Genomic DNA, 144,179 nt, shown 5'->3' with positions numbered 1-144,179 from the left:
CATTGATGTGCTACAAGGTTGGGAGGCTCTGTAAACTGATAATATAGAAACAAATGTTGGACTCTGATCCTCAGAGCAGTGAATTTAAATCACATGAAAACAGTATTGCATATGTGTGGAGAGGAAGAAAGAGAACCAAGCAATCTCAGAATTCTTTTTTTAATATTTTTTTTGACATTGATGGGCCTTTATTTTGTTCATTTATTTATATGCAGTGCTGAGAATCAAACCCAGTGCCCCACACATGCTAGGCAAGCGCTCTACCACTGAGCCACAACCCCAGTTCACACAGAGGTACTGTTCACTAGCTAACTGCATGTATTAAAAGTAGAGAGAGTGACTAGGAAGGGTATGAAAGAAAGGACTTTTCTTGAAACACAGAATGACATTTTTTGTTAGACACATTGTTGTTGGCACCAGTCAGGATTTAGATCCTAAAAGTGCCACTAACTCTGTGACCTTGGCCAAATTACATAGCCTGGGTTATGACTAAATCTTTCAATCTGTAAAATGGATATTCATATATATTTCATAACATAGTTGTGAAAATCAAATGAGCCACTGACTGTCATACAGTCTCTATTAACAATAAACAAGAAATGGAAACAACTTAGGTGTCCATCACTCATGAGTGGATAAAGAATCTCTCTCTCTCTCTCTCTCTCTCTCTCTCTCTCTCTCTCTCTCTCTCTCTCACACACACACACACACACACACACACACACATACACACACATTATTCAGCCTTTAAAAAGGAGACCTTGCCATTTGCCAAACATGGATGAAACTGGAGGACATTATGCTAAGTGTAATAAGCCAAAGACAGAAAAATATTGTTTGAGTTCACATGTGGAATCTAAATAAAAGCCAAATATACAGAAAGAGTAAAACAGGGGCAGGTTGCTGAAGGAAATGCAGAGTTGCAGATCAGAGGATACAAAGTAGGAGATATGTGGGGTGAACAAATATAGAGATCTAATGTATAACCCAGATACTATAATTGATAGTAGTGTATTGTGTTCAGGATTTTTGCTAAATGAGTAGATTATAGTTGTGATGAGGGGGATGGGCAACCATGTGTGATGATGAATATGCTAATTTGATTCACTATAGTAACTATTATACTACATACATATCATAATAATATGTTGCATATCTTGAATATACATAATAAAACTTATCTAAAAAGAAATTATTATAGTCTGCCTTCTATTTTTTGATGTGCTGACATTTTGGACTTGATTTTAAGTTGCTGGGGAAAACATTATGTGTTTTTCACATACTAAACTCTTACCCAAACCACAGACACACAGGAAAAAAACCTTATACAAAGACTAAGTGGTTAAAACTGAGTGACCAAATAAAATTTCTTCCTACTTTTAGCTTGCCTATATCTCCATTCTGAATCCATTCTGAAGGATGTGAAAGTGTGAATTAATTTCCTATAAAGAGAACTTTTTCTTCCTGTGTCATAAAAGTGAGAGCATAATCCATTTTCACCTCATTACATTTCAATTGCCTCCTCTATGGGGCATTCACAAGTCTTATCTTCAAGGAAGAACAATTCTTTCAATTCCCTGCTGGAAACTTTTTGTTCAAGTAATTATTTTCAGAAGCAAAACATATAATAAGGCTCTATCGGTTGAATGCTCAGGATTTGGGAAGTCCCACTAAGACTCTGGCTCATCTAGTCCACAAATTTCTTAGAAATGTATGATTATGATTGTCAAGACATCATAATGAAAGGTTCCAGTAGAGACGTATGTTCAATTAAGAAGATGAGAAACTACATTCTTCAAGTTTCCTTATCTTACTTGGCTCTACCTCTGAAGTCTTCTTCATTCTAAACACCTATTTTTTTCTTGTCTTCTCTCTCCCATCTAGGCTCACACTTTTTCTTGCTTCTATGAACTCAGTCAGAATAAAACAAAACAACACAGTAAATGACCTCTTCACCTCTCAAAAGAGAAAGAAAATGTTATGAACTTAATGTGGCAACTCAGTTTTTCTCTCTTACCTGTAAGTATACGTTTTCTGATATTAGCATAAATTTAACAACATTATTTTAGTTAGTATTGCCTGAATTAACTTTTTTCTATCATATAATATTCAATCTTTTTGAGTATCTATATTGTTGTACTATCTTTCATAAGTTGCATATAGCTGGAGATTTTTTTTTTTTATTTTATAGTTTTTGGCCTGGAGACATTTCTTTTGTAAAAGTGATGGGTATTTTAGGTGTAGTATAATGGTCATAATGTTTAAGTGATGGATTAATTGATGAATTTTATGAAAGTGTTTACCCATGTAACTACCAACATCAAAAGAGACTACTAATTCTAGTGCTCTAGAAATCTCATTCCTGTCCTCTCCCAGTAAATATTCACCATTTATTGTCTATTTAAAAAAATTTTTTAGTTATACATGGACACAATATCTTTATTTTGTTTACTTATTTTTATGTGGTGCTGAAGATTGAACCCAGTGCCTCACATGTGTGAGGCAAGCACTCTGCCACTGAACCACAACTCCAGTCTATTCTTTTAAAGATTTTGAAATATACAAGACATTATTATTAACTAATGTCACCGTGTTGTACAAGAGGTCTTGAAAAACATCTGGCTTTTTCCATTCAACATTAATGTAAGATCCATCCATGTTGTTACATAGTTAATTCTTTTTCATCACTGTGAGATATGTATTCATATAAATATACAACACTTTATTTGACCATTTTTCCATTGATTGGCCTTCGTGTTATTTACACTTCGGGGTTATTATAGATAAAGATATTACAAATATTCTTGTATATGGTTTTTTTTTTTGGTATTGAACTCAGGGGCAATTGACCACTGAGCCACATCTCCAGCCCTATTTTGTATTTTATTTAGAGGAAGGGTCTCACTGAGTTGCTTAGCGCCTTATTTTTGCTGAGGCTGGCTTTGAACTCACAATCCTTCTACCTCAGCCTCCCAAGCCTCTAGGATTACAGTTGTGTGCCACCATGCCTGGCTACTATTCTTCTCTATGTTCTAAAGTGGACAAAATCACTCATTTCATTTGTATGTATACATTGGAGTGGAACTACTACATTATAGGGTACACATATGATCAACTTTTTCTAGATTCTGGCAGATGGTTTTTCAATTGACATCTTTGATAACCTATAAAAAATTTCAGTTATTCTCTCTTCTTGTCCACACTTGGTATTATCATTTTTTTTTTTAGTTTTAATTATTTTGGTAGATGTGTACTGGTATTACATAATGGTTAGAATTTATGTCTTGGTAGCTATTAAGTTGAGCTCCTCATAATATACTTACTGACTATTTGTGTATCCTCTATAGCAAAAGGTCTGTTTTTGAGTTCTATTCATTTTTTTGTACTGAGGATTAAACCCAGGGGTGCTTAATAACTGAGCCACATCCCCAGCCATTTTAAATTTTTATGTGGAGACAGGGCCTCACTAAGTTGCTGAGATTGGCTTTGAACTTTCTATCCGCCTGCCTCAGCCTCCCTAGCCACTAGGATTAACAGGCATGCACCACTGGACCCAGCTTATACTAATTTTATTAAATAGGTATTCTGTCTTTTTAAAAGTTGATTTGTCAGACATTGCATATTCTGGATGTAAGTATTGTGACTGTCTTTCCCAAATTTATGCTTTTCATTTTTCTTACTTTAATGATACCTTTTGATGAACAGAAATGTTACAAAGTATAATTTGCCAGTTTTTCATATAAAAATAGTGGGCTTTTGTGTCCTGATTAAGAAAACTTTGCCTCCTAAGAGATTCTCCTGTGCTCTATTATTTTATCTTCAATGTTATACATAATCTATCTCGAATACATTTTGTGTGTGTGTGGTATGAAGCATAGATCAAATAATACAGAACCATTTATTGAAAAGACCATCCTTTCCCTTAGTAAACAGCAGCAGAGGCTTCTTTTTGTAACTCAAGGGATTATTTGCATATTTCACAACTCTTTATTTTATTCCACTAATTTATCTGTTTTTGTATTACCATCAAACTTTTGAAGAGGTCATAAAAACTGAAAATGTCTTCTGCCAACTTTGTGCTTTTTTTTTCAATATTGTCTTGACTATTTCAGGTCTTTTGCAATTCGTTCATTTGTTCATTCATTGAGGTACTCAGGATTGAACCCAGACCCTTGCACATGCTAGACAAATGTTCTACCACAGAGCTACACCCCCAGCTCTTTTAAAAATTTTTATTTTGAAGCAGGGTCTTGCTAAGTTGCCCAGGCTGGCTTTAACATTTTGCATCTCTGGCTTCAGCATTCCAAGTACCTGGAGTGACAGGCATATTCCACCACACCTGATTTAAGATTGAATTTTTCAATTTCCACATGAAGATACCCTTCTGGGATTTTTGGTGGTGATTGCATTGAATCTTAGATCAATTTGTATAGAATTGCAATCTTAATATCAACTTTCCAAATTCATGATGTATCTCTTCATTCATTTAGGCTTTATATTTCTCTGAACAGTGCTTCATAGGAGAAGTATTAAACAATTTCCATTACAGTTTTGGAGGCAGCTCATATTTTTGGTTATTTTTTCTACACATTACTTTTGGCTATTCTAAATGATCTTGTCTTCATTTTTTTCCTGATTGCTGTTATTTATAAAGATACATAATTGTATCTTGTATGTTTGGCTTTATCCAATCTCTGTTAAACCCATTTAAATATTTCTAATAATTTGTAGAAACTTCTGGATATCCTGTACACATAATCATGTTATCTGTAAATATAGTTTACCTCTTCCTTTATATTTTAAAATTTATTCCCTTGCCTTATTGCACTAACTAGGGTTTCCACTACACTTCTGAATAGAAGTGGTGATAGCAGTTATGTTTGTTTTGATTCTGATCTCAGAGGAAAAGTTCACTATTTCATTATTAAATGTGATGTTTGCTTTTTAAAGCATCACTTATTAGATTAGAGAATGCCTTTCTATTTCTAGATTGGTATGTGTTTTTAAAAAAATCAAAAACAGATGTTGAATTTTATCAAATTTCTGCATCAAAATACATTGGTTGACTTTCAAATGTTAAATCAAGGTTGTATTACGAGATAAAGCTCACTGAGTCATGATTAATTTTATATATTATTAGATTCATCTTGCCAATATGTTGTTGAGTATTTTTTGCATCTATTGTTATGACACATATATTAGCCTGCAATTTTCTTTTTCTGTTTTTGGTACCGGGGATTGAACTAAAGGTTGCTTAACCATTGTGTCACATCCCTAGCAACCTCCCTTTGTTTTCCCCAGCCCCTTTTTATTATTTTGAGACAGGGTCTTTCTGAGTTGCTCAGAGTCTCATTAAATTGCTGAGGCTGGCTTTGAACTTGAAATTTTCCTGCCTCAGCCTCTGGTGCCACTGGGATTACAGGCGTGAGCTGCCACACCCTGCCAATTTTCTTTTCTTGTCAGTTTCTTTTTCTTGTTAGGTGTCAGTATTAGTGTTCTGATGACCTCAACAGCTATAACTGAATCAGTTTTCTAGTGTTTATATGGTATGTATTCTCATCTAACTTTCTACTTTTCTGTGTCTTTTATTTAATGTAATCTCTTTTATTCAACACACAGTTGCATTTTTTGTATAGAATAAAAAGCAGTCTGGCAAATATTGTATTTTTAATTAGAGTGTTTAGCCCATGAACATGTAATTATTGAATATACATGGTTTTATAGATACCATCTTACTCCTTGCTCTTTGCTTGTCCTGTCCATTCTTCGTTTTTCCTTTCTTGACTTCTGTGCTGTTATTCAAGATTTTTTAATACATTATTTCTTCCTCAATTACTTTTTTGATCATACATCATTTTATAGTTCCTATTTTAGTTATCTTAGAGATTATGAGGAGCTGGAGTTGTAGCTTAGTGGTAGAATGCTTACCTAGTAGGAGTGAGTCACTGGGTTTCATCCTTAGCACCAAATAAAAATAGATAAATAAAATAAAGATATTATGCCCATCAAAAACTAAAAAAAAGTTTATGAAAGACATCCTTAATTGTTCAAGTGCACCTTAAATTAGTAGTTTTACTATTTCCCAAACATGTAACAACTATATAAAAATTCTGTCCATTTACTGGCCTCTCAACTTTGTGCAATTTTTATATATAGTATTTTGATATATGTTTAAAACTCTACAGAAGGTAAATTTTATGCTATGTGTATTTTACTACAATAACAGAAACAAACAAAACATTGAGGACCTTATTATTATTTTTAAACAAATATGCTCATTGTTCTTCCTGCGGTTTCAAACATCTGTGATCACTTTCTTTCATCCTGAAGTATCAGCTCCTTTCATATTCTTGTGGTGTGTGTCTACTGATTAAAAAAACAGCTTTTATTTGCCTCAAAACGTTAAAAAAATTTTTTTAGTTGTAGATGTAGTACCTGTATTTTATTTATTTTTCTGTAGTGCTGAGGATTGAACCCAGTACTTCACACATACTAGGCAAGTGCTCGACCATTAAGCCACAACCCCAGCTCACATTTTTTAATTGAGGTAAAATCACATAACATAAAATTAACCCATTTTAAAATGATCTATTTAGTGGACTTTACTATATTCACAATGACCTTTAGTATATTCACAATGATATGCAATAAACCACTCTAATTCCAAAACAACCCCCCAAAAGAAACCCTGTTCTATTAAAACAGTTCCTAATTTCCTACTTCTTCCAACCCCAAGTAACCAGCAATCTACTTTCTGTCTTTATGAATTTGCCTATGTTTGAAATTCAATGTAAGTGAATCATACAATATATAACCTTTTACGTCTGGTTTCTTTCACTTAATATAATCTTTTCAAGGTTTGCCAACATTGTAGCAGAGTCAGTACTTCATTTATTTTTAAAAAATAATATTTTTGTATAGACATATAGCATTTTATTTATCCCTTCATTTCTTAATGAACATTTGGGTTGCTCCCACATTTCAGCAACTGTGAATAGTGCTTCGGTGAAACACGCCTGTACATGTATTTGCTTAGTACTATTTTTCAATTCTTTGGAGTATAGTATATAGTTTTCTTTTATTGTGATGTATTTGGTGTTGGCATCAGGGTCATAATAGCCTCACTGAATGAGTTAGGAGATGTCCCTAGTTCTTCAATATTGTGGGAGAGTTTGTGAAAACTTGGCATTAATCATTTTTAAGTATTTCTAATACACTTTACTAGTGAAGCCATCTTGTCAAGGACTTTCATTATTGAGAAGTTTTCAGCCGCAACTTCCTTAGCAAGACTCCTAAAGCACAAGAAATAAAATCAAGAATCAATAAATGGACCATCCCATTTATTTATTAGCTTTTCAAACTAAAACGCTTCTCAACAAAAGAAACAATAAATGAAGTGAACAGAGAGCCTACTTTTTGGGAGCAAATTTTCATCACATGCACGTCAGAGCACTAATCTCCAAGATATATAAAGAACTCAAAAAACTTAACACCAAAAAAAGAAACAGCCCAATTAATACATGGGCTAAGGAGCTGAACATACAATTCTCAGAAGAAGATATACAAATATATGAAAACAAATATATGAACAAATATATGAAAAAATGTTCAACTTCTCTAGTAATTAGAGAAATGCAAATCAAAACTACTCTAAGATTTCATCTCACACCAGTCAGAACAGCAGTAATCAAGAATACAAACAACAATAAGTGTTGACGAGGATATGGGGGAAGAGGCACACTCACACATTGCTAATGGAACTGCAAATTGGTGCAGCCAATCTGGAAAGCAGTATGGAGATTGCTTAGAAAACTTGGAATGGAACCAACATTTGACCCAGCCATCTCACTACTTGATCTATACCAAAAGGAATTAAAAACAGCATACTACAGTAATGCAGCCACATCAATGTTCATAGCAGCTAAATTCACAATAGCTAAACTGTGGAACCAACCTAGACGCCCTTCAGTAGATGAGTGGATAAAGAAAATGTGGTATATATACACAGTGGAATATTACTCAGCAATAAAAGAGAATAAAATTATGGCATTTGCAGGTAAATGGATGGAGTTAGAGAATATCATTATAAGCAAAATAAGCCAATCCCCAAAAAACAAAGGCTGAATATTTTCTCTGAGAAGTGGATGCTAATCCATAATGGGGGAGGGGACATGGGATGAGTGTAGAAACTTTGGATGGGGCAAAGGGAAGGGGGAGGGGTCATGGGGGTAAGAAAGATGGTGAAATGAGACATCATTACCCTGAGTACAAGAGTGATTGCACAAATGGTGGGACCCTACTTTGGGTACAACCAGAGAAGTCAAAGATTGTGCTACATCTGTGTATAATGAATCAAAGAGCATTCTGCTGTCATGTATAACAGATTAGAACAAATAAATAAATTAAAATTTAAAAAGCAAGTAACCCAAGGCCCTCACAAAGGCATTTACATTTCAATAGACAATAGTCAGGGCCTGCAGAGCTATCAGGCAGGAGGAAAGGGGAGAACTCTCCATGTCCAGGACTTTGATTTTTGCAGAGAGTGTCCTTGATTTTGTATCCAGGCCTGGGTTCCACTGTTCTGGAAAAAGTTGCTTTTGGGTGGACTTTTGCAGATATTGAGCCTCTGAGCCCCTCCCCTACACAGTGGGTGTAAAGTTTCTCAAATTTTCTAAACTTGGGGTTCAGAGAGTTTGATGGACTGGGGCAAGAGCCCCCCTTCTGAAAACCTGGCTGCGGCCAATAAATAAACCTGCTTCCTGCTTAAAAAAAAAAAAAAGTTTTCAATTACTGATTAAACCTCTAACATTTTGGGGGTCTTTTCATATTTTATATTTTTTTGACTTTGTTTTAGTAATTTTGGTTTCTAGAAATTTGTCTGTTTTGCCTAGATTACTTAATTTGTTGGTCTACAATTATCCGTAGTATTTTCTTATTCACCTTTTTATTTCAGTAAGATCAGTTGTTGTGTCCCCACTTTCATTTCTGATTTCAACTCTTTGCATTTTCTGTTTTTTTGGTCAATCTTGGTAAAGATTTGCCAATTTTATTAATCATTTAAAAATCAGCTTTTTGATGTTGAATGATTTCTCTGATTTAAGGATGCTGATTCATAATATGCTGTGGTGGGGGGATGGGAGGATTAAATGAACTCTAGATAAGGCAAAGGGGAAGGAGGGAAAGAGAGGGGGCAAAGGGTGTAAAAAAGATGGTGGAATGAGATGACATTATTATCCTAAGTACATGTATGAAGACACGAAGGATGTGACTCTACTTTGGGTACAACCAGAAATATGAAAAAATGTGCTTTATATGTGTAATATGAATTGCAATGCATTCTGTTGTCATATATAACAAATTAAAAATTTTTAAAAATCAATTTTTGATTTAATTGATGGTCTCAATTGCTTTTATTCTCTATGTCATCTACCTGCACTCTAATCTTTACTGGTTCTTGTTTATTTTGCTCTTCTTTTTTATAATTTCTTAAGGTGTAAAGTCATGTTATTGATTTCATATCTTCTATTTAATGTAGGCATTTACTGCAGTAAATTTCTCTTTGAAAACTACTTTCGGGGCTGGGGATGTGGCTCAAGTGGTAGCACGCTCGCTTGGCATGCGTGCGGCCCGGGTTCGATCCTCAGCACCACATACAAACAAAGATGTTGTGTCCGCCGAAAAATAAAAAATAAATATTAAAAAATTCTGTCTCTCTCTCTAAAAAAAAAAAAAAAAAACTACTTTCATTATATCCCATATGTGTTAGCATGTTGTGATGAAAAAAATCTCTTAAGTATATTCTAATTTCCCTTGTGAATTATTCTTTGATCTCTTTGTTGTTTAAAAGCATGGTATTTAATTTCCACATATTTGTATATTTTTCATTTTCCCTTCTCTTATTGATTTCTAGTTTTGTTATATGTTAAGCAGAGAAGACACTTTCTATACAAATCATTTTAATTTTATTAAGACTGATTTTATGGCTTTATCATCTATTTTAGAGAATGTTTTTTGTACACTTGAGATGAATATCTACTTTGCTGTTGGTTAGTGGAGTGCTATTAGGTCTGATAGGTCTAGTTGTTTCATAATATTGCTATAATCATTTATTTTCTTATTGCTATTATTTTTCCTTATTGCTTATTACATGTTCTATTCATTATTAAAATTGGGGTATTGAAGTCTCCAACTTTTGGTTATTTTGTTTTATAGTATCATTATAATCCTCTATTTTTATATTGATATTCAGTCTGCATATTCTATCCATTATTAAAATTTGGATATGGAATTCTCTGATTCTTTTCCTTTTAATTCAAATAATAGTTGCTTTATATATTTTGGGACTCTTTTGTTTCATATGTGTGTTTATACTTATTATATCTTCTTGATGAATTGACCTTTTTGAACATCCTACTTTCTCAAAGAAATTCTCTACTAAGTTTTTCCTTCTAGGCTTTCAATGTAGTATCATAGCCTAAACCATAACCTTTTGCCTCAGGCAGAGCATGCTGTTTCTGCCTTACAAAGTCCTTAAGTAATCTTCAAGTAACCTCTTTTCTACTCTGTGAATTCCCATTTATGTGAAATAAAGAAAAATTCCTTGCATCCTTTCTTCAGGTAGTCTCCAGACACATTAAAACAAACACAAATCTTTGAAAATTAATTCTGTTCTGCTCCTTCTGGTATCAGAGACTTGTATTTTACCCTGGGAACCTGTGTGGGCAGCTGTTTCAAGACATCTGTCAAGCCAGGCATGACAGTGCATGCCTGTAATCCCAGTGGTTCTGCAGGCTGAAGCAGGAGGCTTATGACTTCAGGGCCAGCCTCAGCAATTTAGTGAGGCCCTAAGCAACTCAGTGACATCCTATCTCTAAAAAAAACATTAAAAAGGAGGGGGGGGGGTGCTGGGCACGGTGGCACACATAAGTAATCCCACTGGTTTGGGAGGCCCAGGCAGGAGGATTGTGAATTCAAAGTCAGCCTCAGCAAAAAAAAAAAAAAAAAAAAAAAAAAAAAGAAAAGAAAAACGAGGCACTAAGCAACTCAGTGAGACCCTGTCTCTAAATAAAATACAAAATAGGGCTGGCATGTGGCTCAGTGGTAAAGCACCCCTGGGTTCAATCCTTAGAACCAAAAAAAAAAAAAATAGACATCTTTCAAGACAGGAAAGGGGTAGGACCAGGGTAAATAAAAAAATTTCACAAAGCATTCTTGCCATTTTAAGTTGCATTTTTCTTGATCCAACTTTCATTTGGTTTCTATAAACCTATGTTTTCCATAGTTCTGACAAATTTGATTCAAACAGTTTTTCCTTGATTTTTCATGTTTCTGTGTATTGGAACTTTGGAACTATTTCACCATTTTTGTAGGGCCTTTTTCATCTTTTTGTTAAGGATTTTTTTTCCCTAGGTAATGAATTTTATGTTTGTCAGGTTTTTTTTCTTTCAGCACTTTAGTGGTGTCATTCTATTGTCTTTTGTCTATACCACTTTTGTTCAGAAATAAAGAACATATAATTGCTCTTTTGAAGGTAATATGTTTTTCACCCCTCTAGCTACTTTTCATATTTTCTTTTTAATATTCAAAAATTTTGTTGAATAAGCTATCTTTTCTCCAGTGAATGTTTTGGTAGCCTTTTTCTAGTATGAGATAACTGTATTTATGTGGGTTTGTCTCTGGGTCTTCTATTTTGTACCATTGGTTTATGTGTCTATTTTGGTACCAATACCATGGTACCATCACATACCAATACTGTTTTGTTACTACAGCTTTGTAGTATAATTTAAGTTCTGGTATTGTGATGCCTCCTGCTTCACTCTTCTTGCTACGGATTGCTTTGACTATTTTGGGTCTCTTATTTTTCCAAATGAATTTCATGATTGCTTTTTCTAGTTCTATGAAAAATTTTATTTGGATTTTAATAGGAATTGCATTAAATCTATATAACGTTTTTGGTAGAGTGGCCATTTTGACTATATTAATTCTGCCTATCCAGGAACATGGGAGGTCTTGCCATCTTCTAAGTTCTTCTTCAATTTTTTTCTCTAATGTTTTGTAGTAGAGCTCTTTCACCTCTTTTGCTAGACTAATTCCCAAGTACTTCATTTATTTTTTTGAGGTTATTGTGAAGGGGGGTAATTTTCCTAATTTCTCTTTCAGTAGATTCATCACTGATATATAGGAATGTGTTTAATTTTTGGGTGTTGAAATTGGAAGTCCATATGCTACAAAATGAAATTAAACCCTATTTCTCACCATTCATGAAACTGAATTCAAAGTGTATAAAAGACTTAGGCACTAGAACAGAGAACCTGTGCTTAACAGAAGAAGAAGTAGTCCCAAATCGTCACCATGTCAGCTTAGGATCTGACTTCCTTAACAAGATTCCTAAGGCACAAGAAGTAAAATCAATAATCAATAAATGCGATGGATTCAAACTAAAAAGCTTCTTCTCAGCAAAGGAAACAATCAATAACATGAAGAGAGAGCCTATAGAATGGGAGAAAATCTTACCACATGCACCTCCGATAGAGCATTAATATCCAGGATATATAAAGAATTCAAAAAACAACACCAAAAAAAAATAACCAATCAAAAAAAAGTATTAAGGAACTGAACAGACACTTCACAATTTCTCAGAAAATTACAAATGGAACCGCCATCTGACCCATCTATCCCACTCCTTGGTTTATACCTGAAGCATTTAAAATCCGCATGATACAGTGACACAGCTACATCAATGTCCGTAGCAGCTCAATTCACAGTAGCTAAACTATGGAACCAATCTAGGTGTCTTTAAACAGATGAATGGATAAAGAAAATGGGGTATATATACACAGTGGAATATTACTCAGCGGTAAAAATAATGAAATCATGGCATCTGCCAGTGAATGGATAAAGCTGGAGGATATCATGCTAAGTGAAATAAGTCAATCCCAAAAAACCAAAGGACGAATGTTTTCTCTGATATGAGGATGCTAATTCACGATAGGAGAGGGGCTAGGTAAGAATAGAGTCAATACTTTGGATTAGGCAGAGGGGAGTGAAGGGAGGGGAGGGAGTTTTAGGGGAAGAAGGACAGTAAAATGAAACAGACATTATCATATGCACATGTATGACTACATGACTGGTGTGATTCTGTATCAAGTACACCCGGAAGAATGAGAAGTTATACTCCATTTATGTATGATGTGTTAAAGTGCATTCTTCTGCCATGTATAAATAATTAGAATGAATTAAACATTTTTAAAAGTTTGATTCTGGTGTATCTTGGTGTAGTTGATTTGGGTTTATTCTGCTTGGGTTTCATAGGGCTTCTTGTCTTTGGTTTTATGTCTTTCATTAAGTTTGGAAAATATTGAGCCAGTATTCATATATTGCTTCTGCTCATGGATATCAACTTCTGCTCTGATTATATGTATGTAAAGTCTTTAATCATCTCTAATACCCTATTTTCTATATATATTTCTCTCTAAAGGGTTTAATATGGAATTTTCTACTCAATATCTTTTAGTTCACTAGTCCTCTATTCTGTCATTCCCAATTTGCTGTAAGCTCATCTGGTTAAATCCTTTTTAAATTTAGTTCTGATTGGTGCATTGTAATTATACATAATAATGGGACATATTGTCACACATTCATGCATGTACATAGCACAATTAGGTCAATTTCATTCCAAGGACCTTTCCATTCTCTCCTCTCTTCCCTCCCCTTGGTCCCTGTCCTCTATTCTACCAGGATCTCTTCTTTCCATTTCCTGAGATCTTCCCCATTTTCCCCCTTTTCCCCCCTCCATCTTCCAAATATGTGAAAAACAGACTTATTGCACTTAATATAATGCTCTTGACATTGATCTGTTTTCCTGAAAATGACATAATTTTGTTCTTTGTGACTGAATAAAACACCACTGTTTATAGATACTACATTTCTTTCTCCATTCATCCATTGATGAACCTCTAGCCTGCTCCATTATCTTGGCTATTGTGAATGACACTGCAATAAACATGGGTATGGGCGTATTATTATAGCATGCTAATTTTAATTATTTTGGATAAATTCCATGGACTGGGATAGCTGGGTCATATGGAGTTTCCATTCCTAGTCTTTTGAGGAATACTATACTGATTTCCAAAATGTTTGTATTAATATATAATCCCACAGACACTGTTCTGGTTTTCCTCATATCCTCTCCAGCATTTATTATTATTTTTTCCTAGATTTACGATTCTAACTGAAGTGACCTGAAATCTCAGTATCATTTTGATTTGCATTTTCCTGATAGTTAAAGATGTTGAAACTTTTGTATTATATTTGTTGGCCATTTGTATTTTTTCTTTTGAGAAGTGTTTGTTTATATCATTTGTCCATTTATTTATTGAATTATTTGTTCCCTTTTTTGGTTAGTTTTTTGTTCTTTATATATTTTGGACATTAACTTTCTATCTGAAGAGTAGCTGGCCAAGAATTTCTCGCAGTCTGTGGGCTCTTTCTTCATGCTCTCAGTTGTATATTTGCTAGCAGAATCTTTTAAGTTTGATGCCATCTCATCTTGGCACTAATCCCTAAGCTTTAGTAATCCTATTGAGGAAGTTGTTGTCTGTATCTATGTGGTGTATTGTTGACCCTGCATTTGCTTCTAGAAGTTGCAGTGTTTCTGATCTAATTCCTGGGTATTTGATTCATCTTGAGATTGACTTTTGAGCAGGGTGAGAGATAGTGATCTAGTTTCATTCTTTTACATAAGGATACGCTGTTTCCCCAGCACCATTTATTGAAAAGGCTGTCTTTTATCCAACCTATGTTTTGGACACTTTGTCAAGGATCAGATAGATGACTATATCTGTGTGGGTTGGTCTCTGTGTCTTTTATTCCATTCATCTTCATGTCTGTTTTTATGCCAGTATCAGGTTGTTTTTGTTGCTTTAGCTCTGTAATATAATTTGAAATCAGGTATTGAAATGACTCCAGCATTGCTCTTTTTTTTTACTTTTTAAAAAATTATATATATGAGAGCAGAATGAATTACAATTCTTAGTACACATATACAGCACAATTTTTCATATCTTTGGTTGTATACAATGTATATTCACACAAATTTGTGTCTTCACACGTGTACTTTGGATAATAATGTCCATCACATTCCACCATCATTTATAACCCTATGCCCCTTTCCTTCCCCTCCCACCCCTCTGCCTATCTAGAATTCATCTATTCCTCCCATGCTCCCCCTCCCTACCCCACTATGAATCAGCCTCTTTATATCAGAGAAAACATCCAGCATTTGTTTTTTTGGGATTAGCTAACTTCACTTAGCATTATCTTCTCTAACTCCATCCATTTACCTGCAAATGCCACGATTTTATTCTCTTTTATTGCTGAGTAAAATTCCATTGTGTATATATGCCACATTTTCTTTATTCACTCATTTACTGAAGGGCATCTAGGTCGGTTCCACAGTTTAGCTATTGTGAATTGTGCTGCTACAAACATTGATGTGGCTGTGTCCCTGTAGTATGCTATTTTTAAGTCCTTTGGGTATAGAATGGGCTCAGCATTGCTCTTTTTGCTTAAAATTGCTTTGGTTATTCTGGGTCTTTTATTATTCCATATGAATTTTGGGACTGTATTTTTCTAGTTCTGTGAAGAATGTCATTGGATTTTTTATGGGATTACACTGAATTTGTGGGTTGCTTTCAGTAATAGGCCTATTTTAACAATATTAATTCTCTCTATCCATAAACATAGAAGCTTTTTCTATCTTCTAGTGTCTTCTTCAATTTATTTCTTCAGTATTCTATAATTTTCATTGTATTTCATTTTGCTTCCATGGTTGGAATTTAATTCTAAGTGTGTTCTTTTTTGAGGTGTAAATGGAGCCTTTTTTCTGCTTGATTTTTAGCAGATTCATTATGGTGTATAGAAAAGCTCTCAATATTTGTATGTTAATTTTGTATATTGCTACTTTGTTGACTTTGTTTATTAGCTCTAGAAGTATTTTGTTGAAGTATTTGGAGTCTTTTAAGTATAGGATTATATCACCTGCAAACAGTGATAGTTGAACTTTTTCTTTTCCTGTTTGTGCCCATTTAATTTCCTTCCCTTGTTTGATTGCTCTAGCTGTAGTTTCAAGAGCTATGTTGAATAGGAGTAGGGAGAATGGACATCCTTTCATTCTTCCTGATTTTAGAGGAAATGCTTTCAATTTTTCCCCATTCACTATGATTTTGGCTCTGAATGTGTCATATATAGCCCTTATAATGTTGAATAAAGTTCCTTATTCCCTAGTTTCTTGTGTTTAATCATGAATGGTTGCTAAATTTTGTTGATTTTTTAAGTGTCTGTTTAGATGACTTTGTGATTTTTTGTCCTTAATTTTATTTATGTGGCGAATTATTTATTGTTTTGTGTATATTAAACTATCCTTGCATCCCTGGAATGAGACTAATTTGGTAATGTTATGCAATCTTCTTAAGATGTTGTTGAATGTGACCTGCTAATGTCTTATTAAGGACTTTTGCATGTGTGTTCATCAAGGATAATGTGTATATTTCTTTGCTTGATGCATCCTTGTGATTAAGGTATAATGATGATATTCGTTTCATAGAATGAATTTGGTAGTGTTTCCCTTTTCTATTTAATGGAATTATTTGAGCATTGACATTAGTTCTTCCTTAATAACCAATGATAGAAGGCAGGTGTGGTGGTATATGCCTGTAATCCCAGCAATTTGGGAGGATCAGGCAAGAGGATTGCAAATTTGAAGCCAACCTTAGAAACTTAGTAAGGCCCTAAGGACTTAGTGAGACCCTGTCTCAAAATAAAAACTGAAAAGGATTGGGGATGTGGCTCAGTGGTTGAGTGCCCCTGAGTTCAATCCCTAGTACCAAAAGAAAAAAAGGAACTAATGGTAGAATTCAGTTGAGAATCAGTCCATTTGTTCCTGGGCTTTTCTTTTTTGGAAGGCTTCTTATTATTCCTTCAGGCTCATTGCTTAATATTGGTTTCTTTAAATTTTCTATATCTTTTTGTTTCAATTTTGGTAAGACATATGTGTCTAGAAGTGTATACATTTCTTCTAGATTATCCTATTTATTGGAGCATGAGTTTTCAAAATAGTCCCCAGTGATTCTCTGGACTTCTATAATATCTAGGGTGATATTGCCTTTTTCGCCTCCAATTTTATTAATTTGTGTCTTCATGTCTTTTGATTAGTTTGGCTAATGGTTTACCAATTTTATTTATTCTTTTCAAAAAACAAACTCTTAATTCATTAATTGTTTAATATTTTCTGAAAACTTGAGGCTGGCCACTTTGTCTTCCAGAGCTGAAATTTTGTCTTCTACATGGTCTACTATATTGGAGAGATTTTCAACAGAATCTTTTATTTGGTTTATTGTGCCTTGCATTTACAATATATCTGTTTTGTTCTTTTTCAATATGTGTATCTATTTACTGAGTTTCTCATTCATATCCTGTACTGGCTTCCTTAATTCATCTGGTTGTTTTCTGTGTTCTCATAGAAATTCCCTCATCTTTTTGTAATCATTATTTTGAAGTCTTTATTCAGTGTTTCATATATTTTGATATCTTTGGGGTTAGTTGCTGGTGAATTATGAACCTTAGAGGATATTATTTTACTTTGTTTTTTCACATTCCCTTAATTCCTGTGCTCAGATTTGTGCATCGTTGGGATGGAGTTTTCTTCACCATTTTTGTGAGGGCCTTTTTGAGGCACTGATTTCTTTTGTTGAAGTATTTTAGGATATCAGATTATTGTGAATTATTGAATAAATTTTCAAGTGGGTTTCATAAAATAGTTTCCCTGCTAGTTCTTTGGTGATGATTAGTACACTATGATATAGTGTGTATTATATCAGAACTTGAATATTCCACTTTCTCTGTAGGTCTCACAAGACTGGGGTCAATCTAGTGGATCAGAAAATTATGTTTTATATAGCAGGTATATGGAATATACCCTCTGTGATTGTTCTAGACTTGATAACTCTGTGTTGTAAATGGAGATAGGAGTTATCTAGGTTGAGGCCCCTGTAGGTGTGTTTTTCACAGTTTGGGGGTTATTTTCTCCTGCTATTGCTGTAGGAATGGATGTCCATGAGTGGGACCTGAGGTCCCTCCCTAACTATTCCTACTTGGGGGCTGACTGTCAATTTTTTTTCTCTTCATTATTCTTTATGTTAAAGTACTGCTAAAGTTCACATGGGGTTTGGTTGTGTGTGGAGCAAGGTGTCCTATCCCTTGCCTGGGTTGTAGATGTAGCTCAGCAGAAGAGTCTTTCTCCTGCAACTTGTACTATCCCTGAACATCAAAGAAAATGGGGGAAATATACAACAACAACAACAGAATCAAATAATATACAGCATTAAAGTAATACCAGATGCCCACTATAATATCTATAACACCAGTTCATTAAGAGATAAGAAAATTGGTTCAACTTCTCTAGTAATTACAGAAATGCAAATCAAAACTACTTTAAGATTTCATCTCATTCTAGTCAGAATGGTAACTATCAAGAATATAAGCAATAATAAATGTTGGCGAGGATGTGGGGAAAAGGTACACTTATACATTACAGGTGGCACTGCAAATTGGTGCAAACACTCTGGAAAGCCGTATGGAGATTGCTTAGAAAACTTGGAATGGAACTATCCTTTGACCCAGCTATCCCACTCCTTGATCTACACTCAAAGGACTTAAAAATAGCATAAAATAGTAATGCAGCCATATCAATGTTCATAGCAGCTCAATTCACAATAGCTAAACTGTGGAACCAACTTCGATGCCCTTCAATAGATGAATGGATAAAGAAAATGTGATTTATATATATACACACAATGGAATATTACTCAGCATTAAGAGAGAATAAAATTATGGCATTTGCAGGTAAATGGATGGAGATGGAAGATACCATGCTAAGTGAAATAAGCCAGTCCCTCAAAACCAAAGGCCAAATGTTTCTGATAAGTGGATGCTTATCCATAATTGGGGGGGGGTAGAAAAAGGAGGAGCTTTCTTTGGGAAAGGGGAGGAGGCATGGGGGTAGGAAAGATGGCGGCATGAGATTGACATCATTACTCTAGGTACATCTATAACTGCATGTGTGGTGGGATTCTACATTGTGTACAACCAGAGAAATGAAGAGTTGTGCTATATTTGTGTACAATAAATTGAAATGTAGTCTGCTGTCATGTGTAACTAATTAGAACAAATTTAAAAAAAGAAAAAAAGAAAGAAAGGAGAAAATTAGGTAGGAAGACAAAAGAAGTTTAGAGCATTGATAAGGTAGAAAAAGGGAAATCAGAAGTGAGGTAGCAAGTGAAGGCCATAAAGAAGGAGGAGGGAAAAATGAAAGAGAGAGGACAAGAGAATTTGACTCTTAATGGGATAACAAACGAGACAGAGAATAACAAAACCAAAACCAAACCAAAACAAAACAAAGGAAACAAAAACTCACTAACTCTCAAAAAAGAGAACAAAAAGATAAGAAGAAAAAAGTGATGAAAAGAAACAAAAATGTATATACACAATCAATCAGCTGATATAACAAAAAACAAAAAAAAAAAATTCTTGATGAAAAATGAAAATAAAAGTCTTCATTCAGGTGTCAAAATTGTGAACAAGGATAGCTATTCACTGTTTATGCTAGACAGTCATTCTTTCTATTTATTCATGGGCTATATACCTGTTATAGAGAGCAAGGGCAGAGAGCTGTTAATCCCTTTCCCCCTTTGTGTTGCTTATCAAGACTCTGGGTGGAGTGGCCTGGAACTGAAACTAGTTGAAATGACTCAGCTTCTCTGCTCACCAGCATAAGGTAGAATGTAATGGGTAGAATTATAATTTGATTGTGGCTGATTGGTGAACTCCCAGGGTGGGGATGATGGTTCTAAGTGGGAAGTTCCAGTGGCTGAGATTTAGTTCTGATGGGACCTTTGGAACTTTGTCAGGTTGTCTACTCCAGGGAGATTAGATCAACATATCCCTTGGGCCCCACAGATACTGATCTCTGCTAGGTACCTGGAACTCAGACGTCTCTCAAGATTTCTGCTCAAAGGGCAGGGTAAACAACCACCATGGGTAGAGGAGGCATAGCAGGTCTTGTACACTTCACTGCCCGTGAATATGATCTTCTAAGGCTTAGTCCCCAAGTGTAATCATACCTGCCTGTTCCATTTTCCCACCTTCTTCAGCTGGTTATGTGACCCACTAGATTCAAAGGGAAAACAAGATTACTCCTCTCCATATCTTTGACCTGAATTCCCCTGAAAACAATCTTCTCTATGCCTGTGTAAATTTCATTCTACCAGGTACTCCTGAGGCCACACAGTAGGTGCTGGCCAGGATAATGTGTCAATGATTGTTAAGATCTCCCAGGTTCCCACAGTAGCAAGCTCCAATGTGACCTCCTCAAGATGGCGCCCATCTCAGCTCTTTGCTTACAAGTGTAAAATTTGGTTTCAGGTATTGAACTCAGGAGCCTCAACCACTAAGCCACATCCCCATGCACACAGCTGAATCAGGTCTTTCTGGCTGACCTAAAAAAAATTGTATTTTATTTAGAGACAGGGTCTCATTGAGATGCTTAGCATCTCGCCATTGCTGAGGCTTCTTTGAACTCGTGATCCTCCTGCCTCAGCCTCCCGAGTTGCTGGGATTACAGACATACACCACGGAGCCTGGCTGCATGCCTTTATTTTATTTATTTTTGGGTGGTGCTAATGATTGAACCCAGTGCCTCATGCATGCTAGGCAAGTGCTCTCTCACTGAGCTACAGCCCCAGTCCCCCATCTAATTAATACTTAATTATACTTTTCATAATTTATTTTATCCATTTTTAAAATTTGGGTGAAAATCCCATAACATAAATTTTCTATCTTAATCATTTAAAAATATATAGTACAGTAGTGTTAACTATATGCGCATTGCTGTGCAATAGAGCTATAGAAACATTTTTATACTGCAAAACTGAAACTGTATGTATAGGATAATAATTCCCCTTTTCTCTCTCTTCCTAGCTTCTGGCAATCACCATTCTAGTAAGAGTTTGACTATTTCAGATACCACAAAATTGGAATCATGTAGTACCTGTTATTTTGTGATTGGCTTATTTCACCTAACATAATGTCCTCGAGGTTCATTCATGTTGTGGCATATTCCTTGTATGTATATACCACATTTTTTTCTTTTTCTTTTTTTTGGTTTGCTTTAGTATATTGGATATTTTTCTAATATGAACTATGAGAAAGCAATTCTGATTCAATGGAAGAGATGCTGAAAAATTCAAGATTAATGGCCTCCATTATTACCATGTAAAACTGAGAGAAAGATCAGTGAATTGTTCTAGTAGAATTCTGCCTCCAGGGGAGATGGAAGTGTCTAGTCCAAAGCCATCAATGGGAAAGATGAAGAAATATGGACTCTCAGATCATGGGTTTCTGGCTAGAATCTGTTCCTTGCTCACTATGTCAATTTTTTTTTCTCCCAGGCCCCTCCGGCTGATACTCTAGGTTAATATGGTGGAGATATGTTTGCTGTAGTAGAGAAAGGAAATGACAGGCTGAACCCAGGGGCAGTGCTGAAAAGCTTACCCAGTCACATTTGGCCCAGGCTTCTCCAGGGAAGATGAACAGAGAGAAAGGTAGTGCTGGCACCAAGTGAGGGCTTGGCATAGGGTGGATCTTGGGAAAGCCTGTTTTCTGTCTTCCCAGACCACGTAAAGTAGTCAGGATGGAACTGCCTCATTTGGCAAATTAGCCCCAAGTCAGAGCATAGATTCACAGTTCCTATCAGACCAGGAATCATCTTTGAAGTCTCTGAAAATCCCAATCCATCCATTCCTCAACTGCTTTCTCAAGGCAGTCCCTCCACCCCCATCCTGCCACCCCTGCCCAGTCTCACTGAAGAAAGCTTTCCAAAGTTCTCAGCCAGCAAGACCTGCTTCAACTGTGTGCATGTGCAAACACTCTGAGGGATGGAGACAAACCAGGTAACCTCAGAAACTAGATAGGATCTATCTACCATGGTGTCCTGTCCAACAGTGGGCTACTCTGACCCCCACTCTCCCAGGCTGCCCACCATGGACTTTAGAGGGTTGGGTCAGTCCCATATGGGAGACGGGTTAAAGCAAGTCTTTGTCATCCCCCATATGACTCCATCTGCTTATTCATGATGGGGTTTGGACTGCTGCCCCTTCTATAGGCATTGCAGACTCTCATGGTCATAGGAATTTGTTGCTATCCAGGTGTGTCCCGCCACCTGGGCCTCCAGCTCCTGTTAACTTTCCAGAGCCCCATACCACATTTTCTTTATTCATTCATCTGTTGATGAATATTTGGGTTGCTTCTACTTCTTGGCTATTGTGTATAATGTTGAAACGAACATGGGTATGCAAATATCTCTTCATGATCCTGCTATCAATTCTTTTGAATATACACCCAGAAATGGAATTGTTGGAGCACATGTTAACTCTGTATTCATTTCTTGAGTAACTGTCATACTGTTTTCCATACTGACTTCACCATTCTATATTTCCACTATTGACCAATCTCTCCACATTTCCCATGCTCCCTACTCTCCAAAGTCTCTAATAACTACTTTTCTACCCTTGAATTCTAGATCAACTTTTTTGAATTCCAAATATGAGTGAAATTTTGTGTTGTTTATGTCTCTGTGCCTGACTTATTTCACTTAATATAATATTCCCAGATTTATCCATGCTGTTGCAAATTACAAGATCTCATGCTTTTTATGATTGAATAGTATTATATTATGTATATATACCACATTCTGACTATCTATTTGTCTGATGATGAATGTTTAGGTTGATTTCATTTCCTGGAAATTATAAACAGTGCTGCAAAAACCATGACACTGCCTTTTTGACATGCTGATTTTATTTCTTTTGGGTAGTTATTTGGTAGTTATATTTTTGCTTTTTTGTGTAATCCCCATATTTTTTCCACAATGGTTATACTAGTTTACATTCCTACCAACAGCATGTTAGACTTCCCCTTTCATTGCAACCTCACCAGAATTTGTTAATTTTTGTCTTTTTTGACAATAGACAGTGTAACTGAGGTGAAGTGGTATCTCATCGTGGTTTTAATTTACATTACCTGATGATTAGTGGTGTTAAGCACTTTTTCTCACTTTTTTAAAAAAAATGTTCTAATTAGTTATACATGACCGTAGAATGCATTTTGACACATTGTACACAAATGGAGCACAACTTCTAATTGCTCTGGCTGAACATGATGCAGAGTCACACTGGTAGTATAATCATATATGCATATAGGGTAATAATGTCTGTCTCATTCTACTGTCCTTCCCATTCTTATACCCTCCATCCCCTCCCTCCCCTCCATCCCCTCTCTCCCCTCTGCACAATCCAATGTTCCTTCATTCTCCCTCCCCCCACACCCCTGTTGTCAGAGAAAACATTCATCCTTTGTTTTTTGGGGGGTTTGGTTTATTTTGATTACCATGATACTCTCCAGCTCCATCCATTTACCTGTAAATGTCATAATTTCATTCTTCTTTAAGGCTGAGTAATATCCCATTGTGTATATGTACCACATTTTCTTTATCCATTCATTTGTAATTTTTCATATTTCTGTTGGCCATTTATATCTTCTTTTGAGAAATGTTTATTCTTGTCTATTCAGGTCTTCAATCCACTTTTGAATTATATTACTTGGGGTTTATTGCCACTGATTTGTTTGAATTCCTTATGAATTCTGAATATTAACCTTTTATTGAATGTATAGTTAACATATATCTTCTCCTATTCTGTAAGTTGTCTCTTCATTCTATTGAAAATTTCCTTTTCTGAGCAGAAGCTTTTCTGATGTGATACCATTTGTCAATTTTTGCATCTGTTTTCTATATTTTTGGATCATGTCCAAAAATCCTTGCCCATTCCAATGTCCTAAAATGTTTCCCCTATATTATCTTCTAGTAGTTTCCTCACTCTTGTTCTTAAATTAAAGTCTTTAATCCATTTTGAGTTGACATTTGTAACTAGTGAAAGTAGGTATCTAATTTCATTCTTCACCATGTGGATATCCAATGTTTCCAGTACCATTTATTAAAGAGACCTTTTTTTCCCCCCTCATGTGTGTTCTTCATTCCTTTGTCAAAAATAAGGTAAAATTGTCTCTGGGATCTCTATTTTCTTGCATTGGTCTGAGTGGATGTTTTATGCAAATACCATGCCATTTTAGTTACTATAGCTTTGTAGTATATTTAGTAGTCAGGTAGTGATACATTCAGCTTTGTTCTTTTTTCTCAAGATTGTTTTGGCTATTCAAGATCTTTTGTGGTTTCATATGAATTTCAGGATTATTTTTTTCTATTTTTGTGAAGAATGATATTGATATTTTGATGGGACTGATATTGGTATTTTGATGTGAATTGTATTAAAAGTGCAGGTTGCTTTGTGTAATATGGATATTTTGACAATATTGATTCTTCAAATACTTGACAGGATGTTTTTCCATTTATATGTATCCTCTTTGATTTATTTCATCAATATTTTGGTAGTTTTTATAGAAATAATTCACTTCTTTGATTAAATTTATTCCTAGGTATTTTTATAGCAATTGTAGGTGGGATTATTCTCGTGATTACTTTTTCTTTTTCAGATAGCATATAAAAATGATGTTGATTTTTGTGTGTTGATTTTGTATTCTGTAGGTTTACTGAATTAGTTTATTAGTTCTTTTTTGGTGGAGGCTTTAGGATTTCCAATATATAAGATCAAATCATAAGTAAATCATTTGGTTTTCTTATTTTTAATTCAACACTTTTTATTTCTTTATTTTGCTCTGGCTAGGACTTCCAGCACTTTATTGAATAAAAGTGTCCAAAGTCCAAATCCTTATCTTGTTCCAGATCTTTGAAGAAAAACTTTAAACTGTTCCCTATTCAGTGTTTATATTATGTGGCCTTTATTGTGCTGAGGTACATTCCTTCTATACCTAATTTGTTGAAAATTTTCATCATGAAGGGATGTTGATTTTTATTAAATATTTTTTTTCTGCATCTATTGAAATGGGAGTATGGATTTTGTCCTCGAATATGCTAGTATGCTATATTGCATTTATTGATTCATATATATTGAAACATTACATTACTAGTGAAGCATACCAAGTACACCCACCCATAATTAAGCTTCTCCAAAGACCCTCCCCATAATTATGCTTTTTGTCACCAAGGTTTTACAAAGAGTGTCAACAGGATTTCACAGGAGTTCTGCAAAGAGCTCAGGAAATCTTCAGAGAGCTCAGTGTGATTTGAAGCTTCCTCTTCTTATAAATGCCAGATAGTCTCTATCCCAAGTTTATTGCTGTACAAAAGACACTATCTCTGTTTTCTTGGTAAAAACTGTAAAACCTTTTGTCTAGCCTAAGAATATGGGACAAAGAGTAACTGTTAAGTTCTCATTACGTATATGTGACCAAACACCACCATGATAAAAGAATTTCCAGACTCAGGGATCAGAGATTTTAGGCCCTAGACCCTCTGGACTGCTGCAGCTTAAATAAACCTGGTTCCCCAAAATTCCTTGAGTGTCCAGCCTCATCTGTTCTATATAATTATGTTGGATCCCACTTGATCACGTTTTTTTTTTTTTCACATGCTGTTGAATTTGGTTTGCTTGTATTTTGTAGAGGGTTTTTGCATTAATATTTATCAAGGATATATATATATATATATATATATATATATATATATATATATGTTCGATTTTGGTATCAGATTAATGCTGATCTTATCAAATGAGTTCGAGAATATTCCTCTCCATTTTTTATTTCAGTTTATGAAGGATTAATGTTAATTCTTTTAAAAATGTTAGAATTTGCTATTGAATTTACCACTGGGCTTTTTTGGTGGGAGATTTTCAATTTTTATTCAATATCCTTAATAGCTATAGGTCTGTTCATATTTTTATTTCTTCTAAATTATTCAATCTTGGTGGCTGGTATGTTTCTAGAAATTTATCCATTTATTCTAAGTTATTTAGTTTTGTCTTGTATAACTGTTCATAGTCATATCTTATTATCCCTTTTATTTTTGTGGCATTAATTGAAATAGCTCTAATTTCATTTCTGATTTTTGTTACTCAAATATTTTTTCCCTTAGTCAGTGGAAGAGTTAACCAGATAAAATATACTTCTTTGTGATTAGAACTAGAAGTATTTTTCCTCATCCAGACTTTAACTTTCAATGAAGAGGTTAGTCTCCTATGTTTATAGTGATTGCTGATAAACTTGCATTCATTTTTACATTCAACATCTTAATTTGATCTTTCTTTGTCTTGCCTCTTCTGTTTCTCTTGCTCCACTCTTTCTTGCTTTTTATTTTTTAATATATATTTCTGTTAATTTTCCTTTTTCTATTTGGAAATTATGTACTATTTGGATTATGTTAATGGTCACCCTAGAAATGTCATCATTTGTATTTAATAAATTTTTAAGTAAATAAAATATGTCTGCCATCATCCCAAGAAACATAGGACACTTTAATTCTGATCATTCTGTCCTGACTTATATGTATTTATTGCCCAGCATTTTTTTCTATATTTTTGACCCCACAAATTAAACATCATTTTACACTGGAAATTTTTATTTTAGCTTATTCATATATTTATCACCTTTTTCAGATTAAAAAGGGAAATGTAAAATTGGTCAAGGCAAATCCATTGGCAGAGGTGCACTCTCCCAAGATTCAGGACTGAATATATTGGAAATCAAGTCCTTGTGATTGACATTTGTAGATCGCTAAAATGACTAATCAAAGCTTGGTCTCAGTGTATCAGTGATGGCCTAGTTGATAAAAGTGTGAATACTTCAATTTTCTTGATGCACTGTAGACGAATGAATTCATACTGTAGTGGAAGTGGGTTTCCTGATCACAAAAATAATTTTAGATTCTTGGAGTGATGGAGTCCAAATGGTGGGACTTAACCATCAGAAATAAAGTTAGTACAATAAGACACATGGACAAAATGGAAGTCACAGCATTTTGGAATGTAGGGAACTGTGGTTTTGGCTAATTGTTAACAGAATTCCTCAAAATGAAATTTAAGCAGCCTAATGAAATGCTGCTTATCCTATTTTTCCTATGTGGAAAAATTAGGTATGCTAGAAAGAAAGTCTAACTTGAGGCACTGATTGGGTATTCACAGCCTTTATCCAGTTCTGAGACTTGAGTTGGCAATATACCTGGAACCTCTTGACTGGGGAGATGGATGGGCCTCTTTGAAGAAGTGTAAGGATCAAATAATGATAAAGGGGACACAAAGAAAAAGTGCAGAAGCAGGAAGTGGCAGAGTGTCTAAGAGACCAAACTGCCAAATTTTATTTATACCAATAGGTTATATTAGGTCATTAGTACCATAACTACCTTATTGTTTAGAGTATCAGTAAGGTTGCTTATTCTGCAGTTATATTCCACAGTTACAATACGCAATCTCAGGAGCTTTGTGCAGTTCTCAAGAAAGTCCATTGTCTGAAGTTACTGTTAGTCAGGCAGATCCAGGAGCACCAGAGCTTGGTGAAACATTATAGTTATCAAGCAAGCAAGTTTCTTTATTCCTAGGAGTTATGTGCCTAAGATTAAGGTTGGAGCTGAAGACTCTAGCATGGAGGGAATTACCATAGCAACTGGGCATCCTATGCCTTTGCACAGAAACTTTCCCAGGCACCAAGCATGCCACAGCCATGAAATCATCAGGGACCCCAATCCCAAACACAGAACCCCTACAAAGAAGCACTCTGCAACATGGATAGATGTGTATATTGTCACTCTTTTTCTCAGTTTTTCCCATCAGGACCTTCAGCCATACAGGGCTGCACATACAAGGGATTGTGCAGTGGGTAAAGGATCATAGCAGAATTCTTGATTATCTGTTAGATTCTGGCTCTTATTCACTAGGATAAGAGATACATTCTACAGTAATTTCCATAGCATCAGAATGAATAGTATGAATAGATATACTTAGCAACTGACAGAAATCCTACTTTGGTGGTAGGAAGTAGCCAAGTAAAAGTTCTTGAAAATTCCCTTAATTCCACTCCAAGACATAAACCAAAAGCAATAATATGTTCCTGGAGGAATTACAATGATAAAAATAAAGTGATGGAAGGTGGTGACTTCTCTCAAATTCCCATTTAATTCATCTTATTGAGTAGTACAGAAGTAAGATAGTGGGCTGGGGTCCAGCTCAGTGGTAAAGTCATGCCTAATATATTGAGGCCTTGGGTTTGATTTGATCTCCAGCATTGAAAAAAAAGTAAGATATGATTGTGGCATTAAATCATTAGAAAACTAACCTGGTGATGATGCCAACTACAGCTGAAATTTTGGATGTTGTACTTTTACTGTGTTCCACCAAACTGACAATATCATACTAATTAGACTTGATGCTTACGGTGTAAAAATAAAATTAGATACCCAGAGATAAATCAGTATCCTGTCATATAGGTGAAGTTTCTAGGGGCTTAATCTGGAACATCTTGAGATGCAGTTATAAAGGGAAAGAAAAATTGTTCTTTACCTTGAAGAAAGAGGTATAATGATTGGTGAGCTTGTTTGAATTTTGAAGGCAATATACACTACATGTGAATATGTTTAATCAGGTACTATTTTGGAGAACAGCCCAGAAGAGAAAGGATCAAGATTGTAGGACAAGATGCTCTACCATTTTGACCATATGATCAGTAGTTTCTGAGTCTCTGGAAAGCACCAATAAGAAAATTTTATTATAGAATCTAAAGGTTGGAGCAAGTCCATTCTCTCTTTGACTTAACAATTATCTATTTGAAAAGTACCTCTTGGCTTGCTAATGGTAGGGACTGAATTCCTGAATGTGGGACAAATGAAGACTATACAACTGTACTTCCCATCATGAAGTGGTTATGTTTACAAATTCATTGAATCCTAAAATAAATATTTGCATCAGTATTTCACTATAAAATTACCATAGTATATACAAGACTGGGAATAAACAGATTTGAAAGGCATCTGCTTGAGTCAATGATTCAACACTCCCATGATATTTGTTCCTACCCCTTCATCATCTCACCTGTGTAACATCTTCTTTCCTATGGATTCATGGAGACTTCTTTTTGAGCAGTTGCCATGTTTTGAATGCTTTTGCCCATCCTCCCCAAACTCACTTATTGGAAACTTAACATCAAATGCAACAGTGTTGGTAGGTAAGGCCTAATGGAATGCATTTATATCATGAAGACTCTGCCCTAATAAATGGATTAATGCCATCATAAATAGGACTTGGCAGAGTGGGCTTTCTCTCTTCTGCCATGCAAAGATATATTGTTCCTCCTCTCCAGAGAAAGCAGCATTCAAGGCATCATCTTGGAAGCAGAGAGACTGGGACTTAACCTATGGCATCTTGATCATAGGCTTCCTGGCCTCCAGAACTGTTTGATAATAAATTTTTGTTCTTTATAATTTATCTAGTCTGTAGTATTTGTTACAGCATCATAAAATGGATAAACAAAGTAATTAAGGGAAGAACTGTTTGCTTGATTTATCCATGGACTTCCACAATAGGCCATGAATAACTAGAAATTGATAGTTACTCCCCTGTAATCCTCTCTTGGAGGCCCTGACAGTGAAGAAGGCAATTCCTCCAAGAAAACTGAACTTCAGTGGGGAATATCTAGCTGTCTAATTTGTGTGCAAGTAGAAATGGCCTCAGGTATGTCTGTTTGTCAGGGAGTTGGAAGTAACATAATTGGACAACAAAGTGGCAGGAGATCTAAGGAAAAATGCACAGAGAGATCTCTTGGGACAGACATAGTGTGAAGATAATTATGCCCTATATAAACGCCCATTGGAAGGTTCCTTGTACAGAGGCAATCCTCAGTGATCACGTGAAAAATATGATGCAGCCAGTTGATGTCACCTAGACTCTCTCTTCAGCCTTTTCAGTACTTGCTCAAGAGGCCCATGAAGAGAGTGAATATGCAGGCACAACTGAGATTGAACCTGGACTCAGCAGCTTATTAAAGCGGATTCTGGCTATTGCATCTGCTAGATATCCATCCTGTCTGTAGCAAAACCAGTATAGAGCTCATGGTATGGCACTATTGCCTGGGAGGACCAGATGGCTACTTGATAGCAGGTCAATTACTTTAGACCTCTTCCATTATGAAGGGAATAGTGCATTGTCTTCAGAGGGATAGACACATATTCCAGTATAGATTTTTTAAAATTATTATTTGTTATTTTTAGTTATACATGACAGTAGAATGTATTTTGGCAGATTATACATACAAGGAGTATAACTTCCCATTCTTGTGGTTGTACATGATGTGGAGTTACACTGGTTGTATATTCATATATAAACACAGGAAATTAATGTCCAATTCATTCTACTGTCTTTCCTATTCCCATCTACCCACCCTTCCCTTCATTCCCCTTTGTCTGCTCCAATGAACTTCTATTAGATTTTTCTTTAATTTTCATAGAGCTCATCATTATTCATAGAATTAAAAAATGATTAATCTATACCAGGGTAACTCATTGTGATGTTAAGTATTGTATGTCAACTTGGCTGGACCATGGTGTCCAGAGAGTTGGTCAAATATTATTTTAGATACTTTCTGTGAAAATGTTTTCTTAGGTGACATTAACATTTAAATTGGTGAACTTTGAGTAAAGCAGATTACTTTCCATAATATGATTGGACCTCATTCAGTCAGTTGTGGGATTTAAAAGGTGGAAAGTGAACACTGAGAAAAACCTCATATGGACAAATAAGTCTACTCTTTCTAGCTTATCAGTCCACTTTCATCACTAGACTTCACATAAGTGCATCTACTGATGATATCTAAATTTCATGAAAAATCCTAGCTGCAGGAGATTATGAAGTAGAATGGAATTAGAGTCAATCTACCCATAGTATTTATCACTGTTAAGTATTATATAGTATTACTAACTACCCATTTCTGCATAAGTTGTGCAAAACATTAATTTTGGGATATTTCTTGCCTATTCCTGGACTTTAGAAGCAGAAAAAGAGAGGATTCACAAAACAGGATATGTGTATGGTTTACAAAATTATGGGAAAAATATTTTAAATAACTAATTAGAACCCAAAATTTCTATTAAAATAAAATATCAATTTTGTCCCAGGAAATTGACAAATATAAATTTGAGACACACTGAAGCTGGTGATATGGCAATAAAATAGACACTTTTACATCATTAACTATTGGTGATAGCATAAAGTGGTCCAAATGTTTGGAAAATAATTACACCATATATGTTAAGAACCATTACTGGTTTCATATCCTCTGATAAGGTAATTCAATTTTTGGGAATCTATCCTAAAGTAGTAATTCTAGCATATTGTAAAGAGGTTTATATTTAAAGATATACACTGCAGGATCATTTATTGGAAAATAAATGAAAATTGGAAACTATATATAAAATAATAGAAAATGATTGAGTACAATTTGGAACACTCACAAAATTAAATATTCTTCAGGCATAAAATAAGGCATAAATGAAATTATAATAATGATATCCAGAGGCTTTTATTTTACTCCAGTAAGCACTGTAAGCACAATGCCTAAGGCCTATGAACTTTTCAAGGACCTGCAAATGGGGATGAAGTTTGACTCAAGTTATTGACTTCAAAATATGAAGATAACTATAAAATCAAACTCAATACATGTTTAAGGAAGTGACATTCACCAGTTATATATTTATTATATTTTCAATTTAGAAAAATTTCAATACATTGGAAAATTATTGTTTAGATTATATAATTTGTAAGAATTCCTGAATATATAGAGTCTCTGTTAAGAAGTATAAATAATAAATGTAGAAAACAAAGCTTTAAAATTATTAAAAATTTTAGCAAGATACATGTTTTATGTAAGGTATAGATACATGTCAAATTATATATGAAAAGACATGGGGTGGGGTCTTCAAAAACAAGTGTGCTGAGTGCTTAATATGGTCTTAAAATGGTCCGGCAAAGAAATGCCATATTTTGAGCACCTACTATGTTCAAAGACACTTAATGTGTCATTTTATTTAATCCCCACAACTTTGCTGGGATGCTGTTCTGTTTATGATTCTTTCTCTCATTTGAGGAAAGAGAGGCTTTAGGGAACTCAAGTTTTATGGGCCACACAGCCAGGAAAGGCAGAACTGTGAGTTGAAAGTAGGTCAGTTTGATTCCAAAGCCCATGCTCATTATGAGAACCTATGTATGTTAAAATACCAAATTAAAAAGAAAGTTCACAAAATTGTATACCTGGGTGGATTATAATTTTAGAAAATATACAGTATTCAATGAAAACAACATATTTTTCTTATCTGTACTGTTCTGCATTACAATGGACATGGAACACATTAATTTAAAAATTGAGATTAGAGGAGTTTATCAATACATAATGGTATAATAGTGACATCCTGTGGCTATGTGGGATCATCATAGCCTTGGCTTGAATTTCAGTTTGAGAGCTGACTACTAGAGGGCAGCACTGAGCTTTGTTTTGGCTAAGTTTTCTGGGCTGAATATGGTAGAAAACTGAGCAGGATACCACCTCACCGCTTAAAAATGTACAAAAAACAAACATATTTATAATGCCATAGTATATTCATACATATATGTAAACAAAATTATATATATGCACGTGCACACGCGTGCGTGCGCGCACACACACACGCGCACACAAACACACACATAAACAAAATACCACCCAGTAGCTAACCCAAAGCAACATAGCACATAGCAAAGTTAATCAGTGTCAGGCTCTGGAACCATGCTGCCTGAATTTGAGTCATGACTCCCCTGTTTAGCAGCTGTGTAACTTTGTCCAAGTCACATAATCTCTCAGACATTTATGTTTTCTTTATATGTAAAGTAAGATTAAGAATTGTACCTATCTCTTAGGGTTGGTGTGAGAAATACATGAATTGATACACTGTTATACTGACAGTTTACAGGAAGTATAACTGTTGTCCTGAAGGAACACAAAGTTGAACACAATAAGCACTGTACACACAGAGAGAACTACTACTACTGAACTGGCAAAACAACTTTCAGTGAGATAGGAGTATAGGATAATTTAAAAACAAGGTTGAGAATTGCAGATCAGAGCCCTTCCTGGAGGTAAGATGAGGAGATTTGTCTAATATATTTTCTTGTAGTTTTCCTCTTTCACTCTCACTTGTCTTCCTGCCTTAGCTCCCCAGGTTTTCACGTGACTGCCTGACGTCAAGGAACTACTTGTCCTGAGCCTTGTTCTGGATGATTAACCAGGACTACACCATCCAGAGCCTATTTTTATAGCCATGCAGCAGCCCTGAATCTGTCTCAAAAGGTACACAAAGATCCTGGGCTAATGTCATGTAAGGCCATTGTCACTTTCCCATGATGTATGTAATTGGGGGTTTTCTGTAGTGTTTTGTAGTAAAAAATAATTAAATGTAAAGGGACTGTGTTTTTGTCTTTGCAATGAGCTTTAAGGGGAAGCTAGAATGATGTGTCTGCCTTCAGAGTTTTGTGGAGGAAGAGAGTGTTATTTTGGATCATTTCATTCCATGGTTCCTTAGGAAGTAACAATCATCCAGAGATCCTTGAATTCTTTTACTTCATAGGCTTTGACATTAGGGACATAGAACATGAACCTATATGAGTTTCAGCAAAATCTAGTAGGAATCACAGGGATGTTGTGATGCTACAGATCTATGAAAACACTGATGGCAATACTTTACAAGACAGTATAGCTGAGGTTTCTGTGGTTCTAAAAGGTCTGTAGGAATGTTCTCTAAGTTTGTAATCATAAAAGGATTTGATACATCCATATATTTTTAAACTCACAATGACTCCCAGTGGTTTTGAATTTCTGTTCTAAACTAATGATTAATGATTCAATTATATTGTAATTAACATGTAGAGATTCAACGAGAATTTTTTGAGCATATGGATAAATCTAATGGGCTCAAATCTGTGATTTCTTCAAGAGGCTAAAAGGCTTGACTTCAAAACTAAGCCACTTATTTTCATGATGTGGTTCCACCACTTACATCCCAAATGTCTATCAACTGATAAACAAGAGTGGTATATCCAATGAAGTGAAATGTTATTTGGTCACCAAAAGGAATGAAGTACTGATGTGTGATGGGACGTGTGTGAATATTGAAAATAGCTTTCTCAATGAAAGAAGCCAGTCAAAAAAGACCACATGTTGTATGATTCCACTTAAATTAAATATCCAGAAAAGGCATAGAGACAGAAAATAGACTGGTGGTTGTGTGGGACTAGGAGGAGGAGGGGTACAGAGTGATTTTTAAGCAGACACAGGCTTTCTTTGTGGGGATAATAAAAATGCTCTGGAATTGGAAAGTGGTAATGGTTATACAATCTTGTGAGTATATTAAAAAATAAAACCTCTGTATACTTTAAAATGATGAATTATATCTCAGTTAAGATGTTATAGTAATGGGTGTCATATTAGCATCCTCCATTAAGTAAAAGTCATTTTTAGCCATTAACATCTCAGTCTTAACCTCAGGAATCTAGAACAGGGTTCTTAATGAGTGATGTTCAGAACACAGATACTGATAAGGAAAAAATAGGTGTAAGGTCTGGGAATGGAGGTGTGTGTGTGCCTAGAAGGGTGTGGGGAAAGTTGGGGGTCTCAGAAAGAAAGAAGTGCAGGTCCTTCTAGAGCAGATTATGCTTAGTGAAGCTAGCCAATCCCTAAAAAACAAATACCAAATGTCTTCTTTGATATAATGAGAGCAACTAAGAACAGAGCAGGGAGGAAGAGCAGGAAGAAAAGATTAACATTAAACAGATACATGAGGTGGGATGGAAAGGGAGAGAAAAGGGAAATTGCATGGTAATGGAGGGAGACCCTCATTGTTATACAAAATTACATATAAGAGGTTGTGAGGGGAATAGGAAAATAAACAAGGAGAGATATGAATTACAGTGGATGGGGTAGAGAGAGAAGATGGGAGGGGAGGGAGGGGGGATGGTAGAGGATAGGAAAGGTAGCAGAATACAACAGTTACTAATAGGGCATTATGTAAAAATGTGGATGTGTAACTGATGTGATTCTGCAATCTGTATTTGGGGTAAAATTGGGAGTTCATAACCAACTTGAATCTAATGTATGAAATATGATATGTCAAGAGCTTTATAATGTTTTGAACAACCAATAAAAAAAATTAAAAAAAAGGATTCTATTACAAAAAAAAAAAAAAAAGAAAGAAAGAAGTGCAGGTCCTTAATGGGAATAGAAGAGGGAAACAAACTTCACCTACTTTGAATTTTTCAGGGAGAGAGCCTGGATCATCTTTCATATTGTGGGCTGGAATCACAGCTGATGAATGTTCTGGCATTTAGAGCTGTCCTGGAGAAAAGGCAATTTGTAGTTATTAGAAGGGAAAAAGGAAGAACATAGAGGAAAAATCCAAGGTTATGTGAGTCTGACTTTGAAAGGTAGAAGGAGACAGTAATCTATGGAGGATGCATTTATCCAGAGATATCTAATTATTTGCTAATCTCTGGGTCAATGCATGTAGCTCAGCCCTAACTCGTCTACAGGTGGGATCAATTTAAAGGATTAGCAGTGTCACTCTAAATCCTAATCCAGGTCTTGGTCTAGGGATGCTGAAGCATGGTTTTAAAAAGGTTTACTAGCCCTCTCAATTATTTACCCTATTAGTGGGATTTATCAATAGACTGGAGTCCTTGGCAGGATTATGACTGCATACAGGATGCACAGAAATGGACATATTGAGATAGCTATGCCAGAGATTTGCATATGCAGGCGGTAAATTAAAGACATTTGAGCAGTGAATTACATGGTGAGTAGTTGACAGCTCTTGTTTATAAGAAAGATTTTAATGAGGGAAAAACACAGCCCACTTATGAGCTCAGACTCTGAGATATGTTAGTTTTGCTGCAGTATGTAGTAGGAAAATTAAAGAATGAAAGACGGAAAGGAAAGAAAGAATGACATGGGGGAAAAGGCTTAGAGACACTTTTAAATCAAGGTTTGGGTTTATAGGCTTTCCTCCAAGCTTTCATTTGGTTTCTCTCATGAGTCTTTTTTATTTCTTCCTGATGTTGTCTTATACAAGCTGTTAACTTGATTCAGGCTGTAACTGCAAAGATCAATCATCCATAGAAGTCCTCGGCTTGACAAGTTAGGATGAGGAGCCATTTCCCTCAGAGCTATTTGTCATAGTCTTTCTTTGTATATGTTTAAAGAACAGTGTTTTCCTTGTGAAACCAGGCTTCCCACCAGATTGTGAAAGTTACCTGAAATAAAATGATGCATCCCTATACTCTAGCCACTTTCCACGGAATCTGATCCCACGCAGGTATTCATACCTGGGTTACCTAGGCAACGGCCTTTGAATAACTGTGGGTCAACAGTATTCTATTTCCAAAATTTCATACCTTCAGCTTTTATCTTAGTTATGTCCATATTTCTCGTTAACCCCAGGGAAGTCTTCAGCTGAATTGTTTTGAGGCAATAGACAATGTCTTTTGCACAAGAGCTCTATAATTTTGTCTTTAAATCCAAACCAGTAGGTGAAGCCTTAGGGCATCCTTCCTTCCTTCTTCCTCCATCCTTCCCTCTCCACTCCCTTTCAGGTTTTCTCTCCCTCCCTACCTCCCCACCCCCTTTTTTATGAATAAGTTTTCTTCTGTAAAATCTTGGGTTGGGGGATCCAGACTAAATCCTACAGCAATAGAGATTTCTGATTCTGCAGGGAGTCCTAGAAGAATTAGAAATATTACCTAATGCATGGCATAGATATCAGAAAGAGTGTAAGAACAAACTTTCAGCTTGGGGATTGTTTACCTTGCAGTTTATAAAGAAAAAGAGAAAAACTGAGAATGAATGCCTAGGGGTACTATTTGACACATGGCTTGAGGAAGGTCCTATATCATAAATGGATAGACTTGGGAAATACTTAAAATGAAAAAGCATAATTTTTAGAATTTGGTATGGGGGAGGCATTGTGTTTAGGATGAATGACCTGGATTATAACATTAAAACACCAAGCTTATACCTAGAACAGATAGCTGATCTCTTTGGTGTGAGGGTTTCTAAAAGTGGTCCATCTCTCTTTGCCTACTGGCAACTTATGTTTGATATTATTCTAATAATCAAGATTAACTATTTTGGTACAAAGATGTCCCACCCTTATTAGAAATGAACATCATTCGTTGGCAAGAAGGAGTAGGGTAAAGTGTCAAATCTTATCATTTATTTACCTGTCTGTGCAAATTATTTAAGTAGATTTTTTTCCTCAGAGTTGTTTTTTTTTTTTTAGAATTTTTTTTAATATTTATTTTTAGTTTTCGGTGGACACAACATCTTTGTTTGTATGTGGTGCTGAGGATCGAACCTGGGCCGCACACATGCCAGGTGAGTGTGCTACTGCTTGCGCCACATCCCCAGCCCTCGGAGTTGTTTTTGTCCCCATTAATGGGGGGACAAAGAGAGATGGGCTAGAAATTTGAAGGCAAACTTTGCCTATTGGATAATTTTGCCAAAGATGGATCCTGATCAAGGCTTTAAATAGAGCCTTTTCAAGAACATAGTAATATAAAACATTTCATTTGTGCTACATATCTCCTCTTCATTGTTTATTCAACAAATATTTGTTGAATATTTACTATGTGTCAGGCATCATACAGGGCACTGGAGATATAAAAATGAACAAATGTAAGTGGGGGACTTACAATCAAGCATAGATTATTGCTCTCCCCCCTAATATACTTGATTGCTTTTCCTGATGAGACTTCTTGGCCAGGTCTCTATACTCCCCACCCCTTTTTTGTAGTTACAGTCCTAGCATAACTGTAGCATAGAAAGAAAGAGGGGCCTTCACATCATAGGTACTTTGATAGAGGATTTTAGGCCCAAACCAATCAGGAACTGGATTTTCCACATAGAAGTAAGTAGAAACCATGTGGGGATATCCAACTCTAGTAAGAAAGTTATTGGAGCACAAAAGGGAAGGTGATAAACTCAGAATGCAGCTTAACAATTGCAGAGGTTTAGGAAAGTAACTGCCTGGAGAAGTACAGAAGCCCAGGATTAATGTATGTCAGAGAAGAAATAGACATGGAAGGTCCTATAGTCCATTTTAGAGGGAACAAAAGAGAGACATAGAGGAGGGGAACGATTTGTCTAATGTCAAATGGTGGGTCAGTGGTAGAGGTGGATCCTGGACCCTAGTCTTCTGATTCCCAGTACACTTATTTATTTTGGGGATGGGAGCAACAGGGATTGAACTCAGGGGCATTTGACCACTAAGCCACATCCTCAGCCCAATTTTGTATTTTATTAAGAGACAGGGTCTCAGTTGCTAAGTGCCTCACTTTTGCTGAGGCTGGCTTTGAACTCATGATCCTCCTACCTCAGCCTCCCAAGCTGCTGGGATTAAAGGCATGTGCCACCAAGCCCAGCCCCAGTATACTCCTCTTTTACAGTTGTATTTATTGAAAGATAATTACATGCTTATCATTGCCATTATCATTCTAACTTCTTTAGTTCTTAATCTCACAAGAATGAAATTAAATCTACCCCTATTTTGCAGATGAAGAAATTGAGAATTGAAGCTATTATTCTAAAGGATATACTCCCCAGACTTCCATTCTTGAAGACAAGCATTGGCTTTACATAGAACGCAGTGTGACTAGTGGCCCCAATCCCCAGATATGCAAACATTAGGCCTTGAGTCATGGGCAAGTGTGCCATACCAGATCTGGGCTTAAACACCAGTGGCAGATTTCTTCTAGTTGAATATTGAATTTCTGATGGATCTTTCTAATTTATTCTGTCCCTCCCCTTCTTTATCTAATTTAATCTTTCATGAGGGACTAAGGAATATTTTTAAGATCACAAGTGAGTCATTGAAACTCGATTTGAATGGCATAGAAGGTATTATACTGGTAGTCTCAATGACTTTATAGAATAGGGGCTGTCTGTAAGCATAGTACAGTGCTCCATCAACTGGTGTGCAAATTCCCCTTCTAAAATGCTGTGCCTCAGGCAAGTTACTTACTCTTTCTGAGTATTGGATTCCTTATCTATAAAAGAATGCCACTACTATATATAACCATAAAGCTCTTATAAGAAAAAAAAATTAAAAAATGATAATTATTCCTACCTCTATGTTCTGTGATGAGGGTTTTTTTTTTTAAATTAAGATTATACGTGAAAAGAATGTAGCCCAGAGTTTGACTCTTAGCGACAACTCAGTAAATTTTATCTTTGTTATTCCATGTGGTAATTTCTAACTTAAATGTACAAATTCTGGGGAAGAACCTGTCAGACTGGTGTATTGGGGGAGAAGAGGCAGCCAATTATCTTCTTAGTCCATTTTGTGTTGCTATAACAAAGTAACTGATGCTGGATACTTGAAGGAAGAGGCTAATTTAGATTGCTGTTCTGGAGACAGGGAAGTTCCAAATCAGGCAATTATATCTGGTGAGGACCTCATACTCCATTATAACATGGTAGATGGCATAGCATGGCAGACATGCATGAAAGAGTAATGAGTGAGTGCATGTGAAAGATAGGCCACATGGCAAGAGACTGAGGAGAGGTGTCAGGCTCACTTTGTAAGAACATACTCTCTTGATATCTAATCCATTCTTGTGATAGTGAGAACTCACTCGCTAAAAACAAAACAACAACAATAACAACAAAAAAACCCTAATCCCTTTTATCAGCCTAATCACCCCTTGAAGGTCTCACTGCCTCTTGCCATTACATTGGAGATCACGCTTCCACATAAGTTTTGGCAGGCCCAAGCCACATCCAAACCATTGCAACTCCCTTGCTTTATTGCTGTGAATAGGGTTCAACTCCCCATATAGAGTTGCCCTCCTTTTTGCTCCCTCCTAGTGGTTGAAAGAGTGAGAGCCTATAAGGACAGGGACATACAGTTCAGTATCCTTATTATAATACAGACCATAAACAGGGGACCCTTCAATGCTACTCCAGAGGAGCAGTTGCTTCTAGAGTTCCCTGGCTCCCAAATTTTGCCAAGACACAGAAAAGACTGGGGCTGGAGGAAGGTGGGAAGAGAAGCATGTAGCTCTTGATTAGAGCCTGGCTTGTAGTCTACAACTTATACTTCATTGTGCTTCAACATAGCACACCAAATAGATCTATTGGAAGAGGGGAAGAGGTTGGACTATATTATCTTTGGGGTTCTAGGAATAAATTTGAGGTATTACGCACATAACCATCTCAGAACTGCTGTTCTACTACCTCCAAAGCATAGTTGAAGTTCCTCCCTTGCATCCTACACACCACTCAGCCTCTGGCTCATGCTATTTTGTGATAGCTCCTTCCCCAAGTCTTTCTTGACCATTATTTAAACTCGACTTCACCTGTGTATGAAGTTGGGCATAGCATTATAGTGGGTCTTTAAGATTTATCAAATGTAAGCTGGATGTAGAGGTACATGCCTGTTATACCAGTGATTTAGGAGACTGAGGCAGGAGGATGGCAAGTTTGAGGCCAGCCTCAGCACCTTAGTAAGACCCTGCCTCAAAATAAAAAGTCAAAAAAACTGGGGATGGAGCTCAGTGGTGAAGCATCCCTGGGCTCAATCCATAGTATGGCAAATAATAATAATAATAATAGTAATAATAATAATAGTAATAATAATAATAAAAGGTTCACAGGTGTGTCCCAGATTTGTGTCTTGAGTAGTCAGGGTTTCTCACAAAATTAGGGATGAGAGTCGAGGTAACAATTAAATGGGTAGTACAGGCAGAACTGTTGCTGGCAATACATAACCAAGTGAACTTGACCAGCGCATACCAGTGCTGATTGTCACTGAAGAGGGTCATGTCATTATTTTGATATGTGATTAGAATTAAGGATTTACTAAGACTTTTCCTCATTAACATCTCTCCCAAGCAATTTTTCTTATTATGTCTACTGAGGTTATTCCTGATCTTGGATCAACTTGAATGTGTTATTAATTCATTTCACAAACATTTATCTGATGCCTACCAGGTGCTGGGCACTTGGCTAGGCATTAGGGCTGTAAATGGACTCTCTAGGAACTTGCAGTGTTTAGTGGGCTCTGTTCTCCATTGATAGTTGCCGTCATTGTCCTTCATTCCATATGGTTAAAAGTATGAGGTCCTGTAAGTATAGAGATGTCAAACAGTTCTGTATTCTTGCTGCAACACAGATCAGAAATAGAGACAGTTTATAATCAGACTGATACCTCTCTAATGGGTACAAGTATGAAGCACTGATGGAAATACAATGAACTCGATCTGGGGTGTTAACTAAGACTTCACAAAGCAGGGAACACTTCAGTATGATCTGAAAGGCAGAGTTCATCAGGAGAACCTGAAAGGGGAGGATGGGAAGAAGGAAGAGGGGATTCCAGGAAGAGTGAATGGCATTTTCTGAATCCTAGGCTTGACAGCTGATGGAACACATGTCTGAAGAACTACATGATATTTACTATAGCATGAAGAAAGAATGAGGGAGATGGGTTGTGGAGAAAGACAAAGGCCAGAGACTTTGCATATGTCATCCTGAAAGAGTTCTGTATGTTTGCTGACTCTACTTCATTAATTCCCATGCATTTTGTATTCATCGTGACTCATCAACTTGCATCCTTACTCTCTGGGTCCAAATCCAATGGATACCTTTCTATCTTTAGCTTACTTGACTTCTTGGCAGAATTTGATGTTCATAAACACTTTCCATCCTCAGAGTTTCATCTTCCTTGCACTGGAAACTACCATTATCTTCTGGATTTTGCTGCTTTTCTGGGCTTTTAAGTTTTCATTATGACCTCTTTTCTCTCCAACTGATCTTAAGTGTTGTGGGTTCTCACAGTTTTGTCCTTGATTTTTTAAAAAAAAATTTTTTAGTTGTAGATGTATATGCTGTGGTGAGGATTTAACCCAGTGCCTCACACATGCCAGGCAAGTGCTCTACCTCTGAGCTACAGCCCCAGCCCCTTGTCCTTGATATTTTTAATCTTGGAGGAATTCATCTTCATTCCTCTAAATCTTCACTACTACTCTCTTGGTCTGGCATCATTTCTCATGTGGATTACTATATCACCTCCAAATTGGTCTCCCTGCCCCTGTTATCTTACCCGCTTCCAACCCATTCTCCATACTGCTGCTAGAGTGAACCTTTAAAACGGAAATATGATAATACCATTTCTTTACTTAAAACCATTGTCTACAGGGTTGAATCATGGCATAAGGGACTTTTAGTGATCTGACCATTGCCTTGGCTGATATCACAGACCCAAATAGAACAAATGCTTTGGAATTCTGAGAATCTAACACCATAAACATATTTGAACCTCTGAGTGTTTCCGTATATTGTTCCTCTTGCCTGAAAGCCTCTTGGCTAACTTGTTTTTCAGTACTCAATCTAGAGAGGCCTCCCTTCTCTTCCCTCCTCTCTTTCCTTCTAATCTGAATTTAGGTAATCCTCCTTGTCTTCTTTTATGTGCACTATCTGAACCACATTCCACTCTGTATCACCATTATCTGTTTATACTCCTCTCTCTCCAGGAAGGTATTATGGGGGAGAAATGGACATATATAAAACTGCAGTGATGACAATAATATGACCAATATAGTGCTAATGAAGTGCCAGGCTTTTTTATAAGCACTTGTTATATGTTAATCCAGGTTATCATCAAAACACATTAACAGGTGGGCAGATATTACCTTAGTTGAATCAACAGGACTTGATGATGGATTTAAGGTGAGGTATAGGAGAAGGAGTTTTGGTAATTCCAAGAATTTGTGATGGAAACACATGAGTGAACAATGGATGAGATAAGGAATACAGGAAGAGGAGGATTTTTGGTTGGAATGGGGGACAGGATCTTTCAATTTGGGACACTTCCATTCTTTTATAATTGATATTTCCAGAAGTTTCAGAAATCATGTAAGTTACAACATTTTTGTCTGAATGACAGGCATTGGAAGCACCACTGTCCATCTCAGAATAGCAGAATAACCCTCTGGTATTTTATCATTAGCTTGCTGGAAGCAGGAAGGATATATTCCTGGGACCCTGGCCATTTATTTTCCTTATGCTTTGGTTTGCAGTTCCCAGCACTGTCAAGAAACCATGGCCTTGCATCTTTTAAGCTCAAGTGGTGCTTGTGCCTCCTGGCCCGTATGTCTCTCCTGCAGCAGGTGTGGGCATTCTCTGAAGAGGTAGTAGTGGTGGGCCCTTGTGCTTGAGATCCCTTGTTCTCAAAGGCCCTGCCTGAGGTTGCTGTTCAATTAGCAATTAAGCGAATCAACCGGGACCCATCATTAGACCCGGGTTACTCTTTTGAATATGTGATTCTCAATGAAGACTGCCAGACTTCAAGGGCCCTCTCCAGTTTCATTTCCTACCACCAGATGGCCTCAGGATTTATTGGCCCTGCCAACCCTGGCTACTGGGAAGGAGCGTTGCTCCTGGGAAACAGCTGGGACAAAGGGATTTTCTCTTGGGCTTGTGTGAATCATGAACTAGACAATATAAAGAGCTACCTGGCCTTTTCTTGGACACTCCCTTCTCCCATCTGGGTGCTTTTAACTGTCATGAAATATTTCCAGTGGGCTCATGCTGGAGTAATTTTCTCAGATGAAGACATTTAGTTGCACACAGGCAATCAAGTCGCAAGTGCTCCTCGGAGCCACAGCCTACCTGTAGGGGTCGTCCTGACCACAGGACAAGACAACCAAAGCATTCAAAAAGCTCTTCAGTGGATTCTCCAGGCAGACAGAATTCGCAGTGAGTGCTTTCTCTCAACTGAGGTTTAAACGTGGTTTCAGTAAAAGATATCAAAACCTCCACAAGGTTTTCTGCCCTAACACCATAGGCTAGCACATTCTTCCCTAGTTCTTTACATGTTTGCCCTCTTTCACTCACACTCAGACCCCAAGTCTCCTGTTTCCACAAAACCTAAAATCTCACAGATTTAATAGAGGTACAAATAACTCCGACTCAAATGCCTTGGGGGCCATTACCTGCTCTCAGCACCTGGGTGGAGAAGAATGGTATCAAGAGTCCTGTAGCCACACATTCCCTCTGTCCTTAGAACCATGGTAGTTTCAGAGTAGCCAAAAGAAGATGTTCTTATGGCTTCATTTTGGTCTACTTTAACTCAGGGGAGATTTTTCTTTGACTCCTTTCTAGGCATTTTCCTTCCTAGGTACCCAGTGCCCTTGTGTCATCACATCTCACTCAGATCCTGTCTTTCTCCACACTTCCTATGATTCCCTATCCCCCCAAACAGGGCTTGTCTCCCTGCAGCATATAGCTAATTGATACAGAAGCACCTAAGTTATAAATGAAAGCATATAAAATTGAGAAGACTGCCAAAATATTAACATGTTTTCCCTTACATGGAAAGTTTAATGTTCAAAGATGATTCTTGAAAATACTGGGTAGGGAATTAGAGCAAATTATATTCCATGCTTTTATAATTATGTCAAAATGAATCCTAATGTTATGTATAACTAAAAATAACTAATAAAAAAGTTTTTTATGGACTATAAAAAAGATGATTCTTGCAGAAACAATGGCACATTGTGAGGCAAAGAACTTGACCCATCGAAGCTATGGTCACCAAGGCAAATTGAGTAGAATTTGAGGGTGGGGAGACTTCCTGGTCCTCTGGAGTCAGACCTCTTTTACTTACACTTACCACAAGCCCTTGTGACACTTGATTTTGATCTTTTTCTATTCTAGTTTTTTTTTTTTTAAATCTCCACTTTACTTTTTCTGGAAGTGACAGTGATTTGTGGGAACACTGTTCATTCACCCATTGCAGCCATTCCACCACTTTAGGAAGGATAGCTCAGAAACTCCTTGTCAAACTGATTACTTCTAGGATTAGTCCTGGTCCCAGTCATTTCCTCAACATAACAATAGGCTTGTTAGATAGAGTATGGTCCAGCTTAGGGCTGGCTTATAACCAGAAGCCCATTTTAAGTTTCAAGTGTCTCCAGTATAGGACCTTAATTATGATCATTATGAGAGGATGAGGGCAAGAGTTTTTAGTTCCAGGAACTACAGTAGTCTGCTTCCAGCTCCCATCTACAAGATCCTATAATATTAAGCAATCAGTGTGGCTCTGATTACTTCATAATAGAGCTTGATATTTCCAATGCAGAGTACAGAATTATTTTTAAAGATATAAAACCATTTCCAGAGAGGAATCATGCCAGAAACAGGCTAACATATTTAGTATTGTAACTTTATAATATGTTACAAAGCTTCATGAAGCCCAGTGTCTCTTGCAAGTTTACATTCCATGAGTGTTTCACATCCCACCCATTCTAAATAGTATACTTTGAAATGACATTTTGGCCTCTACCATGAAATGTTAAATAAATCCAGGACCTGAGGCTCTTTAGGCTGTCAGACTGAGAGGAATTAGGATTGAGTGCTCACCACCCACAACCCCTTTGAGGGAGGGAGGGAGGAAGCAAATGTATATATTATTGCCCTACCATTAGAGATCCATTCCTTTAGGTCAAGGGTTCTCACTCTGACTGCATGCTGGAATTGTGTGGACTTTCCAAATTGACTGTTGCCAGAGTGCCACCTCTAGAGATTCTGATTAAATTGGTCCGTGGTGGGGCCCCAGAAAAGGCCTTTTAAACAGCTTCCCGGGTGTTTCTAAAGTGTAGTCAGAGTCCAGAACCACTGTTTTAATTAATTCGTTAATGAAAATGCAAATGGATGTTCCTTACTTGAAGTGGCCAGTCATTTTTGTCTTAATATGACTTTATTTCATCAGATTGTTTTCTTTGTAACAGTTTGGATCAGCCCACTAAGGAATGGAAATCTGGAGATTAAGAGGAAAAAAACCTAGAAAGAATGATTATGGAGAAAAGAAAGACTCTGAGTAGTAAGGACAACAGAACATGGAGGAAGAAATCAGAAAGTGTGATAAAAGGGAGCAAAGATCAAGTTCTGCACTTAGGATGTTTTTCCTCTGGTTTCTGACAAAACAGGCAGTTTCAGATGAGGCATATGGGGGACCTCAGTGACTTGAGTCAGAATATGAGTAGGGGTGGGGAAAGAGAAACTGAGTTGTCATTTGGGTTGCGGACTGAGTATGGGGTGACCTCAGGCAGCACAAAGTTCAGTGTTCAAAGGGGAGTATATGAGTATATGATACCCACAACTGGTACAGCTGGGTGTTGGCATGCCAACTGGTGGGTAAGATGTGGTAGTGGGAGTTGTGGAAGAGAAGTGTTAGAGTAAAATACACTTTAGCATTGTAGGCCACTGGGAGCATGGAAGCAGGATCCAGAGAATAAACAAAAATAGAGTATTACGGCTCTAGCCAAGTGGCCTAAAATTTAGGGCACATTTGTAGACCTATTTGAAAACTGGAAATCAAGTGAGAAACAGCCAGAAGCCAGTGAGTATGAATCAGGCCAACATCACAGTGAGGAATATGACAACACACCAAGTATAGCCCACACCAGCCCAAATCTCTAGTGAATTTTCCATCTCTTCTCAACTAGTGGGACAGAAGCTGCCAAGTATCCCTGGCTGTTATCTATCTCAAACAAGAACAAAAAAAAAACACTGGGATTTTTGTGTGACCTCAGCTGAGATAAGCCATATTTTGCTGGCTATGAGGCAACTTCTTAATACTGTGAACCTCCAAGTTAACCTTCAGAGAAGGACTCTTTGTGGCATATAAAATATAGTGGAAAGGGGCCTTTTCATTTGGAGGGACTTGGAAATATCTAGGATAATAGAAGTAGTTAGCAGGTCGGTGGTGATAGGGAAGGAGGGGAGAGAGTAGTGGGCTATTACTAGCTGGTATGCTACTTCTGTTTCTTATAATATTAGTGGTTAGGAAATATAGCTGGCACCTTATTGGGGTTAGAGGAAGTGTCTTTCTCAGAAACAGGCCTAAATCATGTTTACACAGTACCAAGGCAATGATAATCTTAATTGTAAAGTAACAGTAACAATAATAATAGCTTTAGGCACTTAGAAAGGGAAACGACATGCTTCCATAGAGACAATTAAAGCAACCATGACACTACATGCAAACAGCACTCTACAGCTTATAATGCTTGGCACATAGACCATTTCATTATTTATCTCTCAAAATTATCCAGGAGATAGGGATTTTCTCTCAAGTTTTACAACACCTGTGAGTCTCACAAGAACAATTAGAGAGGAATAGGCATTATTAACATCAAAGAATGGGGTAAAGTCTCAGAGAAGGGGAATTCAGCCTCTTTCAGAGTCTCAACTTATTTCCCGTAAGCCATGGGAGTGATTGCCAATTATTTTTATTTCTGACAAAGTCAAATAAAAGAGATATTGATCAAAGACAAAAACCTCAATTTGTAGTCAGGGATACAAAGTGGGATTATATAGGTTGTGTCCTTTACAAGAGAACTTAGCTGAGTGGGCATGAGGGCCAAATCCAGTCCATTCTCTGCTCCTCAAACCATGAGCCCTGCTGGAGGTTTTTGTCTGATGGCACAAAAGAGCATTCACTCACCAAGCAGAACACCTGTGGGATTGCATTCACCCAGGAGGGGTTCTTTTTCTCATTTCTACAAAGGTAGCAGGAGACCCTACCTTTAGCTCTTTAGAGAACTTTTCAATTGGCTATTTCAAGCCCTCCTGCTTTCTCCTCACCTTCTTGCCTACCATCCCTTTGCTTGGCTGATTGTGAAATCCTTTCAATTTGAGCTTACCCAGCTGTTGGACCATTTTGAACTCCCTTTAAATCTTTCCAAATTGAGAACACTTCCTTACAATATGACATAGAACTGCCGTCTCTTGTTCTTCCAAAATTAGAAACCTTATTGCTATCTTTATTGCCAAGAACCTGGCTAGCTTCTTTCCATCTGTCAAAGACTCTTGTGCATAAAACAATAAAATAACAACAAAACAACAGTGATGATAGCTAATATTTATTGACAGTTTATTATGTGCTAGTCATTTTGCAAAGGCTTTATATGAAGCATTTCATTTAATTCTTGCAATGCCCCTGTAAAGGAAAGCCAATTATTGTTTACCAACTTTATGGATAAGACTTCTGAGGCCAACTTGCCAATGTCACACAGCTAGTGAATGGGAAATATGCATTCAGGTTGGTCTAAAGCACGTATTCTCAAATATAAGTGTGCACCAGAATCCCTGGAGGACTACAGCATAGATTTCAGGGTGTCTCCCTCAGGTTCTGATTCAGGAAGGGTGAGGTGAAGTTTGAGAATTTGCATTTCTAGCAAGTTCCAAAGTGATATTGATGCTGCTAATTCAGGGACTACACTTTGAGAACTGGTTTAATGAAAGACACATGCTCTACTGCCTCCTGTCCACTTGAGGTATGCTTCTAAAGCGTACTCACTTGTGATGCTGAGTTCTGTATATGACATATAATGTATCCCTTCTATTTTTCTATCTTAACTTTTGGGTCTACCAATGAAATTCTCTTAAGTGCCTCAAAGTGTACCAGGTGCCTGTACTGTTTTACTCTAGTGTCAGTAATAGTAATAATAATAATGATATTCATAATACTACTGCCAAAGGCCTTAGTGCTAATAGGAAACTTGGTATAGGATCTTCTGTAGATTAATATAAGCAAATATAAATGGTAAAAGGACAACTTGCTTTTATGAATGGATCCACTATCAGTAATGATAAAATTATTAAAGACCCAGCATAAGGGGAAATATCTAAACATCTAGGCTTCCTGCATTTCAGAGGCTTACCAATATATAGCAGTTTAGGAAAAGCTGGAGAAGACACATGTTGCAAAAAGGGGAGAAATATTATAAACTTGTCTCAAGCTGGGAAGCAATGTTAAAGCAATAAATGCAGTTGCAATACTAGTTTAATCAGGCATGAAAAATAATATAACCATGGTCCGATGCAGATAGACTACTCAACGGATGTATGTATGTCTTCCATCATGCTGAGCTACTTGGATCAGTTCAACACTGGTGGCAGTTAAATGGTGGCCTCAGGAATTAAAACAGAATACATGTGAGGTCTTGTCAAGTGGTGGGGAAAGCTGCACCTCGCTTAGTGAGTGTTCTTAAAGTGTACTGAGTCACATTGGGAAGTGAGGCCACCTGCACCAAATCACTCTTGGGGGATAGTGCTGGGAAACATTCAGATTCCAGAGCCTCCCACCCTCTTCTTATTCAGCCATTTTATAAAGTGGATGGAAAAAAAAAAGTGGAGAGGAAGAGACTTTGAACCTCTTTCATTCACAATATGGTCAGATGGGGAAATGAGAGACTTAAGATAAATCTGCGTAAGTCCCTCCTCCTCTGATCTGCTCTCCCTGTTCCTCAGCAACTGTTAAAATAGATTAAAATTAATGTCAGGAAATATCACAGAAGGATTCATATGAAGAATGAAGACTGTATAATGGGGGTTTCTTTGCATTGGGGTCAATGCTGAGGGCTCACAAGTGTGAATATCATTCCTAAGGACTTCTTCAGCATTAGTTAGTGGAACTATTTTCATCTCAACAAGGTGTGAGATGAGGCTGAGTTTCCTCCGTGGAGACCTCCATGCCAGTAATCCATGAGATATGAAGCAAGCTTGCCTTTTGAGAAACGTCAGGTCCTCTATCTCAGAGAAATAAAGGATAGAGTATTTCAATAAAGGAAGATAAAAAGAGTGACTTGGGAATTGGCTTTTCTTGGAGTTTTATGACTTTTTATGCTGGGAGCATTGCAGGTGAGAGAGGATCCTACATAGCCAGCCATAGTTAGCCCCAGAGTATAAACACATAGCTGCCAGACAGCTTGAGTGGGACTCAGGTAGCCCAGAGAAAGTGTTACTATATCCTGGTAAGATGTGATCTAAGGAGTGTGCATTTCCTGGTCCATGTTTTGGCTATAGAGTGGCTTGACTGTTAACAATTAGGATGGAAAATTACGAATTAGTATTATTTGTTGACCAGCTGTTGACCCAAGTCTTGTCTAGGTTTTAAGGTTTCTGCATATTAATCCTTTCCTGACAACAACTTATGGGTCAAACCCCATTTTAATGAATGTAATTTTGAGATAATAAAGCTATTTAGTAAAACCATCTTGTAGAACAGATGCATCTATAAATCCCTGTTCACAAAGCACTCAATCTATTAAATTAAGATGCTGTTGTTTGAATTCAGTATTTATGATTTCTAATTTAATTGTGTTCAATGGAAAGGACTTTCCATGTTAAAAAAAATCAAGAAGCCTGTGATCATTCCCTCTTGAGGCTTCCATTTCTTCATCTAAAATGTGAAGGGAACAGGTTGGACTAGATGGTCTCAGAGAGCATTTCTAATTATAAAAATATGGATAAATTTTGCATAAAATTCAGATAAATGCCTTTATCTGAAATGTTAATAATGTGAGCCAAGGAAAGAAAAATAGAGAAGAAGTATTCAGGTTGAGGGGGTAGAGTCTTGGATAAATTAATGACATTAGGCATTAAAGACAAGTTTGGTCTCTAATTGCCCAACAAGTATTACTTCCTCCATCTTAACAATCCAAATATGCCCATATCTCACTTCTCAAGAGACCTGTACAAATCATACAACTTCACACCTCTCCTCCTGAAGAATCTTTAGTATTTAAATATTCATTTAAACAACATTCAATGTGTGCATAATATGTACCAGGATATGAAAATTTTAAAAAAGTCTTTTGACCCCAAGAAGCTCATAGTTTCATAGTAGAAACTGATATAAATTAAAAAGGCTGATAAATCTTTAAGAACCATGATAGAAGTCAGCTCAGGGTATGGTGGGAGTCTAATTCAGCATTACAAGTCAGTTTCCCTGGAAAACAGTCTGATGATGGAGTTTTGAGTAATAAAGGAAGATTATTGGGTGAATGCTTTTGAGGATAACAACTGTGAGGGAGAATTGGATTGGGCAGAGAGAACTGAACTTCAGTATAGTCACAATGAAGCCCTCATTCTGACCTAAATGGAGGATGACCCTTCAGTGTTGTCCAGAATTGAGTTGAGGAGTCTGGGTATTTCTAGTTCCATGATGGTGGAATGAGATGGACATCATTACCTTAGGTACATGTATGACTGCACATATGGTGTGATGCTACATCATGTACAACCAGAGAAATGAAAAGTTGTGCTACAATTGTGTACAATGAATCAAAATGCATTCTGCTGTCATATAGACCTAATTAAAATAAATAAATTAATTAAAAAACAAACAAAAACCCTCAACAACAACAAAAACAGCAATAGTGATTATGGGAATATCTCCCATCCTCCCATCCCAGTTATTAGGTGCAGGATAGCCCAGAGAAAGGCACACGTTATGATAATAGTTAATAACTATCTCTGGGGGTTGTGGTGTGGGGAAGCCCTGATGTGTTAGTGTTTGATGATTTCCACAGTGATCACTCCCACCATGGCCAATTTCAGGCTACAAATATTATGTTAACTGGCTTATAGAATCCCTAATAATTTAACTACAGACCCTTTTAAATCAGCCCAAGGTAGCATTAGCACACAACTGAAGAGATGTGACCTTGAGAAAGGTGGTTCTCCTTACTGAGGGCAGTTCTCAGTGAGATATTAGTTGCTAACATTCCCAGCAGCTAGGGGGATGAGTGCTTCAGTTCTGAAGTGTGTATCTGGATGGTACATCATAATAGCACCCACTACATCTGATTAAGTATTTGCTGTATTTCAACCAGCACAAAGCACTTAGTTCTATTTAACATTTTCTATGCAGCAAAGTAATTTTAGTATCCCTTAAGGAAATTAAATGGAATTGTATTGGGTAACCTTGATCAGGTCATTTAATTTCTGTCTTTCTAGAAGAAAGATATTAGCATACTGACTTAACTGCCAAGATTACTGTTGAATGAGCTGGCCAACTAACTGAAGCACACAACTTAGCTAATTTTTTCCCTTCAATAGATTTGTGACTGAACTAACTTGACCAAACAGATTCATGTTTAATGGTGTAGCCAAATATAGAGGGTGATGTCTTCAGTTCTACTTTTTCTTTCTAAATCCAACTCTTTGCCTTTTCAAACCTCTATGGCACTACATCTTCCCATTTTGCAATGTGTGATTATGAAAAACTGAGGCTGAATACCTCCTGTAGCTCATGAAGTAGCACCAAAGATATCTTTAGAGAATTGTAAGGAAGGTCTGAACATTATAATACTTGTGGAAACTTAGGGTATTTATTTAGAAGGAGCTAGTGGTCATTTGAGAATTCAAGCTATACTGTGTTTTTTGTGTGTTTTGTTTAAATCACCTTCATAATTTACTAGTTACATTTTTTTAAAAATGAAGTATATCATCTGTAGTAAGAGAGGCAAATTTTCTGGGAGTATTTAACAAGTGTAAAGAAGCTTTTTTTAAATAGATGAAGTAATATATAAATGCCAAAGACCAGTCATTGAACGTAGTTAAGCACACTTAGTTCCTGAGATTAAAGGTTCCCTATAAGTGTGTATAATTAATATTTACCAGTGGCAATAAGACTTCTGCCTTTCTTCAAGGAGCTCAGAATACTTGCCAGGCATTATCTAATTAAACTACTCAATGTACCTGTGAAATGCATTGGAATCTACATTTTAAAGATGTGGGCACTGAAGCACAAGTGGGCTTAAACTAAACTCATTTAGCATGCCAAGGACGAAATTGGATATAAGACTTTCAGTCTCATGATCTAGCTGCCATTCTTCAACCGTGGCCCCCTCTAATCCACTCTATTCTAGCATAGCCTTGCCAAACAACACAGTTTCATAAGTCTAGGAAGAATTAAACTGAGTGCAAAGTAATTCCAATTACAGGGAAGTTTGATTTAAAAGGTTGAGCATATCACTCATAATATTAGTAGCATTTATAGATGAACGTGTGTTAGTGCCATTCAGTGTCTATAATGGTCTTGATAAGGGTTAGAACAGGTGGCCAAAATGTACTCGAGTACATGTATGTAGGAGGTGAACAAACAAAAGCAAGGGGAGGGAAGGTAGGGAGAGTGCATGGGGGCAGGAAAGATGGTGGAATGAGATGGATATCATTATCTGAGGTACATGTATGACTGAACATATGGTGAGACACTACATCATGTACAATCAGAGAAATGAAAAGTTGTGCTAAAATTGTGTACAATGATTCAAAATGCATTCTGCTGTCATATTGACCTAATTAAAATAAATAAATTAATTAAAAAACGAATAAAAACCCTCAACAACAACAACAAAAGGCAATAGTGATTATGAGATCCTCTCCTTCTAGCCTTCTTATTTTTAGGTATGAGTGTAGTTGCTATTTATTGAGTACTATGTACTAAACCCATTATATGAATCATCTTCAATCATCACTACCTCTCCATGAAGTACATACTGTTACCTCTATCTATTCACGGATAAGGCAGAGAAAAGTTAAGTAATGTACCGAAGGTTATACAGCTAATACTTGGTGTTAGGATATGAAACTATCCCTCCCAATCCTAAAGCCTCTTTGTTATGGTATCTCACATTTATTTTACCAGTAATTATTCCTATGAGTGTTAAGCTCTTGCTCCATTACCCAAAACAGAGTCCCTGGGTATATACCCAAATTGCAGACCTCAATTTCTTACCCATAAACATAAGAAAGAAATAATTTACAATTTGGTTAGAACACATTTATTCATTTATTTATTTCTCCAGTTTATAGTGTTTTGGCACTCTATTTCACTAACACATTGCTATCATAACATCTTTGCTTTGTTGGTTTCAGTAATCATAATGTGTATGCATTCCACCTTGATTGGGGGAGAGACCCCAACACACCTCTTGGAATGGACTAATGATCTGAAAATGTTCTATGGAACTTATGCCTTTGTTCCTTATGATACTCTGCTCTACAGTTTACCTTATAAGCACATCCCCTACCAGGTCCTCAGGAACAACCCAAAGCATATGATGCTGTATTGACCATTTCAGTGGAGTCCCAAGGAAAGACCTTCCATGAAGCCTATACAGAAGCAGCAGCTAGGGGTGAAATTCATGATATGCTGGAATCAGATCAAGTAAGTGCAGACTCACAGTTATCATGAATTGAGAACTTAAAAAATCTGGAAAGTAACTATCTTTTCCAATCAATAAGAAACCCAATCAACAGCAGGCAATCACACACAAATTAAAACACCTTTTGTTTGTAGAAACACTTGAAGAACAAAGATACATTCTTGGAAATATTTCAAGCAACCCACAATGATAGCACAGTCAATGAAGAATAAACAAAATATATTTAAGAACAGAAAAATAAAACTTTAACATATACAAATGCTGTTCAAGGGGACCTAATAAAATAGAATTTTTATTTGTGACTGGAATTTTGAACCAGTTCAGCAACCACACTAAAGAGCTTATATAAGAAAAAAAAAACATAAACTTTAATGTTGATAATGCTAATATTTGGGAATGCGGACTATTTCTGTAGGCATTTGAGCTTCTGAATACTGAACATTAGGATTAAGCAGACTTCACCTAGTCACTAGGCTTGCTGGGCCACTAGAATCCTGCTCCACAAGGGCAGGCCTTTTGTAAAATATACAATCTGGAGGAACATAGCAGAGCATGTGCCCACACACAAGACAAAGAAGATGGGAAGGGAAGAGGTACCCAAATGTAGGTCTTCAAAACTAGCACATCAGATTAAGTCACTCCTCCTTTGTAGGAAGAAAAGAGTAAGTAGGTGAGGAGAGGCCAGGAGTCTTTTGCTGCCAGAGCTATCTTTATATTAAATGAATCATTTGGAATGGGCAAGAAGTCCTCCTTTCTAATATACAAGAAATACTATTTATACATTTACATGCATGTCTATATAGACATACTTAAGATTCAAATCACAGTCACATAGGGCACAGAGGAAGAAAAAGTGTATGGAGGGGAAGAAAGCAGAGAAAAGAAAGAAGAGCAAAGACAAAAACAAAGAGAATGAGTACAAAGAAGACCAGGAAAATGAGAGAATATTGGGGAGGCAAAGACACCACTTAGATTAGAATATGCAGGTTTCTATATGTTGGAGGTCAGATGTAGACAATAGGCATCTTCAGAACCATTTAGAATGACATATAAAGAAGTTTAAAAGTTCAAGCATGTGCTAGCATTCTTTAGTATTAATTCGGGCTGTAAGTAATAGGCAGTTCAACACAAATTGGCCTAAAAAACATTTCTCTTTCAAAACAGGAACTATTCCATGGTTGGTTAATTCAGTAGCTTAATGATGTCATCAGAGAGCTAGGTTCTTTTCATCTTTACACTTTACAAACTATAGCATGCTAGATAGCCCTTATGAGCCACTTTTTATGGTCACAAGATGGCTGCCACAGTTCCAGACACTAAGTATAGGTAGAAATGTCCAGAGGTGAAAATGGACTCATGTGTTTCTGTTCAAGAGTGAGTAAATTGTTCCCAGAAGTTCCTCAAACAGACTTCTCCCAGATTGTGTCCCATATCCAGTCCTAAACCAATAATCTGGAAAGAAGAATGAGACCAATGTGGTTAATCCTATAACTTCCAGAAAAGTGCTAACAAAATTAAGATGCTGTTAGCAAGGAGAAGGCTATTAGGTAGTCAGTGGATTGGGTCAAATATTCACATTCTCCAAGATGTTCTCCTTTTTATCCACCCTTTCTTTATCCATTGGCCTCCTATTTCTCTCTGTCCCCCAATAAGTAATTCAGATGAAACAGATGTACATGTTTCTTCCTACCCTGATATCAAAGACATTCCTGATTCTTGTTCTCATAAGAAATGTGACTGGCAGTGATATTAATAGTGCTGGATTTGAACTTTATTATTACTGATATGTCTATAATAAATCTCTCTTTTTTCATATAGAATAGAAAACAACTGTTTACAGCAGTTACAATAATCCCTCATATTGCTAAGGATGGTTGGTCAAACCAGTTGTATGGCATTGTATTTATTATTTATAGTCAAGCACAATCAGTTGTATGGCATTGTATTTATATCCCATCCCAACGATAAGGCATCACATAAATACAGTCTAAGTCATCTTTCTACTTTAATCATAAGATGGAGAGAAGAAGATGGTGAGAGTGTGTGAGTGTGTGTGTGTGTGTATTGTACATGTGTATGAACAGATATATTGATATAAAAAAGTCAGACCTTGTACTCTTGATATTTGATTGAATCCCTTTGAGCTTGTGGAACATAAGGTAATTAACGCAAAAAAAAAAAAAAAAAAAAAAAAAGACGCCATTAGCTTGGTTGCTAGGCAGCCTGCACTCTGCTTTAGACAAGGAAATAGAGCTGCAACAAAGAATCCAGAGCTTATTTTTAAAAAGCCGGATCGAATGCATTCTACCCCCACTTTGCAGGTGTCTAGGCTAGAGCTTCATAACCAAAGAATGATAGAAGGTGAGACAATTATCTTCATGTCTCTGATAAACAACCCCCCCCCATTTTTCTTAATTATTCTGCTCAAAGGTATTTTTGAAGGCAGCTGGTATAGAAGAAAAAGCTTATGATAAGGAGTTAGGCAAATTTGGGTTTAAATCACAGCTCCAGGGGAAAGGTTAATCAATGATGCTAAATTACAGTTAGATGGGAGTATGGAAGGAGTTCTGGTGTGCTATTGAACTTGTAGGGTGAACTACAGAAAATGAAAATGTGTTGCATATTTCCAAAAAGCTAAAGGAAAGGATTTTGAATGTTTTTCCCATTAAGAAATGATAATGATTGAGGAGATAGAAACTGATACAAACATTATACAATGTATACATGTGTCAAACATCACATGGTACCTCATTAACATGTACAATTTTTATCTATCAGTAAAATATTTAAAAAATAAAAAATAAATCCCAACTCTCAGTCTTACTAGCTTGGACAAATTCCTTGGAGTTTTTGATTTTTCCGTTCCCCTATCTGTAAGTTAGGGTGCTGTATCTCCTAGAATTATTGTGACAATTAAATGAAGTAAAATGTATAAAATGACTAGCAGAATGTCTGGCTCACAGCTACCTTCTTTTTCACTTTTTTGCCTTTGAGGCAAGGAAGAACTTGCTGGTGGATCATGACCCAGCATCTAAGTTATACTCTGATTTCAGCTTTCTATACTCTTTAAGTTTTTGATTACTAGCAGAGGGTCTTTTGATACTTCTAAATTTCAAAATTATTTTGCTTTCAGAATTTTAAATGGTATTTTCCCAGGTCAAATTATGTCATCCAATGTTTGCCGATCCCTGAACTGCTGTTTTTTCCTCCTATTGAGGAAACAGGTAAACAACTATTGAACCATGCACTAAGCACTATGCTGAACTCCAGAGACAATAGTTAAGAAGACAGACAAGGTTTCTGTTAGCAGGCAATTGGATTCTGTTCATAAAAGTCAACTGAGTGCATCTTTTATCTGCTCCATTCAGTGACATCACCTTGGTAGCTTAAAATCAGGCATGGTAGGAATATTTGCATTACAAAATTTGGTAAATGCTACAAATAGGAGCATTTTTCCTGTCATAAAACCATATTAAACATTTACTTTCACATCCCTGCCCATATGAGGCTTAAATTCTAGTGAGATAGACAATAAGTGAATAAGCAAATGCATTAAGAAGATGAATGTATTACGCTCTTGCCCAAAAACTCATTGTAATAGAAATTTCTATATATAGGCTACATTGCCCATAGCAGTGGTTTGCAACCTCTCTTAATTTATATCTTTGATAATTTAAGAGGTTAAAAAAACCAAACAAATTATCAAAGGGATGCATGGATACATACACATAGTTTTAAAAGTCAAGAAATGCTGAAAGGCTTATGTCAAAAACAAAATGGTTCTTAGGTCTCCCTCCTATCCTTCATCAAAAGTAACAAATTTCATATCTTTTGTCTCTTTATTCTGGGTTTTACATGTATGTTTCTAAATACTATACCACTACTAGTGTCCCTTGATTAGTCAACTTTGAACATTCGTTGCATTTCTAGCAAAGTGGGCAGGGGGAGGAATCCTTAGTCCTTTTTTACTTCCTTACTTTCCCTCAAACCCTAAATATGATTATGTTACAATTTAGTTAAATTCAAAGTGTGTGTGTGTGTGTGTATCTGTGTGTTTTGTGGTACTGGAAATCAAACTCAGAGGCCCTCTACCACTGAGCTACACCCTAAACCCCTGTGCCCCACTTTTTTTGGTACTGGGGATTGAGCTCAGGGTCACTGGACCACTGAGCCACATCCCTAGCCCTATTTTGCATTTTCCTTAGAGACAGGGTCTCAGTGAGTTGCCTAGTGCCTTGCTTTTGCTGAAGGTGGCTTTAAACTTGCAGTGCTCTTGCTTCAGCCTCCCAAGCACCTGGGATTAAGGGCATGTGCCATGGAGCCCGTGTAGGCTGGCCTTGAATTTGGCATACTGCCTCAGCATCTGAGTTACTGGGATAACAAGTGTGTAGCACCAGACCTGTCTCATGTTTAGGTTTTTATTTATTTATTTATTTATTTATTTATTTATTTTTTGTTGTTGTTTTTGAGGATTGAACAAAGGTGTGCTTAACTACTGAGCCACATCCCCAGCCATTTTGTTTTTTTTTTTGAGACAGGGTGTCACTCATTGCCTGGGGCCTTGCTAAATTGCTGAGGCTGGCTTTCAATTTGCAATCCTCCGGTCTCAGCCAACCAAGTGGCTGTGATCTGAGGTGTGTGCCACTGTGCCCAGCTACTATTTTTTACATAGTATCTACTATCTAAATATTATTCAGTGTGGAATCCATGTAATATTCTATGGGTTATAATTCATGTCACATATAACTTTTTATTTTTAAACTAAAGTTAAAAATTTGCTTACACTAATTGGAATTTCTAAGTCTGCCCACACTTTCTGATAAGGTGGTAAAATCCCCTCAAAACAATTTTTTTACATGGTAAAACCTGTTAAATCCCTTATCAATTTGATATGTTTTCATTGATGCTCTCTACAGTTCTAGTTCAATCTAAGCTTATTCTCCATAAGTTGGATGAACAACTATTATGGTGGGATTTCCATTTTCATCATCCTAGAAATTCCATTTCTTTTTCTTTTGTGCTAGATCCTCTATTTCATGAAGCTCATGGGTCCCATTTCTTTTTTTTTCCTGTCAGTTTTGTAGAGCACATCCTGTAATAGCTTCTGAGAAAGGTACATAGGAGGTAAATTTTTGAGATTTTGCATGTCTGAAAAGTCATTATTCTATCTTTATTTTGATTGATAGTTTGGCTGAGTATATAAATCTAGGTAAAAAAAATCATTTTCCCTCAGTGCTTTGGAGACATGGCTTCTAGTTTCCAGTATTGGTACTGAGAACATCAATGTGATTCTTATTTCTGATCCTTTAGTGAAACATGTTTTCATTCCTCTCCATCTCCCCAGAAGCTTCTAAGGTTTTCTCTTCTTTTTCTGATGCTGTGAGATATCACGATGTTGTCTGAGTCTTTGATACATATTATGCTATGCATTTGGTGGGGCCTTTTGATCTACAAGCTCATTTTAACAGGGAAATGTTCTTATATTATTTATTTTATAATTTCTTCAATAATACTGTCTTTGTTTTTTCTGGAAATAGTATTAGTTAGATTAAGATTTTGTGGGTTGTTCTTTTAATTGTCTTATTATTTCTCTTACATGGTTCATTTCTTTAGTTTTAATTTTTCTTCCTGAGCTTCCCAACTTTGTGCTCTAAATCTTTTAACATGTAAAATATTTAGCTATCATATTTTTAATTTCCAAGAGTCCATTCTATTTTAATGGTCCCTGCTTTTGTTTCACAAATATAGTACAGTTGTCCCTTGGTATCTGTGGGGCATTGCTTCTAGGAACCCCTGCATATAACAAAATCCAAGGATGCTTAAATCCTTTACAGAAAATGGTATATTTGCACATAACCTATGCATGTCTTACCATAATCTTTAACTCATCTCTAGATTACTTATAATACCTAATACAATGTAAAAGCTATGTAAATAATTATTATACTGTATTGTTCTAGGAATAATGGCAAAAAAAATCTGTACAGGTTCAGAATAGATGCAGTTTTATTTCCAAATAATTTTGTTCTGCAGTTTGTTGAACATGTGGATATAGAGGGACAAGTATATTTTCTCTTATTGCACTGTAGATAAGCTTTATAGTGTCTTTGGAGTTTTCTTCTTCTCTCTTTGTTTTTTCTCAGTTCCTAATTGTTCATGTTTCTTTCTTTTAATCTTTATATTTTATGTTGTTTTCTTTGGATATCTGGTGACCATGACTGTTGTTCATATTTAAGACAAAAGTTCTAAAAGGCAGATTTTAAGGTTTATATGCATGGTGGTTATATTGACCACTGGGTTTCAGTATAAAGCAATTGTCTACCAACTGCTATTTTTTGTTTGTTTGTTTGTTTTTGGTCATTATACGTAGGTCTTGGATCTTGGGCTTTCTACAGATATGAGTCATCCAGTCTTCTCATCGGGAATCATAATACTTGTGACCAGTATTCCAGGAGCAATGTTGGGTGAAAGAAACTGGAATTCTCACTATTAATCATGAAGCCTTTAACTTCATCACTGGCTTTTGTGCCCCACTTCACTTCCAACTTCTCTGTGTCTAATATCCCAGCTCTAGAGCTTTGGTGAATTAATTTATCCTGTTTCCTGCAGAGGTCTGGGTCTTAGCAGAGCTGGGGATGGGGGATGTCTTACTGCTCCTTATACAGCTGCTCAAAGTGCTTTCTCTCCCATTTAGTGTTCAACCTCACCCCTACTTCTATGGTACTTGGTATCACTAATTATTAAGCCATTCTAGAATTCTCAGGGAGAAAATCTGCTTATTGATTATAAATATTTCCCTCTTCAGTTGTTTAGGTTTGATTTATTTTTACTCTGTTAAATTGGTAACCACTTCCATAGCGGTTTTCTATCTTTATATTCTGTGGTTCAGGTTTACAGATTAGAGATTGGCATTTGAGAGGAGGATGAGCGTGAAGGAAAAAAAAAATCTTGATTTAGCTATCTTTAATCAAGAAGTTAATGTAAAGTTAAAAAGGAAAAAAAGAATTTTCTTTTATTGGTGAGTTTACCACAGCCTAATAATTAACTTAGCAAGTATTCATTACTGTCAGATAGAGCACATTGGTTAAGAGCAGGGGCTTTGGAGACAGACTACCCATGTTTACTTAAGCTCCATATTTCTTCTTTTCCTCATTTTTAATTTGGGAATAATAATTGTACCTACCTCACAGGGTTGTTGTGAGGATTAAAGGAGTTAACACACTAATGAACTTGCCTGGCAACTAATAATCCTTCAATAAGTGCTAGCTAGTATTAAAGTTTTTATTATTACTGTGAATCAGCTCTGTTCAGGAGATATAATGGAGAACAAAACAGAAAGGAGATCTTTGCCCAAATGAAGACCAGTTTTGCCATTTAGGACATTGGGTCTAAAACTGGGACTCTACTACCTATTGATCACAAATTCAATATTGGGACAACAAACTTGAACACAATACTTCCAGAATGATGTTACCTATGTTTATCTGAAATGCAAATAATAGCAGATATTGTATATTCAGTGTTCACTCTGTACCAGGTACCTGACAGAAATGAGCCAATAGAATCCTCAGAAAAACCCTACAAATTAGTTATTAATACATTTCATGAAAGAAACTGAGAATCAAGGTATCTTGCCTAAGGTCATACAGCTGGCAAGTGGCAGCCCTGGGATTCCACTCATGTCTGATACCAGAACCTGACCATTTAACCATACAAATGACTTGCTCGCTTGTGTTTTATTACACTGTACTAATAATATCTAATGCTAATGCTTTACTCAAGCAAAGTAGCATTACTAAGTGTCTAATACTTTGATTTGAATAGGTTTATTGGATTGTTTTTCTCTGATGTAAGAGATACTAGGATTTTATGATGACCTGTGCAAATATAACAAATAAATCAGAATAGATTTGGAGATAGGAAACTAGTGATAAACTTCTTAATTTGGTCTCAGGATGATTGGGCAAGGATAAATAAATGGTACCTTTATACTTTGGCATAAGATAGACTTCTGAAATTAGGTTTTCTTCCTGTTCATTGTAGTCCCAATGCTTGTTTTCAATGACATTCTATTGGCTACAAGTGCATATTTCTGGAATACACATTTTGAATATTTTATCCAAATGTGGCCTGCCTTTGTTAGTTAAGCAAAAAATATCTTCTGGGTTTCTAAGCAAGCCTAGGGAGCTTAAGCTCCACCTATTGTTTTCCATTACCCTAAGTATACATATCTGGCACTGGGTGCTAGGCTGAAGGGGATGTAGTTAGGACTGGAACATTCCAGGAAGTAGACCACCAAACAGGTCATCAGAAAATGTTGCCAAAAGCTCCCAAAAGCGCTGATCGTCTTTTCTACCCCACTCTATACAAAATAAGGGTATTGTGTTCATGAGCATCACATCAAAAAGATTGATCTATTATCCAAATCTTGCAAGTACAAGGTTTGAGACCATTTTTAATAACAAATTCAATTACTCTTTGGTTTCTTGATTTCTACATGTGTCTAGCTTTTTGTTCAAAAATGGTGTTGCCATTTTCTCTTTTAAATGATGGCATTCCAAGTCAGGCATGTTTTTATGTGCACCTCTGAGGACAAAGTTCCTTGGAAGCCAGTGTTACATGTTAAGCAGAGTAAATTTAAACTGATGATAGTCAACAACAGCATGAACAATTAAACTGAACAAATTCAAATATCACTACTTCTAACCTAGACCTTGTTCTCATGGTTGAAAGCTCTAAAAGCCTAGGGTAGATTTACCTAAAGTCATTAAATAAAAATCAATGAAATATTTTATTTTTCATTCATTTATTCAGGTTCAGGTCTATCTAGTAGGCAAAAACAATAGATTGAATCATCCATGGTCTTGCCATTCTGGGATGTGATGTCAATAAGGTCATCTGTCTGACAGGAGTTCTTGACTATTCTGTCTTAACTTATTTGGGGCTGTATTGAGAAGCCAGGACAGAAGGTTATGATGAGTGTTCCTTTTTTTATTCCATCCTCTACCTCTTCCCTTTCTCATTATTTGCAGCAAGTGCAACTGGAAACTTTTGTGACTGTTGCTAACAGGTATGCTTTCCATTTATGGGAAGGGGAAATCCCTATTGCTGAATGGCAGAATGGGTGAAATAGGAATGTAAACCAATTAGAACACAAATCTAAGCTCACACAGGGAGAATGAACCATTGTGGAGAGATCCAAGATGGTGGAATAGAGGAAGTTGCATTCCTGGCTACTCTGTGGCATGAAACCAAGAAAGCAGACAGGCAGTTTCTCCACAATTGAGGTACTGGAAACCTTCAGGGGCATTATAAGTCCACAGGGTAGAGACTGTACTGCCTCAGACCCATACTATTAGATGGGTAAACAGAAATAACATGAAAAGCAAGGGAACAAATCACCCCAAGCAAACCGAGTTGATCCAATATCAGAATCCATTGACACCATAGTGGAAGAAATGTCAGAGAAGGAGTTTAGAATGTACATAGTTAAGCTAATCTGTGAGGTAAAGAATGATGTAAGAGAGCAAATACATTAGCAAAATATCACTTCAATAAAGAGATAGAGATTCTGAAAACAAACAAACAAACAGAAATCCTTGAAATGAAGGAAACAATAAACCAAGTTAAAATTTCAATAGAAAGCATCACCAACAGACTAGACCACTTAGAAAATAGAACCTCAGGCAATGAAGACAACATATATAATCTTGAAAATAGAGTTGACCAAATAGAGAAGATGTTAAGAAACCATGAACAGAATTTCCAAGAATTATGGGATAACATGAAAAGAATAAATTTAAGATTTATCAGGATAGATGAAGACACGGAGATACAAACCAAAGGAACATGAAATCTTTTCAATGAAATAATATCAGATCTAAAGAATGAAATGGAAAATCAAATACAAGAGACTTAAAGGACCCAAAATGTGCAAAATTACAACATACCCATATCAAAGCACATTATAATGAAAATGCCTAGCATACAGAATAAGTATAGAATTTTAAAGGCTGCAAGAGAAAAATATCAGATTACATATAGGAGGAAACCAGTACAGATATCAGCTGATATCTCAACCCAGATCCTTAAAGCTAGGATGTGCTGGAATAACATATACCAAGCTCTGAAAGAAAATGGATACCAACCAAGAATCCTATATACAGCAAAATTAAGCTTCAGATTTGATAACAAAATAAAAACTTCCATGATAAACAAAAATTAACAGAATTTGTAACCAGAAAGCCTGCACTTCAAAATATTGTCAACAAAATATTCCATGAAAATTAAATGAAAAAAGTGGAAACTAACAAAGGGATGAACTACACTAAAGAAACATTCAATCAAAGGAGAAACTAATTCAAATTAAAAACTAGAAATAAACCAAGATGACCAGGAACACAAATTATATCTCAATAATAATATTGAATGTAAATGGATTAAATTCATCCATCAAGAGACATAGATTGTCAGATTGAATGGAAAAACAAGACCCAGTGATATGTTATCTCCAAGATACTCACCTCATAGGCAAAGACATCCATAGACTGAAGGTGAAAGGATGGGGAAAAAACATATCACTCACACGGACCATTGTGATAGTCCCTCTTTTGAAATTGAATGCTGTTGTTACAGATATCCTCTTTCCCTTAGTTTCAGGTCCCTCTAACCATACTTTTTTTGTGTGTATGTGGAGTGTGTATGTGTGTGTGTGTGTGTGTGTGTGTGTGTTAATGTAATATGTGGAGTAGACAAGATAATCCTGAAGAGAAGGCTTCAAGTTTTAGTTATCTTAAGGAGATGCTGTCAATAAACTCTTACCAGGGGTCAATCTGAGAACACAAAGGGCAGTACAGCCTGGCCAGCTGAAAACCCAATGTGATGGGTCAATTGAGAGGTGGGGATGTTACTTTTAAAAGTTTCAATCTTTGCTTTTGGCTGTAGGTAGATGAAGGTCTCTTTCCCAGAAGGCTCTGTGCCTTTCAAAACAACACTAGCCTTTTCTCTGCTTTCAGGGGCTTGCTGCCCTGTGGATTTTTTTACTCATTTGTTTTACTAGTATTGATTTTATGCTGTACTTTGTATCCTTCACTTATTGTCATAACCTATCAAAAACTACAAAGTAGTCAGGCTCTTGCAGAAATCTTAAGGCAATTAAATGGGGGCATCCAAGAAGGTCAGGAGGGGGAATTAGTGAAAACCTCAAAAGGGACCTCAGTGTGTGCTAGGCAACTAAGTGTGAATGCCTTGGTGGCAGTATCTATCATCCATTTATTATGTATTTCTACAAAGCTTGTTGAGGGAGGGTGGTGAAGGGAGATCATCAAAATACAACTCAGGAGACAAGTGTTGATTTAAACTCTGATTGCAGTTGTCTCTGTTATCTGAGGACAAAATTTGGGGTCTGAACAACTGGAAGATTGGAAAACCTATTAACAAAAGTGGGGAAACTCCTCATAGATGGAGTAGGAAGATTTGGGCTGAAGATCCATTTTGGTATGTTGAAATTTAACATTCAAGTAGAGATATCAAAGTAACCATTTGACTATGTGAGTCTGAAATATAGGAGAGAGGTCTGAGCTATAATAAATCTGGTTTAGCTTATACAGCTATGATACCAATAGATATCACCAAGGGAGAGAATGTAGAGATAGGGAAGAAGACCAAGGACTGAACTTTGTGCCATTTTAGTGTTAAGAGGTCAGAGAAATTAAGGACCAAGATACAGGCAAAAAAAAAAAAAAAGTCTTCATGCTAAATTTGGTCCCTGGACTAGACCAAGAGTTAAGAATTTTTTGTTGGAGTTTAGAACCAGGAAGGATCATAGGGCACATCTTCTCCAGTCAAGAATACTAAATTCAGAAATAGAAACCCTTGTTTCTAGTCCTGGTTTTATGCTTAGATGAATGGACTTGACAGGTCACTTGACTTCTTTAGATCTCACTTTTCTACTATAAAGTAAGATAGCTAGACCAGGTAACTTGTAGTATTTAGATAGTCATAATTCTGTATCTTCATTTTACTGAGAAAGAAACTGAAACCCTGAGAGAGGTGATAAATGACTTTCTCAAAGATCCCGACATTAGAAACAGACGAAAAGCCAGTGTTTCATCTTCCATTTGCTGGTTTTAAACCCCATTTGTATGTTAGAATGTGTAGGAAGATTTTAATAACAATGACTACTGGACCTCAAACTTAAAGTATCTCATTTTGTTGGTCTGTGGTGGGTTTGGTATTGGTATTTTTAATACTCTTGGGTAATTTTAATTTGAAGCCAGAGTTAAAAACCCTCTGTTCCACATTAACAAGTTGTGGCACTGTCTTGCTAGCCTCTACACCTCTCTGCGTTTTGATTGCATTTCCAACATATGAATTATTTCTTCAACTTTAAATACCCCCATTTTTTTTTCCAAATGAAGTTTGTTACAGGAGGTTTGCTTTCTAAGCCTTTCAAAACAGAAGTAGCAAGTATCAGTTTTCTCTGACGCTTGGTGAGATGACATGACCATAACTTTCTTGAACTCCACTTAGAAGAGAAATGTTATGGAAAACCACAAAGCCATGGTCCTATGTGGTGGAGGAGGAGAGAGGACAGAAATGGGAGGGCTTGTATGTATTTTCTCTCATATACTTTGGGAAAAAAGGTACAAGGTTTATTCCAAAAATAAACTTAACAAGGTTAAAAAGCAGTACATCAGGCATTGTACATGAATATTATGGCTTTTACCATATTTATTTAGCAGATAAATTCATGTAATATACTATAGCACCCTTACCACTTTTACATGGCTTCTTACCAAGACTTTGCCACTTTGCACACCAATAGAATATAAGGTTTCTTGACTAAAATCAGCATTTTCTATACATTTGGCCCTGTGACTGTGTATGTAGATATGTGTTTAAAACTGGATTCCATTCGATCCCCAGTACCACAAAACCAAACCAAACCAAACCAAACAAAAACTGGATTCCAAGTTCACTTTCTCTGGGGAGCATGTGCCTAGGAGATCAGCTAGTTTAAACTAAGATGGGGCACAGGCATGGACTGTGGAGACACATTGTATACAGTCTTTACACACACACACACACACACACACACACCTATCAGTGTAGTAGCACCAGCACAATGATTTTTTCATGCATAATGCACCAGTAATTAACCTGGTAAATTTCCTTTGAACTCCCCTTGTCTATTTCATGCTTGTTTTTTTAGTGCCCTTTATAACCCTAAATCACTTTCTTAGTTTAGAAGCATAAAAATATATTGTGTATGACTTGGTTTGCTCATAAAATTGTCATATTTGATATATTTAAAGATATGAAGGCCTGGGGGAGAAAAACAGAAAAATTCAGGGGAGAAAGCAAGCAAGTCCTCAGAAACAATTTTTTCCCTCTGGGTCTTCATAGCTCTACTCCACTCAGACGTGCAGCTCATAATAATGAACACAGGCTTGGAATATACACTGAGATCGCTCTAGGGCGACTAGGGCTCAAGATAATTGTAATTTTTTAAAAATAGGTTTCACTGTTGTTTAGAACTTTTATCGCACAAGCCATGAATAATGCTATGAAAGAAAATGGACAGGCTAGTGCTGCCAGCCTGGCTCAGCATTCCAAATACATGCAGTTCTATGGATTCAACCAATTGATAAGGAGAGATTCAAGTGGAAATGGAATTTCAGAATATGTAATCCTGGATCCAAGCTGGAAAGAGTGAGAGCTCCATGGTACCTACAGTACGGACATGGAAATGGAGCTGCTACAGTTCAGAGGGACACCTATTCACTTCCCTGGTGGCAGGTCCCCTAGAGCAGATGCAGAATGCTGGTTTGCGGAAGGGAAGATCTGCCGAGGAGGTAAGGAATGGCAAATCACTAGTAGTCAATTTAATTCAGCTTGGTTTACCAGGGAACCTCTTTAGGACACGACATATTTTAATATTGAAACAATCATAAAGTCAGTCATTTGCATTTGGGTAACATCAATGTCTTGGCATTTGATCTAATTTAAATAATAAGAACTGGAGGAGGTACTTTCCAGACTTGAAAAATTATCCATGATTTAAATGCCTCCCCACCATTCATTTTTAAAAGGTTCTCACTCTTTCCCAAAGAGGTTATTCTAATAAGAGGAAGACATTTTACTTCTCATTGGTCTTTGATAGTCTGTGACCTGTGATTGTTTCTTCAGCTGAAAGATCACCTCTCTCTCTCCCCTGATGTATTCAAGTCTTGCCAATCAGGTCCTACCACAGAAATACACCCCCTCCTCTTTGAACTCCTATTGCACTAAAAGTTTCCACCTTACATCTTAGTAGAAAATTACTTTTCAGTTGTTTCTTGTGTATGATGGTTTCCCCACTTCCCAAATATACTGTACCTTGAGGGCAGGGACCATAGCTAATAATCCTTATTCCCCCCTGCAACTGGCCAACACAGTAGGCATCCAGTTAATACTTGCAGTTTGATTGACTGGTAGGATTCCTCTTGTTTGTGGAAGAGGGGAAACATCATCAAATCTCTGACAGCCAGAGGGGAACTTTGAAAGGACCCATATTACTCTTAGACAAGTGTTCCTTACACCCTTCCAAAACCAAACACATCTATTTCAAATGGGCTTTGATTCCTATTTTGCTTTAGCATGACATACCAAACGACCTCTTCACTCACATCATCATGTATTTCCCTCTGAAATCCAAAAATTTGTTCAAATACTTAGATTTTACAGAGACCAATTTACATCCTGATAAATGCACTAATCGTCAAAACCAGGCTCACTCTCACCCTTGAAAGATGAGTATTACATTTTTCATATGTAACCTATGAGGTCTGTGGGATCAGTTGAATTAAAAAGATCTTTTATTTTATGAAGCAACGTAATGCTTACCCTTCGCAGGTGAGATAGCATATTTATTCTCAAGAACTCTATTTCACTCCAACTTAAATTAAGGTACTCAAAGTTTTCCATTCGTGGACTTTTTCCTCCAAAGAAACACTCTGGTCACCCTTAATTCATGTGATTTGTTATTGTCAGAGTGGTGAGTGGTTTTGCTTCAGAACAGTGAAATTGCTTTCTGTGTCCATAAAGTCAACAAGACAGACTGTGCTGTAGAAAAATGGAATTAGGTTAGGTAGATGTGGCTTGACTTTAGAGTCACCAGAAAGCATGAAGAGTCACTCTGCAGTACTCTTTATTTACTGCCCTTTTCTGGTAATGTCATTCTTCCTCTTCCTCTCATTCTCTGCAGGCATTGACCCTGCCTTTGCCATGATGGTCTACATTACTTTGCTTATAGCCCTGCTGTCTATTAATGGATGTGCTTACTTTATAAGGTACATTTTTTGTTCTTTTTGTATACACAAAACACAAGCCCATAATAGCCTTGTTAATATTGATTTCCAGGAAGTCATGTTTCAGTACAATTGCCTCATTACATGACCCACTGATTTTCTTTTTTCCATAGTGATTTACCATCCCTACCAGCCCCATTTGGAGTGAAGTATTTTCATGATGCCAAGAATAACTTCCTCAGCTGTGTTGTCAGTGTTGTTGACTGTGAGTAGATCTGGCTCTGAACACAATGGTTAAATGAAAAAAAAAAAAAAACCCAAAAAACCTTTAGGGTCTGTCTACTCTCTATCTATCCTCCTTTCCCCTCAGCAGTGTCTCCTATAAGTATCTCCTTCCCTGAATGGTATAGTAGGAAATGCAGTTGGCTACAATTCAAGCTTTAGGAATCATGGATTGTAGTGGGGATTAAATAAAATTAAGTAAGTTAAACACTTAGAAAAGTAACTGGCTTATAGTAGGTGCCTAAAAAAATGACAAGTTTAGACCCCTTCCCAGGGACACAGGACTCTTTTGCTAATTGTTGGAAGCCTAGGTGTCTCACTTTGATATCCATACTTTTTGCCCAGGCAATCCATATCTCTGTTCTTTGTTTCCCTGGAGCAAGAGATATCCAGTCTAATCACCAATATCATCTTTATCAAGTCCTTGTCTGCCTCCCTCAGGTCCTTAGTAGGTGACCAACTAATCCGATGTACTACTTCAAGATCGAGGATAAGTGGCTGAAGATTGCTTAACATGGTATCCCTTTCTTCTGATACTTGCATTTTTAACAGTTGGACCCTCTCCATACTAGGATATTTTGGGGAAAGTGAAAAATGAAATCAATCACAAACCCCCCACTTTACCCCTTCCACCCTGCAAACCATACATCTATCACCTCTTTGTAAGGGTAGACCTGACAAAACTATTACATGGACTAGTAGGGAATGGAGTGGAGGTGTAAATGTCTAGAATGTATGAAATAGCTGTGTGACCTTGAACAAACCACTTAACCTCACTTGGCCAGAATTTTCTCATTTGCACTGTGAAGGAATTTGATTAGATGATGTTTAAGAGCCTTTCAAGCTCTGATATTTTAATGAGTCTGTGAAATCCTGGATTAAAAAGATAGCAGGTGTTACTCTTAGTGTTTAATGTTGTTATCACTATGAAAACTATTATTGTCCAATCTTCCTAGTATTAGAAAATTGATAAGAATAAGGGATGCTTATGGATTGTTGAAATGCACTTGATAAAGACATTAGTTCAAAGGAAGTTTTTCTTCTAGTTTCTGTGACTGTGATATATCCCTGCTAAGAAGAGAGATTTAATATCTTTAATTTAGCTGCTGCCAAAGAATAAAGTATTTAATTAACATCCTTGGATACTTAGCAAAAATAAATGGCATCCATTCAAAAAGCTTCCCCCTCTAGAGAGATTTGAGGAGTAACAGACTCTGTCTGCCCAATGCCAAAACATCCCATGGCAAGGTGGAAAATGGAGTCACACTCAGCTGCCTATATTACTTGTCAATCCCCTAAATGATACTTCTCGTTGGTGTTTCCCACTGAATGGACTGGTTCTTTGGGCTTTGAGTGAGCACAGCCTGCAATTCTTGGGAATGGAAGGAAAAAAAGAAAAAAGAAATAAACTACAGGGGTGGGGGGTTTGTTTGGAGCTTGGGGGCTGAAGGGCAAAGAAGACTGGAGAGGAAAATGATTGGAGAGGGACATGATTAGAGAGAAAAATGATTGGAGAGGAAAATGAGTTAGAGACAATTGGTACTTCAAGTGGTCACAGAAAACTCAGAGATGGGAGAGAGGCACATCATTTCCCAGAGTCACTTGGTCCTTGGTTCTTCAGCTAACAAAGCACAAAAGATGCCCCCTCTTTGCTGCCTTCCTCTCTCTCTCTCTGCCCACCACGGCTGCAATCAGAAGAGCTGAGCGACTGATGAGTTTCTGTAATAGACGGTGATTACTTGCAGGAGAGTGACTCTCTGTTCCTTCCTTTTCTGTGTGTTTTGATTGTTTAAGTTTTTTTTCAGAAAGAAAGACGTGCAAAGAACCCAGCCACCCCAAAACAAAGGGTTCTTTGAACTCCTCTTTTTCCCTCTGCTACTCCAAAGCAGATTGCATTGCTTTTCTATAAAGCTCTTCCATGCTTTGTAATACTAATGATGATAATGATAATAATGAGCCCTTATACTTTCATAGTGCTTCACGCTTTTCAGAGCACTTTCACATACATTATCTCATTTGATTTTCAAAACAACTCTATAAAGCGTGTAATGCAAGGACTATTATCCTGCCAGATAGGAGACACTGAGGCATGAAGAGGTTAAATTATTTATCCAAGGTGACCTGCACCTGGCTAGTTAATGACAGAATCTGCACTGCCTCCACCCCACCCCCAGGTCTCTGGATTGGGAGTCCAATTCACTTTCTATGAGAGTGTATTCTGTAGTGTGATTATTTTTACAGGTGTGCCCGCTTTGAGACAATTCACTATGCATATGAAACAGAAAAGTTAGAGAGTGATGTTTTACTTTGCCAAAAGATTCATGTGCTCTACCCAAGAATTCACTACAGGGCTCTTTTAATTTTCTCCACAGGACAGCAGCTCCCACCGTGATAAGGAACATATTTGTTGGCAGACAATTAGAAACACATTAATTGTTTGTTTACAAACCAGTGAAGTCACTGAGAAAAACCAAAACCCGACTAGGTTGCCAGTACTTAAAGCTACAGTGACATCACAGACTTTTTAGAGCAACTTGACCAAACGTTCTGATTCAGTGGTTGTTTTCCCCACTCTGGCTCTTGGCTTTAATAAATTGCACCGAGTGACCATTATGGGGTTATGGAAAAAATGAAGCCAAAATGAGGCTGTCAGAGTCCCCAGCACAAAACAGAACAAAACAACCACACCAAGTAATCCAGTGTTCCCTCCAGGTCCTGGTCAGACCTACCTGACTGTGTGGATAGACATCATAAACTCTATGTGTCTGGTAATTGATTCGTAGAAAATAATTACATTCACTGCAAATTAATGGGCATGTTTGGAGAGAATCATGTTTAAATTGTGTCTATGTAATGCTCAGACAAGAGACCAATTCAGTAAGAGGGGGGAAAAAAAAAACTCCAGTCAGCCTACTTGTTTGGAATCATGTAGACAAAGCAAACAAATGATTGAATTTTTCTACTTTTCAACCTGTTGCTTTGGCAACGCATTGATGCAACTTTGCAAGACAAGTGGTCTTATGGGCAGAATTCTGGGCCCACAGCCAGGGACCAAGGATTCAAGTTCCAGCTTTGCCTAAGGCTAGGGATCTCACACAATTTGCTTAATTTTGTTTTGTTTCCTTAATGTGTTTTTGTGTATAAAATGGAGATTAATGATTCTTGGCCCTGATATTATTAAGATAAATACAATGAGAAAGTGTGTCAAGGTTTTTAAAAAGTATTCAGTGGTGTTGTTTTGAATGCGCCCTTGATGTGGGTCACCATTTTATTAGTTTGAGATACAATCCCTAAGTAGTCCCCTCACCCTTCTCTTTTGATGCCTCTTCAAGAGCATTTTAATTTTTCTGTTTTGGTCTTTGTTACTCTGTGAGTTGTGAGGGCTGGGGTTATTGCCTCCCTTTGCTAGGGGTATTATGGTAAAGATCCATGTGTGGTTTTCTTTCCAGTTATCTTGTACAACATTTAACTGGCATCTTAGGGCAAATCAACCCTGGCATTGCAAAAACATCCATTCCCCTGTGACCCTCTGATTTCATGTTTGTTTTAGGCATCATATCAATAAAATTCAGTTGATTAAAGGACCCAGCAGAATACTACTGACTCTGGAGGATGTAACATTTATTAATCCCCACTTTGAGCACTTGACATATGCCTAGTATGGCTTGTGATGTTCTTTAAGAATAAAATACACACTGGATTTAGAAGACTTCTTATACAAATGTGAAATATCTCATTAAATTAAAATGATTAGATATCAAAATAATATTTTAAATATATTGGGTTAAAGTACATTGTTAAAATTAAGTTCACCTGCTTCTTTTTATATTTTTTAATGTGATTGATAAAATACACAAACTTACAAATGTGGCATGGAATACTATGCAGCCACAAAAAGAATTAAATTCTATCATGTGCAGCAAAATGAACAGAACTAGAGGACATTATGTTAAGTGAAATAAACCGGGCACAGCAAGGCAAATACTGCATGATCTCACTCATATGTGGAAGGTGAAAAAAGTTTATTTAATAGAAGTAGTGAGTAGAAGAGTGATCACTAGAAGCTAGGAAGGGTAGGGGGGAAGAGGAATAGATAGGAAGAATAAGTTCAAGCATTCTACAGCATAGTGGGGTGGCTATAATTTACAACAACTTCTTATTATATATTTTATAAAGAATCAAAAGAAAGGAGTTTGAAGTTTCCCAATATAAGGAAATGGTAGATGTTTAAGGATATGGAAATACTAAGTACCTTAGTTTTGTCATTTCACATTGTATACACACATCAAATGATCACACTGTGCTACATAGATGTATATAATCAATGTCCATTAAAATTACTATTGTCCCTCATATTACATTTCAATTGGACAGTGCTGAAAGAACAGTGTGGTGGAAATAAATGCACTGCACTTTGGTCAATAGATTAGCTTTGACTTCATATAGAAATTTTTTTGTATCTTTGGATTCAACATTTGAATTTTAGTTCCTCAAGAGCAGTGGTATTTTAAAATGATAGCCTATAGCACCTGACATGGTGCTTATAATGTAGCAGGCACTTGTAAAAGTTTGGTGAATGAATCAACTAGTAAAAAAAAAAGGACTGAATTTCACCAAGATTTCTAGTTGTGATTATGTTGTAATAGGTGATCTTTATTAAGGGTCTGCTACTATGTCCTAGCCCTGGGCTAGGCTTTATGAGAGATAACATGTAATCCTTGCCTTCAAGGGAATTATACTTAAGTTAGAGAGACAAATCATAGTACAGAAGAAAGTTAATAGGCCCCATATTGCAAAAAAGAAATCCAAAAAGGCAGAAGGACTCAGAGGGAGGCAAACCAGTGAAGGGAGGCTTTTCAGAAGCCCAAAACCAAGGCTAAGTAGTGAAGAAAGAAGGATAGAATTTGTCCAGGTAACAGATTACGAACTGGTTTTTACTTTTGTTTGACCCTCATGATTATTTTAAAAAAGCATCCAGAATTTTAAAATTACACATAAAAAATCTGTATCTCTGGGTTTTCTTTAAAACTTGGGTTGTAAATATCGGTGCTCTATTGAACAAGGGTGATGATAAATAACAATATTGAAGCATATAATCCAAAATAGGTATAAAAGTGGATTTTGAATGTTCTCATTAGAAAGAAATGATCAATGTTTGAGATACGTTAAGTATTCTGAGTTGATCATTAGACAATGTATAACTGTACCAAGACATCACACTGTACCCCATAAAGATATACAATTATTGTCTGTCAATAATTTTTTTTAAAGTTGAAAGATCTGTCAACCTTGTGTCTCATGACAACTGCCTGAAATGTGGTAGTAGTTGATAGTTTTAAAAAATCAGTCAATATTTTCTATACAAAATCTACTTTCACTGATTTTTTTTTAAATCTTCCTGGCTTCTATAGGCATCTTAGGAAGAGAAAACAAAAGCTTAGAGAAAAAATATGTGGGGAGGGGTTTTGCTGAAGATTGCTAGTGTGTCTCTTTATGACAGTCTATGTGGCTGCACTAGTCTTTATAAATTCTAGTATGGTGGTAGCAGGATGTAGGGAGAGGGTATGAACACATCAAATTGTCTCCATGTGCCATTTACTATTCCTACAGCACAGTACCATGTTTCAGAATTAATTTATCTCAGTTACCAAACTGGTCATTCACTTAAATGTGACACTGAAAGGTATATTTAATCAGTTGTGTGTGAGAATGGATTATACAATAGTATCCTGTGAAGTTGGAGTCAAACGAATTGTTTAGCTATTTGATTTAGTTCTCATTTACAACCCTAACTCTTGCTTGTTTAAATCATCAGATGCTTTTGTAAGGTTGATATTGTGTTCCTTAAAATGTATTGCTGAAAGCCAAAACTATCTCTGTGGCGGAAAGCTACACTTCACCCTTATGCCATAAAATCTCATTGATATTAGGCTCCCTTTCTAAACCCGCCAGAGGACACTAGGACTCAGAGTGGTGGATGGGTTTGTATGAAATTGTCTTATATGAAATTCCCTATCTCAACTGGTAGGAAGTGTAGATGCTGAAGTACAAGCTTGGAAACAATTGCAGTGTATAACTCAGTATACTAAGAAAAAACTTTCTGATTTCATGGCAAGATATTTTATCTAGAAATGGATGATCAGCAGTATAAGTCATTGTCCAAATGTAGCAAAATATAGTTAAGTTTTGGTCAAAAGAAATAAACCTATTTTTAAAATCCCTACTTCTTTGGGGTTATTCACAACAAAATGATAGTTCACGTCAGTTGCCTAGATATTTGACTGTAAGGTGTCAAAACAATAAACACAGCTCAAAAATTTTGGTCTGACTTAGCCTTTTTCCTTGTACAGCCCTTTCAATAGTTTAGTGAAATCTATAAAACCTCCATCTATATCTTCTCTTTTGCACTAACACATAAACTATATTTGGGTGACTAAAGTATACCTGTTCTTGCTAAATTACCATAAATAGCCAAGTAGTGTTACCTTCAGATTAACAGAGTGCGTGGGGTTTTAAAATCTTGCTTATGTTGATAGATTTTTTCTTTTTCACCTATGTATCAACTTTGACATAATGAGAATAAAAAAAAATCATCACCACTTTTCTCTATACAAGTGAGAAAAAAAATGAATAGCAAGGAGGATTGATAGCCTTACAGGGAATGTTTTTGTTTATTTGCTTGTTTTATTATTTTGGCACAGGTGGGAAAGGATGGCATTACCCTAGAAGAACATAGCTCTTGGCTTCCAGATCCCTTTTGGCATTTGGCTTGTATCAGGGATTCTGATGGGAAAAGATAGGGGAAGCATACATTTTCCTTAATTGCTGTGTAGTCACAAACTTGCAGCTGGCTGAGTCTAATCAGTCAAGAAGCCAAGCCAAGAATTCCATCCAAAAGGAATGTCTGAAAGTGTAAACTCTTGGAGAATATAAAATTAATTCAGTCTAGAAAAATTGGCAGGTTGGGAGAAATCAGGTTAGAAAAGGAAGTTTTTTAGGGGAAAGTGAAGTTGAAGTCCAAATGTATGTGGATTTTGGCAGATTTGATAGCACTTTCTCCTTTGCCCTTCATGAAGAGGTCTATGTCTCCATATACAAATCTAGGTGTTCCTGCTGAGATATGAAAATAAAGAAAGAAAGGGATGTAGATTCCTCCCTGGGCTTGCTCTGTTGGGGAGAGTTCAGGTTAATGCAAGGGTTATGTGAAGAGTCAAGTTTTACATCTTGTAGGGATTGAGTATAGTTTACCATTCATTGTCTTGGAACTTTGAATGTGATGATCTTGTACAGAAGGAGCTTAACTCGACTGAGTCAACTAGTGATCTTCAGTTGATCAAAGACCATTAATGGCAGAGTGTTAGAAAGTACTTAAGATTGATTATTATTGGCAAACAAGAGTGATATAGACCATGATGTAGAAAAACACAAGATCAGGAAATATAACACAAAGAATCCTGTTCCAGCCACTATAGCCCTTTCTAGATCTCTATTTTTTTTTTCATTTTCAAAATGAGGGTGTTGGAGTTGGAAGTGGGACTGGCATAAACAATAATAAATAGAACTGCTAATTCTGGATTGCTATAATTTTAAGAAAGATGCATTTGAAGATATGGAGAAAATATTGAGAAACCTGTTGGTTTATTATGCCTTCGAAATGTAAAATAAGTCTACTGCTTTAGTGAAGATATAGAAGTTCAATTTTAAAGGTTAACACAGATTGTAGATACCTTTTTATCTTGTCATTCAACTGTGAAGTTCCCAGCCCTCTTTTACCAGACTTAATTGTAAAAGTTAACAAGTCAAGGAGTGGAGAATCTGGCCTATTTACGACTCAAACCCATAAGTCACGAGTCTACTCTCTACCATTTTACTCCTTTCAGGGATTCCTTCTGTCATTAATCTTAAATACACAAAGAAGGATGCTGTTATGATTTGGATGTGAAGTATCCCCCAAAAGCTCAGGTATGACATAATGCAAGAAGGTTCAGAGGAGAAATGATTGGGTTGAGAGTTTTACCCAATCAGTGAATTAATCCCCTGATAAGGATTAACTGAGTGGTAACTGAAGTAGTAGGGTGTGACTGGAGGAGGTGCAAATTGGGGCTTGGCTTGCCGGTATGTATTTGTATCTGGGGGGTGGAGTTTCTCTCTCTCTTCTATCTGATCATCATGTGAGCCGCTTCCCTCTGCCACACTCTTCCTCCACAATGTTCAGCCTTACCTTGAGCCCCAAGGAATGGAGCCATCCTTCTGTGGACAAAGTCCTCTGAAACTGTGAGCCCTCAAATAAACTTTTCCTCCTCTACAATATTTCTGGTTGGGTCTTTTAGTCACAGTGGCAAAAAAGCTGAGAAACTGATATGATTCAGTATAATGTAAAACAAAGAGGCAGTCCTGAGGGTCATACGGGTGGGATACTGTTCTAGTTCTGGTATTTTTTATTTTTCAAATGTTAGATTTTTATAAAAAAACACTTTTATAACTTAATTATGGACTATATATAATAACTCACTTCAACTTTAATTTGGTTTCAGTTTCTTGTCTATAAAATTAGGGTCCTGGATTAAATTCTGACTGGTATTACTTATTGTCCCTCCTGTCTATGATTCAAATTCTCTCTGGGAGAAAGAAGTGCATGAAAACCATTTTTTGGGGGTAATATATGGAGTTTATGCAAGGTGCCAATGATGAACTAAAAAAAGTTTTGAATGTTAGGGAATATTAATCAATCCCATATCTACAGGTTTTAATTCATATGGCTTCTTTCTTATGAATAAAAAAGAAAAGAAAAACAAATAAGCAGAGTATCTATACCATAGCTCAGTGTTCTGTCTTAAAAATCATGAGAATTTTGTTCATAACCTTTCTTTCCTAATGTTTTCACAAAGAGGAAGTCGTGCCAGTGTAAGCTTCCAGATCATCTCAGAGGTTCAAAGTGGGAGGTCCCCAGGGCTCTCATTTTCTTTAGGGAGTCTAGTTCCAGGTACCTATGAAGACTCCAAAGTAGCAATTTATGAAGTAGGACACCCAACAGCTATCTCATCTGCTGCCTTCTGGAGTTTTAAAATGGGGTAGTGATTTAGTTGTTAGTCTTTGAGTAAGAATATTGAGGCTTTGGCAATTTGTTTCAAAATTTTTTTTTGCCTGTGTCCACTTACAGACTTGATTGGTTAACACTTTTTTACATATTTTTAGTGCAGATGGACACAATATCTTTATTAATTTATTTTTATGTGGTACTTAGGATTGAACCCAGGGCCTCAAATGTGTGAAGCAAGTGCTCTACCACTGAATTACAGCCCCAGCCCCATTGGTTAACATTTTTGACAATGATTTTCCTCAGCAACTAATCTCCTTACTTATAACTTCATTTACACTTTAACTCTTGCATTTAATGTACATGTGGAAAAAGTATTTGAGACCCTATTTCAATGTTTTGTCTAGACATCGGGGACAACAAGACAATATGCAATAGAATAAATCAAAGACTAATAATAGAATAATAATAGAAGAAATAACTTCCTATGCTAACTCTTCGGGATGAGTTGTCTAGAGACATGTTTGTGCAGAGCAGAGCCTATTCTACTACTTTTCTTCAAATTCTAGTTGATCTTCCTGCACTTCTTATCCTCTGATATTATTAAAACTTTGAAAATATTCATTTATTTCTTTTTCTTAGACTATGCTGCCTCTTTGAGTAATAGGTTACCTTCTGTTGGATAAAAGATAAATCCTTTTTTATTTCACTGAAGTTTCTCTCTTTCAAAATTTAAGAGGCTCTTCTCTCTCCCAAGTTCTAAGATACTAGAATTTGGCAATCATAACAAATCATTCATCAGTTGAAGAGATGAACTATTTCTTCTCAGCAGGAGAGAGTTAAGTAGGTGGTAAAGGGAAATGAGACTGTCCTGCTGTCCTTCCTAAGTGAGGCCTTTCCAGTGTGGTTTCCTTGTTTTGTTTGAAGATACTCCCAAGAGCAGCAAACACCCCCAACTTCAACAGTAATTGCAAAGAAAGTCCATAACAAGAAATGATGATTTTTCAGTTGTCATCTACATTGGATTCTTCAAGAGAATGTTCTCCATAATTCACAGGGCCTTGCTAGGGTTGGGATGTGTTACCTCTAAAATTTAAATGTTGAAATTTAATGGCTAAATGAGATGGTATTAATAGATGGGTTTTTCAAAAATTGATGAGGCCATGAGGGCTCCTCTTTTATGAATGATATTAAAGTTCTTGTAAAAGAGACTTTGTGTAGCATTTGGTTAGCTTTTCTTGCTACCTTCTGCCATGTGAGGACACCATGTTTCTCCACTTTAGAGGATGCAGTAATGAGATGCCGTCTTGGAAGTGAAGAAAAAGTCCTCACTAGATAATCAAACATGCCATAATTTTATTTTGGACATTCCAGCCTCCAGCAATGTGAGGAATAAATTTCTGTTCTTTATATATTATCCAGTCTCCCAAATGGACTAAGACAGGCCCACAACACCAAAATGACATGGCATATGCTTTTTCAATATACCTGAGAGCTTTGGCTTAAATTCATAGCAGGAAGCCTCTGGATCCTAACAGGGAGTTAATTTAATCAAAGAGGACATTTGCCTTAAATGTAAACTTGAATTATTGGAATTGGCAGCTCTACTCTATCAAAGACTATATATAATGTAAGCTTTTGAATGTCAAATGGAATGGGTTGGTGGCTTTATAAATGTATTGACACTTCTATGATTCTGAAGTCAATCTCAATAACTTTGGTTTTTAATCTGCAAAATGAGGGGTTAAACTGAGTTCTTAATTCTGACTACTCATTACAATGTCCTTGGGTAACTTAAAAAATATTTATGCCTCGGTTCCCACTCCTAGCAATTCTGATTCATTTGGTATGGAGAAGGGCCCAGGAATTGTTATGTTTTTAAAGTTCTTGATATGTGCAGCTAGGCTTGATAATTGCTGGATTAGAAGACCTCTAAGGCCTCTTCTGGCATGGATATGCTATGATTCTCTGGAAAATTTTATGTGTTCAATTGTGGTATGTTTTATTTGTTGGGGTTGGAAGGTTACAATGTAGAATTGAGAAGGGAAAAATAAACTTTTGTATATAACCAACATTTAAGAATCTGTCAGATATTTCCTTGTTTTGGAAGGAGGCAAAGAGCTGAGTTATTTCCTGGAATGACTGTTGGTCAGTCAGATCATGAGTGTGTGGGGGGTTATCTTTACAAAGGAGAGTTGGTGAAAATAACATCACATAGTGAAATCAAGATTAGGGTGAAGGCAGGGTGTGAAGGAAAACAGCTGAGACTAGAAAACTGCCTGCTAGGGCTAAAGAAGTCTCTAGGAGGGAGCATAGGTCAAATGAATCAACAGATCAAACAAAGAAGTCCAGTGTGTCTTCTGAAATTTTCCCTCATTAGGAGTGCTTCAAATAAGACAAATCATTTAGTTCTGCTTTAAAACATCAAATTTCCATAAGAATTTTTATTGGAAGTTCTGAAATTTCCAGATAATGTACCAGTTAATGTTAGGAGTAGCAGATGTGTAATAATAAAGGACAGGCTTCTCTAGGATGTACCATGACATGATACTATACTGACATAAATTCACAATTTCCTGGTATATACACATGCAGAACTTTCAGAATTACACAGTAGCCTTGACCTTTATTTCACAGATACTGTTTGAAACGTGGAAAGGAAAGCCAGATGATATGACTTCTGGGCAGAAGAAGTTGTGAATAACAGAGGTGGTGGGGACATGTTATGATCTGCTCTAATGGCCATAGACCGGAGAGTGTCAGGTGAGGGGAGAAGGAATATAATCCTGACACTCAGGAAGAGCCCACTGAATTTATCTTCTCTCTTCTTTTTCTTTTTTTTTTAATTTTTTATTGTTGGTTGTTCAAAACATTACAAATTTCTTGATATATCATATTTCACATTTTGATTCAAGTGGATTATGAACTCCCATTTTTACCCCGTATACAGATTGCAGAATCACATCAGTTACACATCCATTGATTTACATATTGCCATACTAGTGTCTGTTGTGTTCTGCTGCCTTTCCTATCTCTCTTCGTTTTCTGACTCTTTCTGCCTCTTTACTTTTCAGCTTCTCCCTACATTTTTCTGTTTCACCTTACTTTCTTCCCATTCATCTCTCTTACCCAGAGCCTTTTTCTGTCTCCTTATTTTCTGCTTTTTAGATCTGTCTCTACCCCTCTCCCTTCCACCAATCATTTTCTCTTTCTCCTCACAGAGTCTTAGATCATCAAAGCTCAAAAGGACCTAAGAAATCACTGAATAAGTCCAGCTCTATAGGTGGGGAAACTGAAGCTCAGGTTGATTAAGTGGCTGTGCTAAGGCCACCCTTGAGTTTGAAGCAGAGCCAGGTCTAGGACCTTGTTCTCTGTTTCTTAGTTAATACGCCATGGCCTTAGTGAAAAACTGATGGACTTTAAATTACTTCTAAAAACTTTAGTGAATAGAGTTTCATGTTTATTGCTCTTAATTAAAAAGTGAGTGATGAGTGAAGTATTTTATCATTCTCTCTTTTAAAAGAACAAAACAAAACAAATAGTGCATGTATGGTGAAGATAAAACCTGCCCATTTACTCCCTTTTCCTCATTATTCATGAAGTAGGATGCACACAGACTCAGTAAAAATTGGCTTATAAAGTTTGTGAGACTTATTGAAATCTTAAATACACACAATTCCTCCAAGCAAAAGGAAGCCCCATAAGGGGAAAGAGCAACAAAGTGAAAGATAGAAGACCTTGGTTCAGTTCTGAATATGTTATTGCCTAGTATTTTGAACTTAGACATATTAGTCTCTTAAGCCTTCAGTTTCTTTATCAACTATGAAGAAATTGGGTTAGGGATACCTAAGACCATTTCCAGCTCTCAAATTTAGTGATTTGGCAGGGAAATGCTATGCTTAGTTACTTGTGGTAGTTAACAATCTGGATAGAATTACAACTTATATCTGCAGTAGGGTTGATGCCAGGGGAAAGGTATCAGGTGCCAGCTATAAGGCAGAATCAGGGCTGCCAGTACTGCTGTTCAGGTTGTGCACTGCATAATGGGCACCACATCTAAGAGCATTCTATTTCCAGTGACAGTATACACTAACTTATATGAGAGTGCTGTAGGAGTAGTCACAGAGATTCTGGCTTCCTAGCTTAGTCCTGGAATGGGGTGAGGTGCAGAGCCTTCTGATATCCAAGTCTATACCAGTGCACCCAAGTATGAATATACACAGTAACTGATAAAAACATGTGTACTTAAATATACACTATTTTTGTACTTGCATAATTGTTTGTACTTGAGAGAAAATGCACATAAAGGTTCCATATTAGTTAATAGTGACAATAGGTTGAGTGACATAAATGTGAATGTACTGAGGTTTTTGGTCTACCAGTTATATCCCATACATTGACTGATTTTATAAAAATCCCAGTTAGAGGTTTATTTTTTCAGCTTAATGTTTAACCTTTGATCCCACTATAGCGTAAAGTCCTCTGAAGGGTAAAATTTTGAGTTTATGTCAGGCCCTCCTGACTCCTGTGAGTGAATTTTTGATCTCCGGTTGAAAGAGATGATGATGAGAAAAGCTTAGAGGTAAATGGGGAGGTGAAGTGAGTACAACAGAGAATGAGGTTCAAAAAAGGCTAGGATGGTAAATCACAAACTTTATTGTGTATCAGAATTACATGGAGGGCTTGAGAAAACACAGATTGCTAGACTCCCCCCCCCCAATTTCTGATTCCAAAAATGGTGGGTAGAACTTAATTATTGACCTTTCTTACCAGTTCCCAGGTGATGCTGATGGAGCTGATCCAAGGTCACATTTGGAGAATTGCTTGATCAAATGTTTTGACTATTCTGCTACAGGTAGGCACTGATCCTGGACTACCATTCTAAACTCTATGAGCAGTAAGTTTGGCTGGTGTAGTTTTCTCCAGCTGCTCAAGGTCTATTGGAGCCATTCCCTTAGTTAAAGGGCTTTGAGCTCCTTGGCTAAAAGATGCTTTCTAACACAAAGTGCAGGCGAGTACTCAGATGCCTGCAGCTCCCATTAGCCTTTGCCTCTGGCAGGTTTCCAGATGCACTGCTACAGCTGGATATATTCCTTAATAAGAGAGTGGTTACACTCTTTTATTCTCAAGATTTGATTGCACAGAGCTCACTGCTTTATTATCTCTACTTGATAACAAGTTGGTGCAGCCAGAAATGGAATCTCCAGGCTATAGGTAATAGATGTGAAAGCACTTGGAAGTTTAAAGAGCATTGTGCAAATGTAAGACATTATTATTATAGAGAAACGGAAATCTCTATTTGTATTGCTTTTTTAAAAAATTCGGGTTGGACAGAACTAAATAGGGTTTGATGACTGAAGCATCCTTGAGACTATGCATGGAAAGAAAATTATCTATCAAACACTGGTGTTACTGCCTTAGAAATAGCAGTTTGTACATTAAGAGTCAAGAATAAATGTACAATCACAAGAATGGGATCCTAATTAGAATAAGTTATACTCCATGTAGGTATAATATGCCAAAATACACTGTACTGTCATGTGTATCTAAAAAGAACAAACAGTAATAAATGCCAATACTTGGCTATGATCATTACACATCATGTACATCATCACACTATACTCCATAGATATGTAAAATTTAAAAAGCAAAATAATTTTGAATGAAAAAGCAAAAATATACTTTCAAAAGAGTCCACATTGCATATATTACTATGATAATACATTTGTGCCTTGGAATAAAAAAAATGTTTAGTCTACATTTAAACCAATCAGTTTGTGATTAAAGCATATGAGCCCCTTAAAATGGCCTGTCCCACAAGAGAAAAATAGATCAAGGTAAATGCAGGAATCATTTGCTGCATTATATCTCCTGCCCTATGTCTCCCACTACAGATGCCTCAAGGCAGTGGGAATTGCAACCACTGACCATCACTATTAATCGCAGAAAACCTGGTGCTACATCACTTAGCTGTGAGTAAGTGAAATAACCTAGCATTTTCCAGTTACGTGAGGTATTGCATAGAGTGGTATCATTCCTTTTCTGGGATCTGCATACCTGCATTTGTTCCCTTGTCTTGAGTTAGCTTGCATTTTTAACTTTTAATTTCTCTTCATAATCTCAATCTAGCTCAGAATACATAATTTCCATGGGGTGGAGGGTGAGAAAGGAGAAAAATGTGTTTGTATTAATAGTATTACTGTAAACCATTCTTGGGAAGGGACATTACTCTAAAGCTGCTGGCAATTATCATCACTACTCTCTACCTTTTTTCTTTCTAGGGTGACTAGATGCGAGGCTGAAAAGTTCCCTCTTGGAGATTTTGGAGACTTTAAGTCCATTAAATCAAATGCAAGTGATGTATTTGAAAAGATATGAGAAACCCTCATTTATATCCTACAATCAGTCCTTTCTCCAAAGTAACTTACACCAGCTGTTTAGGAACATTCTTTAAGAAATCCATGCAGGGAAACTAGGGGTATTACTGGCTTGGTGTGATCATGAGATGCAATGGCAAAATTATAGGCTCTGGAATCAAAGAAACATGAAAGAATCAAATTCCAGCTCTACTGTGTAAGAGCTATGTATTAACTTGGGCAAGTCACCTAAAGCCCCTGAGCCTTAATTTCCTTATTTGTAAAAAAAGCATATTAATGCTTACTTCCTACTTCCTAGGTTCAGATGAGTATGAAACTTCTTGCACATTTTCTGGCACATAGCTTCTTTGTAAAATAATATCTTTTATGAATATTATTAATTAAATATACCATAATTCAGAACTGGAAAAATTAACTGCTAATTTCGTCTTAGAAATAGCTATTTCCCTAATTCCACTTTTTACGTTCAAAGAGCCCTTGGTTAACTTACTTAAGAAAGCAACCTGTAGATAAGACAAGGATGATCCCTTCTAAATAATTTAAAATCTTGACTGCCCCTTAAATTTTGAGTCCATGAGGCACCTGCTATATCTAGAGCACTGTGCATGTGATAAAACAAAGGAAACAGAAGATAGGTGACTCATGGAGGACAGGGTGTACCCTAGGGATTAGGATGAGATCTTGTGATTTGGTATTTCACTTACATGTGATTTTGGTGCCTGGAGCTGAAGGGGAAATAATGAGACATATGCCCTGAAGAGAGACCAAAGTTAGCTAAAATATGCAATTTTATAGTGGTTTGATGACTCAGGATGTCCAACAGAAAGCTATATACAAAATATGGAACCAAAATGGGGCCAAATCTGAGAAAGCTGTAGGCAGTAGATTTCAAACCAGGTTTGAGCATAAGATCGGTTCAGTTTGGTCATCTTAACTCCCTCATATTTCAGTTGATATTGTTGTCCATATTTTAATTCATTTTTAAAAAAGATTTTCCAAATTTGGATTTTTATTTTAGATGTGTTAAATTGACTTAACTTTGTCCATTATATATTTTAATAGGCACTTGATATTGAATACAAGTTTGGAGATCATGAGTTGAGGCATGAATTTTAGAATGATCATGTTTCCTAGCAACTGAAAAAATACAAACAAAAACATTATATTTTTCACTCATGAGTTTGGCAAATCTTTTACAATTAATAATGTCCAGTGTGAATACAGGTATGGGATAAAGAGTGTGCATATGCATTTTGCAAGACTAAGAATTGGTAAAGCCTATTTGGAGGGAAAATTGATAATTTTAATCAAAATTAAAGGTGCATTTGTGGGCTGGGGCTGTCAATCCACTGATTGGCAGAGCACTTGCCTAGCACATTTGGGGCACTGGGTTTGATCCTTAGTATGCATAAAAATAAATAGATAGATAGATAAGGCATACTGTCCATCTACAACAACAATTTTTTTAAAAGTACATTTGTACATTTGTACTGTAACCCAACATTTGCACTTCTAGAACTCTATTCTCTAGTTATACTCTTGCTTGTATGCAAATATAGGTGTATACTTTAGTATACTAAATTTACTTCTTTTGGATAAATACCAAGGAGTGAGTTAGCTGGGTCATATGGCGGTTCCATTACTAGTCTTTTGAAGACCCTCCACACTACATTCCAGAGCAGTTGTACTAATTTGCATTCCCACCAACAATGTATGATTATACCTTTTCCACACATCCTCACTAGCATATATTATTATTTGTATACTTGTTAATTGCCATTCTGACTGGAGGGAGATGAAATTTCCATGTAGTTTTTTTTTTCATTATTTAGAGAATACTTTGTTAGTTTCTGTAATCAAACCCATATAATATGATAAGACCTTATGCATTACCCCTGTACGAATGGAAAAAATAAGTTTAACATTTTTAGATCAATATGACTGTTAAATTCTGTACAATACCAACTCAACACGGTAAACTGGGATACTTTTTCCAAAGTTGACAGCACAGCTAAAGTTTCCAAAAATTCAAAATTATGTGTGTGTGTGTGTGTGTGTATAAACCAATAATAGCAGTATGTTGTGCATCAATAGTAGCAACAGCTTCTCCAGGTTCTGCTGTCATCTGAACAAAATTAAAGGGGGAGGGGGGTGTAAAAAACAAAACCAAAACAAAATCCATGTAGTTTTGATCTGCATTTCCCTGATTGCTAGAGATGTTCAATATTTGATGGCCATTTGTGTTTCTTCTTTTGAGAACTGTCTGTTTAGTTCCTTTGTCTACTTATTGATTGGGTTATTTGTGGGTTTTTTTTTAACCTTAAGTTTTTTGAATTCTTTATATATTCAGGATATTAATTCCTTGTCAGAGGAGCAGCTGGCAAAGATTCTCCCCCATTCTGTAGGCTTTCTCTTTAAGTCTCTTAATCATTTCCTTTGCTGTACAGAAGCTTTTTAATTTGATGGCATCCCACTTATTGATTCTTGGTTTTATGTCTTGATCTTTAGGGATCTTGTTGAGGAAATCAATGCCTGCACCTATACGATGGAGTGTTGATCTTATGTTTTCTTCCAGCAGTTGAAAGTTCGTTTCTTATCTAATACACATTTTGATTTGACTTTTGTGCAGGGTGAGGGATAGGTATCCAATTTCATTTGTCTACATATGGATACAGTTTTCCCAGCACCATTTGCTCCAAATATATATTTGCTTCAACATATATTTTTGGCACTTTTGTCAGGTATCAAAGGGTTGTAAATACGTGGGCTTGTCTTTGTGTCTTCCATTCTATTCCATTGGTCTGCATGTCTACTTTGTTGCCAATGTCATACTTCTTAATTAAAATGGCCCTTAATACTGTCTGATAAGTACATTATACTTCACTGAATAATTTACTTTCTGTAACCCATACTCCAAAGCTGTTTCTTTCTTCTTAAACCTCCAATGTTCTTCTCTTTTCTCTATTTTTTTTACTATTGTCCTGAGTCTAAGCAACTATCTTCTTCCAGCTACCACAACCATTACATTTTCTTTTAATAGACTTTATTCCTTAGTTTTAAGTTCACAGCAAAATTAAGTAGAAAATACAGAGAGTCCATACATATCTCCTGTCCCCACATATTCAGTTTCCCCCATTATCAACAGAGTGGTATGTTTGTTACAATCAATTCATCATAATATCATTATCACTCAAAGTCCATAGTTTACAACAAGATTCACTTTTGGTGATGTATGTTCTGTGGATTTTGACAAAGATATAATGATATGTATTCACCATTATAGCACCATATAAACTAGTTTTACTGCCTTAAAAATTCTCTGTGCTCTATTCATACCTCTCTCCCCACAACCCCTGGCAACCACTGGAAATTGTTTTTTTTTAATTATTCTCTCCGCATTCACTTTTATCACTCTCAAACCCCTTCTACACATTGCAGAGTGCTCTTTTCAAAATGGAATTTGATCATGTCATTCCTTTACTTAACTCTCTTCAATAGATTCCAATTGTTCTCTTCTTTGTGTAGAGACTTTGTTACAGATTGAATGCCTTTACTATTAAAAATGGACTATTCAAAATTTCTCTTTCATCTTATGACTTTAAAGGAATATGTCCATTTCATATAAGTTGTCAAATTTACTGACATAAAGTTTTAGAAAATAAGTATCTTTAGGGTCTTCAGCATTATTCAGCCTTTCATTCCTAATACTGACAATTTATGTTTTCTCTTTTGTTTCTTGGTCATTTTTTTTTAGTGGATAGTCAATTTTATTAATCTTTTCTAAAATTCAGCTTTTGACATTGGTGATTTTTCTTTGTTGTATCCCTAATTCCTGTTTGATTGAGTTGTATTCTTATTATTTCCCCCTTTCTACTTTTTTGTGTTTAATTTGTTGCTCTTTTTCTGTTTTTTTTAATCGGAAGCTTTGACATTAAACTTCTTTATTTTATAATATAGTCACCTGTAACTACAAAATTCCCATTAAGGGCTCTTTCAATCATGCTTTTAAAGCTTTTTATTATTTAAAATTAAAAATATACAGAAAATAAAGAGAATAATACAACAATATCTATGTGCCCACACCAACCTTGAACAATTATCAACATTCTATCATTATTATTTCATTTATACCTCTACCCATTCCTAATTCATTTATTATTATTATTACTTTGTTGAAATGCCCATATCATTTCTCTAACATTATGGTAAAGAAGCACAACAATATAATCTAGATTTCTCTCCTGATATAGAATAGAGATTAGAAAACTGTGGCCCATGGTATATTTTACATTATTAAAAAAAAGAAAGATTTTGTAACAGAAACCACATATGACCTGCAATGCCTAAAATATTAACTGTTTATACCTTTACAGACAAACATGGCTGACTCCTGATATAAAACAATTTCTTCTTTCCAGAAAAGTACCTTGTATACCTTAGTAAATTTATGCCTCCCCCAACCACAGGCAACTTCTGTTTTTCTGTTTGTTTACCTTAAATAAATTTTGCTTGTTCTAAAATCTCATGTAAGTGGAATCATACAACATAAAGACTATGGTATCCATCCATATAATTGCATGTATATGTTGTTCCTTTTCATTGAGTTGTATTCCACTGAATGAATATAGCACAATTTAGTTATTCACTTTCCCACTGATGGGCATTTGGGCTGATTCCAAGTTTGGCTATTGGAAATAAAGGTGATGTGGATATTTTTATACGAATGGTTTTATGAACACATATTTAAATTTCTTTTGGGTAAGTTACTAGAAGTAGAAATTCTAGGCTAAGGGATAGTATATATTTAACTTTAAAACACCATCAAAATTTTTCCCTCTTTTACTTTCCTGAATGTAAGTTAGGAGAGCTTCCTGTGCTTTAAATTACTGGCAATATTTGATATTGTTGGTCTTTTTCTTTTTTTCAATACTGGGTATTGAACCTAGGACTTCATGCTAGGCAATCACTCTACAATTGAACTGTATTCTCAGCCTGTCTTTATTTTTTTTAACATTTTTTTCATTTATTTTAACATTTTTTATTAGTTGCTCATGATAATACTATGATCTTGACACATCATACATTTGAATCAAATGGGGTATAATTTCTCACTTTTCCAAGTGTACAGGTTGCAGAATCACACTGGTTATACAGCCACGTTTATACATACAGCAATACTAGTGTCTATTTTATTCTGCTGCCCTTCCTATGCCCCCTTCCCCTCCCCTCCCCTCCCATCACCTCTCTCTACCCAATCTAATGTGACACATTTTTTCCCTCATATCATCATACATGTATTTTGTATAACGATGAGGGTCTCCTTTCATCTTCCGTGCAATTCCCCTTCTCCCTCCCATTCCCTCCCACCTCTCTTCCCTATTTAGTGGTAATCTTCTTCTCATGCTCTGCCTCCCTACCCTATTTAGAGTCACCCCACTTATACCAGAGACTCTGCGTCTAATAGAAGAAAAAGTAGGCCCTAATCTTCATCATGTTGGATTAGGCCCCAACTTCCTTAATAAGACTCCTATAGCACAAGAATTAAAACCAAGAATCAAACTAAAAAGTTTCTTCTCAGCAAAAGAAACAATCTGTGAGGTGAACAGAGAGCCTACATCATGGGAGCAAATTTTTACCCCTATACATCAGATAGAGCACTAATCTCTAGGGTATATAAAGAACTCAAAAAGCCAAGCACCAATAAATAAATAAATAAATAACCCAGTCAATGAATGGGCAAGGGAGCTGTTTGCAATTTTGTGACTAGTTTATTTCACATAGAATGATGTCACATTGTCTTTTTTAAATTTGTTCTAATTAGTTATACATGACAGTAGAATATCATTTTGACACATTATACATAAATGAGTATAACTTCTCTTTTTTCTTTTGGTAGGTGATGTAGAATCACACTGGTCATGTAATCATATATGCATATAGGGTAATAAAATGTCTTTATTGATATAATTACATGAAATAAAATTTACACATCTTAGGCATTCCACTCAGTGAATTTTGATAATTGCATAGATCTGCATAATATATATTATGTCCATTACCCTAAAACTTTCCTTTCCCCACTTTTCAGTGATTCTTCCATTCCAGAGGCAACCACAGTTCTCATTTATATCACCATAAATTAATATATTTTTGTTTGTTTGATACAGGGGATTGAACTCAGGGGGACTTGAACACTGAGCCAAACCCCCATCCCTATTTTGTATTTTATCTAAAGGCAGGATCTCACTGAATTGCTTAGCACCTTGCTTTTGCTGAGGCTGGCTTTGAATTCATGATCCTTCTGTAGGAGTGTGCCATCATGCCCGGCTATATTTTTTTTCCGTTCTTGGATTTCATATAGATAGAATGAGTCAGTATTTTTGTGCCTCGTTTATTTCTCTCAACAGAGGTGCATTTTAAAATTAATCCATGATTTTTCATGTACCAGTAATACATTTTAAAATTGTCTACTGGCACTTTATTTTATGAATATTTTGCAATTTATTTACCATTTCCTTTTGATGAACATTTGTTTTAAGTTTTTCAGAATTAGGAATAATGCCAACATAAATATTTTTAATGTAGTAAGAAAACATAAACTTAACCATTATAGTTGTACAGTTCATTAGTGTTAAATGTATTATTATTATTATGAAATAGAGCTCTAAATCTTTTTATCTTGCAAATCTGAAATGCTATATCCATTAAGCAAAAAAATCACCTTTTCCCCTTCTTCCCAGACTTTGGTAACCAACATTCTGATTTGTTTCTATAAATTTTCTTAATGATGTCTTTTTATCAGTAAAATTTTCAGGTTCAATAAAGACAGGTTGTCAAATTCATCAATTACTTTCTTCCCTCCTTCTTTCTTCATTTCTCTCTCACTCCTTTGTCTCACACTGTCTTTCTTTCTTTTTAGTAGACTGTTCTCCCAAAATTCTTGCCTATTTCAAGAATCTGGATTTAGTTTTATGATCCATTTTGAATTAGTTTTTTTGTATAGACTGAGACAGTGATGAAATTCATTTCTTCCATAGATATTCAATGTTCTAGTAACAATTGTTCAACAAATAGTTTTCTTTTCTCTGTTGAATTAACTTTGAAACTTGGTGAAAAATTTACTGACTATATATGTGGGCAGGTATTTTTGAATTCCCTATTCTGGTTCATTCACTCATCAGTATACCCTAATGCCAATACCACATCTTCATGTATACCATAGATCTAGAGAGTAAGTCCTAAAGTCAAGCAGTGTAAACCCCTCCAACTTGTTCTTTTTCAGTTTTGTTTTGGATATTGAAAGTCTTTTTAAAAATTTTATCAAAGATTTTTTTTTTAGTTTTTAGTTTTTGATGGACCTTTATTTTATTTATTTGTATGTGGTGTGGGAATCAAACTCAGTGCCTCGCATATGCTAGGCAAGCACTCTACCACCGAGCCACAACCCCAGCCCCTGGAGTTCATTTTTAATACTCTGTGCCTTTTTCCAAATTCATTGTCTGGCTGGGGGTGGTGGCACACATCTGTAATCCCAGCACTTTGGGGGAAACTGAGGCAGGAGGATTGCAAGTTTGAGACCAGTCTCAGCAACTTAGCAAGACCCTTGTCTCAAAATTAAAAAAAAAATAATAATAAGGGCTGAGGATGTAGCTCAGTGCTAAAGTACCCTTGGGTTCAGTACCTAAACAAACAAACAAAAATCAATTTCATTATTTCATTACCTGAAAGAAACCTTGCTTCAGGCCCCTGGTCTGTGCTCTCAGATTCTTCACAAGGTGCCCCTCACGGCTCTTCCTTAACACACATTGCACCTAATGCAGAAATCTAGAAGAGCACCAAGAAAAAACTCTCCAATAGTGTGCATGCGTGTCTCTCACATGCATGTGTGTGCACTTGCACAGACACACTCACACACACACATACACACAGAGACTTGTTGCATTGCTTATCTTTCTCACTTATGAATTTTTCCCACATCATGTGCGATTTTTCTATAACAGCATTTCGTTTTCTACACAGTATTTCAGACTATTAGATCTGCTGCCATCTATTTAAATTAGCCCTTATTGTAAGATTTATGTTATTACCAGGTTTTTCTCTATTAACAATAATGTTTTAATGAACACAGACATGATTACTTCTAATTCCATGAAAATAAACATTTCCATAGAGAAAAGAAATTGCTAATTTACAGAAGCCTGGCATGGGGTGAGGTACCTAAGAGGGTGGAAACAGAAATGGGGAAATGTAAAATTGAAACAGGACCATCCCTTAGGAAAAACAACAGGTATGTATGAGGCTTCTGGCTTTCTTTTTACAGAAGAGGCTTCTGGGCATCCCTTCAAATCCCAGTCCCAGGCCAGGCCTGAATGGTTGAGATGCCATACTTAATGAAACTATGAATTCATTGCACAAATATTGTTTCTTCTTTTTCCCCATCTCTGAGCCACAACCCCAGCCCCATTATCAAAGACTTTTAAAAAAGTCTTTGGGGCTGGGGATGTGGCTCAAGCGGTAGCGTGCTCGCCTGGCATGCGTGCGGCCCGGGTTCGATCCTCAGCACCACATACGAACAAAGATGTTGTGTCCGCTGAACACTAAAAAATAAATATTACAATTCTATCTATCTATCTATCTATCTTAAAAAAAGTCTTTGATAAAATTTATCAATAAATTTTAGAATCAACTTACCCATGATTCCAATAAAGGCTTCTGGATTTTCGATGAGGATTTCAATTAATTAACAAATAAATCTAAGTAAAATAAACATCGGAACAATATTGAATCTTCCAGTCTATTAATGTGGTATATATTTACATTTACTTCATGTTTCTTCAATTTTTTTCATGAATGTTTTGATGCATGTTACATAGTGTTGATAGAAATGGTGACATCTTTGCCATGTTTAGGCTGAAGAAGAAAATGATCCAGAATTTTACTCTGAGATCTAATGTTACCTGAAGATTTTTTATACATATCATTTTCCTTATATTCCTAATTTTCTATGAATTCATTTTTATGTTAAATAAATTTTGTATTTTTTTCAAGACTCTTTTTATTGCTACTTGTTGCAACAATTTCATGGTTTTATGCCTTTTTTCTGTTAATATAGTACATCGCCTTTTTAAAAAAGAAACATAAAAATGTTACTTAAAATCTCTGGGATAAAATTCACTTGTTCATGATATCCTTTTTATTATAATTTTTATATATTGCTGGATAATATTTGCTAACATTTTTTTAAGGATTTTTGCATCTATGTTTATGACGAGAACGATCTATAATTTTCTTTTAATGTTCATCAGTTTTACATATCAGGGTTATATTTGGCTTCATAAAACAGTTTGGGTGTCTTTATTTTCTGAAAGAATTGGTAGAAAATTTGTATTATTAAAATTTTCATAAGCATTTTAGTCAACATTTTAACCACTGGGACCAAAAGAAATGACAACAACAATTAGAGGAGGATAAGTTTGTTTTGGCTCAGAGTTCCAGAGGTCTTCATCCACATACCCCCTCAACTCTATAGCTCTGTGCCAGAAGTGAGGCAGAACATCATGGTGGAAGGGTATGGTGGAGGAAAGCAGCTCAGGACATGACAACAAGGAAGCAGAGAGAGAGCTCTGCTCACCAGGGACAAAATATAAAACCCAAAGTCGTGCCCCTAGTGACCCAATTCCTCCAACCTCCCCATACTGGCCTGTAGTTATCACCAAGTTAATCCACATCAGTGGATTAATGCAATTATTAGGTTAAAGATCTCATAATCCAATCATATTGCCTGTGAATTTTCCTTTGTTGTCTTACACATGAGTTTTTTGGGGGTTTCTCATATCTAAATAATGACAAAAATTTTATCAGTAAAATAATCTGGCCCTAGTATTTTCTTTGTGGGGATGTTTTAAAAAACAAATTCAATTTCTTTGACAAATATAAGGCTATTAGGATTATTATTTTCTATTTTTCCAGGTTTAATAAACTGTGTTGTTCAATAAATTTATGTTGTTTTTATTAGCATTAAGTTGTTTAAAAATTCCTTTTTTCACTAATATTTGTGAGGTCTGTAGTAGTGCCGTCACTTTCATTCATGATATTGATAATTTATATATATATATATTTTTCGTAACAGTCGTATTAGAGATTTATCAAACGTATTTTTTTAAGTAAAAGGTTTTCACTTTATTTCTTTTTTTGGCTGTTTTCTATTTGAATGACTCCTGCTCTTATTGTTATTATTTCCTTCTTTCTACCTATATTCGGTTTAATTTCTTCATCCTTTCCTGTTTTTAGAAACAGAGAATATTATTTTAATCACTCTTTATTTTTAACCTACATATTTCTCTTTAAGCTCTGTTGTAGATGTGTAACATAAATTCTAATGTTGTATTTTATTGTCTTTAGTTTGAAATAATTATGATTCCCATTTTTATTTCATTTTTTTATTGGTTGTTCAAAACATTACAAAGCTCTTGACATATCATATTTCATGCATTAGATTCAAGTTGGTTATGAACTCCCAATTTTACCCCAAATACAGATTGCAGAATCACATCGGTTACACATCCACATTTTTACATAATTCCCTATTAGTAACTGTTGTATTCTGCTACCTTTCCTATCCTCAACTATCCCCCCTCCCCTCCCCTCCCATCTTCTCTCTCTACCCCATCTACTGTAATTCATTTCTCTCCTTGTTTATTTTCCCATTCCCCTCACAACCTCTTATATGTAATTTTGTATAACAATGAGGGTCTCCCTCCATTACCATGCAATTTCCCTTTTCTCTCCCTTTCCCTCCCACCTCATGTCTCTGTTTAATGTTAATCTTTTCTTCCTGCTCTTCCTCCCTGCTCTGTTCTTAGTTGCTCTCATTATATCAAAGAAGACTTTTGGTATTTGTTTTTTAGGGATTGGCTAGCTTCACTAAGCATAATTTGCTCTAGTGCCATCCATTTCCCGGCAAATTCCATGATTTTGTCATTTTTTAGTGCTGCGCAATGCTCCATGGTGTATAAATGCCACATTTTTTAATCCATTCATCTATTGAAGGACATCTGGGTTGGTTCCACAGTCTAGCAATTGTGAATTGTGCTGCTATGAACATCGATGCAGCAGTATCCCTGTAGTACGCTCTTTTAAGGTCTTCAGGGAATAGTCCGAGAAGGGCAATAGCTGGGTCAAATGGTGGTTCCATTCCCAGCTTTCCAAGAAATCTCCATACTGCTTTCCAAATTGGCCGCACCAGTTTGCAGTCCCACCAGCAATGTACAAGAGTACCCATTTCGCCACATCCTCGCAAGCACTTGTTGTTGTTTGACTTCCTAATGGCTGCCAATCTTACTGGAGTGAGATGGTATCTTAGGGTGGTTTTGATTTGCATTTCTCTGACTGCTAGAGATGGTGAGCATTTTTTCATGTACTTGTTGATTGATTGTATGTCCTCCTCTGAGAAGTGTCTGTTCAGGTCCTTGGCCCATTTGTTGATTGGGTTATTTGTTATCTTATTGTCTAATTTTTTGAGTTCTTTGTATACTCTGGATATTAGGGCTCTATCTGAAGTGTGAGGAGTAAAAATTTGTTCCCATGATATAGGCTCCCTATTTACCTCTCTTATTGTTTCTCTTGCTGAGAAAAAACTTTTCAGTTTAAGTAAGTCCCATTTGTTGATTCTTGTTATTAACTCTTGTGCTATGGGTGTCCTATTAAGGAATTTGGAGCCCGACCCCACAATATGTAGATCGGAGCCAACTTTTTCTTCTATCAGACGTAGAGTCTCTGATTTGATATCTAGCTCCTTGATCCACTTTGAGTTAACTTTTGTGCATGGCGAGAGGAGGGGATTCAGTTTCATTTTGTTGCATATGAATTTCCAGTTTTCCCAGCACCATTTGTTGAAGATTCTATCCTTCCTCCATTGCATGCTTTTAGCCCCTTTATCAAATATAAGATAGTTGTAGCTTTGTGGATTAGTCTCTGTGTCCTCTATTCTGTACCATTGGTCCACCCTCCTGTTTTGGTACCAGTACCATGCTGTTTTTGTTACTATTGCTCTGTAATATAGTTTGAAATCTGGTATTGCTATACCACCTGATTCACACTTCGTGCTTAGAATTGCTTTTGCTATTCTGGGTCTTTTATTTTTCCATATGAATTTCATGATTGCTTTCTCTATTTCTACAAGAAATGCCGTTGGGATTTTGATTGGCATTGCATTAAACCTATAAAGAACTTTTGGTAATATCACCATTTTGATGATGTTAATTCTGCCTATCCATGAACAGGGTATATTTTTCCATCTTCTAAGATCTTCTTCTACTTCTCTTTTTAGGGTTCTGTAGTTTTCATTGTATAAGTCTTTCACCTCTTTTGTTAGGTTGATTCCCAAGTATTTTATTTTATTTGAAGATATTGTGAATGGAGTGGTTGTCCTCATTTCCATTTCAGAGGCTTTGTCGCTGATATACAGGAATGCCTTTGATTTATGCGTGTTGATTTTATATCCTGCCACTTTGCTGAATTCATTTATTAGCTCTAATAGTTTCTTTGTAGACCCTTTTGGGTCTGCTAGGTATAGAATCATGTCACCTGCAAATAGTGATAATTTAAGTTCTTCTTTTCCTATTTTGATGCCTTTAATTTCTTTCGTCTGTGTAATTGCTCTGGCCAGTGTTTCGAGAACTATGTTGAACAGAAGTGGTGAGAGAGGGCATCCCTGTCTTGTTCCAGATTTTAGAGGGAATGCCTTCAATTTTTCTCCATTCAGAATGATGCTAGCCTGAGGCTTAGCATAGATAGCTTTTACTATGTCGAGGTAAGTTCCTGTTATCCCTAGTTTTTCTAATTTTTTGAACATAAAGGGATGCTGTACTTTGTCGAATGCTTTTTCTGCGTCTATCGAGATGATCATATGGTTCTTATCTTTAAGTCTATTGATGTGGTGTATAACATTTATTGATTTCTGTATATTGAACCATCCTTGCATCCCAGGTATGAATCCTACTTGATCATGGTGCACAATTTTTTTGATGTGCCTTTGTATCCGATTCGCCAGAATTTTATTGAGGATTTTTGCATCTAGGTTCATCAGAGATATTGGTCTGTAGTTTTCTTTCTTTGAGGTGTCTTTGTCTGGTTTCGGAATCAGGGTGATGTTGGCCTCATAGAATGAATTTGGCAGAGCTCCCTCTTTTTCTATTTCCTGAAATAGCTTGAAAAGTATTGGTAATAATTCTTCTTTAAAGGTTTTGTAAAACTCCGCTGTATACCCATCTGGTCCTGGGCTTTTCTTGGTTGGTAGTCTTTTGATTGCTTCTTCTATTTCATCCATTGTTATAGGTCTGTTTAAGTTGTGAATATCCTCCTGACTCAGTCTGGGCAAATCATATGACTTAAGAAATTTATCGATGTCTTCACTATCTTCTATTTTATTGGAATATAGGTTTTCAAAATAATTTCTAATTGTCTTCTGTATTTCTGTAGCATCTGTTGTGATATTGCCTTTTTCATCCCGTATGTTAGTAATTTGAGTTCTCTCTCTTCTTCTCTTCATTAGCATGGCTAAGGGTCTGTCGATCTTATTTATTTTTTCAAAGAACCAACTTTTAGTTTTGTTAATTTTTTCAATAGTTTCTTTTGTTTCAATTTCATTGATTTCCACTCTGATTTTAATTATTTCTTGCCTTCTGCTACATTTGCTGTTGTTTTGCTCTTCCTTTTCTAGGGCTTTGAGATGAAGTGTGAGCTCATTTATTTGTTGGTTTTTCCTTTTTTTGAGGAATGACCTCCAGGCGATGAATTTCCCTCTTAAAACTGCTTTCATTGTGTTCCATAGATTCCGATATGTTGTGTCTGTATTTTCTTTTATCTCTAAGAATTTTTTGATTTCCTCCTTTATGTCTTCTGTAACCCATTGATCATTCAGTAACATATTGTTCATTTTCCATGTGATGTAGGATTTTTCCTTCCTTCTTTTATCATTGATTTCCAGTTTCATTCCATTATGATCAGATAAAATGCATGGTATTATCTCCACCCCTTTATATTTACTGAGGGTTGCCCTATGGCATAATATATGGTCTATTTTTGAGAAGGATCCATGTACTGCTGAGAAAAAAGTATATCCACTTGATGATGGTTGATATATTCTATATATGTCAGTTAAGTCAAGGTTATTGATTGTGATATTGAGTTCTATAGTTTCTTTATTAAACTTTTGTTTGGAGGATCTGTCCAATGGTGAGAGAGGTGTGTTGAAGTCACCCATAATTATTGTGTTGTGGTCTATTTGATTCTTGAACTTGAGGAGAATTTGTTTTATGAACGCCGCAGCATCATTATTTGGTGCATAAATATTGATAATTGTTATGTCTTGCTGGTGAATGGTTCCTTTTAACAGTATATAATGTCCTTCTTTATCCCTTTTGATTAACTTAGTCTTGAAGTCGATCTTATTCGATATGAGGATGGCCACCCCTGCTTGCTTATGAGGACCGTGTGCGTGGTATATTTTTTCCCAACCTTTCACCTTCAGCCTGTGTATGTCTTTTCCAATCAGATGTGTCTTCTGGAGGCAGAATATTGTTGGATTTGTTTTTTTAATCCATGTTACCAGCCTATGTCACTTTATTGGAGAGTTTAAGCCATTAATGTTTAGAGTTACTATTGATATATGGTTTGTACTTCCAGCCATGTTTGATTATTTATCTTCTTCTTTTTTTTAAATTAGTTTGTTTCTCCATGATTAGCCTTCCCCCCGCCTTCTGTCTTTACAGAGGCACTCCCCACTGATGGTTTTGGTTATTGTTTTTCATTTCTTCCTCATGTAATGTTTTGCTCAAGATGCTTTGCAATGCTGGTTTTCTGGCTGCAAATTCTTTTAGCTTTTGTTTATCATGAAAGATGTTTATTTCGTTGTCATACCTGAAGCTTAATTTTGCTGGATACAGAATTCTTGGTTGGCATCCATTGTCTTTCAGTGTTTGAAATACGTTGTTCCAGGATCTTCTTGCTTTCAGCGTCTGTGATGAAAAATCCATTGTTAACCTTATTGGTTTACCCCTGAATGTAATCTGCCTCCTTTCTCTTGTAGCTTTTAATATTTTCTCTTTGTTATGTATATTGGATATCTTCATAACAATGTGTCTTGGCGTTGGTCTACTGTGATTTTGTGTGCTCAGTGTCCTGTATACATCTACAATTTGTATATCCGTTTCCTTTTTTATTTCTGGAAAGTTTTCTGTAATTATTTCATTCAGCAGGTTACTCATTCCCTTGGTTTGAATCTCTGTACCTTCCTCTATCCCGATGACTCGTAAGTTTGGTTTTTTTATATTATCCCATATCTCTTGGATGTTTTTCTCGTGATTTTTTACCAGTCTTTCTGAGTTGTCTAGACTCTTTTCAAGATGATATATTTTGTCTTCATTATCTGACGTTCTGGCTTCTACTTGCTCCATTCTGTTAGTGATACTCTCAATTGAGTTTTTAATTTGGTTTATCGTTTCCTTCATTTCTAGAATTATTGTTTGATTTTTTTATAATCTCTATCTCCTGATAAAGATGCTTAACTTCTTCTTTTATCTGTTTATGTAATTCACTTTCAATGTGTTCTTTCACTGTTTGGATTTGCTGTCTCGTATCCTCTTTAAGGTTCCATTCCATCTGTCTAAGGTATTCCTTGAAATCTTTATATGACCATTTTTCTAATGACTCTAGATCCTCCTGAATATTTAGGCTGTCCTTCATTGTTTGTACTCCTTTTCTTCCTTGCTTTTTTATGCTGCTCATATTACTTCTTGTTCTGTTTGACTGGTGAGTTACTGTTTATTCTTATAAATTTATTTGGTGCTTGGGAGGAAGTATATTAGAAGGGAAGGGAAGAAGTCACTAAAGAGAATGAGAGTAGGCAGGTAGAATTCAAGGAAGGGGTAATAAGAAAATTGAAAAGAAATGAAAAGACAAAAGAAAAAAATAGAAAATAAAGAAAGAAAGAAAAAAAAATTTGTAAAAATAATAATGATAATAAAAAAATGAAAATTAAAATTTAAAGAAATAATACTAATAATAATAAAATAAAATAATTTAAAAAATTAAAAACATTAAAAAAAGTTAAAGAACAACAACACCAACAAAAAATTGAAAATGAAAGAAAAAGAAAAAAAAATAATAATAATAATAAATGCAGTCATAGAGTTCGATTAACTTCTCTTCCAGTAGGTGGAGCTGTGCCCACTGGGCCAAGCTTCTCCTCTCAATAGGTGGGAACCATTCACTGTGCAGCAGCTCTTCGTCCCAGACTGGGTGGGTCTCCAATCCTGAGTGCCTAGGGCCTTCTCTTGTGTTTCCTCAAGCCAGGCCCTGCTCACCTGTGACGCTTACCACAATACTGGTTACACGCCAGGTTTGCTGCTCCTGGGAGCCCTGTTTTCATGAACGCTTGGGCACACTCTCCCTGTTTGCCTCCCTCAGACCCTAAGTTTGTAGAGCTTGGGGCTGAGAACCCCCAGCGAATTTGCTTTCCCTCCAGTAGCCATGCCCCCGGTAGCTGGTGCAAGAGACCGCAGTTGTCAGCACTGGTGGGAGCGGTAGCCGGGAGTTCCACGCCGCGAGTCCCGCGCCACTCTTGATTCCCTTGGTCTGGCTATGGAGCTCACAGGAGAGCTAGGAGGGGCCCTTACAGGAGAGCTGGGAGGGGCTCTTAAGGTTTCCCCGCTGTGTGGAGAGAGATGGCTAGGGGATTATACACCTGTTGTGCTGGTTTCAATGAAGTTATCTCCTCCGCCAGTGACGTCAGTTCTCTGCCAAGGTGGTATCCCGTGCAAATGGTGACCGTTCGTTCCCTTTGCCGGGTGACCAATGCAACGGGTGAGTCCTGACTGACTTTCCCAAGCCCCATTTCAGTCCTGTGGCCACTGCCTATGAAGGCTCGGTTGGCTTTTACTTCTGTATGTTCAGACGGGCCGACCAGTTATTTCAGCGGGATCGTTAGTGCTGAGTCACGAGAAGCAGGAAAACTTGAATGCAGCCGATCCGGGCTCCGTGTGTGTGTTCTGAGGGGCCCAAACTGTTCGCCCCAGATCCACGTCAGCTCAGCATTGCCTAGTGATCCTGAGCAAACAACATTTAGACAATTTACGACTCCCTATGCCCGTGCAGCTGGAGAGGTCAGAGACTTGATCTCTCCGCGCCCGCAGCCATGTTGGATCCTCTCTTTATTTCATTTTTGATCCATGTATTATTGTAAAACATATTGCTTAATTACCAGGTATTTGGTGCTCTTGTAGATATCACATTTAATGCATTCCTTATTTAGCTCTTGTGAGTATGAGTCAAATAAAGTATATCATCTGAAAATTCAATCCTTTAAAATTTATAAATTTTTACAGTTAAATATGTTGTCTATCTTAGTCAACATTCCACATGCACTGTGAATTAGTGAATATTGTACAGTTGTTGGTTGTAGAGTTCTATTAATATCAATTAGGTCATGACAGTTGATAATGTAATTCAAATCTTCTATATGCTTACTGCTTTTTATTAATACTTTTTTATCAATTACTGTTAAAATTTCCCTATTATCTAATTATGTGAATTTTTCTTCATGTAATTTGAAGCTCTGATTTTAAGTAGACATACATTAATGTATTGGTAAATATTTCTCTGCTGATATTCCATGCCTGTATATTTGTTTTTCATATATGAAAACTTAATTGTCTATTAAGTCCTCAAATGTATTTATAATATCAGTGTGAAAGTCTTTTTTTTTTTCTGATTGCAACATTTGTGTCTCCATAGAGTTGATATCTACTGGTCATTTTTTACCCTTGACTCTGGGTCACATTTTTTTGTTTCTTTGTACACCTAAAGGTTTTTGGTTTCTTATTGAGCATTATTAGTCTGGATTATGTTATGTTGACTGAAGAATTATTTTTTGTCTTTGAAGGAAAACTCACATTTTACCCATTTTAGTTTCAAGTATAGCTTTACCTCTACTTCTCACTGTCTTCCAATATTTTTTGCTTTCATCTTTTATTTGTTCTTTCTAGATACACATGACTGTAGAGTACATTGTGAAATATTTATAGAAACATGGAACATGTCTTATTCTAATTGGGATCTCAGGCTTGTGGTTGTACAAAGTCTACATGTTACTGTTTTTTGGTTTATTAGTAATTTAAAGACATTGCTCCATTGCCTCCTCTGTCTCTGCCTTTGCAAATATCTAGTTTTTTAAATATTTCTTTTTAGTTGTAGTTGGACACAATATCTTTATTTCATTTATTTATTTGTATGTGGTGCTGAGGATCGAACCCAGGGCCTCGCACATGCCAGGTGAGAGTTCTACCAGTGAGCCACAACTCCAGCCTATGATTTTTAATTTTTATTATATGGTAGATATTTTATACTACAAAACTGTAGAAGGTCAAATTAATATATTCTATCAGTGAGAATTTTCTCTTTCCATCTGTTAGGTGTGCAGGATAAGGGATAATCACATTCATCTAATCAGAGATTGAGCAATATTGAAGTTACATTTCAGCTTTAGTTAGTTTCATTCCACCTCTACTTCGACTCTCTCAGGGATATCCCTCTAACAGTATGTAGGTTTCAATCAAAATATTGGAATATTTGGACTGCACTTCAGAGGCTTTGGTCTTCATTCTTTTGTTTCTATTCTCAACATATGGCACTTCAAAATTTGGTGGATACCTTAAGAAAGAGCTCAACCATTCCTCCAGTAAAGCCTTGTCTTCTAAATATTGGGAAACTACCAGAGACCTCAGTCCATCTTAGAGAAGGAGTCTAGTCCCCAAACTCACAAAATCTGCCATAATAGAAATCCAGCCTGACATCTAGTACATAGTCAATAAATGTTTAATGAATTAATAAAGTATTGTTCATGGGAAATACAGCAGCAGAAGTGTTCCACTAGTGCCTAGTTATTATGTTCTAAATGATCACTGATTCCTGGGTTGTAGGCAATGGAATTGATACAGGGATAAGAAGTCTTGATCAATAGTTTTCTACCACAAAACAAGATAATATAAGGTGCTAGACACAACCATTAGTTTATGGAGATAGTAAATATTGCTGCCAAAAATAGGTGTCAATGGCTGATGTAATTTTGGTGAGTGCTGAGGTTGAGAATATTTTCTTAAGACTATCTAAACCTACCTCTAGGATGACATTGTAGCCGCTGTGGAAAATGGCAAACACAAATCATTTCTGGTGTTATGATGTCCATTTGCCATTTGCCATAATGTACTCGGGATTTAACCCAAGAGTGTTGTTATGTTTGGATGTGAGGTGTCCCCCAAAAGTTCATGTGTGAGACAATGCAAGAAGGCTCAGAAGAGAAGTGATTGGATTGTGAGAATCTTAGCCCAATCAGTAAATTAATCCCTTGATGGGACTAATTGAGTGGTGGGCAGGTGGGGTGTGGCTGGGGGAGGTGGGACATTGGGGGCCTGGTTTTGGGTATACATTTGTATTTGGCAAGCAGAGACTCTCTTTTTTTCTCTCTCTGCTTCCTGATCATCACGTGAGCTGCTTTCCTTTCTCACCCTCTTTTGCTATGATGTTCAGCCTCACCTTGAGCCCTGAGGAATGGAGTAGGGCTGTCTATGGATTGAGACCTCTGAAACTGTAAGCCTCCAAATAAACTTTTCCTTATCTACACTTGTTCTGTTTAGGTCCTTTAGTCACAGCAGTGAAAAAAGCTGACTAAAACAGTCACTTTACCACTGAACTACATCCCCAGTACTTTACATGTTTTCATTTTGAGACAGGGTCTTGCTAAGTTGCTTATAGCCTTGCTAAATTTCTGAGGTTGGCCTCAAACTTGTGATCCTCCTGCCTCAGCCTCTTAAGCTACTGGGATTACAGGTGTGTGCCACCATGCCCGACTTCCAGGAACATTTTTAATGGGGCGAAGGAATCTTAAAGATAATCTAGGTCCATGTTTGAATCAGGAGCAGGTGTCAACGCTTGTATGCTTAAAGGTTTTATGTCAATTTTGAGGCTAACAAAAATCCTGGGAGACAGGATTTTATTTTTTGAACATTGATGGTGGCCACATTGATGGTACGTATTATGGAAGTGGTAAATTACATGTCTACCCAATAAATGGTTATCTTGCTCAAATAAGTGTTCCAAATATTTTCTGCATCCTAGGGTTGTCCAGAGTCTTAGTAGGGATATATTTGCATAGAAGTATCTACCTATTTCCTATGAAGGATTTTCTCTAATGGTTATAGCTGAGGAAAGATGATTGTAAAGATCTTGCAAGGACCTAGGCCTGAAATTTTCCAAATTTGGGCTGATGGTGTAATGATAGATGCTGTAACATACTCCCCAAATATTTTTTTTTGTGGTGCAGTGTATCTAACCCAGGGCTTTTTGTGAATGCTAAGCACATGCTCTACCGCTAAGTTATACTTCCACCTCCTTAATGTCTTAAACACAATAGAAGCTTAATTCTTACTCAAATAATAACACAATGGTGCTCTTGGTTGGCAGGAGACTCTCCTCCAATATGGTGATTCAGGAACTGAGTCTATGACCATCTTAGGGCCTCGTCGAAATCTGCATTTAGCCATAGAAGTTGAAGGGAATGTAATTGCTGCTTAAAAGCCTTAGCCTAGAAATATCACATATTACCTCCTCTTACATTCCATTGCTTAGAATTCAGTCATATGGCTATCCTCAGCTCCAAGAGAGGCTGGTAAATGTGGATTATCTTTGCCCAACAAGAAAGGGAAGCAGATGTGCTCTGAGTAGCTAGCAGTCTCTGACATAACCACTTTGTAATCTTTCTTCTGATGGAGGTCCAGAACCCAGTAGTTTTGTATGCTTGGTTCAAAAGAGAATGAAGTCAGAAGAAGGTGACTAATTTTCAACCTGTAGGCTGAGTTTCCATGTCTGCCTAATTAATTTAGGTTATAGTAGACTAAGAGAATTGTCATAGGTGTCAGACTTTTGTGTTTAGTAAGCAGTTTTGTTGATCTTTAGCTGCCATTTCCACCAGGGGTAATTTAACCTTGACTTGGGTCATCTTGTTGGAAAAAACAAGCCCATGTTTTAAGTCCCCAGGTGCACACCATCTCAATAAATGACCCACTATCCTCTCAGTGCTCAAAATAGAATAATATTTGATTTAATTCTTTCCTTTACTCCCCACACCAATAGGTAATGTGATTTAGAACTCTAAAATATATATGCTTTTTTCTGTTTACTCACACTACTACTATTCTAAGCCCGTGTGTGTGTGTATGTACATGCACACTTGCATGATGGTATACACACATATATACACACACACATACACACACAGTTGTCTCTCAGTGTCTATGGGGGAGTGATTCCAGGACACCCCCTCAGGTAACAAAATCCATGGATGTTCAAATTCCTTACATAAAGTGGGATATCTTTCATACAACCTATGCACATCTTCCCACATATATTATATTATCTCTAAACTATTTATAATACCTAATACAATGTAAATACTATGTGGACTGGGCTTGTGACTCAGAGGTAGAGCACTCGCCTAGCATGTGTGAGGCACTGGGTTCAATCCTCAGCACCACATAAAAATAAGATGAAGATATTGTGTTCACCTATAACTAAAAAATAAGATATTAAAAATACTATGTAAATAGTAGTTATACTTTATTATTTAGGTTATAATTGCAAGAAAAAGATTTTTAAAACATTTTTGATCTGTGCTTGACTGAATATGCAGATGCAGAACCCATGGATACAGAGAGCCAATACATGTATGAAGTGTGTGTGTGTGTGTGTGTGTAAACATGTTTGCATAGTGAGTTTCAGCAATTAATAATTTCCCAATGATCCAATTCACTAAATACATTTCTTCAAATTACCTGACCTCTCTGGTATTCATCACACTTTTCTGAAATTCTTTCTGGCATTTTTCTCACTTTACTGAAAGTTGTCCTGTAGTGTTAATGATGTTGCTGTAAATAGGCTTTTCTCCACTTCTTTGGCCTCCCTTCTTGGTTTTTATGTAGGCTGCTTTTCAATTTTCTATCATTTAAATATTGATACATTTTTCTTTTCTATTTTTTCCTAAATGCTTTCCTTGCATAACTTCATTCATCCCCATTGATTTAACATATCATTTATATTCTCACAATTCCTAAGTCTGTTTATCTAGATCAGACCTCTTTCTTGAGTTCCAAACCCTGAATATACAACTGTTTCAAATAGATCCATCTTGATATTTTACAGGTACCTCATTTTCTTTTTTTTAAATTTGTCTATGTTTATTTATTATCAGCAATTTCACAGGCTATGACAGATACCTCATTTTCAATGTCCCAAACTGAATCTATAGCGTTCCACGCCATGAAATTTGCTTTTCTATCTGTCTTAGGTTGGATTACGTAAAAGCTGAGCTTAAGATGGAAACTCTTGTTCAGATTACTTATTGAGAGAATGCTCTCAAAGGAAAAGAGTGAGGAAAGCAGGATATGGTAGAGGTAAAAGCTAAGTAAGTATTTGATCTCAGCTGGAGACTACAGACAGTATGATCTCATGGGAAAATGCTGGAGCACACGTTATATCATGAGTCCCACCTTGAAACCAGATAACTAGACATTTGGACTATCCACAACCAATCATTGCCTGAGATCTATGGGTGGGCTTAACCTCCAAGGTAAAGTGACTTACCTTTGGTTTGGGCCCTGTTTTTTTTTTTTCTGAGAGTGGGATAACTGAGTTATCAACCAAAACTCATAGTAGCTGGGGAATGCACAGTAAAAGGGATGTGGGTGGTGCACCAAACATCCACTACTACACTACCTTGGAATCCCTTGTATTAATGTATAGCACCACCAACTACCCACAAATCCAAGTAGAAATCTGAATATGATTATGGAGTTTATTTTTCTCTTTCTCATATGCCTTTTGATAGAAATAATAATAGATGACAATCACTCACTGAGTTCCTATAATATAAATTTCAATATATAAATATATAAAAAAATTATAGCATGGTTTTCAAAGTCCCAAGGGATGTGGCTCAGATCCATTTCTGAAGCTAGTTATTTCATGGTACCTCCTCTGCACATTCTTGTGGGCATGCTAGGCCTGTTGCAGTTTCTTCAACACAACATGCTGTCACTCTTAACCCCTCCATCAAGTGACTCTCACATGGTCAATTTTTTTCTTGTCCTTCAGTCTAGTCAAGATTCTACCTCCTCAGGGAAGCTTTCTCTGACCCCCAAGGCTGAATTAGATATTGAACATCTGAACTCTCTCAGCATCCTATGTCCTCTTCTTTCAGAACACATTTCATGGTAAAATACAATTGTCAGATAATTTGTCTGTCACCTCTCATTGAATGCCAGCTTTTTCAGGATAGTGATTGCATTTTGTTTATTTCTGTTTGTCTGGCATGTCATTCTGTGTCTTCAACATGGTGAGCACACACTAAATGTGTCTTATATTAGTGGGGAAAAATGAATATGAAGGGAAAATGTAGACAGAATTCTAGAGGGATTTTTTTCTGATACAATTTTGTAAGGTCTAAACTTATGTTTATGTAGGGAAATTATTTTAATAGGTGCTGAGTAGATAAGTATTCATAGAAAGACAACTTATTATACTTTTTACTGCACTATCTCTCTTTAGTTTTCTCGGATCCACGAGCTCCATTTCAGAGAGTCCCAGAGGAATCATGATGAGAGGCCCAGCTCCAGCATTTACTAGTAAGTATGCTGAATGAAATTCCTGCCTGAAATTTCCCTCTTTGTCTATTGCATTCATTTTTCTATTGCTGCTGTAACAAATTAACACAAACTTAGTGGCTTAAAACATCAATTTATTATCTCATAGTTGTGTAGATCAGAAGTGTAGCCAGACACAGCTGGGTGTTCTGCTCAGCATCTTACAAGTTTGATGTTGAGGGGTCAATTACACTGGGTTCTTATCTAGATGCTTGAAGGGAAAACCCATCTCCAGGCTTGTTAGCTTGTCAGCAGAATTTAGTTCAATAGAGTTTTGGAACTGAGGTCCCCATTTTCTCACTGGCCATCAGCCGAGTCCTGTTCCCATCTTGTAGAGGCTGTACAAATTCCTTTGCTCATAGCCTCCTTTCTCCATCTTAAAGTCAATATTGGCAGACTGAGTGCCAATAGGTTGAATCCCTCTGGCTCCTTTGGTCTTTCTCTTTTCCTTTTTAAAATATCTTTCTTTCTTTTTTTTTTAGTTGTGGATGGACACAATATCTTTATTTATTTATTTTTATGTGGTGCTGAGGTTTGAACCCAGGGCCTAACATGTACAAGGCAGGTGCTCTACCACTGAGCCACAACCCCAGCCCTTCTTCTCCTTTTAAGGGCTCATTGTGATTCGGTTAGTTTCACTCTGTTAATCTACTTATGCCCAGATGGCATAACACAATCACATAATAGGGCTAGGGGTTAGAGTTCATGGGGTGAAAATTCTGCTTACCACCGCCACCAACCAGGATGATGAAGAGAATGTTATGTGCCCATAATTCTGTTCCCCAAATGAGACAAGACAACTGTGACTCTTCTCTTTCCCTCCTGTTTCTGCATCATGAGAACATTAACCCTTTATTGGGCTTCTTCCATGATTTGGGAATGTTTGCCATTATTAGTGAATTCTGTTCCCAAAGGAGCTTAGAAGACATACTGACAAATGAGGTTGTGAAACTCCTGCTGGATCTCATCAAGGTTAATTAAAAGACTGATGAAATCTTGGATTTCCCTTATAGATTAAAAGTTTTGAGCTGTTTTATTTTCCTCAGATCACTGTGATCATTCCACTCTTTCACCTTCCTTCCTGTCTTTTCACAGTCCTCTTGTTTATATTTGTTACAAGGTACTGATACAGCCGGTATTTACCTGCCCCACTCCTTAATTTGAGGACCAACTATTTTTTTAACTTCTTATTTGTCATCAAGTACTCTTCTGCCATATATATAAAAAAATGGTATACATATAAATTATATATATATAATTTATATATGGCATACATATAAATTATATATAAATCATACATGTATATATTATATATATAAATTATATATACATATATAAATATATATATATTTATACATGTATATATAATTTATATGTATACCATTTCTTTATATATATGGCAGAAGAATACTTGATGACAAATAGGAAGTTAAAAAAAAATATATATATAAATTATATATATATATATATATATATATATATATATATATATATATATAATTTATATGTATACCACTTCTCTTTTCTCTGTGGATGTGGGAAAGTGCTCATTCCCAGAATCTTTGGTGCTACTTAGCGTCACCTTCTAGTGTTTACCTTCCAAAAGGTGACTCAGCCTTTGCTTACCATAGGTATGGGCTGGGAACTCAGTGCTACCAGAAAGCCAAAAACTGTTGATTCTATAAGCCAGCACCTGCATTTTCAGTTCCAAGGGCTGCTGACAGCCAAGAAGGTTCATGGAAGGTTCCATAGATGGGCTTCTTTGGAATCCATGAACTAAATGAAATGATAGGCAAATTGGGTGTATGTGCATTTTGTGGGGTTGATTTGGATAATCAATTACTTGTCAAGCTTTCTGCATATTGATCACAGTCTTGATTTCTGTATCATGGCCTAAACATTTTCAAGGGGGCATGGAAGGGGAAGACATTACCTCACTTCCATTCTCTTTAAGATAGGGTGATTATTCTTCTTTTATAGAGGCTAAGAAAAACTAAATGAGCTACGCTTTACTATGTAGTGTCGGAGACACATAGTAGGTACTAAATAAATATTTATCAGTTAACTATGAAAGGGCAGAAGTGATAATAGAATATAAATCTCCTAATACCTATTCTAGTATTCTTTTTACTCACTCTATAAGCAAAACCAAGTGGCTTAAGGGAGAGGCCTTTAAATGACAGTGTTCTCAGGCCAGTGATGAATGAAACCCAAGCTTTAGGAAACCTGAGGGATATCTTTTGATTGTAGACTCTACTTGGAAGTACTGGAAAGTGCAGACTTTTTTAGAACACAAGATGTGAAACATTCAAATACAAAGGGATGTTAGGCTGAAAAACAGATCCAGATACTTAAAAGTACTCTCAGCATAAATGGTTCTGAAATGAATGAAGTAGAATATGGATATATTTATATGCAGAATGGTTAAACCCATATGATAGAGTCCTGATAGATCCCATTTGAATGTCATGTAAAGGCTGCCAGGCAAGAACAGAGATCAGTGATATTCAGCTTTCATTTTCTTTTTTATTGTCTATTTTTAATGCAAATTGACATTAAATTAACACAAAATCAAATGGCATAAGTATATATGAGAAAATACTGACATTTACCCAACCATTTTTCTTCATATCCCCCACCAAATTTAGCTATTGCTAACAATTTGGTGAATGGACTTGTAATTCATTTTATATATATTTACATACATTGCAGATGATATTTTTGTTTGTTTTTTAAAATATGTATGCTACCACTTACTTCTGCAAATTACTATTTTTCACTTACACCTTGGTGTAGAGTTCTGTCAGTACATACAGATCTATCTTATTCATTTTAATTATTTTTAAATATTCTTTTAGTTATTAATGGACCTTTATTTTACTTATTTATATGTGGTGCTGAGGATCGAACCCAGTGCCTCACACATGCTAGGAAAGCACTCTACCACTGAGCCACAACCCCAGCCAGTTTTAAGCAATGCAGAATATTCAAGGATGTAACATAAATGTAGCCCATCCCTTATTGATATTTAGTGTATTTCTAATTATATACTATTATAAAAACAAATGTGGAATGAACATTCTTCTCTCTGTCCCTTTGTGCATATATGCAACCATTTCTCTGGAGGAGAAGTAGAAACTGTGGAGTAAAGGGTTTGTATGTTTAAAATTTTATAGCTATTGCTAAATTGTCCACCCAAAAAGCTGTACCAGTTTTCACTGTTGCCAATAATGGATGAGACTTACATTAGACCTGTTGGAGAAAATCACAATCACCAAATTCTTGGCAATTATGTTTCCATCCTGTTTCTGAAATGTCAATAAATCTCCAAGTAACACATAATTCTCCATATACACGTAATATAATTCTTCATCAAAGCCTACCATTTTAGAGCTAGAAGGGTCCTAAACACCTTGTCAGGGTTTGTTTTGCCTGCATATAAGAGAACAAGCTGAATTCTGGATCATAATAGCTCATGCCATTAACAATATCAGAAAGTGGCTCTAAAAGCACAAAATAGTTAAATAAGTTGCTAAATAAATTCTGTTGTATCATTTGCAGGGCATGAAGCACTTACACCACAGTGAGTTTGTTCATGGGAGGCTAAAGTCTTAGAACTGTGTGGTAGATGGGCAGTTTGTACTAAAAGTGACAGATTATGGCTTTAATGACATCTTAGAAATGCTGAGACTCTCTGAAGAGGAACCTTCTGCAGAAGGTAAGCAATGAATTTGTACCCTTCTGATGCACACAAAGTAACCACAAAGCTCAAATGAAAATATGCACTGAATTAAAGCCTCAGGCTCATTTCAACTCCCCACTTTTGTTGAAAATCCAGCCTCATTTCCAAACCAAAGGACTTGAATGAAGTCTGCATGCTGTAACCTCAGCCCAGCCTAGCCTTCCAAACAAAGCCAGTGCAATAATGTTCAGTTCCTGCTGTGGCAGGATTAGGCTGTATTGTTCAGAGACCCCAGCAGTCCCTGGAGAATCTTGCTGAATGCTAAGCACACAGTAGGTGCTCAATAAATACTTGTCAGATTTAATGGAGGGTAATTTGGAAGCTGGACCCCTACAGAGTACATTCTAGAATGGGATGTCACTAGAATACACCAGTATTGTGTCTGTCAGAGGAAGAAACAAGGAGGGGCGCCAGCAAATAAATGTTTCATGGGTTATGTGAGATGGCTTCAGATAGAATTATGGCCTACTAAGTAAGCATGCCTGTAGTCCATTTTGTGTTTTGTCTTCTGTCCATTGCACCAGTGGTAGAACTAAGAAATGCCTGTAGGGGTCACAACAGATCAACGAAATAGGAGAAATCTAAGATGTGGGGGTGAGAAGGGGAGGAGGGAACAAACTGATAGAAAAGAGGGAGAGAGAAATAAAAGGAAAAAGAGAAAATGAAAACAGTTAAATACATATAGGAAACTTGAACATTAAAAGCTTTAACTTATATTGTGAGGGTGAAGAAGAGAAGGAATGACACAGAAATGCATAGAAACAGACAACTCAAGAAGACAGAGGAGGAGTTGCAAAATTACAATATAAAACCATATTCTTAAGATGTTCTTTGGCATTATAAATTTGCTTTATTTTATTAGTGTATTATAGTTTTACATAATAATGGGGTTCATTTTGACATATTTGTAAATGCATACAACACAGTTTTCTTTATTTGAATCCCCACTACTAGCCCATTCCCTCCCTTTCTCCCTGATTCATCCCCTTACTGTACTTTATTGTTCTTAGGAACCAAGGCAGAGGGAGGAAGAGAGGGAAAGGGAAAGACCTGGGCAATAAAGTTAACAGAATTATACTGGGTGAATGAATGAATATACCATAATGTATTCAAATTGTATTTTAGCTATAATGCATCAATTAAAATAAATAAATAGATGGCATTACAAATTTTAAAACTGCTGACTTTACTGCACAAAGGAAAAAAGAATAAAAGACACAAAGTGAGACATATGCACAAATAGAGATGGACAGTCCAATTCTCGGTGGAATCATCTTTACACTTTACAAGTTCAGGAAGTTATGGGTCCTGCCTGGTCTGGGCCTTGCTTAGCTACTCCTATTTCAACTATCTCAATTTTTGAGATAGTGGAGGCTTGTGATTTGCCCATATCATGCAGCTACTTAGCAGCAATTCTAGGACTTCCATTCAGGCTTTCTGAATCCTAGCCCCTACACCCAGTCAAATGAAAACTTAAATTTCCTTTCTTCTGCCCATTCATGCTTTGGAAGGATTGATGCTCCTGATAATCACAGTGAAAGGCAAGTGATCTTGCCACTCTCTGTTTCTTTCTGTGGACATATTCCTGTTTCTGACATAGTTGATAGCAAGTACTTAACTTTCTGTCAAATTTTGTCATGTATAAAAGGTAAAACACAATCCTTAGCTTCCCAGAGTTCCATTTAATCCAAGCCTGGCAACTTCCATGCTTAAGGACATTCAGTCTTAGAATAAGTAAAGAATACCTGCTCTCTCTCTCTCTCTCTCTCTCTCTCTGTATGTGTGTGTGTACTGTCTCTCACTCTTTTCATTTCACTTCACTCTCCAAATTGCGGTCTGTTCTTCACAGTGTAGTCAGAGGGAGCTTGATAAACTGCAAATCTGATCATGTTACAGCTATGCTGACCTCCATTGAATGGCTTCTCATTGCTCTTAGGATAAAGTTCAAATTCCTCTATATGCCTTATGGGTCCTGCCTGGTCTGGGCCTTGCTTAGCTACTCCTGTTTCATCTCTGTGCTCCAGCCATGCTGAACTCCTTCCAGATGTTTATTTATACCAGGCTTTCCCTTACTTCTAGTTCTTTACACATGATATACCCTCTGCCTATTCTTCCCTTCCCACTCTGTCATATACTCAACTGGGTCTGAATAAATTCTACTTCTATAGAGCTGAAATACCACTGCATTGAGAAGTTTTCCATGACTCCCTCTGCTCAGCTAAGTTGGCCTTCTTTGTGATCTTTAGAATCCTGAAGTTTGTTGTAATACCATAGTTTGTTAGTATTACTCATTTAATTAGCTGTCTCATCCCCCACCCAAACTATGAGCTATGTGATAACAAGAAACAAGTTTTCCTCCTGAGGGACTCCTACTGAGTGACTTAAGTCACCTGGCAGAATAAATATTTATGGATTAATGAAATAAAATGAACTAAAGGAACTGCTTCCCTGCCTTAGGTGACAAGGCTAATAGGATCTTCGATTGGAACAACATACATGTCAGGTCATCTGGCTCAACTTCCATTTTGCAGATGGGAGAACTGAGGTTCAGCAAAGTAAGATAATTAGTGGCCAAGCTAAGGTTTTGAACCCAACTCCCAGTTCTGTGTTATTTTGTACTGTACCACGCTGGTTCTCCAGAGTGATTTAATTGCCATAGCAAGACTCAGAGATAGTACTGGTTCCAGCTAGTGCAAAAAAACAAAAAACAAAAAAAATCCAAAGTGATTTTTCTAGTTTTCCTAAGGGTTCAAGTTTAATGGTGGCTAGTGGCTCTTACTTGTTTCTGGAGTGGGGATGAGGAAATGGTGTTGGGTTGTAAGTGTATTCATTATTACCCACTCTCGACTATATAAGTATAGTGCAGATAAAGCCTCATTTTAGCCATTAACAACATACATGTCAGTGCTCTCTGAAAATACTGTTTGGTAATGATTGTATTTAATCACCTAGCTTTTTACCAAAGAGTTTTGCCCTCTTTTCCCTTCTTGTGCTTTTAAATGTGCAGAGAGAGTGGATTGCAGGAAGAAGCAGCCATATACCATTTTCCATGCTCTCAAATGTCCACCCCAGCCCTCCCTTCCAAAACCATCATGCTTGAAATCCCACAGTCAGAAATGTATTTCTTTGGCTAACATATCATTCAGTCTTTTGGTTTCACTTGTAAATATCTGTCCTCTGAGACAGGGAGACATCAGGACAAAACCAATATGGTGAGTGCATCAGAGACTTTCCATAGGGCCTAGTACAAGGACAAAGGCTGGGGACACCTGGAGAGCAAAGCGAGAATATGGGTACATGATTAGGAATGAGGCTAGAATTTCTTGTTCCATCATTTTGATGAGGGTTGGCTGAAAATAAGAATTTCCAGGGTGCATTTCTCTTTCCTGGATTTCACTACCAAACCACAGTCATCTCTGACCTTTCATCCTCCTTCTTGCTTCATAGCAACTTGCCCCCTGGGCTCCCTTCTTATATCACAAATTTAACAAGATGAAAAGTTAGCCATCACTTTCCCTCTGACACCCCCACCCTTTGCAGCCATTCTTCTCCTGCCTCCCTAACTGAATGTCAACCTGTTTACTTCAATTCCCTCCCCTTCACAAAGCACAGTGAGCCCATCCCCAGTCCTGTCACTTCCTTCTCCATTGTAGCCTTCTAATATATTTGGTTCCTCATCCTACTAATGCTGCCCCACCCCCATTCAGGCCCCTTTCACCCCAGCTACTGCAATAACTTCCTAGCTAGTCTCCCTGACTCCAGCCTCTCCTTCAATCCAACTTGTGCAGGTTGCCAGATTAATCTTCCCAACAAGGCTTTCATCAAATCCCTCTCCAGCTCCAGCACCCCTACTGCCTTTTGTATTCATTCCAAATGCCTTCATTTGGCTCTCAGGGCCTCTCACCTTCTGCCCCCATTCTTCAAGCCACCCTCCCTCCCCCACTTCATCAACCCCATTTCTCCTTTCTCATTATTCCTTAACAGAGCCCTTCTCTTCAGCCAAACTAATCTGCTTACCACCCTCCTACCACCCACAATTTGCTCCTTTCTGCCTCTTGTTCTTTTGCACATACTGTTCTTTCTCCCTGCAAAGCCCTTACCCTCTCAGCTCCAGAAAGCTGCATCCTTGACCTTCTTAATGAGTGCACAGAAGACTTAACTTTTCCAGGAAGCCTTCCTGGATTAATTTGGTCTGCTCAATTTTTTATTAGTTTGAACCTGATGAAATTGCCGATATTCAGCCATTTTTAACCCACAGACATGACAATTTTATAGGGTTCAACTCAAAACTTAGCTCCACTATATTTGACTACTCTTTATATTATCAAAATATATTTCTGTATATATTGCCTACGTTGCCCCCTATAAAAATTTCTGACATTCTGATTGTCATAGACACTGAAACCTTAGATAATATTTTGTCCCCCATGGGGCCTGAAATACATCAGAGCATACAGTGGGTATTCAAATTTTGCTTTTAATAGAATCATTAACATGTATGATATAGTGGTTGTCATCGCCATCTCTCTCATATTACATTTAGGGGCACACATGGCTGTCTTGCCCACTGGTTTTTCAATACCTTGAAGGCAAATACAAGGTCTGATTCATCTTTAGTACTGTCCCTTCACTTCTCATAATGCCTGGTACATATTAGACCCTCAATAAATATTTGTAGAACTGAGTTAAAGTAACTGTTGTACCTTTTTGCTCTGCAAGGAACAGAGGAGGCCTGGGCATCCTCTAATCCTTTTAGAGAAGACCTGGAGAAAGCAAGTTGTGAATCCCTGAGCCCTGGCACAATCAAATTACCAGACACATATAGATCTTAGCAAACAGCAAATCCATGGCAACCAGTCTGGCAGTGCACTTGCCTTTCCCTGGAAACCTGCCAACTGCTACTTGCAGGCTCAAGAGAGCAAGAAAGCAAGTACCAGATAATGTCTACTGCAAGCTTCTTGCCCTTCCCCACACCTCTGCTGTGTCTGTCTGCATAGTCCTGGGGTGGAGAGGGTTGTATGTTTTCTCTGTGCATAATTCCTTAGATTAATAGATTCAGACTGGGGGGTTGCATGCCAGTCTGTATAATAAAAATATAGAGCAGTCAATAAAACAGCACCCTCAGCCCTTGAGAGCCTTGTAGGTGTCAGTTAATCCTCCGTACATTCATTGCACAATTCTTTCTTTGCAGAGTTGCTGTGGACTGCCCCTGAACTGTTGAGAGCTCCGAGTGGCAGCAGATTTACAGGAGATGTGTGTAGCTTTGCCATCATCATGCAAGAAGTGATGATTTGGGGAACCGCATTCTGCATGATGGAACTGCCTGCTGAAGGTAAGCAGGAGGTGACAAAAAGGTACCATAGGCCCACTGTGTCTCGATCATCAAGCCAACCCAGGCTGTTGTGATTTGCCAGAAGAGCGTTTGTGCTGACAGACTGCTAGTCTGCAAGCAACCCATGTTGTATGCAGGTGGGACCTAGAGCCAAAAGGCTTTAAGCATCTGCACTAACCATGGGGGCATCCAGGCAGCTAGTCCTTTTTCAAATTGTGACATAAGCCAAGTGCCTACAAGACCTATGTCAATACATTTGTCCTCTTTTCCAGTCCCCTCTACTCCTTTGAGTCACTTCTTGCCAAGGTTTCAGCACTACTCATGATGCCTCTGGATGCTGATCTTTCACTGTGACATGACACAGGTTTTCATTCTCATCACCCATTTAAAACACATGGCTATCAGGCAAAATCCATCAGTGGATAGTAAAATCAGTGGGTGAAAATTTGAAGAGAAACAGGATATCTCAAAGCATGAACCCACAAGATAAATACTCATTACAAATGGAAAAATAGTAAGTTTACAAATGCAGGATCCTGCAGACACCACCTTACCCAGGTGTTCTCAGTTGCTATCACCAGAAATAAGGCACATCAACAACATGTAGACCGGGCATGATGCTCTAAGAAGGGCACAAACATTACCTCTGAGGTGTTCTTGCTAAAAAAATTTCATAACCTCAATTTAATCATGAGATAATTTCAGACAAACTCCAGTTGAGATACATTTTACAAAATAACTGTCCAGAACTCATCAAAAGTGTCTAAGATAGGAAAAGAATGAGGAAAGGTCACAAAGTGGAGAAAACCAAGAAAGAGAAATTACATACAGCATGAGGTCTGGAATTTTGAAATTTTAAAAAAAGGACATTAGGGGAACACTGATGAAATTCAAATAAGGACCCTATAGGGTGTTGGACAAATGCTAATTTCCTTTGTACTATGGTTATATAAGTTACTAACATTTGGGTAAACTAAGTGAAGGGTATGCAGGCAACTGTACTATTTTTGCAACTTTTTAAAAAGTCTAAATTTATTCTTAAAATAAACGATTTTAAAAAGGAAAAAAGGTCACTTAGCTATCTTTTGCTGCTCTCAGGGTCTCACATCAGTCGTGTACTTAAAATACCGCAAATGTTACTCATCACTTGTTAAATGAAACCTTGATTCCTCATGCAACATATAGAAGCCTCTAATACCATCCATTTTCTACTTCTCTAGGATTATCTTCTGTTATTTCCCCCATTCCAACTAAACCACATGCCTGGCAGTGCCCTGAAAATCTCATGGTCTCTCCTACCTCTGTGCCTTTATACATGCTGTTTACAGTACTTGGAATTCCTTCATCTCCCCCCGCCCCCATCTTGCTTTCTCCAACTTGTGCCAACTCCTCTGGGAAGGCTTCCTTGACTTCTTCACTGTGGATCAGGAACCCCCTCTGTGTTTACCTGTACATCTCTCTGCTACATCTTTGTTTCCTTTGTCTTTGTTTAACTCAATTGGACTATGAGATCCTCAAGGGCATGAATCACGCTGGGCCTAAGGAGATAGGTGACCCATTCAACTGGATCTTGTTCTGAGACAGGGACAAGGACTCCCTCTAACAGAGAGTAGATGGGGCATAAGCATTCCAAGGGGTTTATTCCCATGACTCTATTGCATTGACCACAGGATGCAACACAGGCTACTCTAGGAGAAGGAGAAGGTGTGATGTCATAAGGAGCTGAGAAATTAGAGGCAAGAGTTGAACTTTTTTCATGGAGACAAGGGGCACTTATCAGGGTTTGATTTTGTTATAGCCTATATAGGAGTGGGAAGGGCACACTGGTGGGCCAAGCAAGGTTTGGTTCATGAAGCAAAGGTTAAGAGTTGGTGGGTGGGGAGGGGACTGGGGATGAGAAATGAGTCCAAAGATGTAGTCAGGGGCCATGTTAAAGAGCCTGGATTTTTATTTTGCAGGTATTGAGACAGTAATATTGCCATATTCATGTTTTAGGAATGGTTTGGAAATGTCTAGGCTGTAAGCTGAAGTCAATGAAGCCCAGTGTGGCTTGATGGGGACATTGAGAGCTAAGGATTTTCTCCTGCTTCCAGGGAGTGAGCTTTTTCCTTTTGTAAAAAGGTCAGTCTGGGTGATCTAGACCTTTGGTCACTAATGGCTTTTGGGTTTGAATAGGGACCCAATTGAGGCCCTAAGTGTGGGCGCAGAACAGTGTGGTAGATTGAGATTGCCTATGTTCATATTTGAATCTGTCACTTACTAGTCATGTGACTTTGGGGAAATTGCCACATCTGTTTGTAGCGAGAAGCCAAAGAATAATGCATGCAAAGTGCTCAACCCATAGTCTGATATATAGTAAATATTCTGTTGGAAGTGGCCTTCATTGATCATCAACCAGGAGGGGCTTGATAAAGCCCTCAGCTGTTTACTGCTATTCTTAATTCCCTTTGCCTAGAGGCCAGTCAGATCCCAAAGCCCAGACTTGTGGTGGACCTGAGCTTGCAGGGAGAATTATCTGCATCTCTTATGGGTAAGGTTTAGATGATTTGGGTGTGAATGAAGGAAACCAGGTTATCAAAGCATTGGAATTGACATCGGGTAAGTAAAACCTAGTAGAAGTAGGATAAAGTTGTGTCTAAATGATACCAATAATTCAATTGATTAATTTCTTACCCCCTTCAAAAGTTCTGATACAGACTTATGCTCAGATACAATTGATATTCAAGTCCCCTAAGGAGAAAACAAAGAAAATGATCCTGTGTTTTTTCCTAATAAACCCCTTTCTTGCCTAAAGCTCAGTTATCTCTGTTGATTCTTGGGTAATTTTTCCATGATGTGTAAACCTCTCTCTTTCTGTATCTGGACAGAAATCATAGACAGGCTTAACAAGCCTCCTTCTGTGTACAGACCAGTAGTTTCTGAGCATGCCCCTCCAGAATGTCTGCCTTTCATGAAGCAGTGCTGGGCTGAGGTAGCAGAACAATGACCAACTTTTGATGAACTATTTAACCAGGAAAAGATTCTCTAAATCTTACCACTGCCCACAAGCCATCTTAAAGCCACCCTACCCAAGTGCAACAATTGGGTGTTTAGCACATTGTGGAATAAACTTGCAAGGGAAAAGGATACTTCTCTTGGCAATCTGAGAGTGGCTACTTTGAGGTCCTTGGTGCTAGGGCATCACCACTGTATCCTCCAAGAGCCCATGGACTGATTTTGGTGTACTTCTGTATCTGAATATCTTTTTCAGGTCATCCACAATCTGGCCAAACCAATCTTTCTACAATGGAATTGAACTAGCAGGCATTTGCAAAGATTGACATTGAGACTGTCAGAAGTTGATATGATAGAATGCATGGGGCTCTTCATAGAGCTGAGTTTGCTTTGGAGATCTCAGGGAACTCTGATAGTATATCATTTATATCATGGCAAATTGGTTTTGGAGGATCAGGAAGAATATGCAAAATTTGAAAGGGTGTTCAAGAGGGGAGAATGTGCAGATGGAGAATGCAAAATTAGGAGATTCCTTAGTCTCCCAGAGAACTACTTAAGGCAATAGGTACATGAAAAGTGATAACCCCTTTCCTTTGGATACTGAATTTCTAAAGAGGTTAATTCTTTCTCTAAAACTAAAAATCAGAAGGGAAGATGGGGAATGAGCCCTACTAAGGAATCTAGGGTGTGGATCTTCTTCTGATGCATGCAGTGTAGAATTTTGTTGAGATTACAAGATACCAAAAGTGAGGGTGCTCTCCAGAGTGCCTTGTCAGTTCTGACAGAGAGGTTTTTGAGCCTGGCTAGAGTACAGTGCTCAGATGCTTTATGAGTGGCAGGTATCTGAGGCGGAAAAGAGAAAGAGTTGGATTGAAAGCCTGAGGGGCCCTGCTTATGAAGTCATCCGTGTCCCCAGCTAACAATGCCTCCATTAGTCTGGCTGGCTTTCTTGAGGACACTCAAACAGGTGTTCAATAGTATGGAAAAAGCAAAGGACCATTAAGGTCAAATTTCTAAAAACTTAGCATGAGGCAGGAGATAAAGCATTTGCCCTGTGTTGATGCTAGAGATGTTATTTCAGAAGGCAACAGAAAAGCTGGTGATAGATAGGAGTATGCATCATGCAACTTTCAAACAAGACATTGCTGGAGCTACCCTCACTAAAATGCTTCAGTGGAAATTTAGTCTGTCTGACTATAAGACTAGCCTCCCAACTTTCTGCAGTTAATAAAATTCTAAGAAGAGAAGCATTTCTCTAAGTTAGGCAATAAGGAGAACCCAAAGGATCTGAAGCGGCTGCTGAGGTTACCCCCAGGACCTTGGTGGACAAATAGAAGGGAAGAAAATCCCTAGTGTTCACCTTGAGGCATTGGGTGCGCCATGCAGCACATTTGGCCCAGCTCTATAACAACACTCATTGGAACAGAGACCTAGAAGTTTGCTCATCAAAACTGCCACCAGTTTTTTTTAAATTGTTGTTAACAGAGCTATGTACATGCTAAATATAACAGCAAGGGAGCTACCCCTCTTGATCTTAATGCTAGGCCAAGTTTCTTGAGATGGACAAAGACCCAGGACAGCATATTGAACATCTGTGGCATGTAGCCACAGGGCCTAGGATAGGCAAAAGCAGCTGAATTTCTACATGACTCTGACAGAACTGAAGGACAGATACTAGGGGACACCATTGTTCTTGTACCCCATGGTAAGAAATAGGGGTAGATATGACCATGTAGAACTCAAACACTCTTTAAGTGGTCAGGGAAACTTCCACTATTCACTGGCAACACAGAAGCATTTGAGGATAAGTATAATTTAGTAGGCGGATAATCTATAAGGGTAAATGGTCACTTCTGCCTCCTTTCCCCTACTTCATCCACAACTGGCCTGGGCCAAAGACCAAATTCTGTTGCCTTTAAAGTGACTACTGTTCAAGTGATAGCATCTCAGAACTGAAGGAGCCTGGCTAGAGCACATTCATTTAGACTTGAAAGACCCAGAAGGGTAGAGAAAACTACTTAGGGGGAAAAGAGTCCTGTGAATGTGCAAGGGTGACAATGGGCATGGGTGGTGACTTTTCCTATTTATATCAGGGCTCATCTCTCCTGCCCTGGTATTTTAGAGGAAAGGATTTGTGATAAGGGGACCTGTTCCATCATCTCTGAGTTTAGGGAATAAGCATTCCTTGACTCCTCTTTCTTTTTTACTTCCAGTTTAATATTTTCAATGGAGGGAAGAAGACCAATATCATCGATTCAATCCTTCGGATATTGGAGCAATATTCTAGCAACTTGGAAGATTCTAAGAATGTACTGGAGACCTGGAAATTGAAAACCAGAAAACGGAAATGCTTCTAACACAGATGCTACCACTGTATGTGTGAACACCTGAGGAGTGTGAATCCTTATAACAGTGTGTTCTATTAAAAAAAGAAGAAGAAATTACCCATCAACTAACTGCTCCCTCCCCTATCCTGTACCCCCTCTACTCCCAGTGGGTTTGAGTCACACCTTTAAATCAAAGTAGAATTGGAAACCAAGGGAGCAGAGCACACATCCTAATTTTCCACTACCTGTGGATCATACTGGTCATTTAAGTTTTTTGTGCCTCAGTTTTTCTATATGTCACTTCGTGACTTTGCCAGGATGTTGACCAATTAAAAGAAGAAAGCTCCCTTGAGCTCCTACAGGAAGGTAGCAGGGTTGTTTTTTCCAGGGTTTTTCTCTTCCTTAGTTGAAAACATTTTTTTGTTACAATTTCCCAAATTTCCCAAGCATCTTATCATGTTGTAACGTGATCTTCTAGGAGATAATTGGGGAAATTAGTCTCATGGAAAGGCAACCACCTGGGAACATTCCCTGGGATGGGAGAGTTGAAGCAGCAGTATTGAGAACTGAAAAAAAATTCCATGAAGGCAACTTGAAGCAGGTCTGTCTGTTCAGTGTTATACTCTAGCACCTGCACAGTGCCTGGCACATCAGAAGCACTTGATATATATTTGTAGAATAAGTGAAGGAATTAGTGTTTTTACTCAGGTGACAGTTCCTTTCTCATCATTTACTTGGCAGTGAGTTTTAGAGAAATCATGTTTGAGCAGGTGTGTATGGCATAGAGGGAGGCTGATGTCTTCTTAGAAATAGCTATGTCTGCTTTTCAGATCAGTCTCTGAATCCCTCAAAAAAGGCTTCACAGTCAAACCTGATGCCTTTGATTTGGTCACTTGTACTTCAGTGACATTGTGGGCTTCACCACCATCTCAGCCATGAGTGAGGTGGATCTTCTGAACAACCTGTATACACTTTTCAACATGATCATTGGCAGTCATGTTGTCTACAGGTACATTAATTAACATAGAGAATGAGATTTTTATATTAAACTCATCTGTGTGTATTCCAGATTTGAAGGATGCATTTTTCACAGGATGTTGTTCTTTGAGAATAAAAAGTTAAGTGGTACACAACTTCTATTGGTTTTCCTTTGGAAATGGAGGTCAAACATAATGCATGTCATTTCCCACTTCACAAAATAACAACTCTCAACCCAGAAAGAGATTGCCAGACAGGGCTGGGGCTGTAGCTCAGTGGTAGCACCACCTGCCTAGCACACGTGAGGCTCAGCACCACTTAAAAATAAATTAATAAATAAAAAAGTAAAGGTTTTGTGTCCATCTACAACTAAAAAAAAAAAGAATAAAAAGAGAGATTGCCGGACAGATTCCTTTTGATCTGTTTTCTAGAACTGGGACTAAGAAGAGGTTGAGGCTGAGAGCTACTTGTGCTTCAGTGGCTGAGTTCCCATAGTGCAGTCAATGTTGTTCTGGGCACTGAAGAGGATACAGAAATACAGTTGTTTTGCCCACAGTAATGGCTGCAACAGTTCATCCTGGTAACATTTGTGCAGTTCTAATATATGCTATGAAAATTTGGTCTCTTCCTTTAGGTACTGTTTTTAAACAGGAAGGAACTTGGCATTACACCAGGGAGCTATTAGACCCAAGACTTTGGGATTGCTACAGGGTAACCGAAAGCCTACCTATTGGTCTGAAGTCTGGGGAAGTGATTAATTGTAAGGTTGTAAGTCCCTGATTCTATCTTCTCCCACTCCCCTAGCCTATAAGTTTCCAGTTTCTCTGTCAAAGGTTGCAGAACATTCATTCATTTTGGTGCAGTTTCCTTACCCTTGTTTTTATATGTTGTTTTGTTCTAGGCAGAAAATGACTAAAGGTATCATAGCTGTGCAGGGATATTTCTACGTTGTCTGCAACATGGATACTTGTCTTACTGATGGAGAGAGATGCCCCAGGCTTCCCAGAATTTAGACAGCTCCCCTGTCCCAGGAACCAAGGTAGAGCTGGAGAATGAGTAGCTCCATTCATTGGATCCTTCACAGTAGTCTGAAATGTTCCAGCTCTCAAATCACAGGGCAGTGTGTTTATCTCAGATTAGACAGGACCCTTTCAGGTCAGGTAGAAAGCCTCAGGGCTAGGCCAAACCATCTAAATAGGGCTCAGAAATAGACATCATACCTGTCAATCAACAGGAGCTGCAAGCTAATCAAGAAGCACACATGGAAACCACGGTGGAAAAAAAATCCATGGAATCAGACTACCTGTCTTAACTTGTTGAACTCAAGCAGCCTGAAGAGAAAAACAAATCACTGAAAGCTAATTCAGTTGAAACTAAAATCAAAGATGATTCAGCGTGGGCAGTAACACAGTCACTAGTTTAATCAATCCAGCTGATTCTGTTCAGACAATTGTTGGGGGTCTTTGAGATGAGACCATTAATTATTTTTGGACTTGGCTGCAGTATGGAATTAGTGGGCTGCTCCCAGGACAGAGCAGGGCTATATGAATCCAAAAATGGAATCTAATTTTTCAGTCCTGTTTATTAAAAACAACACTGTGCAAAGGAAGTAAAAATTGAACCAGCAGTGAATCACCAAACCCGTTTGTATTTTCATTTTCCTTAGCTGTAAAATTGGAATCACCTCCCCTGGCACTTGATAATCTGAAAGGGAAGTGAAAAGGCTACATCAGAATTATGGAGTTGGTGATTTGTTTTCACTTTCAGTTCTCCTGCCACCACCTCCATCTGAATCAGACCCTTTTCTATACCTTCCCTTCCCTTTCAGTGTCCTTATGCTAGCTGATGCAATCTGTAATTCCTCATACAAATCTACATGCCAAGGCCCAGCAGTGCCCAGGCTCCCTGCTCTTCTAGTCCCCTCATAAATATCCTTGGGGCTTCCTGGTAACTGACTCATCAAAGCTAAAGGGTCAACTATCAGGCTCTGGTAATTGCCAACCGCTGAGTTTCCACTCCCATACAGCATTTATGCAACTCTATGCAGGCAATCATGCCTATTTGGGGGCAGGAATCCTTTCCTCAAACCATACCAGGTTATGGAGACCCTGGATGGAAGCATGCTGAGAGACAAAGCCCTAGATGTGAAAAGGATCATTGTTATTGGCTATATAGAAAGTCATGATGAGAGCCCATTGCTGATTACTAAATTTCTTTCTCTGCAGCCTAATCATAGGCTGGTTTCAAGACATGACTTTTGGTGATGATGATGATGGTGATAGCTTACATTAAGTGTTTTGACATACTATTTAGTCCTTAGAAAACACTATGAGGCCAGTGTTGTCATTATCCCTATTTTACAGATGAGGATACTGAAGCACACAGATTAAGTGACTTGCCTCAGGTTTGTAAGTGGTGAATCTGGGATTCTAGTCAAGGCAGTATGATAGGGTTTCATTCTCTTAACTATTGCATCCTGTAAGTGTAGTCCTCTAGGAAAACATAGATTGTAACTAGATCCAGTCCTGTAGTAGCCCAGCCCAACTGGCCTTTCAGCTTACTCACCTTTTGAATTTACCTGAAAAGCTTCAATTTACTGGTTGTCCAAAAGAATGAGCACACTTCTATGGAGAAGATAAGGAGCACAAATTTGCTTTTATTTCTAAATGTTCATCCCTAACTGGCCCATGTGGATCAGTTGTGGGTCAGTATTGCTGCCCCTCATGGAGGTAGCAGTAAGAAAGAAGGAGGTGACTGGTGGGAAAAGGCCCAGTTCTTATTCCCAATTAGTATGAAAAACTAATTTCATCATATTTTAGAAGTAATACAGAAACCAGAGGGAATAGATTCTTCCTTGTCCTCCCTTTCCCTAGGCTGCTCTAGTTCATTTACCCAAAGTTATCTACAGATATGCCTGCTGGGGGAGTATCTTAGGCAGCTTCTCCTTGGGTGCTCCCCCTGGGACATCCTACAGACAGTCCTAGAAATATCCCCTTTCCCTTCTCTCCAAATTCCTTGCAGCCTGATATTTCTTTAAGGTCATTCAGGAGCCTGTGAAATAACTACATTTATTTCAGAATCTCTGGGTGGGGGGCCCAGACATCTGTAGTTTTTAAATAAAAATCCTTAAGTGATTCTAATGTACAATTAGACCCATAAACTGCTGATAGCCTTCCTCTGACTTTCTCACTATAGAAGAAGATCACGTGACCGCAATCCTATCCCAGACACAGTGAAAACAAAACAAAACAAAAGAAACACAAAGAGGTTAATTGCTTGCTAATTCTACTTTCCCTGATTCCCAGGTAGAGACCATTGGAAGTGTTTAGATGGTGGTCTCAGTCAGGCCTCCCAAAAAGGAATGGCAGCAGGCATGCAGCTGAGATTGCAAATATGTCCCTGGATATCCTGAGCTACATGGGCACCTTCAAGATGCAGCCTGTGCCAGAAGTACCAGTTCAAATTCAATGGGCCTGCACTCAGGTAACAACAACCAGTTTAAGTAAGATGAAACATTCCCCATGTACCTTAAGGAAGACTAGAAAAGGAAGGTAAAAAGGTAGTTCTTCCCTGATTCCTGGCAGCTGAATTATTGAGGTGTCCAGGGCTGCATAATTCCTTTATGCCTACCCAAGTGTACCTTCTTCCCAGCTCCTGCACCACAGTGAACAGCAGCCCTCTTTTCACTATTAAACTGTTTCAGTCTGCCTTTCTGAGTTAGAACCAATGGTTCCTTGTTTGACTGTGCTACAAGATCACCAAGTATACTGTATTTAGGATAATTTGTTTAATTGATAGATATCTCAACTCCTGAAGTATTTTCCCCCACACTCATTCCTTCTTGCTTGGACATTTTCAAGTTCTCCCCCTTCACTGTATCCTTCCTGTTTCACTTCACACATTCCGGTATATTGAGAGACATCTCACTTGATGTAACAGATATCTCACCTACTAGTCCCTCCTGGTAGCCTCCACACTCCTCACCTCTTTCTCTTTGATCTGCTCTTCTAGGCTCCTTTTCTTCCCTCATCCTTTTCATCTCTTTGTATCAAACTTCTTGAAAGAATGAATGACACAATGCCATAGTGAAGAGGCTATCCACTCCCCATTAACCCTTTTGCAATCTGGCTTCAGCCCTCACCACTTTCCCCAATCTTTGTCTGCTCTTACCTGTCTGTAGCATTTGGCATTCATGACAATCCACCCTAAAACTTCTTTCAGTTGGCTATCATGATTTGCTCTCCACTTTCCAACAGTTGCTTTTCCACTTGGTATACTGGTTTTCTTAGCTTTTCTTTCTTTCTTTTTTTTTTTTTTTTTACCATTTTCTGCAGAAGCTTTATTGCATGTTCTCACCTAATTTATTTCTCAACCTGGTCCAACCAGGGAGCCAGGCTTTCATATTCTACCATTCCAACCTGGCTTTCATTTTCTACCACTGTCTAATAATTTCTTTTGTCTCTGTCTCTTAAATAATGGTGTTCCCCAGGATTCTGTCCTGATCCACTATTTTTCCCTCTCCATACTACTCTGGGTTATTTCATTCTTGTCTGTTTTAACTACCACTTGTAGGCGGATGGCATTTAATTACACATCTTCAGGACAATCTTCTCCCATAAGTTTCAGCCTTTGTATATCAAGCTTCCTGCTGAGGTTTCCACCTGAATATTCCACATGGTCCTTTGACTCAACATATCTAATACATAAATATTCCCTTTCTCTACAAACTTCCTCCTTTTTCTGAATTCTCTATTTCAGTTGGTGTTACCACTATTGACTCAATTACTCCAGTTGGTTTTTAATATCATAATAACTCCTCCCTTACTCTGACCTTTGACATTTAACCAATTGCTAAATTTTGAACATTTTACCTTTTAAACATTTATTGGGTCTATCTTTCCTCTCCTTGACTCTCAGTTTCCAAATATAAGCCACCAGCATATCTTGTCTGGATTACTGCAATAACATCGTTTTTCTTCCAAGCTTGCCTCTTTCCATCCATCCTTCTCATATTAATCAGCATAATCTGTTTTTTTGTCTTTTCTTTTTTTAGACTTTAAGTTCTTTGGAGGTAGGAACTATATATTACTCATGTTTATGTCATGAGTGCTTAGTATATAGGAGGCATTCAGTATTTTTCTTTCAAAGACTACCACTCATCTCTCATTTGTATTCCAGTTTCCTATCTCTACCCTCCCCCTCAGTATACCTGTGTTTGGATAATTTGCCATTATTTCAAATTTAACATACTTAATTCCAAATTTAACTCCAAATCATCTTTTCCTCAAGCCAGCATAAATCCATAAGCCCTTGCCAATTTTCTGTTGATCATCAATTGGACAGCCAACAAGTCTGCTGATTCTTCTTTCATAATGTCTTCCTTTTCTCACCCCCTTTGACCATCTACTTCCCATCATCACCTTTCCAGTACCACCTTCTTGGATTGCTACAATAGCCAATAGGTTTTCCTTTTACAATGCATTCTATACACTGATTTGAGAGACAAAAAAGGAAAAAATAATTTTTATTATATAAATTCTTGTTCAAAATTCTCTAGTGATTGAAGGTCCTCCATCTTGTACAACCTTAATACAATCTTATCTCCAATTTCTCCCCAGCTGCATGAACTGGTAGACTGCTTCCCCAAATTACATACATGCTCAATCCCAACCTCAAGCCTTTGATTTATGTCCCTTTTTGCCTATTCAAAACTCTACCCACCATCAAGACCCAAATCAAATCTTACCTTCTCCATTGACTCCTTCTTGATTGAGTCAGGTCCTAATAAGCACCTCTCCACATTTTCTAAATTGTTATAGCCTTCTATCTGTACTATTTATCTTGCTTCAACCATACATGTCTTGTGTTGTTGCTTAATTGCTTCCTGTTTGATAGTTTCATTCCTTCAATTAGATTTTAATACTCCTAGAGAACTGAGACTATGTATTACATTTTTGTACTCCCCTTTGATGCCTAGCTCAATGCACAATGGATGTTTCTGATTGAGTAAGAAGTGAATTAAAATGGGAATTAAAAAAAATTTCTTATTTTTATTCTCAGAGGAAAGAAACTTTTGAAGCAAAACACATAATTATTTTCTAACTCAGGAAACATCAAAAATATAATGCTGAAAAATTTAAATAGAAGTGGCAGAGACCAGAAAGGTAAAGGTTGGGAAATTTCTAGATATTAATGAACTGACTTTTCAGTATAGCTGCTAAGTTATTTCAGTTACCCTGAATAGCTACTATAGCCATATTAAAATGTGAGAAGAAAAATCTTTCAAAGAGCAAATAGAAAATATCCTTGGATTATCTATACATAGTGCTCTTCTATACCCTAACACTGATAATTGAAAGTCAGTTCTACTTGTTTTCAAATTTTCCAACTCTGTTAACAATATTTCTCCTAGTAGAGTTTTAGGCACAGGTAGATCTATGAGATACTTCCAACCCTAAGGCACAAGAGAGAGTCACATTTTTTTCTTGCAATAAACACGTTTGGATCTTGAGTCCCTGTGCAGGCTTTTCTGGTTTGGTGTTGAAGCATATTTGTCCTGTTGACAGATATAAGCATCTTGGGTGCAACTGTTACAGGTATAAATCAGAAAGGTAGTCATGTATGCATCATTATAAACTTGCTTTCTCATAGAGCAAAGAGTTTTTTTTAATTCAATTATAAGTCTTTCTTCAGATTCCCAGAGCTATTTGATAGCAACTTTCATTCTTTCACAAAACTACATTCCTCACCCTTCCATTAGCATCGAGTGCATACTTTTGACTGTAATTCCTCCTGCTACTCTTTGAGGCTGGTTGTTGATGGAGTGACGGGTCTCACTATACCCAGAAACTGCTTGTTTGGAGACACCATGAACACAGCTTCTCAGATGGAATCAACAGGGTTATGTGAGTATCTATGGATGGATGGGTGGAATAGTAGCATCTACTTTTGGGAAATGATTCTTTTTCAGGAGAGGATAAGAAGAATAGGGCACTTGATTTTGTAATGTTTTAAAGAAAAATAAAAGATAATTTGAGAAGATGAAGATTTATCACACATTTTCCTGGTCTCTAATAGCAAACCAGTAGGGGGTGATGTTGGCCTGAACATGTACCTTTCTTGTTCTAGAAATAAAGCTGTAGCTAAGTGGCACCGAAACAGCCAGTCAATTTGATCAAAACAACTTAAAAAAGTCTTTTGGGTAAAGGAAAGAATTGGCCAGCCTAGTGGGTGTGGGAGAGTCATGTTGAGAAAAGAACTAGGTAAGAGAGTGACATTTTCAGTTTTTCAGCTAGTTTGTGAAGACACACTGGAACCAGCTGCCTCCCAGCTGGCTGCTATTCACTGCTCTAGTCCTCTTTTTGAACTGGTTAGGACCCCAGGAGTTCTGGCTTCATCAAATAACCCCTAGAATTTAGCTAACAATAATCCCTTAATCTAAGGAGCTTGGAATTCTGAAATAATTAATTCCAACTATATTGTGTAAAAAATCTTTAGCTTCTTCAAAACAAGCATAATATCAAAGATTCCACGTCTTCTTCCCTTCTTTGAGAATAAAACTACGTAAACCATGATCCCACTTGTCTGTTGCTGACAAGATACTGGCTCTACCCTTTCTTGATTATTTACTGCCACTACTGAGATAATGTCAGAAACACAATGTACCTTTTACCTATATCATGGTTGAGCAAAGAAATTTTTCATGCTGTTATAGGAAAAGCATAGAGAACAACATCAAATTTTATATACGGTTTTCATGGATTTTATGTTAAAAAGAAAGAAACCATTTAAGCCCATAGGAGCCCTGGCTCTGGCAGCTACTAGGCAAGATAAGCTCTTCCCCAACTTTGGCAGTATACTCAAACTAGTCCCTGATGATATGGTGGCCTATATCACAGTGGGTGGTGCCCTGTCTGACCCCACTCCCCATCACTCATGTTCAGAAACAGGCTTACACAATGGGTCCAGTCTTAGTCAATCTATCCTGTGTAGCCATGATTAAGGAGGCAGCACGGAACTTAGAAGCTGTTGTCAGAATAAATTTTCTGACATCTGGGAAAGTCTTCAAACTCTACAGATATGGCAGAGGCCATGGAAGTAGTCATCCAGGAACCACTGTGTGAATATGACTTTGCATATGACTTTGCTCTTGCAGTGCAACCCAAGATGAAGTGAAATTGATCATGGAACCGCAATGCAGATTTGGCACAGTATGCTGGACTGATGTAAGCTTGTAGAAGGCTGAAGTCATATTCTGGTCTGCACTACAGAAAACTCCACACATTTCACATTGCCAATAAAGAGTTGAAAGCAGAAATTGAATTTTGAGATTTAAGCAGCACCTTGTCCAGTGAACAGGCAAGAAGAAAATGAAGCAAATCACTCACAGCAGGTGTTTATTAAGTACTGACTATGCAAAGAAGGTATTGTGAGGGATACAAAGAAACGTACACATGTGATCTCTGCACTACAGGAGCTGTTTAGTGTGCTTTTCTGAAAGCTAATGACTGTGAGCTGAATACGGCATTAAGCTCCACAAGTGACTGAACATCTGTAAAGAGGTAACCTCAAGCCTCACATTGAATATGAAACCAAGACATGTAACAGGTCGATTAACAGAAAATCAATTTTACCAATATTTCATTTTTATCCAGTTGCATCCACTGAGATTCTGGGGTGGAAGTGACTAGTCACTTAGCCCTGGAGTGATTCTCCTTACCACATCACTGACTGGTAGTTAGAATTGGCCATCCCTTTTTCTCCACCAGCAGGATCACCCTGCTAAAAAGCTCCCTGAAGATGGAATATTAGCGTGATGGCACAGTTTGGACTGAGATAGACTGGCCAGGCATGTGGTTTTCAGAAATAGGACAACCCCTTTTGAGCAGAGGCATTGGGTCCTCATTAGTCAATGAGGAACATGTAAACAACAGTACTAGGCTGTTAAGGGAAGGAAAATCATCATGAACATACATGGTAAAAATTTCTCGCAGTTCTTTCAGTCATGCCTTCCCATTCAGATTGTAATCAGCTTCTGAAAGAATGGTTCTGAAGCATGTGTGAGAGCAAGTTTTGGATTATTTAAGACCCAAGCTCAATAATGTGACAGTTTTCAGGAAGACTAAGGATCTTACCCCAGTTAAGAAGGAGATTATTCAGACAGGCATGATGGCACACACCTGTAATCCTGCGGCTCAAGAAGCTGAGACAGGAAGATCACCAGTTCAAAACCAGCCTCAGCAATAGTGAGGTGCTAAGCAACTCAGTGAACCCTTGTCTCTAAATAAAATTAAAAATAGGGCTGGGGATGTGGCTCAGGGATTAAGAGCATCCAGCACCAGAAAACAGAAAAAAATAATGAAATAGTTATAGTTCATTATTGTTCATTAAAGAATTAGACTTATGCACTTAGGTTCTAAATTTATTTTAAAGTGGTAGTTCCCCAGGTAAAGTTCTTATCCCATGTTTATTGGAAAATAATACATTCTTGTGGGTACACAGCTAGAGACACCCACCTAAAGAGTAGACGTTAATGTCCAGTATCCAAGACAGAGGTCTTGGGATATATCTCATTGATGTTTAAGTACAGAAATATTGAGATATAATTGTAAATATGCATGAGCTTTTGTCTCTTTATACAGTTTTTTGTCTCTTAAGTAGTATTACATTAATATATAAAGTTTGGAAGTTCAGCTCTAGGAGCAGCATGCAAGAGAACCTACTGAAGACAAAATTCCCTCAGAGGAGGTCACGTTTCAGTTGAGAGCACAGTGGTGGTTGCTGGTCTTTCCATCTTCAAGTTAAATTAACACCTTTCTATTGCATGGCCTTTCATCTGAGATGGTGTCTAGGAGGTTGATACGTGCTACAGCTAATGCCTTATTTGGGCCTAGGGAGAAGGCCATCATTCCACCTCCTCCTCCTGTGCAACCCTAACAAAAGCTCTCTCTCTCAGGACTTTGCTTAGGATCTAGTACACTTTGAAGTGGGGTCATTTATTAAATTGAGAATTTATCATTGATTTTATCAATAAGAAAGGAGCCAAAGTCATGCCTCTCTTTCTTTTATGGCTTACCATATTCATGTCAGTCTCAGTATTGTTTCAATTCTTCAGCCTCTGAGTGAGGGCTATGAAGTCGAGTTTCAGGGAAGAACAGAGCTCAAGGTATAATGTTCTTTTGTTTTTGGAACCAAACCACTTGGATACACCTGCTTCTAGAGAGGTCATGGTCTGCTGAAAGAGCTTACCTGAGAGTCTGAGACTCAGAGCTATAATTTAGCCAGAATCTCCAGCTCTATCTGCCTCAGTTTTTTTTTCCTCTGTAAAATATGGCTAAACAGGGCTGGGGTTGTAGCTCAGTGGTTGAGCGCTCACCTCACATGCGTGAGGCATCAAGTTTGATCCTCAGCACCACATACAAAAATAAATAAATATAACAAAGATATTGTATCCATCTATAACTAAAAAAATGTAAAAAAGTATACAGCTGAACAATCGCCTCAAAACAAAGGTTGAATGTTTTCACTGATATACAGATGCTAACATACAATGGGAAGCAGATAGAAGTTGAGTGGATTAGACAAAGAGGAATGAAGGGGAGGGAGGGAAGATAGGAAAAAGAAAGTGAAATGAATCTGACTTAACTTTCCTATGTACCTACATAAATATATCACAGTGAATCTCACCATTGTGATCATCTACAGGAAATTAATTTTAAAAAATAACTATGGTAAATGGCAGAAAGATCAGTAGAGGGAAAGGAGTAGGCAGTGGTGAGGAAGAGGTATTAGGGACTGAATTAGAACAAGATATATTCCATGCTTTTATAATTATGTGAAAATAGATTCTACTGTCATGTATAACTAAAAAACAATGAATTAATTAATGAATGAGTAAATAAATAAGTAAATAAAAATTATATGAAATAGGTAAAAAATATGGCTTAAATGGTTGGGGGAGGGATCATTGAGACTACTTTGCTTTTTTCAGACTCTAATTTGCAACTTTCTTCTCTTCCAAACTGTCCAGAATTCTGCTTTCTGAACAAACTGTATTGTTATTTTCATTTTCTAACTCCCATTTTGTTTACTCTTTGGAAGTGTTGGACATTGTTCAATAAGCAATACTATTGGAGAGTTTGAGTACTCTATTCACCTACTCAGTGTCCGCACTTTCTGACTTTTCATTTACACCATTGGCTATTTACAGAGAGGCTTTATGTCTTTCTCCAAGGGCCAGGAGGAACAAAGTCAGTTCCTATGAAAGACCAACATTTTGGAGCATCTTTTGTCTCTTTGGGAGCTACACTTGACCTGGGATTCAGGATTGGAATAACTTTCCTTTTTCCTTTTCCACTGAATTCTTCTCATGTATTTTTGGATGGTCCCTGGTGACCTGGTTGTAAGAGACCCCAGTGATATGATAATCTAACTCCCTCATTTTCAGATGAAGAATCAAGACCCAGAGAGGAGAAGCAATTTGAACAGGGTCACACACTCAATTGATAGCAGAATCAGGCCTAAATTCAGAAAGTCTGATTTGCTTCCATGACATCACATGGCATATAGATGATTTTCTTAGTGATTATTCTTGGGAAAAGCAAATGCAAGGAACTGGGTGATATGCAATTTGTTTCCCCTAACGGTGGTAATTTACACGTAACTAGATTTCATAAGTTAAATGTTGGAAGACCTGATTCTAGTTGATCACTTCCTTTTTATGTCTAGTCTTAGTTTGTCTTTTCTAATAGTTTCTTAATATCTTCCAGCAGGTGGAATGAATCACAAAGGAACAGAACCTCCCCCACCCCACAACCTCTGCAGAGAACTCACACAGTGAGGTTATGGGGGTAGGGATATTACTTGGGCAGTAAATCAAATTGCCTGAGTCTTTAGTGATCCCTCTATACATCCTGTCATTTCTTAGCAGAGGAGGACAAAGATAGCTTGGTTTCCTGAAGCACTTTCCTCTATATTTCTTGACACAGAAATTTCATTTAAAAACTGAAGAAACGCCACTTTAGAAGCTGAAAAAGGAAAGACGTGACCCCCCCCCCCCCATGATTTTATTACTCCACAAATTCTAGTTATAAGTACTTGCATTTTGGGGAGTTTTGAGTACAAAAGCAGGATCTACTTCAGAAAGGTCCTTTGCAGCTTCACTGTTTCCCTCATCCCAGGGAATTTGGGAACATTCTACAGCAAGTTGGAGGGAGAATCATTTCTTCATTGCCACATTAGGCATTGGTTATTGGGGCAGCAGGGGCCTCAGAGGGAAGAGAGATTGAGAGGAAGATACTGAAAGAAGAGAATAGGTACTATAGGAAATGAGAGGAAGGAAGAGAAGACCCAAAGAAAAGAAGGCAGAGGACAGGAGACCATTTCTGTATTGGTACCATTTACCTCACCACAGTGAGGCCTTTTAACCATAGCTACTCAGGAAGCTGACACAGGAGGATCACAAGTTTGAGGCCAGCCTAGGCAATTTAACAAGACCATGTCTCAAAAAGGGCCCGGGATGTACGTCAGTGGTAGAACACCCTTCAGTTCAATCATCAGTACTTTAGAAAACAAAAAGTATTTGCATTCCTGTTCTGTAAGTATTGGTACTATTTTGTGATTTTTCTTCTTTTCCCTCTCTCTTCCACCCCACCCTTATTCAACCCCCTCATGCTTGCGCATCCGTGCGCGTGCGCGCACACACACACACACACACATATACACAAACACACACCAGCAATTGAGCTAAGAAATAAAGAGGTTGTATTGACAGATTCATGAAGGTCATAAGGTCTGGTCTCTAATTCTTGCCCTATCAATGACCCAGTGTGTGACATTGGACAAGTAACTTTATCCTCTCTGTGCTTCTGTTTATCTACATAGAGGCCTCTTCTGACCTGTGATTATCAGGAAACCCATTAATCTCATGACCTTTAAAATTCCCAACAGTTGTTTTTTGGCATCTAGACCTGCCCCTTGACCTCAGTGTGTTGGAGAAGCTATGTGGTGTGGATGGAAGAACATTTAAAATTTGAAGTCTAGTAGGCTTAGATTCAAATTCCAGCTATGCCTGTGGATTGACAAGTCTTTCAATCTCCATGAACCTCAGTGCCTCCATTTGTAAAATGAGTTTAATAATAAAAACTACCTTCCAGAATTTTTCTGAGGATTAAATAGGACAGGAGGAGCCAAAATCTTTTAAAATTGTTGTGCCAAAACAAGCTGTTATTATTTGGGAGGTCTCTGGGACTGCCCAGGGACTGATATTGGGTCAAAGAGTTTGCTTTAGGCTTCAGTTGTTGCCACACTTGTTTCCCTTCTTCCCTGTCTTCTGAAGAATTATGGAAGTGGAGTGGGTAAACAGAGAGGTAGGATTCTAAGAATTCTCCTGGATGAGTTCCAAAACCTCAGAGTGCCCCCAGAGCTCCCCTGAATACTTTGATTTGGAAGCTTGCCTGAGCCCATAACACTCCCATCTTTTGCAACTACCAGTTTTGGCATCCTAGTATGTCCCAGGATACCCATCCAAGTCTCTGCATAATCCTGGAATCTACAAAATTCACTTGAAATTTGGCATGTTTTTCTAGTGGCCTCTGGATCTCAAGACAAACAGTCAAATATGGATGGGGTTAGGATACTCAAATTTGAGTTTTAATAGTGTTTTACCAAAATGAAGTCCTATGATCCTTAAGTATTCAAAGTGTTCAAGGGTTGAGATTTCCAGTTAATGGAACACTCTGATTATTTATTGAGCTACTGTCTGTACAAGACACTTTACTAGGTACTGTGAGGTAAAGAAAGAGCTTTAGAGTTGGACTTAATGGATTTAGAATCCAAAAGATGGCCCAATAGTTGTTTTTTTTAATGCTATTGTCTGCTGCTTAAGGACTGGGTCATCTCTATAATCCTGGCACTAGTACAGGAAGGGCAAAATAAATGCAAGTATGAGTGATGGAGTATATTTTCAAGATTTTTCACTTCTAAAAACAGAGTAGTCCTGAATATATTTGCCCTATTATCTGAGGTTTAGGGTGAGTTGGTTACCAGTTAAGGGGAATTGGGCTACAGTGACATTCTTTTCTAGTTTTCTTATGGAGGGTTTGTTCCGAATCTTGAACCAAATATTTGCAAAATGCTTTGAGATTCTCCAGTGAAATGTGCCATTTATTATTATGGATATCGTCTTTATTATTAAGGGAAGAATACATGTGATGTAAAATAGGGAACAGTGGATTTGATGTGTGCAGGGGGCAAACCTAATTGAAATTGCTAAGTTAAATAATTTAGAACTGTTCCAAATGAGAGCTGCTGAGAGTGAGACCATATTTCAGATTAATGGTTTGGAAACACGTACCATTACTTTTCTCAGTCTTAGTAAACACATTTTTTTTTCTTATGGACTAGAGGAAGTGAGTACAATCAAAAGAGAACTGAAAGGAGGAGAGAAAAGCACATTAAGAGGAAAGTGTACTAGAAAGAGGAGAGGGCAGAATAGAGAGAGAAAATTTGATTCCTCTGATGTCATCATGCAGGCCTGTGGGGATTAGCTTGGGTTTTTTCTCCTTTTCTGTCCTCAGACCTATGATTCCTGATAAGTATCTAATGAAAACCTCCCTGTGATCTTGTCATACCCATAAGAATCCCATAAGTTGGAAGAAAAGAATACTAGAGAAATAAAGACTTCTCAAGGCAACCAAACAAGTTTTTTGCACAGTCTATTTTCCATTTCTGTTCCTTTTGTATGTTTTGTGAAAACCATCAGATGGCTGGATGCAGAGAAAGGTAGACTCTGAAGGCATATACTCTACATAGAGTAGACAATAGCTTGCCTAATACCAAAAGATCAGGGTAAAATGTCAAACTACATCATCAATGGAGCATCCAGATGTTTGGTTGCTATGAAACCAAACATCCACGTGTTCCCAAAGATGGAGCTGCTGTGGTGGGTAGACAAAACATCTGAATGACAGCTTGATATGATTTTCACTTTTAATCTGGCTTCTATGGTAATCTATGGAACTTGCCTGAGCAATAGGTAAGAAAAATATGTAGAAAAAGAAAACTCCAGGGAATGGTGACAAGGGAAAATCACAGGCATTTTCTGAGCTAACATGAATGCCTGTACCCTACTGATCAGAAGGGCTTTTTAGGAAAATTGAATATAATGCCCCCCCCCCCCCCATTTTGTCTATAATAAGGGCAAATGCACAGAGGAGACCTTCTGGTTGGTTGGAAAGAAAGACTTCATGAAGCCTCTCCTTATGCCCCCACCAGTGCGCAGAGATGGGTAAGTGGAGTTCACACTTAATCAGAGTTTTCCTATTCCCTAGTCTGCCACACTCTCTTCACCCTGCAGGCAAGTGGGCCATGGCCTGAAACCATCAGAGATTGCAGCCTTCCAAAGAAGAAAAGCAGAAATCAGTTGGTGAGAAACAAGCCATAAGGTAATGGCCAGCAGGAAAACAGAGCACAGGAGCTTGTCAAATTTTCAAAGCTGGGGCTCCCTTTGGCACATGTGCCAGTCTCAACCTTCACTCTGTTTGGCAGAATGTGATGGAGCTGGTGAACTTCCAAGCTCCACTGAGTTGGGCAAAACCCTTGTTCTGGGGAGGCCTGTTACAGAGTGTGCTACACCTGAGGGAAGTTGGCTGCCCTGGCCAGAGAGAAACCCTTGCCTTCTGCACTGATAACACATTTGAATGCTAACAAGACTGGCCTTGTTATCCAGTTTTCAGGCAGAGCACCTGCTTTTCCCATTGCTGAGCATCTGGGCCACATGGTGAGCCACGTCAGGTCTTTAGAGACTCACTATCTATCTAGGCAACTCGGTGGTATTGAGACTACCTCCTTTTCCTGCAATCTATTGGCAAGACCATCTTAGGGGATGCTTATGTCATTTCCTCTGGAGACACTGCCTGATCCTTTCCAAGGTTGGTACTGCCAACCAAAATAAAGACTGGCAACTCTTTGACAGCCTGACTTGGATTCAGGATGATTTTCCCCATCCCTCTTCCCATACTAGGATGAGATGATTCTGAGACAACAATAATCACCTAATTATCAAGTAGTATCACCTCCTCATATTTTTAAAACTTTTTAAATTTGTTTAATTAGTTATACATGACAGTAGGATGCATTTATGTACTTTTATATATCATACATAGATGGGATATAATTTCCCATTTTTCTGAGTGTATATGTTTTAGAATCATGAAGTCACATATACATACAGTAATAATGTCTGTTTCATTCTACTATCTTTTCTATCCCCACATCCCCTCTCCTTCCTTCCCATCACTTCCCTCTACCTAATCTGAGGTAATGCTATTCTTTCCTAGTGCACCCCACCTTATTGTGAATTAGCATCCGCATATTAGAGAAAATATTCAGCCTTTGGTTTTGTGGGATTGGCTGATTTCTCTTAGCATGATATTTTCCAACTCCAACCATTTACTGGCAAATGCCATAATCTTCTTTAAAGCTGAGTAATATTCCATTGAGATTCAATTGAGTGTGTGTGTGTGTGTGTGTGTGTGTATATATATATATATATATATATATATATATATATAAACATTTTCTTTATCGATTCATCTATAGAGGGATGCCTAGGTTGGTTCCATAGTCTAGCTATTGTGAATTGAGCTACTGTAAACATTGATGTAGCTGCGTCACTGTAGTATGCTGATTTTAAGTTATTTGTGTATAAACCAAGGAGTGGGATAGCTTGGTCAAATGGTGGTTCCATTCCCAATTTTCTGTGGAATCTCCATACTGCTTTCTATAGTTGCACCAATTTGCAGTCTCACCAACAACATAAGAGTGTACCTTTTTCACCACATCCTCGCCAAAATTTATTTGCTGCCTGTATTCTTGATGATTGCCATTCTAATAGGAGATGAAATCTTAGTTTTGATTTGCATTTCTCTAATTGCTAGAGATGTTGAACACTTTTTCATATATTTGTTGATCAATTGTATTTCTTCTGTGAAGTGTCTGTTGAGTTGCTTAGCCCATTTTTTGATTGGGTTATTTGTATTTGTTTGTTTTGGTGTTTTTAAAGTACTTTTAGAGATTAATGCTTTATTGGAGGTGCATGTGGTAAAGATTTTCTCTGAATCTAAAGGGTCTTGCTTCACATTATTAATTGTTTCCTGTGCTGAGAAGAAGCTTTTTAATTTGAATCCATCCCAGTTATTGATTCTTAATTTTACTTCTTGCACTTTAGGAGTCTTGTTAGGGAAGTCAGATCCTAGGCCAATGTGGTGAAGATTTGGGACTATTTTTTCTTCTATGAGGCACAGGGTCTCTCTTCTAGTGCCTAAGTCTTTGATTCACTTTGAGTTGTTTTTTGTGCAGGGAGAGAGATAAGGGTTTAATTTTAATTTGGTACATATGGATTTCCAGTTTTGCCAGCACCATTTGTTGAATAGGCTATCTTTTCTCCAGTGAATGTTTTTGGCACCCTTGTCTAGTATGAGATAACTGGATTTATGTGAGTTTGTCTTTGTGTCCTCTATTCTGTACCATTGGTCTGCAAGTCTATTTTGGTGCCAATACCATGCCATTTTTGTTACTATAGCTCTGTAATATAGTTTAAGATCTGGTATTGTGATGTCTCTTGCTTCACTTTTCTTGCTGAGGATTGCTTTAGCTATTCTGGGTCTATTATTTTTCCAAATAAACTTCATGATTGCTTTTTCTATTCCTATGAAGAATGTCATTGGGATTTTAATAGGAATTGCATAAATCTGTATAACACTTTTAGTAGTATGGCCATTTTGACAATATTAATTCTGCCTATCTAGGAACATGAGAGATCTTTTCATCTTCTGAGGTTTTCTTCAATTTCTTTCTTTAGTGTTCTGTAGTTTTCATTGTAGAGGTCTTTCACCTCTTTTGTTAGACTGATTCCCAGTTTTTTTTTTCAGGCTATTGTGAATGGGGTAGTTTTTCTAATTTCTCTTTCAGCAGATTCATCTCTGATGTTCCTTTCAGTATTTACTCTCTTATTTATCTTTGTAGCTTATTCTCTCTTCCATGGAAACTTTGACCCTAAAGTCCATTTCTTCCTCTACATATCCTTGATCCACATATCATAGGATTCTAAAGTAAATATCAAGACATCTTCATACCTCCTACTCCTTTGTTCTCTATCATGGTCCAGAATAATCACAATACTAGCAGCAACTACCAAAGGCATTCACACATTTCCTATTCTCTCACTAGCCTCTGTGGACTTAATCAACTCTCTGTGACTTCATTTTACATCTTCATTTCTGCAACAATCACAGGTATACAGAAAGGAAGAAAGGCTTCTGGCACCACTCTGTGCCACCCTGCCACCTGGGATCTGGCTTTGTTCTTTCCTGTTGACCAACATAAGCAGATAAGTAGCTGAGACACACGACCATCCAACTTCTAGAAACATTATTTCCTGTGGGTTGAAAAACACAGGGACACCTTCAGTCACAGACACACAGTCTGTGTGTGTGTGTGTGTGTGTGTGTGTGTGTGTGTGTGATGGAAGAGTTTGGAAGCTCTTAGAGGATTTTCCTTTTGTCAGGATGGTGTAGGCATTGAAGATACTGTATAAGAACGCATCCATTCCTAAGAATGTATTGGAAGGTCGGGGCTGTAGTTCAGTGGCAGAGTGCTTGCCTAGCATGAGTTCAATTCTTAGCACTGCATAAAAAATTACACAAATAAAGGCATGCTGTCTATCTATAACTATATTTTTTAAAAGAAGAATACATTGGAGTTTACTACAGGAGATGCTGTAACTGAGTCACCATCATTGGCTCTGTGGCTGGTAGTACTTTCCTGGCATGCAGATGGATGTAGCTTAGGCCATTTACAAACTCATTCATCTGGACCACCTTGACAGAGAGCCAGCTTCTGTGGACTGTGTTTATATGAAACATTGAAGCTGCTGGCCCAAGAGGGGATTCAACCTCTGATTTTGGCCTCATTAGTACTTGTGCTTTAATCAGCATGTTAATTGATCACAATGGCCTTGGTGGCCTGTGCAAATCACAAAAATCCCCCAAACGAGCACCCTTGACAAATTTCAGAGGGATTGGCCTAAATCCATGAGCTCTCAGACACCTCTCATTATATGTCCTATGTTAATGTTATCCAGAAATATCAGCTATTCCAGAATGTTTCCAACTTTCTGTGAATTTATAAGCCAACTATTATTGGGATTGACTCAACTTACAAAGCCCCACAAAACCTGTGAATGGCTCTGAGCTGCTGACACCATCATGGGAGCCTTTGGAGGAAAAAAACTAAAATCTTTGGGCAGCCCCGTGGGGTCAGACATGGAGGAAGAAAACCTGCTTGGAAAGGAGTCACAGCTTTGGTGAACTGATTAGGCAAGCGCTCTGCTGTTGGCCCAGTAGCTCACACATCATGTCTCCAAATAGTCACCATTTTTCAAACCTGATTTTCACTTTATTTGCTTACTGTCCCTAAATTTTACCAACTGAAGTCAATTTAAGACTGACAAGCCACCTCTTTTAATCATAGATATGTCTTTTGGAGTGTAAAAAGTGATTAATCACCAATATCTTGATGACGGTGAACTAAACTAACTGTTCAGGAGAACTTGGAAGCTTCATTTGGATTAGGACAGGAAGAAATGAGGAAGTTGGTGGTTCTAAAGAACAGAAGGTTACAGTGGTATGTGCTTGGGTGAACCCAATAGCAATGGATCCCTGGGATATGGGAGAAGAGTAAAAATAAGTACAGTGGTGAATATGTCAGTTAGATTCCACTTCTTTTAAACATTTTCTTTGAATTTCCCTTAGACTTAAAAAACAAGAAGAAAGCACACTTGTCATTTTGTTCTCAGGACCAAGGACCCTCACCAGAATTCTAATATAACTGTTCCATGTGGGTTAAATCAGCCTTTGTGGACTAGCTAGAAACCTGACCACCGCATATATAGCAGTTTCTATGGAAGAAA

General features: G+C 37.2%; 1 protein-coding gene across 1 annotated transcript; it reads left to right on the top strand.

The window, feature by feature from the left end:
* Window positions 1–40,791: 40,791 nt before the first annotated feature.
* On the top strand, window positions 40,792–139,652 carry Gucy2f (guanylate cyclase 2F, retinal). The gene is given in 25 exon segments (XM_046420812.1): window positions 40,792–40,803; window positions 43,091–43,167; window positions 43,169–43,839; window positions 53,812–53,988; window positions 53,991–54,103; window positions 67,621–67,957; window positions 69,349–69,433; window positions 73,224–73,313; window positions 78,553–78,691; window positions 85,008–85,090; window positions 109,665–109,809; window positions 112,399–112,555; window positions 117,771–117,911; window positions 120,779–120,920; window positions 123,115–123,206; window positions 123,209–123,278; window positions 124,063–124,124; window positions 124,127–124,241; window positions 127,540–127,673; window positions 127,676–127,706; window positions 131,018–131,110; window positions 134,258–134,375; window positions 139,408–139,496; window positions 139,566–139,624; window positions 139,627–139,652. Coding segments are annotated over 25 exon segments (3,258 nt in total).
* Window positions 139,653–144,179: the final 4,527 nt, after the last annotated feature.

The sequence above is a fragment of the Marmota monax genome, unplaced genomic scaffold (genome assembly GCF_021218885.2).
Source record: "Marmota monax isolate L192 unplaced genomic scaffold, Marmota_monax_Labrador192_F-V1.1 WCK01_AAM20220418_F8-fsc00050, whole genome shotgun sequence".
NCBI lineage: Eukaryota > Metazoa > Chordata > Mammalia > Rodentia > Sciuridae > Marmota > Marmota monax.
Note: the sequence above shows the minus strand (reverse complement) of the source record. Positions and strands in the feature narration are given on the sequence as shown.